Source organism: Mytilus trossulus, chromosome 13 (assembly GCF_036588685.1).
Source record: "Mytilus trossulus isolate FHL-02 chromosome 13, PNRI_Mtr1.1.1.hap1, whole genome shotgun sequence".
NCBI classification, from domain to species: domain Eukaryota; kingdom Metazoa; phylum Mollusca; class Bivalvia; order Mytilida; family Mytilidae; genus Mytilus; species Mytilus trossulus.
In genome coordinates this window covers 51,160,837-51,305,015 of record NC_086385.1, presented here as the reverse complement: position 1 = coordinate 51,305,015, position 144,179 = coordinate 51,160,837, and the positions used below count along the sequence as shown (strand labels likewise).

General features: G+C 32.4%; 2 protein-coding genes and 1 long non-coding RNA gene across 5 annotated transcripts in view; 2 read left to right on the top strand and 1 right to left on the bottom strand.

Moving 5' to 3' along the window:
• The window catches only part of LOC134694592 (cardioacceleratory peptide receptor-like), a 20,904-nt gene extending 521 nt beyond the window's left edge, over nucleotides 1-20,383 (top strand). Inside the window, exons 1-7 of one of the 3 annotated variants that reach the window (XM_063555621.1) lie at nucleotides 1,494-1,718; nucleotides 9,065-9,168; nucleotides 10,231-10,360; nucleotides 13,724-14,049; nucleotides 16,576-16,711; nucleotides 17,331-17,417; nucleotides 19,598-20,383. In XM_063555621.1, coding sequence (XP_063411691.1) covers nucleotides 9,085-9,168; nucleotides 10,231-10,360; nucleotides 13,724-14,049; nucleotides 16,576-16,711; nucleotides 17,331-17,417; nucleotides 19,598-19,842 — 1,008 coding nt within the window. In that variant the 5' untranslated portion in view covers nucleotides 1,494-1,718; nucleotides 9,065-9,084 and the 3' untranslated portion in view covers nucleotides 19,843-20,383. Of the gene's footprint in view, nucleotides 1-1,493; nucleotides 1,719-1,755; nucleotides 1,966-9,064; nucleotides 9,169-10,230; nucleotides 10,361-13,723; nucleotides 14,050-16,575; nucleotides 16,712-17,330; nucleotides 17,418-19,597 lie in introns of those variants that run through there. The other 2 variants (XM_063555619.1, XM_063555618.1) reach the window with 2 other exon arrangements.
• Nucleotides 20,384-70,317: 49,934 nt separating this feature from the next.
• Nucleotides 70,318-82,247, bottom strand: LOC134694454 (brevican core protein-like). The gene is made up of 9 exons (XM_063555466.1): nucleotides 82,154-82,247; nucleotides 79,941-79,971; nucleotides 78,974-79,041; nucleotides 77,350-77,478; nucleotides 75,861-76,031; nucleotides 74,721-74,809; nucleotides 74,302-74,413; nucleotides 72,507-72,735; nucleotides 70,318-70,416 (listed from the first exon to the last, which is right to left on the bottom strand). Exons 1-9 carry the CDS (start codon nucleotides 82,245-82,247, stop codon nucleotides 70,407-70,409), a joined length of 933 nt encoding a protein of 310 aa, XP_063411536.1. The 3' UTR covers nucleotides 70,318-70,406.
• Nucleotides 82,248-86,405: 4,158 nt separating this feature from the next.
• On the top strand, nucleotides 86,406-128,515 carry LOC134693943 (uncharacterized). Its single transcript, XR_010102527.1, has 2 exons — nucleotides 86,406-86,494; nucleotides 128,409-128,515. It is a non-coding gene; the product is annotated as an uncharacterized LOC134693943 (long non-coding RNA).
• Nucleotides 128,516-144,179: the final 15,664 nt, after the last annotated feature.

Sequence of the window (144,179 nt, the reverse complement as noted above, 5' to 3'; positions counted from 1 at the left end):
TAATTATAGTTTTAGTGTAATTTTATGCGACTGTCATACAAGTGAGATGTTAAGCTAACAGCAAAATCAGGTTTACTCAACCATTTTCTACATAAGAACAAGCTTTTACAAAGTCAAAAATGTAAAGGTTGTTGTCCATTCAAATGATGCGTATGAGCTTTTGATTTTGCCATGTGATTACGGACATGTCTATGTTAAGTCAAACCCTAGAACGATTATACTGTAATATATTAACCAAAAAAAAGGTTATAACATGGACCAATTCTGTAAAACTACAGTCACTGTTTGTCCAAATTAGAATATCCATTCACTTAAAGTAATTTCATGAACCCAAAAGGAAACCCGAACATTAGGCTAAAGGCATCAGCCACAACGTGCACAATGCGAATATACACTCAGTAATAGCTTGAGGGGACGAAATATTTGTCGAGCATGCACAAGTGGGTTCATGATTCAGATAGGACATTCAATACATAAATATTTCAATGTCTAAAATGATTCATTATAACGATGATGATTGATCGCATGATGAGTGCGAGAACATGTTTCAGCGATATGATTATTATACATAATCATGATTTGTACGCGAACCACACGTTGATTTTAAATGTAAGTGTGCTTGTTAGAGTATAGCTCGCGGGAAAACATGTCACTCTACCTGGATTCATAGTTCCGAACATAAATCTGTGAGGGTTATTCAGATATTATATCATCAAAGGGTTTAATAAAAAAAAATGTCATTGGAGAGGAATTGTATATTACATACATTTATTCCATACCGTTATATTGTACAACTGATGAGTAAAATTCTAGAGAAAATGTTAAACATTATGATTTTTTTTCAGTATATAATTGATAATTGAGTTCTCTTAGTGAAATCCAAATTTTAAATGAGAACATGGTACATTATTGTTCGTATATTAACACGTACGAAGTCATTTCTTTATTCCTGGTCTCACCTGCATATACAGTATTTATGAACGAAACCCTGAATATAGATAAGGGGGAAAGTTTGCCATTTCGAGTACAGTAGCCTTTCGAACACAAAAACATACTCACATTACTTTGCAAACACACTAGGCCCCTGTATGCAGTTTTCATGTCTTAGAAAGACATCTACAAAAGTAAAGAAATTTAATTCGTTCAAATTTAAAAAAAAAAAACAATGCCAAAAGCAAAACTTCTGAATAATGAAAACAAAACAATATTGAAACAGTTACAAATCATTTTAGATGAAAACGTTGACGTATTTTTACGCTAAATGATTTTGATACTACTGTATGCATGAAAACATGTCCAAAACACCACATCCATGTACTTTTTTTAGTTAATGAATATATTAAAGGTAGAGTAATATATATATATATTGATTTATAAAAAAGGACAATGCCCTGAATAACATGAATTTTCAATTAATATATGAACATCTACAACTGTATCTTAAAAACATTACCTGATTGTTGTTCTTATTAAATATTAACCTGATATAATGTTTCCACACAACAGCAGCTCAATATAAATGTTTTGTAACAGCATGCACTATGTATTCCAGAGGGAGTTAACAACTCTGTTGTCTAAGAAAGTTATATGTTCGGTCAAACATTTCTTCTGAACTTAGCTTCGATGAATTACCCAATCATTGCGCCGACTTATTAAAGAAGAACGTAGTAATCTTTTTTTTTATAATCATAAAAAACATTAACCAAGGAGACGTAAGCGTAAGTAAAATTCATGATTTCATAAAGTGGCTTGTAACAAGAAAGGTGTCGCAAGATTCATGTTTGATGAGATGTTTTTATTATTCTATCTACAAATCCATGAAGACATTACCACTTATATTATTTAGTGATGTGGATGCAGATGATTATGCTCAATCTCATTATATGTCTTGTTTGATGTTTTTGATTTGCATGTTTAATTGTTAAACACATATTTGAGGATATATAACTGTATGCAAATCAGAGAGTAAGTACTTTTTATATATATATTTTATATGATTAATTGTCTTAGGAGACTCGGGAATTAATAGCAATGATCCAAATTACAACTTCAATACTAATTTCTGCAATAGTTTTGTTGTTGATGTAAATATAAAATTGTAAATTTTACCCACGCATGCACGGCACATAGTCATCAATATTATGATGGAGTGCGGAAACTAAAAGAAGAAGAAGAAGAAGAAGTAAGATATGCTGAAAATATCACTGTAATTTTACCGTTTTAATTAATTCATTACATTTTGTTTTGGCTTATGCTTCCTTCTTCAACGCGTTAAGTTAATAGCAAAATTGAAGATGTGCTGTAATACACTATGAAATGATTTTGGCATGTTTAAGCATGTATGTCAATATTTATCGAAATTTAAAAGCGTTAAATGTAAAAAGACGTATACAATAAAAAGTCTACGTCCATACTATAAACGCATAAAACCACCCCTGGAAAAAATTAAAACCAAATAAACTATTTGGAAACAAAGTTTACATTTACAATAATATAAAAAAGAGATTTTGTTAACGAAAACCAAAATGGATTAATTTAAAATGAAAATTATCTATAATGCACAATTTCTTTTAAATATATTACTAAGTTTCTTAAGTTTTCAAAATCTTTCAGCATCAACTTGCATAGTTTTTCTTTTTTCACATTTTCGTTTTAAAGATTATCTTATAATATTTATATATACCATATGTTAACTCTTTGATAAAGCTATTTAGATTTAGATAACTATTGTATTGTGAATCGTTCTCCGAAGAACGAAAATGCAATGGAAATAAACATATCCTCCTTTTTATAGAGCTATGAGTAACTCGTGTGATAAGTATTTATATGTTTAGTATGTTAGGAGATAGAATTATCATATCAAACATGACGATATCTGTAATAATTGTCAATAAAACATTTATCCACACATGCAGTGGTACTAAGTAATAACTATAACAGAAATTAAACGGCCCTCAACAATAAATGCAACCCCTTATTGTTAGCTTCAAAACGTCCCAAATTGAAAAAAGGGGAACCCATTAAAACGAGACAATATATTTTTATCAGATGAATTATGGAAATGTAGACAGTCACTGAAAAGAGCATCATACCAGAAATGTCTTGTCATTAACTTGAGGGGGTTAGCGCTAAGGAACCAGGTTTAATCCACCTTTTTTCAAATTGATTTTCCTCTAAATTCAGTATTTTTGTAATTTTACGTTTTGTATACACGTTATTGATTGTGTTCCTATTGCAATTATCATGATTATGACATTACGCAAATCATGATTAGTCCTTTGGTATATAAGACCATTTGTCAGAAAGAATGTGACAGTTCGTGTCCATTAGTTTTTTTATGCGTTTTGTTGTTTGATTTTTCCATGTAATTATTGACTTTCCAAATTGATTTTCCTCTAAATGCAGTATTTTTGTGATTTCACTTTTTGTATACACGTTATTGGTTGCAGTTATGACATTACGCAAATCATGATTAGTCTTTTGGTATATAAGACCATTTGTCAGAAAGAAATTAAGTCAAAAGTCATTAATTGATTGAGAGAAAACAAATCCGGGTTACTATTTATTCACATTTTCTGTATTATAACAGTAAAACCTGTGCATAACAATACTTTAATACAAGTATATTGATCCTCTAGCTCATCGTAAATAAAATGTATCACTTTAGAAACGAAAACATATCTTAAGCCTCAGTCACACCATACCGGATAGCACGAACGGACGCCTAACGGTGAAAAAAGTTGTTCGTTGACAAAATTGTTATCCGTTAGGAGTCCGTTGATGTACTGACCGAATAAGACGGACGTGTAACGGATGCCTAACGGACACACACCGGAAATGCGACGTACGCGAAACCGAAACTTACCGGACATAACGGATGTCGAACGTACATCCAACTGATGAGTACGGCATAAAACGGTCACCTAACGGAAGCAAACCGGATAAAATGGGTGAACAATATATACGACTTTAAAGGCGACAATATTAATACATGTACACCGCATAACTATTCAAAAAATTCAGCTGTAACTGGTTTTGGTTTATTCTCCAAAATACCGCAAAAGGTCAGTGTCAGATTTAAATAAGAGCTGCTCGATTGTAAAGAATCACCCTTACTCTAAGATCGATTATGAATAATAAGAATTCCTGAACCTTAAGAAATTTGACATACCAATAATTGGCATTTCTGACGCGAAATTTTCAATTGGCAAATATCCGTTTCAGATCCGTTCATCATCCGCTTTATCCGTTAAACATCCGGTAGCAGCCCGTTTCTCATTCGTTCAACGTTCGTTTTATCCGTTAAACGTCCGTTGGTGAATTTATCTTCCAGACCTCCAACTGATGTATAACAGACACGTAACGTATACAAAACTAAAACGAAAAGAACGAGTACCGTTCAAAACGGACGTCTAACGGATAAAAAAAGGTATCCGTTAGGCGTTTTTTCGAGCTATCCGGTAAGATGTGACCGCGCTTATAGATTATACATACACAATGATTATTTTTTATAGAAAATGCAGATATCTCATTTTTTCAGAATTAAAGAACATAACGAATACAGAATAGCCGAATAAAATAAATGTGAACTCAAATATGAGGAACGCGATGGGGACCTTTACTCTGTATTTCCTGATCATATTAATTTATGTTTTTTTTATATATTCAATACACCATATTTTGCAATTTTAATTTTGTTGGTCTGTGTTCCGTAGATATAAACATGCAAGCAAAAATCACTAAAAGGTATTATATTTGTCAATTTTTTTCTATGATGTAACTCCCTACAAACCAGCAAGCTTGCAATTGAACGATCGTAACTTCTAAATTAATTGTAGTGCTAAAATCAAATTTAATTTTGCATCATCTCTACAGTCAGAAATTAAACACGTCAATATGAAGATGTGTTATCATAGGCAATTATACAGATATCTATTACAGAAATATATGTTAGCAAATAAAGGTAGCATATTGGTTTGCAATGATCAGAAAATAATTTATCAAAGGCATGAAGTCCAGGAAAGAGTTAAAGTTGTTTAAAACATTTGTTCTTGCTGGTACGTTAGTAAAAAAAGGAATAGTCATCTGATTAAGACACTTTCGTTTTACAACTCTTTTTTTAATAGTAATTATCTACAAGTCTCTAGTGGATAATTATCTCATACACAATCACAAAACAACATCTTCGAATTGTTAACTCTCTGACTGACAGATAAGATAAAAACATTTTTTTTTTTATAAATAATACCACCGATCGTATTGTAATTGCTATTTAGTTAACAATATAATGAACATTGTTGCGATGAATATCCCTCAGATACTACAAATCCTATACAAAAGATTGTTACGGACATTCATTGTGGATTAATGTTTTGTACGAATTGTATTTCTTTGACAAAGGTAAAACCACAAAAATACTGAACTTAGAGGAAAATTAATTCGGAAAGTCCATAACCACACGGCAAAATCAAATAACAAAACGCATAAAAAAAGAATGGACAAAAACTGTCATATTCCTCACTTGGTACAGGCATATTCAAATGTAGAAAATGATGGATGAAACCTGGTTCTAAAGCGCTTACCCTCTCACTTAAATGACCGTTATATTTTATAAGATGCTTTTTATAAACAGACACAATAAATAAAATAGTCAAAATATGGGTGCATCAGTCATCATCGTATAACAATTTTAACAGGAACACAGTTTAGGTATTTTGACTTTTGACTTAACATTCAGCTATTATGTACTTAGTTACGTTTTTCGTCTTAAAGACCAAAAAAAAGTAAGTTTTGCACAAATTTAATCTCGTTTGTGATCTAAAAGTACTAACAATTAAGGTATCCCATTCGACAGATTTGAAAACATGTGTTATCCACAAAAACGATACTCAATGCAAAGAATAAAAAACAAAATACTAGATTATTTCTTCACTGTGGTTTATTTTCTTTAAGAATTGCATACTTCTTTTTATTAGTGGTGATTAATTTTATAACTCTCTCCGCGAAATTGCCTGTTTGTGCTAATGGAGCGTAAAGAAACCAACGATAATTTCAAGGGTAGTAAAACCATTCAACATACGCGTACTTTATCTATTAGTTTGACTGTTCTGGTATTTTCACCCCTCTTTCAGTTTAAAGCGCTAAGCGAACACAGACAGTAACCTAATAACACCAAGGATCCCAAAACGAAATATAAATCAACACACAGCTTTCATACTGGCTGTATACACGTGTCCATATAGTAAGTCAAGACAAAAATTGTCCAATAGTTATAATATATATAGTATATTTATCTCAGCAACGATTACTTTCTATTGGATTCCGAAAGTTTTATTGTATAAGCCGCTTAAGCAATTTAAAATTTGAATAGCATATATTTATAACACTATGATAAGAATTGCAAGATGAGTGAAGTTACATAAGTCGTATAACTTCCCATGACTAATATCTTAATACATATGTTGCAAACAAATGCTTATTTTATCTTTGTTTATTATTTACAGATATTTACTTTTATTCTAATTTATCCGAAACTTTAAACATTACGTTTGATTTTTTTCTGATTGTCTTTGATACAGTTATTCCTTATTATAACCACCTGTTATAGATTATAACAGTTTACTTTGATGAGTTCAAACCATATGATATTATGTTTTTTTTAGATAGAAATATAACCATTCATTTATAAATTATGTGATGTTCCGTATAGGAATATATGTAGAGGTTCTAGACCACAGAGCAAACACTAGCAAATACGCTTTGACTATCCCACTGTTCAACTCGATGGATTTTTGATTGATCCAATCAAATATTTCCCAATAATAATTATCTACAAGTCTCTGATGGAGACTTCTCTCTTTATGTCATCACAAAACAACGTATGTCAATGGTCTACTCTTTAGCTGTCTAATTGATACCAATACTAAGCTAACAAACAATCATTGGACGATGAATAAGCCTAAGAAAAAAGAGCTTTGAATTAAAAAAGAGTGTCCGTAGAATATTGAAATCTCTGAAACCCATATCTATACAACCGCAAAGGTTAGGGTGTTCTCGAATTTTGTGATAACGTGCTATTAAATAAAAATGAACAATACAATGAAAACAAATTAAACAAAAATACTTGAAAAATAATAAAAAAAAAAAATACAATAAAATGACGATAAGAACAAAAGAAGGCAAAGACAGACGACATTCAATCTAACCAGACAAACGAATGAACAAAAAAAGATAAGCCTCATCATCAACTAGATATCAACTCATAATGGTGGACGTTTTAATTTAAATACCACTAAAGACATTTTACAGTAAAGAAGCATATGTTTCCTAGCCTTTGATGAGTACGGCAACTACGACGGCTCGTATAACTTTTAATAAATGTTACAAATATACAAAAAATTTCAAACGTGTTTATACTCTTTTTTGCGATAACATCAGATATTAAACTTCATTTTAAGATTTTAAATTATCCAAAGAGTAAAATATCTGGATTTATTCATGATTGACTGCTGATATGGATATCTGTTATAAAAACCACCTGCAATGAATTACTCAACAGATAACTTTAATTTGTTGAAAACAAAAATAATATCACGTTTTTAATTTAATTTAAACATATTTATTTATAGTGGATTGGGAAACAAGTTTTGCAAGTTATATTAATCTCTTTCCACTTTGCGGGTGCGAGTGCTGCCTTGTAGCGGCATTAGCCTACTCTTTTTCGATATCTTCAAGGGTGTCTTTAACGTGCAAGAGATATGACTCTCTCTTAACACGGGTAAGCCATTGATCGTCCCCTTCCGACGGACTATCATCGTTTCCTTAAGACCATACTCGCAAATGGTGTCAAGGGAGAGCCGAAAATTGAGTTCCTGAAATGTTCATCCCAAACGGGAATCGAACCAGGAACCCTTGTGTTAGTAGTCCGATGCACTAATCACTACACCACGGCTCTCATAACGTTTTTGCCAATGCAATTATGACATATTTCTGAAAACAAAATTCCGGGATGCAGAATCTATCTCAATGTATGAAGAGGTCTGGAATACGGAATAATGTCATACAGATACATGCACACATATAAGATTATCGTAAAATGTTTAAAATAATTGTAAAGAAATTGTAGGAAAAGAGTGTTGTTAGACAAAATAATTTACATTTTCAAACGAACAGACAAAAACAAAAAGGTTAGGGTCAATTCCATCGGCTTTTATTTCGTTTCAAACGTCAATATAACAATTGTTTAAAGAAATTGATAGTACTAATATTTATCCATAGGTACCAGGATTATAATTTAGTACGCCAGACGCGCATTTAGTCTACATACGACTCATCAGTGACGCTCAAATCAAAAATGTTATAACCCAAACAAATACAAAGTTGAAGAGCATTGGGGATCCAAAATTCCGAATAAATTGTTACAAATACGGCTAAGGCAATCTATGCCTGGGATAAGAAAATCCTTAGTTTTTCGAAAAATTCAAAGTTTTGTAAAAATGAAATTCATAAAGATGACCACATAATTGATATCAATGTCAACACCGAAGTGCTTACTACTGGACTGGTGATACCTTCGGGGACGAAACGTCCACCAGCAGAGGCATCGACCCAGTGGTGTAAATTATTATCAGAGGTACCAGGATTAAACTCAACATTTATCATGAGAAGTTGTACCTTTAAAGATTGAATGTAATGTATCTTTTGAAAGTCACATCTGCAATGATAAAATTTGTTTTAGTAAACATGTTTCTCGGTATTAACAATGTTAACGTCTTATATACTAGTTTCTCTTCTCGTGTGTTGATGCCGTTATGAATATCATCTGAAAGATCTTGATTCGTGTCTAAGCCGATATGCAACAAGTTACATAATAAGGGATCATTAATGTATAACAGAGTTACATAACTGTTAATTCTACATCTGAAGAATTGACAATGATAGCAAGAACGACCACATGATTGTTAATTTATGATTTATCAGAGGTTTGAAAATCTGTTTTTCTTATTAGATTTGTTTATACATTACACGTTACATAATTGACTTTGCAAACTTGTTTCTTTTGCAGGCCACTTAATCTTAGATACAATGGCGTTTCGAAGTAATATGACAATTCAAATAAACGGGAGTATGTTGAATAAGACGGCGACCAACGACACAATACAATCTCAGGTATATTTTTTTTTGCGCGCGCGCGACATGCTTTTATTAATTTAACGTTATCTTAAATATTTAATAAATAGTATAAAAGTATTTTTTCCATTACAACAGCAATCTGGTTTTCGTTGTTTTTTATGTTGGTACTTTTGCTAACTATATATTGATTGTGAGCATTGTACCGTACGATAGTTTAATCCTTGGTGACGACCGTACTTTTACCAATCGCTGCTTACATGCACCAAGACGTGTTGCCTATTAGTGATTATGACATCATTAGCTATCATATCCATTTTATACTTTTGATATTGAAGGTTAACAGTTATCTTGTGTTAAGTATGAATTACAGTCATACAATCGCCATGTGAGCTGCTATATTTAATTGACAATTATTGATATGAACTATTTGATATTACATGTAATACAGATATTGCGATCCTGAATTATATTACGGAAATAATGATTTCGAAATTACGGAAAAAGAATAACTTATAATGTGTTTTTGTATTGTAGTCTATAGATTCTGAAGTAATGCCTAATTTGACAAATCTCACACAAAATCATATATTTCTAATTTCCTGCAATTGACCAACTATTGTACAAATAAAAGGTATACAAATAAACTTTTGATCTTTTTGAGGCAATGATTTAGATTTAATTAACTAAATTTTCAGGTGTTGGGAGTAATTTCAGGATTAACACAGTATACTTATGAACATTGTCGGAAATATAAAATGTGTTTGAACTCGCAAAGAAACAGGCGAAAAAGAAGACATGTATCTTGTTAAATAGTGTTGGCTTTACATACTTTGACTACAAAGTACAACGCGCCGTTGCTGATTTCATATCGTGGTTATAGTTGTTTTATTTGTTATAAAACATCATGTCCGTATTTGTTAAAGTTTATTTATACGAGCTATTCATGATAAATTTAGATAAAAGTTGTTAAATGTGATTTATGACATAATGCACGAACAAAGTAGTTTAGAAAATTATGGTTTTCGTCATTAAATAATAGTACAAGTTGTCTCTTAATAATTTAAAATGCATGTATGATAACAGTTTAATTTATTACAGGGTCTCAAATGGATATCACTGATTATTCTTCTTGGAATACTATTCTTTAACCTTTTAGTGGTAATGCTTTTAGTTTCAAGAAATCATAAATCAAGAATGCGATTTTTCGTAATTAATCTAGCTTTTGCAGGTAAGGATAGTATAAAACTATAATAGAGCAATTCAGAAAATATTTGTCTTTTTTTTCGCATTGAAACACATTTTTTCTCCGGTGATAAGATCGTAATATTACTTGCTCAAAGCAACTGCTTATGGAACGTTATATCATAAAGAAATATTCAGTCTTGTAGTCAGCACTGTAGTGTAAATATGAAATTTAATATATATGTTACAGGCATTTTCTACATTTAGGCATTTTGTAAAATTCCTGAAAGCTTTAGACATTTCCTAAAATGCCTCCAAGATTCAGTCATTATACATTATTATACATAATGACTATTTTTTTCTCGGCATTTTACAAAATGCCTGGAAAAATTGAAAGGCATTTTGTAATCTTATAGAATGAAATGAAAAAAAATGTTGCATTTGTATTTCTAATAAATACTGAATAAAAAAAGAAGAGTTTTTTTTCAAAGATTAACGTTACTGAATTATGTCATTTGTTATGAGCATATTAAAGACATAAAAACCTTCCCAGTTGGTTTTTGGAGAATAAATTAATTATACCGAACAATAAATAATTTTCTTGTGTTATGTCTACTTTTGTCGTATGCATCTTAATGATAATCTTCTACAAAATGCCTGTAACAAAAAGGCAATTTGTTGAATTTTGTTTCAAAATTTTAATCATTTTACAAAATGACTAGGTATTTTCAGTCATTTTGAATAATGCCTGTTCATTTTAGACATTTTTTAAATTGCCTGTAAATTCAGTCATTTTACAAAATGCCTGTAAATTCAGTCATTTTACAAAATGTCTAAATGCCTGTAACATATATATTTATAGTTATTTCAGAAGATTCACTGTCAATACTATGTACAATATATCTAAATTTGTCATAATGTTCAAATTTAAGAATAATTATTCTAATTCGGATTTGGAACTTTTTTTTGGAAAACTCTTGTTTAAATGTTCTTCTACAAATTGAACTTCGTAACAATATTTGTTGTTCCAATCTAGATTTTATAATATCTTTATCAGAAATATCTTAATGCCTATTTCGGTTGACTGGTTTTTAACTCATCATAAGAAAGTAGCTACAAAAAACCGATACAATGTTTATATATTAAAGATAATACTAAATATATTCGGATAAACAGTACTTCGTACTAGTGAGAGGTTTGGCGCTATAAAACCATGTTCAATCCACCAGTTTCTACCTTTATAATGTATACCAAGTCAGGAATATGACAGTTGTTGTCCATACGTTTTATGTCTTTTTTTCATTTGATTTTGCTATGTGATAAGGAATTTTCCGATTGAATTTTCCTCGGATTTCAGTATTTTGTGATTTTACTTTTTTCATATATGTATTTAATCCTTTGATATGTTGTTTTATTTAGTGATTTGCTGTGGTAATCGTTCTAAAATGACACGGTTGACATAGCTTAAACTAATAGAAATTTGAATTAATAACACACTTTGTATTTAGTTCTCTACCACCAAATATGTTAAAGATACTGTCTAAGAAAGCTCCCTAACAATTGATGAACAGAAATGGACAGAGAAATCAATAAACAGTGAACATTTCATCACTAACACATTTTAAATCCATTTGCACAGACCATGGTCTCTCTTGAATTTGCAGTGGTGTCAGAGTGTGTACGATCCGTCTGAAAGGCACCACTCCATATCCAAACAGCACTGGTAAACTGGCAAATCAATGCAATTTCAAGAAAAACACTGCTGAAAAGAATCATGTGTCCGTGTCAATTGATGTTTAGGATTAAACAATGGAGAAATTAGGCTTTTTATTTCCCCAGTTTTACAGTTTCCTTAACTCGATTTTTTTTCACGCTAATGCATAAAACGCTCAGATGTGCCACCCATCGACCAAATAAATTAAAAAAAAAACTTTTACTAGAAGTTACTTGATGTGTTTATTTATTTTGACTCGTTTGTTAATCTTACAATGCCTCTATATGTTGCCGATCACAGTATCTGTCAATTTTCTCGCCTTTGTTACCGGTTTTTTTCTTCTTTTTTTGGTGCTTTTTTCTAGATCGGTTTAGGAGAAATATTTATCCTCACAATTGAAATATCTGTTATCGGTAAGGGACGACATCAAAAGTTCAATGAAGGATAAAAAACTTAATTTGCATAGTTTTTTCGCTGACCCCCCTGTCCCCCTTCTTAACTTAATTTGGGAAAAATTGATTTACCTATATGGATATATGTAAAATCGATTTTAGATTAACAAAACTTGCAGCAATGTTGACACCCCCACCCTCACCCCCAAATTATTTGATTTACGTTAAATGATTCGTCCACATATGATTCAGTTGTCAACATTCCTGTCTTTCCTATTGTTCCTATTGTTAATTCATGAAAAAGCGACCATATAAAAATGAAGATGTAGTATGATTGCCAATGAGACAGCTATCCACTAAAAACCCAAATGACACAGACCTTAACAACTATAAGTCACCGTATGGCCTTCAATAATGAGCAAAGCCCATACCGCATAGTCAGCCATAAAAGGCCCCGATTAGACAATGTAAAACAATTCGAACTAGAAAAATAACGGCCATGTCAGGTGAAGTCCCATAGAGAGAAGACAGCTTTCTAAAAAATCTTTGAAAAAGTAGAATAACAATCCCACAAGAAACATATTCCAAGACTATACCTCGTTTATGAAGAGAAACAGTTCATTTTTAATCGTTTAAAAAGCCCTTCAAGCCTCGTGCGTCAAATTATAAAATATAAATTTCTCGAGAGGAGAAATATGTATTTTATGCAGTTTAGTAATCTATATTTACACATCGTCTCTTTTCTCAACATTTGTCCATTTAAAAGGACAAAACTAAAAACAAAATAACAAGAAAACCATAACACGCGACGTAATAAATTGGAAACCATGAATCTCATAAAACCATGTGAAATATAGGGGTTACGAAAGGTTAAACGTTATTACTAATATAATAGTCCGGCTACAAGCATATTTCAAAGGAATTGTGCACATCCTGCTACAAGCATAAAATTTGACATATGTAGAAGTTAAGACGAGCTTGGGATTTGTTCTTATGCTACATTTATGCTGATTTTTTTCAATGCCTCCCTATCTGAAATAAAAGAGTAATAGTGGAGAAAGGTCTATGCCAAATTTCATGCTTGTAGCAGGATGTACACAATTTTTCACAAAGCCGTCGTACTATATAATTAAAACATTTTAGCATTAATACATTAGATAATCTCTACGAACACTCATATATCAATATCAAACGCAAACAAACACCACTGGATGTGAGAATACCAAATGTAAGAAGAAAATTGCATACTTATACATACATAACCAAATATAAATTTAAATACTAATTTATATATTTTTTTCAGATTTTTGTGTAGGGGTATTTTTTGTATTACCTGAAACCCTTTTTAATTGGTTTGATGTTCCATGGAATCCCTACGTGTGTTATATATACTATGTGTATTTCTCCATGGTTCCTTTTTATGTGTCAACCTATGCAATTGTTGTGTTATCAATTGACCGTGCATATGTTATTGTAAGACCATTGGCCGCAGCTTCGAAAGGCAAACTTTACCGTTATGGTATGGCATTATCTGCATGGATTATTGGATGTACCCTTGCAATTCCATACGGAGTGTTCGGTACATTCAACGAAGAGGATATCTACTGTACCCATATTACGCCAAGTTTAGTAAGTTTGTTTATACAAATTGATACACAAACGTGACTCAAACAAAATAACTACATTTCACAAATCAAGAAATTTAGAAATTCAAGTATCAATTAAACAAAATACGTGATAAAAATTAAGAAATTGTATTTACACATTAGAAATTTACATTTCACAAATCAAGAAATTTAGAAATGCATGTAACGGATGGAAAATAATACATGTAACAGATTAAGAAATAGCATTTTACAAATTATTAAATTACATGTTAAGCTGGGGTCACACATTCACGATTTTTACTACCGTTCTTGACAGGACCATTCCCGATTAAAATTTATTAAAAGTCTGATCAAGATCCTGTGAATCGTGGATGGAAATTCAAACTTAAAATAAAATTTGTAAAAAAAATAATTTGATCACGACAACAATCAGATAGTGTTCAGGCAGCACCGATATTCAACCGTTTCTAAGCGAATAAGTCCCGATAATCCCGTTCTGAATCCGCTTCTAATCCGATTTGTATTTTTCGCCAGGTAAAATTCGACCGAGTCTGTCACGACTGCGTCCCGACTCTACCGAATGTAATCCGACTGAGATCAGACAGTGACCAGACAGTGAACCGACGCTGACGGAAGTTATTTGTTCGAAAACTGTCGGCATGTTCGGGATGATCAGGTACTGTCGGAACGTAATCCTATCACGGTCCGCTCTATCGCATTGCAAACGGCTTTGTCTGGTCTCAGTCGTATTGTATTCTGTAGTTGTCGGGACTCTGACGTGGGTATCATTGACGAATTTCGTATTAATAACGGGACTTTTCCGGAACGGTTTCGGCAAAAAACGGTTCGCAATCGACAAGATCTGGATGCAATCTGGACTCAATCGGCAGAAAAACAGCTATGAAAAATTACTCCGGATCATTCCCGTTCTACAGGACACCGTCCAGAATACACAAGACATTGTTAGGAATTCGATCCGATACAGCAGAATCTGTCACGACATAGCCACGATTGTAATCCGATTAGACAAAATCGGCTGAGTTGCCCCGAATGTTACGGGACGCACCTAACTGTCGGGATGCTTTGCCGAACTATTCGGACCCTTCCCGATCCGTAGGAATCTGTTACGAACTAAAACGAATGCGTTCAGACAATGATAGGACATTCCAGATAATTGAGGATACCAATCCGACTTTTTCACTTTTCGTATCGTATTGCTGTCTGATCTCAAACGGGAGCAATAATCGGCAATGTGTGAACCCCGCATTACCAATTAAGAACTTGTATTTCACAAATTAAGAATTGTATGAGTATGGCGGATATTTCCTTCTATACGTAACAACCAATTTAGATTACAATATATTCTAGTTAAGCGCAATAATGATAATTTCAAAGTCATGTATCATATGTACACAGCGTATACATTAGATAGTTAACGAAATGTAAAATGATTGAAAATTCTAACAACTTTCAAACAGACCTCACATAAGGTGATGTGAAAACCGTAAATCCTTCTAGATTCATGAATACATCCCACAAACTATTGCAGCAAGTTAACATACATTGACTAAATGAACTTTATCTATGACACAATAATAATGCCTTGTGCTACATATACACTATCAATTAAAAAGGGGAATGTAAAACAATGTCAAACTTACAATTAAAACGTGGAACAAAATGATAAAATGTTGATTTAGATATACTAATTTTGTTAATATGAAATGGAAATATTTATTCGAAAATAAAATAAAAAATTCTTATCTATAGAATGGGAACAACAGTTTAAAAGATGGTACATTAACAAAATAATTTTACTTTAAATAACAAAAATGCATAACATTTTGATACAACAGCTCAGAGTAACAGTAAAATTTGATAGCATACTCAGTAAACCAAAGCAAGTTAAAAACAAAACAAAACACAATTAATAGATCAATAAATGCATATATAAAGAATTGTTCTGAACATAACATGCACTACTATTGAATGGTGATAGTGTTGTATTTAATTCAGTGTATGTTCAATTGTATCAAAATGTCTGTTGATTAAGTTCAATTGATAGTGTGTCTTTCTTTGTTATGGTGTTACACTATTGGTTCAGGTAAGGATAAAGGTTGGCACCTATTAACAAGTTCGAACCTGCTGCATTTGTTTGCACCTGTTCTAAGTCATGAATCTGATGTTCTTCAGTTATCGTTTGTTGAAGAGTTCATTAGTGTTTCTCGATTTTCGTTGTTGATATAGATTACCCCGTTAGTTTTCCCATTTGAATGGTTTAACACTAGTTATATTTGGGTCCTTTATAGTATTATTTTTGCCAAGGCTCTGTGTTGAATACTGTACTTTGATATATCATGTCATATTTTTACAATTTTTCTTTTACTAGGATGGATAGTTGTCATATTGGCACTCATACCATATCTTCTAACACCTATTTTGTTATAATTTGATATTGGAATACGGAGATTTCAATATTTCTTGTAGATACTGTGCTTATTTTTTGTTCTGTACAGTAGGCATTGGCATATTGTCCTATTTGTTATAGGTATTGCTATACGCAGATCTTACCACTATTATCATACTACCAATCGGAATCATAACAGTATGCTACATTGTTATCATTATTACAATACGTGGTCGGGAAAGAAATGGATTCTTGCGTGGTAAAAACAATGATGCAGGTACATACTGTCAATCTTGTTAGATATCAAAAACACAAAGCTGATAATTTAATACGCCAGACGCGTGTTTCATTTACTAAAGACTCATCAGTGACGCTCGAATCAAAATCGTCAGAAAGTAACAAGTATAAAGAGTATCAAGGACCAAAATTCCAAAAATTCGAGCCAGATACGGCTAAGTTATATGTGCATGGGATAAGAAAATGCTTGGATGAATTCATACTTTTGTAAACAGGAAATATATTGAAAATAAATTGATCTTATTTATAATGTCCATTTCTTAACTCACCCGAGCATTCATGATCAAGCGAACCTAATGAAAGTCATTTTCCAATCAACAATAGTTAAAACCTGGAACCGATGAGCAGATATACCTTATAAAAAATGCACACCAAAATACAGATGCTCTCAGACTGCATAACAGCTTTATACTACGCACCTAATTAAATGATCTGAAACAAATAATAAAAAAAATATATCTTATATTTGTTTCTTTTTCTGAATTAAAGAATACAATCCCACAATTTACTAAACAAGCAAAGATGTTAATTTAAAAAAAAATGTAGATAGAAAAATTTAATGAAAGCTAGCTTTTAGAACATATGATTAATCATTATAGATAATGGTTGTGATACAAATGTAAGAAATAACAGCATTTCAAAGGCAAAGATCAGGACCATCAAACTTCTATGCGTTGTTGTATGTGGTAAGTAGTCACTTGTTTTCATCCTGTTTTGCATTATGTAAACACGACAGTTGCAACTAATAAATCTAAAAATAAATTATTTTTGTTTGCAGTATAATATATATTTTAACATTCATTACGATACTGGTGTCGCCTGGAGGTCGTCATCGTCAGATGATATTTATTTTGTTTTGAAATGAATAATTGCTTACGGAAATTCCCACTTTGAGGGGGAGTTATCTGAAGTACAATTACCATAATTACACTTCTAAACATGCATGCTTTATGTATGTTATTGTTTATTTCAGGAAATAACAACACACAATGTACAATGTTGTGTTGTATGATCATCCGTGAAGCATGCTGTTTTTGTTTTTTTACAATTCGGATATCCTTGAAATTGTGTTATTGACAAAATAAACTTTATAATGATTGGTCCCGTGTATCATTTCTCTGTCACCTTCTAAAATAAAAAAAAATAAACAAAACAGAACATTACAAATGTCTGCTCATTTTCATTTAAGGGCATGTCTTGTATATAGGTAGGACACACTAAAGAGTGATAGGGACGCTACAGTACGTAAGTCACGCTAAAGTACGATGGTACACGCTGAAGTGTGATGTCTTCGTACGCTAAAGTCTGATGGTTTACTAAAGTATAGACCAAAAGAAACGTAGTTGGATTATGACGTTTATTAACATTCGTTTATAAAAACTAAAAAATGGTATTCCCATACATATCCTGTATCTTGCTTTAATTGGAAGCGAACGAATACATTAAAATTATTGTTTGTGTTGTAGCTTTGCAGTCTCCGTTAACATATTGTCGCTTTTACTAAAATGTAACGTCGGTGAAAAGGGTAATTTTTTTCAAGCGTAAGTTACAAATTGTGGACTCAAACATTAGTTTGTTCCATGTAAGAAATTATAACATGTTAATTTACTCGCTACGAAAATGGGTAGAGCATGTAGAACCCCGCCGTTTCTCATACTTAAATTAGAATTTAAAATATAACATTATGTACCTTTATTACTTGGCCAAACCTCCTAATTTAGATACAATGAAGCCTACCGGTAGTTTATAAAGCCTATTACATCATATGTTATACCTTAGCTTCAAAGCTTTTGAAAAAAGTCTTGTTTTAACATCACTGTACTTTAAGCCCTTCAATATTACCGTAATGTTTCATCGCACTTAACCTGGCTATACCATCGTACTTTAGCAAACACACAACCATCGCACTTTAGCGTGAGCCACAATCGTACTTTAGCTGCAAATGTTTGCACCTGTCCTAAGTCAGGAATCTGATGTACAGTAGTTGTCGTTTGTTTATGTAAAATATACGTGTTTCTCGTTTCTCGTTTTGTTTATATAGATTAGACCGTTGGTTTTCCCGTTTGAATGGTTTTACACTAGTAATTTTGGGGCCCTTTATAGCTTGTTGTTCGGTGTGAGCCAAGGCTCCGTGTTGAAGGCAGTACTTTAACCTATAATGGTTTAATTTTTAAATTGTTATTTGGATGGAGAGTTGTCTCATTGGCACTCACACCACATCTTCCTATATCTATTTAGCGTAGACCATGGCACTTTAGGGTGAGACACAATCGTACTTTAGCGCAGACCATGGCACTTTAGCATGACCATCGCACTGTAGAGTACCAGTGCACTTTATAGTACAACATATATACTTAATTACAGTCAGTATTTCACTAAATATGTATAAAATATCAACAATATAACCATTTGTTTTCTATTTACCTGAACAAATTTGTATCGAAATAACAACAAATACCTTGAAATATGAGACAATTTCAAACTTAGAGCATGCGAAAAAGTCCGTTTAATAACTTCGTCATCAATATTACACACAATTGTATTCTCTACGATTTTCTGCTACAAAGTGAGAAGCAAAATGTCAACTTCACAAAGAAAAAACAAGCATTGCTCAGTCAAATAATCAGATGCGATAGATCAAACTGATCTATGGTCGGGGTGTTGTCTCTTTGACACATTCCTTATTTCTATTCGCAATTTTATGAGTTAACAAACTGGTGCAAAACATATATCCCCCTGTGAGCTACATTGTATTTATATCTATTTCAAAAGTACTTAAACTGCAATAATTATATATTCATGAACAAAATTCCCTTAATATGTGTTTACTTATAATTGTAATATCATTTCACAAATATTTTTACAGCATACATTATTTGCTGGGCTCCAATTACAATCGCAGCAGTCTTAATGCACCATAAAATAGCAGAATATGGGCTTTGGTTTCAGATACTTTATTTACTTGCTCCAGTAAACAGCCTGGCTAATCCATTAGTGTTTCTTATTTTCAACCAGAAAATGTTTCGTTCTAAAACGAATAAGACAAAGAAAAAAGTATTTAGTGGAACAACTTTTAAAACCAAAACAGAAACATTATCATTGGGTAGCTAAATTTATACAGATGATTTGATGGTGCATTTCATTATCTATGTGAAGACCATGATAAAAAAAATGGCTTATAGTTGAGTTAGGTAGAAACACTCTTAGCTTAATAGTTTGTACGCAGACGTGCGATTCGACGACAAAAGACTCCTCAGTTTAGCTAAAGAAAAAAAAAGTATAGAAGTTCAGCCCCAAGAACGACGAAAGATTAATAAAAAAACAGCTACGATACATTAACAGAATACTGTGGTGAAGTAATTAACTACCAACACAAAGATGCCAAGTCCGATCCTTGTTGCGGGTAGAAGTTTTAGGTATTTGAAATTCGGCTTTCCATTGACACCATTTGCGAATATGGTCTTTAGAAGTAACGGTAGTTCGTAGGAAGTGGACGATGAATGACTGGCTCATGTTAAGAGAGAGCAATATCTCTTACACGGACAAGGCAACCTTATAGATTACAATAAAGAGCATCTAAATGCTGTCTCCCAGAATCATATGCATTCGAAAAGGTTACAGTGTTTAATAGGAGTTGTATTTTCTTTTTTCTCAATACACTATAAATAAATATGTAAAAACTTAAAGAATACATGTGTTTGCTTTTTTCCATAGAAATAATACAAACTAGACAATATATGTTGTTTTTAAATACTTTCACTTGTGAATATTTAAAGTGGGACGAAAGATACCAAAGGGCAGTCTATCTCATAAATCGAAAATAAACTGACAACGCCATGGCTAAAACTGAAAAGGACAAACAGACAAGCAATACTACACATGAAAAAGTATAATAAATAAACAACACGAACCCCACCAAAAACAAGTGGTGATCTCAGGTAATCCGGAAGGGTAGGCAGATCCTGCTCCACATGTAACACCCTTCGTTCTGCTTATGAGATAACAAATCCGATAAACAGTATAATTCGGTGGATAGATAAAGGCAAGAGTAGTATACCAATGTTCAAAACTAAAAATCGATAGAAAAAAGAAATCTGGGTCACAAACCAAAACCGAGGGACACGCATTAAATATAAGAGAATGATGACATAACATTTAAATGTAATACACACATAAACGAACTAAGTATTAGACAAAATCCGATGATGATAACAAATATAACATCAAAACTAAATACATGAATCTGGGATAGAAAAGTACCGTGACACGTCTTATAATAATGTGAATTCACAGTCTAATATAAAAGGAAACACACGACAAACATATGCATGATAATGTCGATCAAGATTCAATTACTTCTATACTTCTATACGAAAACCCCTATCATGTGTTTTCACAGTCGAAAGTCTCGCCGTTATACAACTTTCCCAAAAAACCCAACGAACCCCAACAAATAAAAACATTACCAGTTTACCTACGCAATATATGAAAAATTATACATTTTTAACATCTAACTTATATGAAAAAGGTCAGGGTAACCTAACCCTAGTGACACCCCTATCAATTAAGTATTGAAGTAGTTACCCTGCACATGCATCAGATACAATTATTTGCCTTTGTATAATTTAGGTACCTACCACCAACTTCTTAGTTTAGAAAGTAATGAAAATTGCTTTATTGTCCCATGTTTGGTAAATTATTTGTATGCAGCAATTGGATGAAAAGACATCAGTTTTGACTAAAGTGAGGTCATTTACAGCAACCGTGTTAATTCCATTCATTTTAATCTAGACATCAACAAATGCTATTCAAATATGATCAAGCATTTATGACTGAGCAGGAAAAAGCCTTGCAGGAGAAATATAAGATAACTGGTATTGTTTGTCCAATTGTTACACATGATGTTCAGATTTGGGGCCTTTGACCAAACAAACGAACTACATGCTCCTTATACATGATGAAAGACGAAACAGACGATGGCCTTGGAATACAAATGACCAGCCGTATATGTATTGTTGATTTTTTTAAATAAGAAATGCGGTTATGTAGACCTGTAATATGAAAATCTTCCAAATTAAGATAAATTAAAATCAGTTCAATGAAGTTCACAGGAGTAATGGCACTGTAGTTGAGGAATCCTTATCGTCAATTGGCGATTTGATGTTCACAAATGCCGTTTTACTGTCCACGCGTAGGGGAGACAGTAAAACAGAAATTTGCGACCGTCAAATCAAAATTGATTGCGGCTACTCTTCAATCACAGTTATGTTATTCCGATTATAATGCATTACACAAAGAAATAATACGTTAGAGGTTGGAATAAATGGATATTGTGTCAATGGGACACTGATGATGCCCCCTCTTACATAAACATGAAACATTATAAAGCATTACGTATATCTCTTATAACATTTGGTAAAAGCGAACTAAAGTTGGAGAACAGAAACGAAACATTCAAAAAAAGACCACATAAAAATACTCCGAGCGTCGTCACTACTTTATTTTGATCTCTTATATAAGGAGAAAGACTAAAAACTAACAAAAATCCCGATTTTATAATGAGTCCGTGTGTAGAGACACATATTACCATCCTTGTTTTAGAATAAACTGATTCAAAGTTGACTGATATGCATAAGAGTTTGTTTGATTAGAGGTAGTAAAATATCCAGTGGCAAATACTGCAGCGTGTTCAGGACGACACAACACAATAGTTGTGTCTTAGTGCATCCATATAAAATTACTATTATAACACTCTGTCAGTTGTAAAAGCGATTGATAAAAATGAAATACATTTCGAATGATGTAAACGTGTGGGTTGTGTGCGTATTTGCGGAAAACACCATGTTCAACATTCTGTCATTCGTAAAAATTATGCAATAAAAATATCTGAGAATATATATCATCTTCGCCAGCCAAGGCTTACGATCCGCCCCCGCTCAAGAGAGCGGGTGTGGATCGTAACCCTTGGCTAGCGAAGATGAATATATATATGCACCATCTATAAGTTAAACACATGGCGCATTATATAAATTGACTGAAAGTGTCACAAAAATGTCCCTTTTTTCATTCATTCCTACGCGTTTATGTTTTGTATATATACTGTATAAAAACCGGAAACGACGTGCATCAGACTTACAAATCCAATAAAAAAACAGCTTAACAGTCAGTGAAAAAGTTTCCCGGGTTCTTGAAGCAGAATAAACAACACTTCTATGGTGTGAAGGACAAGATGGGAACAAGCCATAAAAACAGCAAGAAATTATATCGATTTCTATTGAAAGCAGCTTCCCATACATTAGTTGTTTTTTTTTAAAGTTTTATGGCGGGAGACAAAAGAAAGGGGACGGGAGAATGGAGAAAAGTATACCCTGTCCGACCATTCATTAATCTAGAAATGTAAAAGGGACGACATCAAAATTCAAATCTATTCTGTGGTTTAACTTTGTGGCAAAACGTATTGTGCATAAGTTTTACATCAGTTGGTTAAGGAACATTAAGTTAGGGAATGGAAACCAATTTTGTAAAAACTGACGTACAGATACGTACATTCGGATCAACGTACAAACAGACAAGGATATAACTCAATGCCCCTTTGCTACGTCGGAGGCATACACGTGTACATTAATGAAATAAAATAAAATTCCGCGAAACTTCATGAATTGATTTTGCACAAAGACGTTATGGCTAAACGTGACGTCATATAAATGAAAAGTAACAAACTGAAGGTCATAACGTTATTTGCAAGATTCAAATTTTGATGAAATTACATCGAAACGACGAGGTAGGTGTTGTTTTATTTTTGATAATATTGTAGTTATCGAACATTGGTTTATCAAAGCAATTCAAAATGGCGGGTTCCTCCATTTTTCAATAATTTCAATTCGAGTCAACTCCCTGTGTACGCAAACCTTACCTTACATTAAATCTTTTTCCCGTTGATCAAATATCGAAATAACAAAATTGTAAATGTTAAACCACACATGTCTCTTTTTATGACTTTTTTGGGGGATCCAGTGATACTTAGAGGACAACCAGAACATACATGTTTTTGATTTCAGATACATTAATTGTGTCCGAAACCTATAGGTATATATATTTTATTTCGTTTAAAAAGGGCCAAAGGATACCAAAGGGACAGTCAAACTCATCAATCTAGAACAAACTGACAACGCCATGGCTAAACATGAAAAAGACAAACAGACAAACAATAGTGCACATGACACATCATAGAAACAAAAGAATAAACAACACGAACCCTACCTAGGGGTGATCCTAGGTGCTCTGGAAAGGTAAGTAGATCCTGCACCACATGTGGTCCGAGACCACCATTGTCGTCCCTTGATTTTCGTTGTTCACAAATATAGTCCCTAGTGTTGACAGTGGGTTACTTGCCATTAATTTTTATACCCCTTCCAAATTTATTTCTCCATGTTCAATGCCTCAAATTGCAAGTAGGGGGATGAAATTACACTGTAAAAACATTTGGGTTCAGAATTTTAAAGGAAAGTAGTGATTTGGTCCAGCTGAAAAAGGTTGAAAATGCACTTTGGAAGCTGTCAAAAGATTTCAAGACGCCCTAAACATAAGATTGTCCATAGTTTAAGTTAGAGGCGATGAAGTTTTCTATAAATTTGATATAATTTGTCCCAAAAGTAGTACAACACACTGTAAAAGTTTCATTGAGAAAGCGCAGGTGGGATTTTTTTAATTTTCATTTATGTTCTAAAAGAAATGCACTACGAATTAATTGTGTTCTCGGACCATGTGGCACCACAAATCCGGTAAATAGTTAAGGTAGGTAATGCATTTGTTGCATCCTTGTTTTGTATGAGATCTTTATTATCACTGTTTGGTTTTCAGTTGAGTGTTTGGTGTGGTTTTATCGCCTGCGTGTGTTGACTATGGTAGATCAATGTTTATTGAATGTTTTATTCTTATCTCTTCCTAAGCATTTGTTACTTTAAAACTTTCATTTTTTAATCTTGAATGTTAAATATACAATGTCAAATGAAAATAAAATACCAACCTGACAGTGTGTGAATAAATTAAAACAAAAAGTCCGTAACAAAAAGGAAAAATAAAACGCTCAATACAATCAAGTAAAGGAAGAGAAACAACTGTCATACTCAGGACTTGGTGCAGGCATTTTTTTAAAGAAAAAAAAACATCAATATTTGAAACATCCAAGTAAATATTTAGACCTCTACAGTCAAAGTTTTTTGTGAATAGGTTCATGCAAAGTGTTTGATTATGTTTTTGGATGAATAACCATACCATGTATATCAATACGGAAATGGTAGTACACATTGAGTGGAAAAGTTCAAAGGAAATGAAAAGTAAGCTACAACAAATGTAAGCTTTTGCTTCAATCAATGAATGTATCAACCAATACACATTAAGGTATCGTCATTACATCAGTTGTTTACGTCTTCAAAAGTAAAATAACAAAAACATGAACTTTAAATCAAGTAAAACATTTATTGCTGAACTTTACATCACGTGTGATAAGAAGACCTCATCATTTAGATCGATACTATCATATATTTCTGACCCAGAAGCCTTTACCTGTTATATGTTTTATATCATAAAAAGACAAAATAATTAAATGAGCGATACATTTTATTATTTTTGCAACTGTGGTGATAAGGAGACGATCTTAAAACAGAAGGTTCTTTATTACATAATCATTTGCGGAATGCATACGATATAATCATTGAGCTGTGATATCGTTTCGTTGCCAGATCGATTGAATGAATAAGTTACACCCATGAAGACGATATTCCCAGCAATCATGAGTAAATGCTCAATTCTAGCTATATAGCCTTAAGAACAGATAAGTATTTTTTTTTTTTTTTTTTTTAATTTAGCAACCTTTCATGATAAAAACTTTATATGTAAAGGATATTTAAAAGATTATAATGACATCATCAGTAGTATAAATATGTCGTCGCTATGAACGGCCATTCCCATTTCCGCATCATCTTGTGAGTCTGAACTTAAAGCAGTACATGTTTTTTCATAAAAACAAGAAAGATTAAAATTACTAAGATGTTGATATACTGAATACGACATTAATAATGTCTTAATTCACCAAAATGTATTGCCAAAAAAATGATAACTGAATTTCTTTTTAATTTTAGAACGTGTCTTTTACACTTCAAACTCATACAGTATATTTTACATTCTCATTTTGGACATACAGTGTGAAGTTGTAAATGTCCTATGTCGTGTTATAAGATTTAAATAGAAATGCTATGACTGTTTTTGTGTAGTATCATGATTAAATAACCTTGTATTTTTCTTTTACAAATCTCAGTTTCCTTATATTTTTAAAATTTATATATAATTCAATTAACTGCAAAAAATCAAATCTGAAGATAGGTTACTCTGTTTGAGAATACGTTAAACCTAATACTTTAAAAACAACAACTCTGCAGAAAAAAAAATTGTGTCAGCAACCTTAAAAATCTCAATATTTCAGAATAAACCTGACCAAACTATTTTATTTAACAATCGACAACGTTTGCCAATATCTGTTTTTATGTTTGGTAAAATATTAACACTTTCCGTTTTGAATGAAAAAAGAAATGATAAATAAGACTCATTACAGTTCCATCTTAAAAGACAGTGACACTATTGAATTTCCTTTAATAGTTGTTATCATGTTGCATCTACACAAATCTTTGTATGGTACTGTAAATTCAGACATCATTGCGAGGTTTTAATTATTGCCAATAATGCTACAGAGTTGTAAACCCAATAATTTAAACTCGCATTTTGTAATATTTTAACTGAATTAAGCATGACTTTTCTAAAAATCGTAAAAATTAAAATCGCAATAATAAATGCACGCAATAATTTTCAGGAAGTCAGGAATATGACAGTTGTTATCCATTCGTTTGATGTGTTTGGACTTTTGATTTTGCCTTTTGATTTTTTATTTTCCTTTTTGAATTTTCCTCGGAATTCAGTATTTTTGTGTTTTTACTTTTTTCTGACTTTACAGTATAAAATAGAAGGTGCAAATTTCAAATAATCGATGTTATACCATCATCAACTAGCATCAGCGGAACTACCACCTTGTAAGACAAATATAGATTAATTGGTTGCTGTTAAACCGCATAACGAAAAACTACTGACATCAGATAAGTTTCAGATACTTGTGATATATTACAGCAAGTCATAATGTTATTCTAATGATACATATCTTATTTGCATTTCTAACCCTCTTCGTATATCATTGAACATCGCAAAGTGATATATTTTAGAATTCCTATAAATGTCTGATTGTATGAGTATTAAGCAATCCGCTGATTGGATTTATTACCAGCAATTGCACGCGTGGCTGACATCTCGTATATTTTCATACTGTGCATTTATTACAATCGTTTACGCAATGAGTTAATCAATGTTAAGTATACATGTTATGTCTACTGTTTAAAAGTTTTTTATCCTGCAATTAGTTATCTATTATACAAATAGCAGGTATACAAATGCATGTTTTCTTTATTTGTACTTGTGAACCTCCTTTTACTCCACTTCTATTCAAGCCGGATTATTAATATTTCTTTTTCCTAACCAGTTCATTTTGTGGTCCTCTTCGCGATCTGCGTTTCAACTATGTCGATTTCATTAAGGAATTAGAGAAAATAATTTAGATTATTTTTATGACTGCTGTTTCAAGTGTTGTGGTAAATTTCAGGATAAACACAATACAGTACATTGTCAGAAGGTTGTGTATACTTTATATATACTGGTAAGTGATGTTCCGAAAAAAAAATTATGACAATCACGTGAAATAGATATTCACATTGTTCTGGTAAAATAAAGACATACAGTTGAAAAACAACAAATGACTTCACACTGAACGATATAATAATGATATAATAATATAACTGTAATGGTTAAATATATAAATATAATTGAAATGTATTGTATATTCAGCCTGTTTAAAACACACCGTGTCGTGTGCTGTACAAGACAAGAACGATGAAAAAATTATAAAAAAATAACATATACACATGTCATTCGTTGTTTTATATAACCCTAAAAAAAACAATTAAAAAAATTGTTTAAAAATAAAAAAAAAGGTCAGTTTACAACAGTTACAAACGATGCGCAAAAGTTTCATAAATGTGTGTGCATAACTTTCAAAAATAATTTAAACTCTAGCGCTCGTCCATATAGAATCAGTCAATCAGTGTTTGAAGTCATGCCCACTATATTACATATTAACATATTACAAAGGTAAATCTGGGATTGAGTGTGAGGGAACTGCCTGAAACGTTTAGGAATAAGGGGTAAAAAAGTAGCCTTGCTTAGAAAAGGAAGCTTAAACAGTTAAAAACCATTTGTTCAGAGAACAATTAAAGGTATTTCCACCAAAATAGATCAATTGTGATAAAAGAACTATAAAATTGCAGCTTGAAATATCATATCCAGCATCAAATGATTGTACACTTATTGTACACTGATTCTAAATTAACATATATGATTTTTATACATTCTTTTCCTAAATAAGGGAGATAGATTGTCACTTCCAGTTTTATTTGACACATTACCTGATACTGATTCCAAAAATATATTTTTCAATATACTTAGCTTTTACATTGAATGATTGGAACAATTAACTACAACCGGTCTACTTCTGGTTGGCTTTTCCATTGTCAACTTTTTTCTTAGTTTTTCCGAAGTCCGTCAAAAATGGCCTGTAGACTGATATGACCTGGTGTCATCCTACTGCTCATCTGCTCACATTATTATATTGTTCTGTTTCACCATATTATTGCTTGTAGAATGAATATGCCAATAATTAAGTGTTTGGGACTAATAATGGCTGGTTCATGGTTTGAAAAAGAAGGCACAGAGGGTATACTATTTTTTTCTTTCAAGACATCGTTACATTTGTCCATTATGTTTCATTTAAACTTCACAGTTTTGAATCCTCTTTTAGTTCACCAACCCTGGTAATGCCCCTCAAATGTGATAGTACTATTACTAAGTCATAAATTTTATAAATGATTTTTTTGTTTTTTATTCAAATGTTCAGTTCGTTCATTCCAACCTTTCAACATAAAGAAATGAGGTTCTTTTTATATGACTTGTTTATTTAATAGATGAGAATTTAACAGAGTTTGTGTAATTAGAATTAACTCTAATTATTAGGTCTTTCCACTTTTCTGTGCAAAGACCTATTGTATATGTTCTGATTATTAGTTGGGGTTTTTTTCCGCCAAATTTTGTTCTTGGATAACATATTTGTTTTGCAATATGTCGCTTCGATATTTCCCATCTGCTATAGTAAAGTCCATGCGCTTTTAAATTTCACCCTGCTAAGCCATGCAATTTTCTTTGTAAGATTTTTTTTCCCGAACACTATTTACCTTGGGACTACATCTCCTCCCTTTAGAAAAAAAAAGAAAGCTACACAGTTTTTCTATAAAATTGCTCGTCAAACTTTGTTTCGAATGATTTGTCCTATTTTTCCAAAGCAATATGAACACTCCGTACGAGAGTTATTTCCCCTTATGTATGTATTGTGATATAAGCGATATGAATTTCTATTTTGAAAATCATAAGTGATAGAAACCTTTTCAATTATTTTCAAAAACCGAAAAAAAGAAATCGACAACATATTGTTTCTAAATTGGAAGTTGCGACATGTTGTAACCAATACTGTTGGTTGAAAGGGTTCGCTAACATTAAATTGGAGTTTTCACCCCTCTTATATAAGGCATATAGTGATATTTCTCACTAACCATATATAATTAAATGAAGCCCTTGGTTTATGACCTTAAAATTAAATTCAAAGTCATATGCAAAATTGACTTTTAAGACTTTGATCTTTGCTTTTACCTCTTATGTATACATTATAACGACATGGGACTTTTTGCATTACGTTGCAAGACACTTGGGGAAAATGGTCAGTTTTGAAACCGTCAGCAAAAACAAATCTTTACAGTCTACCCAATTTTATTATTTGTATTAACAACATAGAAATTAATATTAGTAATACAATGTATATCATTGTTAGTCCGGATTTCTGTATACATATGATACAAATTGGTTCTTATTCCTTAATGTTTCTAAATCAATTTTCTTTTGCATTTTCTCATTGCTATTGCAACGTATTACAAAAACTTCATCACTGATACAAATGTTTTATAATCTAGGCAATGATTAACTGACTTTGTGTTCGTAAAAACCAACACATTCCTAGTCACACTTTTGGTCTAGGTGGCCGGCAAATGTGTTGATTGTTGTCTAGTTTTGGTACGCTCTTTGAACTCGTAACTTAAGAAACATTTTCCTTATAAACAATATGTAAGAACGTGATTGATTTTTTTTGTCTTTAACAGGTTTTTGATAATATAGCAAATCAATTAAAAGTTTTAGACTGAATCTCATATTTGCCAATTCAAGGGATGTATAGTACGAAGCTCAATGCTTATTGACACGACCTCATACAAAGTAACATTTTATTTTGGTTTCGTTTTGTGTTGATTCTCTTTGGCAAATTACGGTTTTGTTTGTTAGTTTAGTATTCTTTCGTTCAAAATTTTCGCCCTTTTCTGTTCTGTTCTGTAAAATCTTAACTATTTTATTTATAATGTTTGAATTTGAAGAGTTGGTGAAATTTTGAAAATTTTAACTTGTATGTTGATATCCTGCAACCCCCCCCCCCCCTAACCGCAGACAACATTTTCATAGTAGTGGAAGATATTAGCAAGCAAAATTGAGGGAATTGTGCAAATAATGATACAAGCATGAAAATTCCAACAAAGCATCATTATTATATACTTTTTAAGAAATCTTTGCTGGTCATTGAAAAAAAATAAATTTCAAGATGGCCACGGCCATTTTCTAAAATGGCTGTTTTCTTCAGTTTGAAAATACTGATTTTTCTGAAAAAAACTTTTCTTTGAACTTCTTTTAGTAAAAACCAATTATCAGGTTTGGCGGCTACCTTCCTTACATCACATATTTATTAAAAATGAATATTTGACATATCCAGTATTTGCGCATGCGCGAAAGTATTACAAAATTCTTCCAAAAACATTTGAACTGTTAACCATCTAATAAGTGTTTTTTGATTTCTAATGATATTATGAATTGGTTTAATAACATTTTAAAGGTTATGATTAACATGTGTTAACACTTTTGCGCATGTGCAAACTATTTATAGACATCAAGACCGATTATTAGATTTGGATTTGTATGCACTACCAGGTAATTCTCATGTTGTCAATGGATAAGGCGAAAATGTGGTGAATACCGGAGAAACATCAATTGTTGCTGCAGATCAGCCACTTTTGAAAATGCCTAAGCAAATTTACCGGGAATGCCTGATTTGTTCACAGAAGATAAGTTTATCGTCATGTTTGGTTGATTATAAAACTCTGGGTGATATACTGCGTGATAGGGGATGTACATGTTGTCTTACTGCCGCCAATATTGCAACACCAAGAACGGCAAATTTGCTTGAACTGTTAATTTAGGATTATGAAAGCTAAACTCAGAATATATAATTATGCCATGACTCTGTGACGTTCAATGATTTAAAAGACTGGTGTAAGGAAATATAATCATCTCGATCACAGTATCATTCCTGGCGTTCAATTATAAAAAAAAAAGTCTTCTAATTTTGATATTATACTCATGTCATGAGTGAGATTACGTACTTTACAAACAGTCCGTATATAGCAGGATAGCGTATTGTTTTAGGTCTTGATCGTGTAAATCATGCTCGATCGTTACCGACCCCTCTCCAAGATATGACTTCCCTTCCTGAACATCACCCACAGGTGGCATTGGAGTATAAAAATGATAATTTCACTGTACATAAGACCAGCAAATTTCACAATTGATAAGACACAAAAACAGAATAATGCATTTGTGAAGAGCGATGTTTGTGCTCTAGGATTAACCGAAGATCCCATTTAGACAAATGAATGGTAGCTGGACCAGGAGTCAGTATACTAGAAGATGAATTTGAAAGATCTTTTGGTTTGGGTCATTCTGTAACAGATGAAGATCATAATGAAGACTCTCCGAAAACACAAAAAATATGTCTTTAAACAGCTTTTAATCAAAGGCGTTGTAAAGTGATGAACGAGTTTAGAAAATTTATTTCTAGAAGAGTCGTCAGATTTGTAAAAAAAATGATTCTCTCTTTTAAGAAATTGTTGAACAGGTAAATATGTAAATAAACTCCAAGATATAGGTCCAAACGAAGATCTTTTGAACCAAATGCAAAACGAAGGAGAACCTGTTTTTTATAACCAAATATAAAATAACAACTTTCTATTTTGGACGCAAAATTAAACTGTAAACTTCTTAGTTAAAGACAAACAACAAAGCTAGAGAACCTTAAAAGGGATAGGGAAACTTCTTAGACTTCTTGTCATAGTAGAAAGTTTTACTTGGAATTTTTCTGTATCCATAAAAAGACAAACTGCTCCTCCGTCTTTATCTCATGATGTGTCTTGAAATAGTGGTATTAAATCGCTGCAAATGGGTTTAATTGAAACATTCTGCGATTTGCCGGTCCAAATTCGGACGCAATTATTGTTGGTGAGGCAGCAATGGTTTATTCCAGGTCACAAAGTTGGGCAGATATATTTAATGAAAATGCAAATAATGTCATACTGTCTTACATATAATCTTGCATCGATGAGTATTCAAGAGTAGACATTGTATTTGATGTTTACTAAATGAATATGTTATAGGCAGTGACAAGACAAAGGCAAGGTTTGTGTGGCAGATGGAAAGGTGTTGGTTTTGGTAGAACATCAAGGGTTTTGAGTAGTTTTTTTCTGTGAAGATGACAACGAAACGAAATTGTTAAAGTTCTTGCTGACAAAATTGCTTGTTCAGAGACTAAAAAAATGTGTATGTTACTCATGGTGAAAACATTCTTTGCGATTTCAATCAGAAAACTGCCTATCTACCCCTTGTTATCATGAAGAAGCAGATACACGAATGTTTGTCCATGTTCGTCATGATTATGAGAAGTGTTATTAATTGTAATTGTAGGTAGTACTGACACAGATGTAATAGTATCAAGAATTGCAGCAATCGCAAAACTAGGTAGATAACATTGTGAATAGGTTATGGAAAGTAACGACTTGGGATGGCTTCCTGTACGTAAAATATCAAATGCGTGTGTTCCTTGTGTAGCTGCTCTTCCTTTCCCCCATGCATTCATTGGACTTGACACTTTGTCGAATTGTCGTGGGGAAGGAAAGAGGTCAGCTTGGCTAACAATGGATGGAAAGATGTAAAGGACGTTGTTTTGGGTTTAGGTATTGAGCGAAGCACGATGTGAATTGTTTGCCAGGACGCAGCGGCATTGTGATACATTCTGCCTACGAGATGTTCTGTTCCAGAGCACATCACAAGAGAAGTAAATCAAGAGGGAATTGTTTGGCTCAGCCTGATTCAGGTATTCGACATTTACATGTACCAAGTCATGAACACTTGACTGCCGTTGTATCCTCGTTTCATGAACTTTCGAAATGCGGAGGCACACGTCCATCTGTGTTGGTGACTGTAAATGCTACTGTTCTGGTCTTCCTTTCACGGGTTGTTGTATAGGCAACTGTCAGATAATTATAAGATAAGCAAACCAAACTAGGCATTTAAACTTTTCACAGACTGTTATCATTTGTTAAGTTGATAAAATTATGAAAATATTTCTACGTATTAATTTGCCTCAATTTTGGAACCGGAAATCACTATTTTTCTTCATTTATTTGTTGTTTTGTCGTACTTAAGAACTGTTTTTAACGTTTATCATAACTTATTTTGGATTATACATATAACATATCTTCCAAAGATTTACATCCCTTTTGAAATTGCTTGAAAGTATACAAATTGAAATTTTTGACTTTTTTGCCGGCATTTTGAGACCGGAAGTCACCTAAAGTTTCATTTATGTATAGTCGTAATTTTGAAAATGTCATTTGCTTTTTATCTAATCTAACATTGGATTTCACATATCAAACACCTTTCAAAGGATTAACGAATTATTGCCAATTTGTAATGACGCCATTTCCAAAATGTGTGGTGGCCATCTTGAATTTTTTTTTCTTTGTCTGGCCAGCAGCGGATTTTTTATGAGTATCATTTAGTCAACCTGTATTCCAAATTTCATGCTTGTATCACGATTTGCACAATTATGTCCATAATATCTCACACTATAGTGGGAGGTTGTCGCTCGGTTGTCTTCTTAATAAATTATATTGTTTCCTTTCATACATTTTTTTTTTTAATTTAAAACTTTAGTTTTTTTTTTCTATTCGTTGTTTATTTGAAGTTATGTGCATTCCGAACAAACCATGAGGACATACTAGATGCAATCTTTTATTCTATCTTAGAAATTTAAAACTTGTTTTAAAATAGAAAGTTATTTAAATTATTTGTTATAAGTAACACAATATATTTAGTGTTCGATTATACCAAGGCAATAACGTCATCATAGAATCAGATAACCTGTATAGATAAAATTTATGTAATAGTGACATTCTCTTTATTGAAGATGAAAATTGCAAAGTTCTGATCATGTTGAAGGGCAAGTGTGTGCAAAGTTTTGATTTAAAAACAGATTTAGATTGTTCTTTGTACGTGTTGTCAAAAGTAACCATGCCATGATTTATTTCAAACAGTGAATAATTTGTCTTGGTGTGTTTGACTGCTTACAAACATTCTTCACAGCTAACAACATTTGTTGTCAGCACTTGTTTATCATTAATTAACAGGTCGGTCAATTACTTACAATTATAATGCTTCCAATTACATCTTAGTGCAATAAATACACTTTTCGGATCCGTTTAACAAATAACAATCATACAGTTTTTTTTTGTGGAGGATAAGTTATCACTCTTTATTATTCAATATTGTATTTTATTCCTTTTTTTTTAAGATAAACAGCAAATGAAATGTAGATCGGCGCAAATGCAAAACGCCAGACGAAAGATTTCGACGGGGGATGTTATACTTCTCAAAAGCGGACAACTAATTATAAAAAGAGAAAACCTTTGCTTATATTTGATAAACGTATAGTATATTGTTTAACTCTTAATCATCACGTGACAATTAAATGAAATTATTAAGTTTTATTTATATACTTAAGTAGGAATAAAAAAAGACGAAATGAATGATCATTTTTAATTGCAAAATAGATAATAATTCATTGAAGAGGTTATACTTTTTTGTAAACAACTCAGACATCATTTAAAAGTAGAACAACAAAAACTCTGAACTCCGAAGAAAATTCCAAACAGAAAGTCCATATCAAATGGCAAAATCAAATAATAAAACACATTCAACGAATGGAAAACAACTGTCAAATCCCTGACTCGGTACAGGCATTTTAAATGTAGAAAATGGTGGACTCAACCTGGCTTTAAAGCATACGTTGTAGTACCAATCCATTGTTCCGATACTTCGAGTTAATTGTTTATGAAACCTTAAAATGCAAGGTTTAACAAGATGCTGTTGTATAATATGTTTTTCTAATTATTTGATATATGATGCTGATAGCAATAGACACTGTATCACAGGAGGCTTGTAATTCATCAAACGTTCCCACTCTTGTCAAACCCAATGTGATGCACACAGTATAAGCGTATCATAATTAGCTTTACACATTGTCTAAGTACACGATACTATATAACAATCAAACAGAATCAAAACGAATAAAACATAATCGGTAAACGATTTATAAGAAAAAGGAAGATTCTTTCTTGTCAATTATTCTGCTTTTCCGTTTGTTTATCTGAAGTATAGTTAAAACTTATTAAAATGAATGTTGTAACAAATGTTCTCTGCGTCAGAAGACGGACACCGTATATGAATGTTCTTTATAGCAAGACTTAAACGAACATAAATTATGCATACAATAACACTCAACACATGTATCATAAAACATGTTCTTGGATTAATTTGCACTTCTCATAAGTGCAAATTAGAACCACACTTTTTTTTGTCGTAGAATCACCAAATTTGGCAATAATGTACCTCTGGGGATAAATAACACAATACAAAAAAAAATTTGGTGTGGCTCGCCCGGTTCGGCAACTGGAGTGAAAATAGTGACAAAATCCTGAAGGATATTTTTTTCTCCCATAGGATTTTTAAAAATCCTACAGGATTTTGAGAAATCCTATAGGATAAAGTCATAATCCCATAGGATATTTTTTATATCCTACAGGATATTTAAATCCCTTAGGACAATAAAAATATCCTATAGGATATAGTTTCTCCCTTAGGATTAAAAAAATCCCTTAGGAAAAATAAAAGCATTTCCTATAGGATATTTTTTATCCTGCAGGATATTAGTCTAATAAAATAATCCCATGGGATTAAACATATCCGATAGGATTAATAAATATCCTAAGGGATTTCATTACAGAAAAAATATCCTGTGGGATAAAAAAGAATCCTAAGGGTAATAAATAAATCCTAAGGGTAATAAATAAATCCTAAGGGAGATTAAAAATCCTAAGGGAGATTTAAAATCCTATGGGAGATCAAAGCAACTCATAAGAGAGAAAAAAAATCCTATGGGAGAAAGAAATATCCTATAGGAGAAACAAATATCCTATGGGAGAATGAAATATCTTATTAGAGAAAAATCTATTTGTGAACAAAACCAAAGAACAGAGAATAGTTTTATATGTTTTTGTAGTAGGTAAGGATATTATTTTATTGGAGCAGACCAAATATTCCCAGTTATTATTGTTTACGAATTGTTAATTTTTCTACCAATGACACAAATTACCGATAAGTGTACTGCAAACATGGAGCTTGCATTGAGTTACTGCTACTGGTCCGTTTGTTATTTTCTGTTTAGTATTGCCATTTGCGTAGTTTCTTCTGTTACCTATTTCTACATCTGACTCTGGCTTCTTTTAAATCGAGTTTTCTCTTGTTTAATGCATTTTGGTTGTTTATTCCTCATTTGCTAAAGGAATAGGGGCCGGTTGAGATATCAAAAGTCATGAGTATACATCCATCGCCTGTCTCAAAGCAGAAACCTTTATCCTTTGGTAATCTCATGTGGTTTTTTTTCAATTTAAGTTCAAAAGTGCATTTTAGTGTTTAATGTAGCAACCATTTCACTGAACTATTATACATTATTGTTTAGTGACCAAAAGAGGCCCGCCTCTATATGCGGAATTTTCTTTCTGCATAGAGGACTCATCATTTTGAACTCATCAGGGTTCCTGTACTCAACCGACTTGTTAGGTACTGAGACATGACTGTGACACCATCTGAACAAACTGTGAATAAAATCAGAAGCAATTTTAAAACAACACATGGTGTTGGGGCTAAGAATACCACCAGCTTTGCATTGAAAGTAATGACAAGACAGAAACATGCGTCCAACGGGTATATCCAATACACTACAATTACTTAAACAACTTTGAAAATCGTACATAAGTGTTTTTTTATTTTTTTATTTAGTATAGCTTGCTTTCCGTGAAGATATTTTTATTGTGGAGATGCCTGGATAGATTTGCCAGTAACCATACTTCTTCGAGTGTGTCCTCAATATGCATGTAGTATTTGCAACTGAACATTTACATTAACTTTCACCAATAAATACTTCAACAAAATTTGATAATAACTGAAATTTTATGGAACTAAACACTAGATGTTACTAAAGACAGTATTGTTCACCTAGCTCTATGTGCATCTCTGACAACAGACACATCAACACGTTAGGCTAGAATATCATTCGTAACTAAAACTTTAAAAAAAAACACCATTATTGCTGATAATTTCAGAGATTAAAAGGAAAAATCATTTTGCTTTTGTTTTATTTCTCTTTCTATAAATATTTTCGTGTGCATGGCTTTGATGGGCGCCAACTCTTAAATTAGAATATGGTGAGCTTGTTAAAATGTTTATACATGTATTAAAAAGTTTTATCAAGAAAATGTAATAGAAATATCGACAATAAGAAACTGAGATATTCTATGCTGAAAATAGATATAAATATAATTAGTGGTATGAGTGCTAATATTACAGTTGATTTGGCAATGGAAAAAAAATGTTCCTATCCTTCAAAATTTTTTAAACTTTACATACTCTGTGTTCTCTTTGATTTTTTTTCCCTCCATTTCCAAGTTGTGATCCCTTATGCGGAATTTTGTTGAAATTTGAAGACTATTAAAAAATGAATAGGTCAAAAGATAGCCTTCAACATTTGAGGATTTTTATAGCCAAGGCTCCGTTTAGTTTAAACATATTTTATTTAAAATTTGAATAGGTCAAAGAACAGCCTTCAACACGGATCCTTGGAAATTAGAAAATTTGCAATTAGAGGCCGCAATAATAGTAACAGGTCTACTAATATTTACAAAACCTGAAACTTTATATTCTGAGGTTGCCTGGGAATCTCTTTTTGAAAGAATAAGGATATTGCGTGTCGATATCTCTCTTGTCAATCGTACTGTTGTTTTATCCGACTAACTAACTTTATACGGATTTTTTTTGCATTTTTTTAAATTACCATGGTCTGTTGTTTTTAAACTGTTAATATTGGAATTAAGTAAAGAGTCAAAGTTGAAATCATGAATAGGTGTTCCGTGAAAATTGTTTTCGAAAATCTAATTTGTTCATAATTCTTTAAAGTAATAAACTTTTTTCAAATAAATTCTGATCTTCCCTCATCTGATCACCAGCATGCCTAAAGGTATTACTTCCAAAGGTATTGTAAGGGGTGTGAGGTGACACGTCCAGGTATTCCAGCGATTTCCTGTCGGACTTGCAAGTTCATGCATCGTTTCACTTCTGCAGGTAATATTCAGTGTACACGGCCGATAACTTATAACTTTCCATTTTGAACTATCAGATGTATAATATATAGCTCTGTCTTACTTGTCATAACTAAACTCATACGCTTGTTTATAAATAACATTGCTGGTGTAAAGAATATAATTCATAAAAATATAAATAATACCCAAAAAATAAGATTTGATGAAATTACAATCTATTTAAATATTTTTTCCAAGGTTGACTTTGGTAAAATGTAATATATTCCCGATGTCAATAGTGAAGGACAGATTGGAACATACCAGAAATATTGATTTAAAAAAAACCGCACTTGTCGACGATTCGTTTATACGACTGGGTAGAAAGTTACGGAACTATAGCGCAATTTAAAATATATACATGTATGCATTAAACATAAGAAAAAAACATATATTTTGAATAAATTGGGGTAACAGTTTTGTAAATAGACTAGTCCACGTATGCCAACAGTATGTAATCATCGAATGTCGATAGACTATTGTATACCAAAAGAAGAAGACGAAGAAAAAGTCTCTCCACTTCAAATATAATCATTACGTATAATATGAACATGAAATAAAACAGCAATTTTATAAATTAAAATACAAGTGCCATCCTATAAAGAATTATGAGAGACTATAGAAATTAAACTAAATTATTACTATATAATTATCATGTCTCTAAAAAATTTCCGTTCTGTAAAACCATGTAACTGACTTAACCTAAATTATTTCTGTTCTGTAAGAACATAACTATTTATCCAGCATATAAAAAAAAAATTCTATTTATTTTTGATTTAAACTTTTTGGCTAAATCTGAAAAATAAAGTTGACTAAACGGTATGCGTTTTCTCTTGTTTTGCGCGACCTTTATTTGCTTATATCTTCGCCGTTCCACTATGAACTCTGAACAGTGGTGGATGTTTGTCTCATTGGCAATCATACACTAACTATCTATTTATATGAAATATAAATTTTATAATAATTACCTCTTGCAGAATTTCAAGCGGTCTGTCAAACTTGTTGAAAATGGGTTGCATTGAACCCCAGGGACGCCACATTTTTACTCTTATATGTGAAATAAGTCTGAATTATAATTTGTGTCTATTCGTGCAAATATTGAAACAGTAAATGGGGAAGAATAAAAAGAAAGAAATAGACAACAATATACTCCGCTTTGAGTAAAAGCCAATTTCTATTGTTTTTACTAAAATTCCCGCAAATCTTTTATTTCCAAAAGCGCAAACAAACACTTTTTCCAAATATTTGTTTTCTGATTAAGCATCAAAGAAAAGATCAACAGCCCTTTTATCATTACTAATTAAAAACAAAGAAAATAATTTACTTGTTAAAAGATAATCCCTCAGAATTGATTGGATCAATTAACAAGGTGATCAGACATTACAAAAGTAGAGCGCGTGTCACGTTAAAAATGTTAATAACTTTTAAATCGCTTTATATCATCGAACCAACTTTTAACATACTTTTTTTAATATAATGATTTATCTTAATTAATGATCTTGGTGCATACTTTACCTTTGCTTCATATCCTTAGTGCAGTATTTATAAATTCGTCAAGCTTCATTGGATTTAACTAACAATGTGACAACTGGACACATTACACAAAATCGGCGCGTGCCATATAAAACGTTAATTACTCTTTTATTTCTGAATATATTTACACCAAAATTTAAATATATGCTCTTTATTCAAATCTGTATCGTGATGCATGACCTTGGTGCTTATTTGAATATCCCATCATGGGCTTAGTGCACTTCCTCGAGCTTAGTGCACCAAGGCGGCCTAGGTGGTGTTTAGACGTACCGATCTTTTCCTTTTCATATTTCTGAACGGTTTTTTTTTTAAAGTTAAGAGTTATCATCTTTATGCAAAATTGAATGATTTCGTATACTAGTAGTATAACGTTTTCCGTGTCTCTTAGATTTTTTTAAGAATACATTCTCGCATGCTTAAACATGATAAAGAAAGCACGTCAACTGTTTGACTCGTGAAAATATTTTTCAACTTTTTAAAGCTTCATCTGTGTGATCGAAATTGTCGAAAGATTCTTATGAACATTTTGATAAAAGTGATGCAAGTACAAGGGACCAGACGATATTATATAATTGGCACTAAGGAATGAATTATAGGAGTAAACTATTTCAAAACAAATAATTCAATATTTTATATTAATTACATCTTTAAAATACAAAATATAATGTTTTATCGACACGTGCCACGTTCAATATTGATTGCAATCTGTGTAATCGATTGAAATTCATGATCATTCAACCATGGACCGTTTATCACACACGTGTGAACAAACATTTTGACTATGAATATGTTTTTTTGGCGACCGTTTTTTCGTCATGTGTTTGGTATTTCAATTGGTTTATAAAATAAATTATGGATATCAATAGGTCAATCGAAAAAAACACCTAAAATACTCCACTTATCATAAAAAGCTTCACAAATTCCAAGAAATGGTTTGACACGAAATAAATATATGTATCTGCTTGGTGTCTTCCCGATTGTTCCACTTTTTGAAATTACAGGTAAAAAGGTAATGAAACTTTGTGGGACAATCGGGAATATGTTTGTGGGACAATTGGGAAGTTTAAATGTTGGACAATTGGGAACTGTTTTTATAATGATTAATTTGTTTTTATAGCGTGTTGCAGCTAATCAAAGGTTACTAATCAATGTAACTTATAAAATATGAACAAAATAAGAACAAATAATAATATTTATATATTTTATTTTGCTCATAGTAGGTACAATTGAAGTATCATATAATATTAAATGAAGTCTTTTTTTTAGTCAGTACTGCGAGTACTCTCAGATCTGTACTTAGTGTCTTTATTGTGGTGATGTCCCAAGCCAGGAGCCTGTCAGTCAGTGGTTGTCGTTTGTTGCCGTGTAACATATTTGTTTTTCGTTCATTATTTTGTACATGAATGTTTTCTCGTTTTACATTAGTCGTCGTTTTGGGGCCTTTTGAAGCTATTTGGTATGGGATTTGCTCATTGCTGAAGGCCGTATGGTGTTAAAGTTAGATCTATTCAGATTGGTCCACTCTATCTTTATTGAAAGTATGAAAAAAAGTAAAGTTTAATTGTGAAACTGTGATTTTTTTTCATGATAATAGCCCAAAAATGGATAACATTTGATGAAAACTGAGAAAATTTTCAGAATTGGGTTCTTTCAAATGGCTGTAGCAAAAATAAGTGCACCACCATCTCATTTTCGTCACCAATTATTTTTCTAGAGTCATATATAAACCCCAAAATCAGGTTCAGAAAAAAAGTTTAATTCAAGACCTTAAAAGATCTTTTTCATCACTATGATCAGAAATATTATATTTTTTTAATCAAAAGTGTATCAATCTAATGATTTAAAAAACATTTTTTTTTATACTTTTATAAAATTAATGTTCAATGTGCAATAATTAATTCTTGTTTATTTAACAAAACAAACAACAGTTACCTTGTTTATCTAAGAACATTTTACTACATAAAATAATGTGGGACAATCAGAACTTTTCATGTGGGACAATCAGAACTCTAAAATTTTAAAAAGTGGGACAATCGGGAATAAACCATCTGCTTTTGAACTATTCTATAATATATACATTTAGACATTTAGACATTAGACATTATTTTATTTTTCCAATCATGGGCCCTTGTCAGGCAAGATACAAAAACATCATAATACAATGATTATATAAACATTAGTGAAATACACAATAAGTAATACACAAATAATAAATTGATAATATGAGCAATGTAGGATATAATTATAGTAAGAGACATTGAGTGCAATGAGGCCGATTTAATATTAAAAGGATATGATATTAAGTTTATTTTAAAATACGTAAAAACTAAAAAATAGCAAAAATAGAACCGGGAATATAGTATCTCAATCTGCAGTAGTTCTCCTCATGACCAGTGCACAGTAGTGAGGGACTTCATCACAACAATGCAAAGGTCATCAAGGGGGATCCTTCAGAACTAGCTACAGATACATGAGATTACTCCAATAGTGATTCTCCTCATGACTAATGCACAATAGCAAGGGTTAACATTGCTACTGGACAATATTCATCAAGGGACGGTGCTCTAGAACTCACTATGGAGAAAATATAAAGTTCAAATTACAAGTAGTAGAGGGAAATAAATCCCATTAAAACTTTTCATATTTCTTAATGAACATGCATAATTCTGATAATAAATTCTCATCTTCATTATTCATTAACCATATCAGTTTTTGTTTAGGGTCAAGATATTGAAAATTCTTGCAGCAATTATTTATCATTGTTATCATGTCTTTCCTTTGATCTGATAAACTATCACAGTTAAAAAGAAAATGTGTTTCATCTTCGACCTCATTACTACAACATCTCTTACATATTCTATTGTGTCGGGGAGTATTACTATATCTACCTCTCTCTATAAGTAAATGGTGAGCAGATATGCGAAATCTTGTTAGACTCCGTCTATCTTCAAATTTTTTAACAATATCAAGATATTTTTCACAACCAAAATTTGCTTTAAACGTAACATATGTGCAAAGTTTTCATATAAACACATATAAAATATATCATCTACATCCGATTTCACCTGGATAGATGCACGCTTGATAAAGCTAGTTGGTCTAGAGAAATATTGCGTTTATTTTCATCATTTTGTAAACATTTTAAACATTCTTATATTTACATATTAAATAGTGTGTTAAAATTACATTGTTAGGCATAAAAACACATATAAACATATATACTGAGACTACTATAACACAAAATAGTCTCAGATATATAACGTTAATTAAAACTGCGAAAAAAACTGAATCCATTTGTCGGTAAAAAACGGACAAACGAAATTGTAAAAAATATATATTATCTTTAAAATGTATTAGTATATTTATTCTAGTTTATAAATCAAAGGTTGATCACCAGCAGTATGTGTGCCTTACTAGTTTAATGTCGTGGACTGTGATGTATGCTGTCACCTTCGAGACTTATTTGCAAACGGTTCGTTAAAATAGAGGGTCAGGATGGGGTCGATGAATAGAGAATAATGAGTTAAAGGTGGCGAATAAAGGGAAAAAATAATGACTTCAGAGACATTGAGAAAAAAATAAGGAATAGAGAATGACGAAGTGCTTATATACAGAGAACACAGAAAAAGACTGAAAAATTATAGAATTAAGGAACCCGTACAGGTCCTCATAAAATTGACACATCTTATTTTCACACCTAGCAGTTTCATGGTGTCTGCGTATATACACATAGTGGCCAGCGTACATCTTCAATGTTCAATGAGGTGTGAAATTTTAATCTGGTAATTGAGATTAAATATAAAAGATGAATATAATGATTATTTCATAAAGTGTCGCATATTGCTCTTATAGTTAAAACAAAAATCAATAACCAGCCTTCATAGAATTACGAGATACTAACTTGACAATACAATTAATTAAAATATATATAATTATGAATTAGTTACAACAAGGATATGTAAAGTTAGACACACATCTTTATCAATGAAATCCACACGATTTGTATAGTGAATCTTTGATGAAATTAAAATAATATCCACATTTGATATAAGTAAAAAAATGAACCAATAAAATCTTTATTAGAATGCTTATATTCTGACGATAGATATTACAATTAAAATTGTCAAGTGAAATGATCTTTTTATAAGAAATAAAGGTATATATAAGCTTGTCATATTATTTGAAGCACATCACAGTAACCCTTATGTAAGATACAAATATGCACAAAGAAAGACAAAAATAATACTGAGGAGGTCCTTTGCGGTGTTTTTAGAGACCCCATCTTTTCTATGTGTTCATTCTGTAATAGCAGAGACATATATACACATATGTGTATATATGTCTCTGGTAATAGTCAATATGTTCACGTGATTTAAAAAAAAGTTCATATCGGAAGTCTATATATAAAGGACAGAGTATTAAAACATGTATTTCGTTTTCCACACAGTTCGTACTACACAATTTACAAAGTATATCATTAAATGGTATCTGCGATATGGAATATCGTTCCGTCTTAACGGCAAGCGAAAATTATGATTTCGAAGATAAAAAATATGAAGATGTTAAATAAAAATATTTAAAACCTTTTTCACAAACTTTTTCCCAACGTGTACGCTTGGAGGATATTTTTGTGACTTTCATCCTACTAATAAAAACATGTGCGACTTTTCCCTCAGCATACATGTGAATCATGGGATCCGTAGAAATATCGCAAAAGGACCTCCTTAGTGCACTAAGAACAAAAATGTGCACTAAGGACCTGGTGGAATGGTACAACTATCGGAAAGGATATGGCATGTAGAAAAAGACTTTGTAAAAATTCGTAATTTCAAATTTTATAATTACGTCTTTTTTAATTTGAAAGTTATCTAATATTTTCTCGACACATGCCTCAATCAGTTGATTGTCACCTTTAGTGTGTAATCGGTAGAAATCCATGTTCGCTCAACCCTGACCCGTTTATAATCCGCTTGTATATACCGATTTTAACCTGTATCAGTGTATGTAAAGTGCGAATCCAGCTAGTTCATTTTTAATAGGTCAAAATTTAATATACCATTCAACAAAAACGAACTTTATAAGGTGCTTAAGACCAAAAAGACAACTGCGCCCGGTGATGACCGTATAACATATGAAATGTTCAAGCATATGCCTAAAAGTATGAGCGATATTATGTTACAATTAATAAATAAAGTGTGGGTAACTGGTCTACTTCCCCACAGCTGGAAACATGCACATGTAATCCCTATACTAAAACCTAATAAAAATAAATCTGACCCTAAATCCTACAGACCGATTTCTCTTACATCAAATTTTTGTAAACTAATGGAAAGCATGGTTAATGTTAGACTTAAACATCTTCTAACGGAGAAAAATATAATAAATGAAACACAAAGTGGGTTCCGTGAAGGTCGCTCCACATTAGACCACTTACTGCGACTTGAGACAGACATTAAAAAAGCGAAAGTTCGTAAACAATTTCTACTAGCCATATTTCTCGATATTGAAAAGGCATTTGACTTAGTATGGCGTTTTGGTCTATTAAAAAAGTGCAAAGATTACGGTATAAATGGGAGATTATTTAACTTCATAAAAGACTTTCTGCAAGATAGAAAAATTCAAGTTAAAGTAAATCAAGAATCCTCAGACGAATATGATCTTAACAATGGTATCCCGCAAGGTAGTGTCATCAGTCCCACATTATTTAACATCATGATTAATGATCTAGTAGGTCTGGCAAAAAAACCCGCAGTAATGTCACAATTTGCTGACGACAGTGCTATGTGGTACCGAGGTGGAAATATTAAACATTTAACAAAAAAAATGAAAGAAACCCTTAATAACATAAGTGCATGGTCTAAAAAATTGGGTTTTAAGATATCCAAAACCAAAACGATAGGAGTAATATTTGGAGATCGTCATGTTTTTTCAGTTAACCTAATGCTAGATAACGAACCAATCAAATTCCAGAATCATGTCAAGTTTCTTGGTCTCATATTTGATAGAAAGCTAACATGGAATAAACACGTAAACTATTTACAAGAAAGATCTAAAGCAATATTAAACGTTCTAAGGTATGTTCAAGCAAATAATTATGGCATGGGTACTGATTCTCTTCTCATGCTATACAAATCTCTTCTTAGATCGGTACTTGACTATGGATGTCAAGCGTTTAATTCAGCATCTATAACTGTAAAATCTAAATTAAATATAATACAAGCTAAAGCTCTTCGCATAGTGTTAGGGGCCCATAAATCGACCCCGTTAGAAACAATACTAGCCGAGTCTGGCGAAATGCCATTACAATTAAGAAGGGACCACCTTTCTCTTAAATATTATGCTCGTACTAAACAAAATCCATCAAATCCAGCCAATCAATTAGTAGATGACTGTATTGAATATCAAATTTATAATCATAAATGGAATGACTATAACATACCTTACGGATTCAGAGTCCAAAATCTACTTAAAGATAACGAACTAGACAAAATAAAGTTGGTTACTAAAAATATTCAAGATCCACCTCCATGGATAATAGGTCAAGCAAAAACATCCAGTAACATAAAAAACAGTCTCAGTTAAAAAGAAAATCCGCATATCATTAAGACTAAAGCGTTAGAGTACATCGACAATGCATATAAAAATCATTTAAAAATGTACACCGATGGCTCAAAAGACCCAGCTTCGGGTAAATCTGGATATGCTTTTCTAATCCCATCAAAGTTGATTGCAAGCTATAAACGAACGTCAGACAATGTTATTTCTATTGAATTTATTAGAGTGTTTTAAAACCAAACTTTCCTCCGTAAGTTATCAAAGCTTTCTCTTACTTTATCTATTGTTTGAGCAAGCCGGCTCAATTAAGGCTTTACAGCTAATTTCCTAATGCATGTACAGCAAAACTTTGGTTGGCTTGCTTGCTTTGTTTGTTTAATTGTTTATACAAACTTTGTAAATAAGATTTACATTTTTAAACAATATGAATAGGCATAGTATAACCTGTATTTTTAATATTTGAATTACATTGGGTGTTATCATAATGATTATCCAATAAAAGAAAAGCAAGCAAGTCAACTAAAGTGTTGCTCTACATGCTTAAAGAAATGAGCTGTAATAGATTAAAAAAAAAAATATTATACAGTGAAAATGCACCGCATATACAATACTAATGATTCGCTCTACAGTGAAAATGAAAGAATAGTATCATTATTCGACAGTAAACATGACTAGCATTACGAAATCGTCATAGTGGAATTAAGTTAAATATGAAGAAACTGAATGACAAAACATATTCTACGTTATACAACTTTATCAATTGTATTAAAATGAATATTTTTGACTGCAACAACATCTCACCTGTTAGTTATAAAGCACCTGCACGATGTGTTCGTGAAATGTCATAAATATTCACCTATTTTGGTATATATTTCACAACTGGATGGCTTTAGGCGCGATAAAACCCCGCTCGCTTATCTTACTTTGCTTCATTTTCTTCAAAAATTAAAAAAAGTTCGTCTGTTTATTTATCATTCTACATTAGACATTTATGGCATATACAGTAAAAATGATATTTTAGGATCCGCACTTTACATACACTGTGTATATGGTATTTCAAATTGTTCTCTTTTTTTTTGTTTCTGCTGTGTTTTTTCTGTCTGGTATTATTTTAACTTCTAAGGTAATAGAATCTGTTAAACTCTTTTCAGCTTGGGAAATTTTTATCCTTTTAATTTTAAAAAATACAAATAATTGTAAACACTTCACGGAAAGGTGAGGATTGCTTTTTGGTTGCTTAACGTCCAGTGGCCAATACTTCATTCATTTTCGGATGTCAGGAACCATGCCTCACCGAAAGGTTTTTAAAAGGATAGAACACAGGCAAATGCAAAAAGATTCTATTGACTATCCTCGCTGCCTAGGTCTCTATATAATGATTTATGTTTCATGGGATACTAAACTCCTGTTGAAAAAATACAAATATATTCAGTTTAAGTTAGGTTTTAGTCTGATCTAAGTTCTGATGTGATTTACTGAAAATGTTTCACTCTATTGATAAGAGGCAGTACCAAACATGTTTATCTTTAACATGTGGTCAGGTTAAATACATATAGGGTTAAACACTTTCCTCGACATGTTTAGGAGAGGAACGTATTTATGGTTCGACCTTGTTTACAAATGCATTACAAGTATAAATATGTGTAGCTTGGTGTTTAGGCCCTAAACACATTTTTAGACTGTAAATATGACCTATTTATTTCTTACATCTACTTCAATTTTAATGTTTGTGGATAGGTGTTTCATTGACAGCTATACCACATCTCCTTTTGCTTATTTTTGTTGTATACATTATTTTTTTTCATTTTCCTTGTCTTTTAAAAAATACTAGAACACACCCGTGATATCGCGGGTCCGTAACTGAATTAAATTATATAACTATGCGCAAGCCTTATTTTAGTATTAGTATTGTCATCTGATAAAATCATGCCGATTATAAGATACACAGCTTTCTCTGCTTTCAAATTTTTCTGTTTGAACCCGTCGAATTCGAACATATCAATTATTGGTAATATTAATTATTTGGAAAACAAAAGGTCCAGGAATGGAGTATCTTTTAATCAACAGCATTGTCCTATATTAGTTAGAAATAAAGTTCTTTGATTCGCTGTTTTACGTCATGCCCGTTAACAAATTGAAAACTGTACCTCTACGCCTTATTCTAGTCCAGATTTTTAGTATACGTATTGTTATCTTAGAAAGTCTTACTGATTAGAATACTACAATAGGTAACAATTTGACAATTTAGTAGTGTCAATCCTGTGAGTATGACCCGTGTATATAGCATATTAATTAATCCTGAATACACCGTTTGGTGGTGTGCCTGTCAGATGCGGATCGTACAGATAAGGTAATAGGTAACAGGTGAATATACTATTGGTATCGGTATCGGACTCGACTCGGAACTTCTTAATTATTGGCAATATTAATTACGTGGAAAACAAAAGGGCATTGAGTGATGTAATTTTTAATCTACACCTTTGTACTTTATTAGTTATATATAAAGTTAAATTCTTTGATTCGTCGTTTTTACGTGATGACGGCTGACAAATTGGACCTCGTAATTTTAGTATTATAGATTTATTCCCTTATAAATTTTTTTGATGCCAAAAATAAGAATACGAAGAGTTATTTGTTAAATGCTATAACTAAGCGAAGTAAAACAACCATTAATAATTGTGTATAAGAGCATTATATATATTTATAAAATATTTAAAATACAAGCAGACATACCATTTGTGACACCAATTTCATTTACTTCCAAATCTTAAAGTCTTATATTTCCACAGTTGTCCAGTTCTTTAGCGTCTCTTAATAATGTCATAACGGGCTTTATAGTCATATGATGAAGTTAACTAAATTATTTAGTTCTCCCACATTGTGAATTGTATATCTTACACCACTGCTTATTACATTATACAATAAAATGGTATTCATCTTCAATTGTTGAATAAAGATGAATTGTTAAAAAAAAAAAGCATTGACATCAGTTATAAGGTTATCGTTCATAGAAGACAGTTATGATTTGTATTCTCTTTTAAAAACGTAATATAGTATTTACCACTTGGAGTATTTCTATATTACATTTCTAATCGGATTATGAAAAACCCCACGGACGCCACATACCCTGATGTGTCTCTCAAGGTATAATGATAGTATCTAAACTCTTGTGTTTTAAATAAGGAAAAGAAATCGCAAAAGCTTTTTTTCTCAATTTGTATCTCCAAATTGGCTTCTTTAAATAAACAAAGAAGCTTACATAGCAATTTCCTTAGAAACAAAATAAATCAAAGGCGAAGTAAACACAAATTTCATTTTTTTATTATTCTTTAATAAACTTGAAATTATGCCACGCTAAACCGTTAGGTTTATTCAACAACAACCATTAATTAATCAATTAGTAACGATCAAAAGACAAATGTTTATTGGATAAGGTTGATTGAACATGGTGATTTGGGATTTTGCAATAAGCCGTTGGTCACGTGCCGAGTGGCACGCGTTTATTAAAAAGTCATTTAACTTCAAAATTACAATATCTATTGATACCAAACTTCATAGATATGAGGTATTAACTCATATCCTCTTATATTCATGTTCTGTGTAATCTTAAAACATCGTTTTAGTGCAAAAAATATTCTTCTTAGTACACTAAGAAATCCTTTGCGATATTTCTACACACCGGTAAATCATGTGGCTTATTCCTCCCATCCCGTTTATTAAAGTAAAAATGTATTACATGGTTGAGCAATATCGGGTAGTTATAATTTATGAATGCTATAGAATTCGTACAGATTAAAGATAAAGAATGAGAAGATGCATCTTAAGTACTGTAGTTTGACTTAGTCATGAATTGTGGTTCCATTTTGCAGGCTTTACCTGAATCGTTTATTCCTTCTATAGTTCATGAGTGGAATAAACTTGATACAAAACATTTCAGTGGCAACGTACTCTATAGCTAAATTTGAGAAAGAATTGAAAATAAAAAACAACATTTTTTAGTAGGAAATTAAATATTAATTTATCTTAACGCAATTGCGATGTTCCGCTTTATTCTAAAACTATGAATTTTTTCCAGCTTATATTACAAATGACCTTTCTTGCCAATGTGTGTCAGATATTGTGTATCGGTACGTCTAAAAAAAAACACTGGACTTCCTGTGCGAATGGGGACATTAAAAGTATACCCAAGACAAGTTATAGATATGCATTCTATAGAAAAATTAATTTTTGATCTTATACTTTTTGTTTTGAAAAAAAATCAATTCAATATTTGAGAAGCTATTTACAAAAACGTTAAATAAACTTTTCTTTTTATTTCAACTTTATAATAAATCTCGTCCTCAATTTCACCTAATTTTACATAAAGTATATATAATAAATAAAATGTTCTCTCTATTATATTAAATATTTTGCCATCTACCAATTTCAATAGACATTTTTTTTTATTGTGTTCCAAGTTCTAAATCTACAAAAGAATAACTATTTTTGTAACATTGAATACCGAAGAAAGCTTCGCAAGTTAGACTGTTTTTTGGCATAATTGTTTTTATTCCACATTTTGTTTAAAAAATATATTTAGCCATTAAAACTCATTCTTGTCCCGTATGACATTTCCTGAACGAGTGAAAATCTGAATTAATTATTTTATTAAGCTTATCTTTATTGCGATAGCCTATTTTTGAAAAAAGGGTATAATTTTAAATTTTATGAAGTAAGATTCATACCACCAGAGACATTTAATATACTAGTATATATCATTTTATTCTGGTATCACCTAAGTTGGACAAAGGTATACAGAAAAACACATTAGTTCACATTACATTACATATAAGTACATTTGTTGAGGAAGCATTACATAATATTATGAGGTTTTTTTTTACAACGGTATGATCAGTGTAGTCGACAGGTTAACATCAGAGAGAATCCAGTTTGTCATATATAATTCTGATAAATTTGCACAATTTTTGGAGTTTAGATTTCTGTTTTTGGTTCATAATAGCATTAAATTTTATAACATTACAGTTCGTTAGGTATTTATTGTCAATTAGTAGTGTTCTATTTGTCAGGAGACTGCTGCATTCCATTACATAGTGGTATTCATCACCTATAGCAGCTCTGCATAACGGACACTTTCTCTGTTCACGGGGAATGTTTTGCCATCTGCCATTTTCAATCGGCAGTTTATGGTTCATGGTCCTAAACCGCGACATTGTTATCACATCTTTATCGTCAAGTACATTAAGGTAGTGTTCGAAATTGTGTAATGTCTTGTATAGGCGATAATTCAGGGCTTTCGGCGAATCGTTTACCTTTCCTGTCCATAACTGTGTAAACTGATCTTCTAGTCTTTGTTTAATTGTCGATTTAATGTTAGGTGGTGTATTTTGGAATGACCATAAGTAAGAAAATCCACAATTGTCTAGAATACTTTTCATCTTGTCTAATGATCGCGATCGAAATGTTGTTTCTTGTGATAACTTCAAAAGGTATCTAAACATGACAGCAGCGAGCTTACTTTCTTTACCGGTAATTAATTTTGTCCAATAAGATATAATTCTAATGTTTATCTATTTCTAGGGGATACCGACCCAATTCTCCGTAAATGAATTCGTTTTGAGTAGATGGCTTAAGATGTAAAAGTAGCTTAAAAAATTTAGTTTGAACTCTTTCTAGTATATCTATGTTTTCGTAACCCCATATTTCGCATCCATATAGCAGAATAGGTTTTACCAGTATGTCAAATAAATCTACGTGGCATTTAATTGATAAATTGTGAATTCTTCCCTTCCTTAAAACTTCGTACATTGCACTTATTGCTTTGTCCTTTAAATTTTGTTTGCATTGTTTAAAGCTGCCTGTTTTGCTGAAAATAATTCCTAGGTAGTTAAAGTGTTTTACAGTTTCAATATGATGATTGTTGAATCGGAAAAGTGGAGGGTTTGTCGTTCTTCCTTTTGAAAAAAATAAGATTTTAGTTTTAGCAACATTTACTCGCATCTTCCAGGTTTCGCAATACTTTTGAAATTTGTTAAGTGCATGTTGTAGTTGTTCAGGTGATTCTGCCAGGATTACAGTGTCATCCGCGTAGAGAATTATGAATAATTTCATTAAAGTTCCAAGTTTTTCTTCTATATCTTTACTTATTGTCTTCATGCCTAAAACATTTTCTGAGATGAGATAGTCTTCTAGGTCATTCAAGTATAAAGCAAATAAAAACGGTGACAGATTTTCTCCTTGTCTGACACCGATTTCACAAGCGAACGGCTCACAAATTTGACCATTATAGCTCAAGCTGGATTTAATATTCTGGTACATGCTGAAAATAGTATTAAACATTTTCCCCTTTATATTGCTGTTCAACATTTTAAACCATAGGAAATTACGATTAACCGTATCGAAGGCCTTTTCAAAGTCTACAAATGCGCAAAATAGTTTCTTTTTTTGAGTGTTGTAAAACTTCAATTAGAGAGTTCAGAAGAAACGCGCAATCAATTGTTGAGTATTTTTCTCGGAAACCATTTTGATTTTCTTTAAGAAGAGATGTTTGTTCTGAGAATTTTTTAAGGCGTTCATTTAATACCGCTGTAAAGACTTTTCCGAAGCAGCTCACAATAGTTATTGGTCTGTAATTTTTGGGGTTGCGTTTGTCACCTTTGTTCTTGTAGACAGGTTTTATCATTCCTTGGACCCATTGTTTTGGGATTTTTCCGGAGTCGAAAACTAGGTTGAAAATTTTCACATATATGTCTATAAGAACATGAGCTGATGTTTTTAAATATTCATTAATCAGTTTGTCTTCGGCGCATGCTTTGTTATTTTTCAGATTTTTCAGCGCTTTAAGAATTTCATGTTTTGTAATTCTGCTATTTAACTCATCGTTTATTTCTTCATGGGAAATATTATTTTCAATTTGTTGATTTTCTGTATCATCTCTCAGATCACTGTTTAATTCTTTGAAATATGAGACTAATTTGTCGAAATCGATCTTGGGCTGAGCTGTACTTTTGTTTCCATTTAGAAGTTGCCAAAATTCCTTACCATCCTTTTGCTTTAGATCATCCATTTTCTTTCTAAAATCGCTTCTGTATTTCTTATGTGCTTTGTTCATTGTATTTTTATATCTCTTCTCGGCATCTAACACAAGTGCTCTGTGGAATGGTGACTTATTTTTATTTCGTTTCATCTTACGGAATTCTGACCTAGCGGTTTTGCAGTCATGGTCAAACCATGGTTTATTTTTTCTATGTTCTGACTTCTTTCCTGCACTGATTTTAAACCCAAAAGTGTTTCTTGCTGAATTTATTAGCACTTTGCCTATTTTACCTATTATCGTATCCACTGTTTCTTGCGTCACTACTGTCGTGCCATCAATTTCAGAATTAATATTTTCTATTTCTGTAAGGTTCAAGCATTCTAAGAATTTGTGTGATTTTTCATTAGTCCAATTATTTATTTTTTGTTCATTTGTTCTAGTATCATCGCTATATTTGGTGCTAACTTCTTGATCTGTTTGTTTCAGTGATATCTCGATTGGGGAATGAACATCTGAATAGAGACTTGAAAAATCAAGTACTTTAAAATCAGTAAAATTTTGAATAAGTTCTGCGCTGCATAGGCAATAATCAACAACGCTTGAATTTCGGCATGTGAACTTTCCATCTATGTCACCTAGAGTTCTACCATTCATGATGAAGAAGTTATTTCCCTTGCAAAATTCTAGTAGTTGATTTCCAAACCTGTTCTTGATTTTATCTCTACTGTTCCTTTTGCGAGAGAAGTCATACTGGTCTAAATTGCAAACAGCATTTATTTGTATATTTTCGATATCTACGACATGAGATTTACTGTCGGGAACAAATATAAAATCATCCTCTGGCCCGGTTCTTGCGTTAAAATCACCAACAAGTAAACATTTTGAAAACCTATGTGATAGTTCGAATAATTCCATCTCAATTTCGTTTATTGCATCAATGGATGAATATGAAGTATATTCAGGGGGGATGTAAATAATTCCCAAAAGAATATCATCTGATCTATTTATTACTTTCGATATTTTACACCACAAAACAAATTTACTTTCAGTTTTGATATATTCAATATTATCTTTGAGATGGTTTTTGAACGCTACAGCTAAACCCCCCGACCTTCTTTTGCCAATTTTATTTCTGTTTTTATAAATCAATTCATATCCCTGTAATTGTATATCATCGATATCGTCTAGTTTTGTTTCTACAATGCCAGCAATGTCCGTTTTATACAGCAGTTTCGTAAATTCAGGATATTTGAGTTTTGATTTAATTCCACAACAATTAATACAAGTAAGATTTAGATAATTTAACTGATCATTCTGATTTTTTGAGGACTCTCTCGACCCGTCCTACAGTTGCGTGGTTATGGTTGCCTCATTAATGGCGTCATTGTTTCCAGATTCCTGTCGGGACCTTTTAAAAGGGCGTTCATTTACAGTTTTGTTTCTATGCGAATTTTGTTGGGCTTGACGTAGTAGAACATCCCTATATTCATTGCCGTTTGGTTTTGTGTCGGTTGATACATGCGGTTTCCCATTGATATATAATTTATCTCTTACCAGTTTTACTTTTTTACCCTCATTCTTGGCCATCTTCATTACAGGGTAGAGTTCTTTCCGTTTTCTTTCAATTTCGATCGGGAATTGTTCGCTTATCCCAAATGTTTTCCCTTTCAGTTTGAATGTATTTTTAAGTACATCTTCAAGCTCATCTCTGTGGATAAATTTGGCTACAATAGGACGGGCTCCGTTCAGTCCGGGTTTTCCAAATCGATGAACGCTACCGAGATTTACGTTATAGGGTATGTCCAGTTCGTTTAATAAAAAGTTCTGAATTTTCAATTTGCACGATTCTTCCCGCTGAAACGCTAACACGGAGAATACTAAGTTATCGCTCATGCTTCTGCATTTTAAGTCTAACACTTCTGCTTTTAATTCCTGAATGACTATGTTTGAGACTTTTCCGTTTTCCTCCCCTAATGTCTCCATTCTGTCTTTTATTTGAGATATCTCTTCAGCATTTGCTGAATATTTGTCTACTACAGTATGAACGATCTGACCCATTTTTTCAACACTTTCTTCAACTTTCCTATTTCGGTCTTGGATCTCGACAATTGTTTCCTCATTTGTCTGTACTCTTGTAGACAAATTTGACAGGCCTTCCTTTATACCATCGATTTTCTGTACTTCTATCTTTATTTTCTCGATCCTATCCGTTAGGACTCGTAGCGACTTCAGGATCTCCATAAGGATTACTCTAGCATCTTTGTCATATAAGAGGTTTCCCGATAATTCATCGTCGATTTGTTGGGTATTTGTAGCCACTTTGACGTTGCTTTGGTTATCCGATTGTTATCAATTGTTCCGACGTATAGTGACGTTATGACTATAGATACAAATTCCTTCTTGTTTTGCATAAGTTTTGAAGAAAACGGTTTTAAGAGAAAAGGACCAAATATCACATAAAGATCGGAGTTAATATCAAGCGAAATCTTCTTACTGTTTTTATATCGTATATTTAAGTTGTTCGGCTGGTTATAGTCAATCTTGTAGCGATTTTGTTCAAGAGCAAATTTTGCGTGCTGCCTCCTCAACAACGTACCGGAAGTCTTTTTTAAACAAAAACTTTAGTAAACAAAAGAAACGACACAAGGCAATACATTAATCATATAAAATTAGATACAAAAGCTTTGCTCATTGTGGAAAGCCGTAAGGTGACCTATAGTTGTTAATTTCTATGTCATTCGTTTCTTTGGCAATCATGCCACATCTTTTTTTTTATATAAATTTGCGTTCATCAGCTTCATGTGAACTTTGGTGGAAAGCAAATAGTTTGAAGTTGTCTCATTCACAATCGAACTACATCTACTTCTTTTTATTCTGTCCAAAACCGGGAATTATAGCTGCAATAGGCATTGTTTAAAAACAACAGCATAAAGCATCGTAGTGGCCATTTTAGCCTGTGAACTAATTTTCACTTTGGTAGGAATGAGGGGGAGGGGGGCTTTACTTTTTCAGCAAGGTTAAGTTGAGCGGATTAAGTCAAGAGTGGACAATATTTCTGTACCCAAGTTTAACCTTTGGGTTCGAAAAAAGGGAATAATAGTAAATAGTGATGAGACAACAACCCAACAACACAGAAAATCAAGAAATTAAAAGACATTAAAAGTTAACAGTCATTTGTTTTTTTTTCTATTATAGAGAGATCCCTATACACCTTATCAAGCCAAAAAAAAAAGTTCCATGTTTAAATAAAGTAAGGAGCTAATTTCATATTACCTGCCATTAAAAATATCACAAAAGGCACATATATATATTTTGTGTGGATGAAAAGTAACCATACCATGTTTATAATATCCATTCGTGGAAATCAAACTAAGTACATGAAATAAAAATCAGTACAAGGAAAATACCTCTCTGTTTATTAACTATAGAGTTGATAATGAACGTTGAATGTCAAGACTTGTCTAGAGACAAATTCCAGTTCAAATGTTATATGAATATGAGCCGTGTTCTAAACTGATAGTGTCGAGAAAGATTTTGAACGTGCTAGTTCACAAGGTAACACTCCGCATTAAGACATCATTTAGCAACTCGAGCATATACCAGTCGAGGTTTTTTTTTAACAGATATATCATGTAATGGAGGGGAGGTGTAATTAAATTATTAATGCCACTTGCTTAGCGGAGGAACAGCAATTTTAAATTTTGACGTATTTGGTTTGACCCGGCCGGGATTTGAACCCACGATTTACCGCACTAAGTGCAAAAAACTAAAATGCAATAAATAACCCAATCTCAAAGAGTTCTCCCTTTTATTTAAGCCAACAAAATGCATTTAACCAATTGATATTATTGAAAACTGTACTTAAAAAACGATGGTCGATTTAAGCGTAGATTTCATGCACGAACGCTTTCTGCACATTTGGTACTCTTGCAGCAATCAAGTGAAGGATCCATGTGTGACTAGCTGTTGCAAGGCTAAACTCACGAAGTTCTTTTTTTTTATCCAATATATCCTTATTTTGCATTACCATTCCAAGTTCCATGTCCATTCTCCCAGTCGACCTTTAATATTTACTATGAAAAGCCTACCTATTGTATTTATAATTAATGTGTTCTCAGTATGAACATACATGAAATATTTGCCCCAGGACGTAAAACTAACAACAATTATTAAACAGACTCATTAATAATTAATATCATGAAAACCATATACGAAGGCAAGATTTGCACAATCCTATACAGTAATATTTCCATGTATCCGTTTCGATACTTATGGAAACTTTAACGACCCCTTTCAGGGTTGCGTTCAAAATCCTAGCAGCTACGTAGTGCGACGTAGATTTATGACTATTGAACGAGTAGCTAGCTTAGCTGCTATTGATCTCTATGTAGCAGCTAGGCTAGCCACCCGTTCAATAGTCATAAATCTACATAGCCCTATATAGCCGATAAGATATAGAACGCAACCCAAGGTCGTATTCAATATCGTAGCGGCTACGTAGCTGGTATCAATATCTATGTAGAAGCTAGGCTAAATACAAAGGTTGAGTTCAATATCGTAGCCGCTACGTAGTGATCAATATATATGTAGCAACTGGGCTGAGTTCAATATCAAAGCATGCGGGTACGAAGCGGCTACAAAGCTGCTATCTATATCTATGTATATTGGTATTTCACAAACGTTAACAATCGTTAACGTTTGTAAAATACCAACAAAACTGACGAATCCATCTTAGATCACAAAACGTATCAAAATTTAATCCTATTGGAGAAAAAATAATCCTATAGGACAAAGTTAATCCTAAGGGAAAACAAAATATCCGACAGGACAAAATTTATCCTAAGGGAGAAAAAAATATCCTATGGGAGAAAAAACATCCCACAGGACAAAATAAATCCCTTAGGAGAACAAATTATCCTAAGGGACATTTGTTTTTGACAAAAAGTCGTTCATGATAATCCTATAGGATAAAAAAAATCCTATCGGATTTAACACTTTTTTTTAAAATCCTACAGGATTTTAAATCCCATAGGATATTAATTTTATCCCATAGGAGATAAATTTTCCTATAGGATAAATAAATCCGATAGGATTTATATATCCCGTAGGATATAAAAAATATCCTATGGGATTATGACTTTATCCTATAGGATTTCTGAAAATCCTGTAGGATTTTTAAAAATCCTATAGGAGAAAAAAATATCCTACAGGATTTTGTCACGGTTTTCACTCCAGTTGCCGAACCGGGCGAGCCACACCAAATTTTTTTTTGTATTGTGTTATTTATCCCCAGAGGTACATTATTGCCAAATTTTATGATTCTACGACAAAAAAAAGTGTGGTTCCAATTTGCACTTATGAGAAGTGCAAATTAATCCAAGAACATGTTATAAATAAGCTCTCCTTGTTAGAGTAGCATACTTTTTTTAACCAATGTATAATATAAATCAAACAGTTCGTTTCACAGTTCATTTTTCGAGCACACTTTGGCTTATTCTCAGTCGTTACAAAATGGGTATAATTACAATCATACTGGCACGATCAAGGTTTTACCAAAACACATACATGTGCTTCCGTCCTTTTTTTAAATATATATATAAATATATATATATCCATCGGATCGCCATCAATGATGGTGATACATGGCTGTGTACATAATGTATATACAACTCGTCTAAACATCAACCCAACAATGTTAGATCTGTAAATTTGCTTTCGCAAATTTTTGGTTCTTCCCTCGCCGGGATTCGAACCCATGCTACTGTGATATCGTGACACCAAATCGCCTGCACTGCAGCCGTCCCGCTAGATTAAAACTGACGTGGAAAGGTAACATATGGCCACCGAAAGCTCTTTTTTTTGAGAGCCCAGGTGGTCGTGTGGTCTAGCGGGACGGCTGCAGTGCAGGCGATTTGGTGTCACGATATCACAGTAGCATGGGTTCGAATCCCGGCGAGGGAAGAACCAAAAATTTGCGAAAGCAAATTTACAGATCTAACATTGTTGGGTTGATGTTTAGACGAGTTGTATATACATTATGTACACAGCCATGTATCACCATCATTGATGGCGATCCGATGGATACATCTGTTGTAGGGTTGTCACTGACTCAGACGTACTTATGAATATAATTATTTTCTGTGACTGTATCTTACATTAATTTGTAGGATCCTTTACTATAGATAATTTAGCTGATCTGTAACAATAACATCTTCATGCCTTATATATCATGTACTGTAGTACGCCGCTAGATTAAAACTGACGTGGAAAGGTAACATATGGCCACCGAAAGCTCTTTTTTTTGAGAGCCCAGGTGGTCGTGTGGTCTAGCGGGACGGCTGCAGTGCAGGCGATTTGGTGTCACGATATCACAGTAGCATGGGTTCGAATCCCGGCGAGGGAAGAACCAAAAATTTGCGAAAGCAAATTTACAGATCTAACATTGTTGGGTTGATGTTTAGACGAGTTGTATATACATTATGTACACAGCCATGTATCACCATCATTGATGGCGATCCGATGGATACATCTGTTGTAGGGTTGTCACTGACTCAGACGTACTTATGAATATAATTATTTTCTGTGACTGTATCTTACATTAATTTGTAGGATCCTTTACTATAGATAATTTAGCTGATCTGTAACAATAACATCTTCATGCCTTATATATCATGTACTGTAGTACGCCGCTAGATTAAAACTGACGTGGAAAGGTAACATATGGCCACCGAAAGCTCTTTTTTTTTGAGAGCCCAGGTGGTCGTGTGGTCTAGCGGGACGGCTGCAGTGCAGGCGATTTGGTGTCACGATATCACAGTAGCATGGGTTCGAATCCCGGCGAGGGAAGAACCAAAAATTTGCGAAAGCAAATTTACAGATCTAACATTGTTGGGTTGATGTTTAGACGAGTTGTATAAATATATATATATATATATATTATAGTTTATCTCGCCAAATAATTGAATAAATCAATTCGCTACCCCACGGGAAATTACCCTTCGCCAGAAAGAAAATAATAGTGGATATCCAACACCTGAAGGGCCGTAACTGTAAATTTCGAGAGTTGTTATAATCTTCAATCGATAAAAATTGAGACTATTGAATTCTCTATAAATCCAAAATTTATTTAAATATATTCTTCAAATCATTATGCTGGACTATAAGTATACTACCATGTTAACAAGTTTCCGTTATCATGTTAGTAAATAAGTTAACATTATTATAACTAAGACCTTTATTCATCTTGCGCTGTCCATAAACTCCCCTTAAGATACATGTTTCAATTTCAGTTATCTCTCAAAATTTATAAAATAAAATATATTCCACATCGAGAGATAAATTCGCTTTCATGAAAATCATGGACTACATACTCGGGTAATTAGTCTGTAGTTGTTGATGTCGAAGCTAATGTTATTAAACTATTTTTCTTCTTCACATTCAAGTTTAATATGTTTAACGTTTACTAGAATTTATTATAGAAAGTAAAATAACAAAAATAAGTCTAGTAAATATATATGATAGCCGTTAAAAAACAACTTTGGTTTAAGAACTTTAGTAAAATAACCTGTCAGAACAGATCGTTATAATCTTAACATCTTTCAATGTTAAATGGATTTCTGCATGTACTCTTATATTATATAATATGGACTTTTACACCTATAAGCGCAGTAGATAATGATAATATATTGTTGTTTAAAGTTAAGTGTTAAATGTAACATGCTCTTCAGAACTTCATAAAGTGTTTGAAATGAAGTGGTTAATATCTTAAAAGTACTAATGCTTTCAAAACAAGAATTAAATAATGAGATGTGAATTGGAACCATGCTTTAAACTCGACCAACGCAATTAACCGCGTGCTAGTTCAAAAGATGACAGTCCGCAAGGATACATCCTACTTTGTTTGGACACATTATACCGTCTCCGTGCAGACATGTACTGTGACCTCTATCTTTTTGTTCCCTTGAGGTGGGGTTGGGGGCAATAAGAATGAAGTCTCGTTTTAACTAATCAAAATAGAAAACCGCTGCCAATTAACACACTCATGTATAGCCAGACGACACTAACTGGTCGCCGCCAACAAGCATTAAAAAGGTACATGTATACATTACCGTATGAAATAAAGCAGGTTAAATTATGTCCTACATTTCTGGTAACCAGAAATGCCAGATAGAAGTACAGAGTGTATATAGCACAGTGTTATTACTACCAAATGTAGCGAGCTTGTCGGAGAAGCCACACATGCCATATTTTGCATTTTTTGGTTTCATCAGAACATGGATCGATATCACAAACTCGTGCATTCGAGTCGAACATACTAATGTAACCACGCAATTAAAGTGGCGGATATAATCCAATGAGTTTTTCTGTTCTCAACACCTTATGGCAGAGAATAGAAAAATTCAAATCATTCCTAAGTAGTTGTTTCCTAGAACCCCTCTTTCAATAGATATTTATTTTCTCTTATAATTGCATTAAACACCTGGGCCTGTTATTTTATGACTAATACATGTCTTATGATGGTCTTACGACATGTCATAGTCGTAATATATGTTTTCGAAAGTGTCCCAAGTTACGATTTGTCATAACTTTTGTCTTAATCCTCGCGACGTAACTTATGATGGTCTTATGATTGTCAACTGAAATTTGTATTACTTTTCAAGTATGAATTCATGGTAATTACAATAAAAATATTTGTTATTTTTCTTAATAAGCGAAAAAGTAAAACTTTTTTTTCTCAACTACGTGAATTACAATTTGAATTTCCTGCAACATACATTATGGAATTCTTTTCTAACTTATGGCTTTGTATAATAATATACATATTATTTTGTTCCTAGCAGATTTGATAGTACAAGGTATGTGCACAAGCATTTCATTAAGCGGGTACTCAATGTATCGAATCTAAAAAGTGTTCACTGTTAAATAACAATGCATGTATGATACTACACGAAAGCGGAGTTCAAGATTCCGTATATATTACATACCAAATTTAAACCAAGTATCAACTCATATTTCAAGTACAAAATTGCATGTTAATTATTATTCGTAAATATTGAAAAAGGTAATAATAAATATGTTAATACTTTTCATTTTCATTTCCATATTTATCATTTTCAAAGTTTTTATTGTCTAAAAGAAAGTGTACATTTTATCGTCATATACTAAAAATTACCGTTTACGTCATGTGGCAAGAACTTTAAACGCTATTCGTCATGAAGGTACCTCATTGCAACCCTCCTGAAACCTATATGTCATTTAATCGATTAAATGGGAAGTCCGTTACTTAAAAGTTCAACGGATGACGGATATAATATCCGGACGCCTTTATTATCGTTTTTCACCCAAAGTATCCAAAACAGAAAAATAAAAAACCGAAGATGACAAATACTACTGTGCATGTTATCTATACGACACACAGCCACGATGATTAATTTATTGTGGAAGGATAAGAAGTGAGACACAAAATAAGGTGTATAATAGTATAGATTTAGTGCATATTCTTCTCCATACCTTGTCTATATCTCTTGTTTTTCGTATGCAAAACTTTCGTCAACAATAAAACGATTATTTTTCAAAAAAGTCTACTGGTATACAAATTATTTTTATTAGTTTTTCATCTACCCATACACACAGGAAAGTTTTGCCATATTTACTTATCTTTTGTCGCCTCTCAATCATTGCCCTGACTTTCTTTTATAGAATGATTTAAAATTTCACTGATGACTCCAATATGCATGGTTCATTCTTTAAAAGCCTGTTATCATTTGGTTGTTGCAGGTTCATCTCTTCTATATTTGATTTTCGTAAATTGAGAATGGCCGTTAAGAACCGTTTTTTTTTGTTTTTATTGTAAACGTGTGCCAATTTATTAGAAAATACAATACTTCTGTTATATAAATATGGTGTTTTTTTACCATACAATACACAAGCATCCGAAACTAGCATTATTTCTTAATTCAAAATTACTGAGATCTTCATATTTTATCTCTCTATCTTAAACAATATTCAAGATAACAACCACACACTGCAAAATGTCGCGAAATTATCAAATTCATGGTCAGCAACCACACAAGTGGTTGTTCATTTTGTCTGAAAAATTGAGGACGGATACATCTTGACTTGATGCACATTTTTACCCAGTCAACATTGCTCTAAATGTTATGGTTTAAAATTTATAAGTCAAAATCTTCAATTTACCCCTGTGTTCTAATTTAAGCCATAGCGGCCATATTGGTTGGTTGGCCGGGTCACCGGACACATATTTTAAGGTTAGTACCCCAATGATGAGTGTGGCCAAGTTTTGTTTAATTTGGCGAAGCAGTTTCAGAGGAGAAGATTTTTGTAAAAAAATAACAGACGACGGACTTAAATATATTATTGAACATACTAAAACGCTAGTGAACAAATTCGAGACACATACTGCATTATGTTCAATAGGACATAATCCGATATGTATATGCGCTTTGCCTTGACTGGTTTTTTATGACTGTATTGGTTATATTTTTTTTTAACAACATAATAATATTTATTCATCTAATCTTGCTTGTTACAAGTTTCACCAAGAGTCCAAGCTTCTCTTGATTTACCCTGTTACACTCCACTGATTATCCAGGGAAATAAACAGCTGATCCAAATTATTAAGTTATAAAAAATAATATATATTTGTATAGTTGTCTTATGCAGAGATTTATCAATGCTAAAAATTCTTTCTAATTGACAATAACATTGGACATCTTGATTGATATGCATCTATTCTTTTATTAAATTCATTTTCAAAAATGCTAAAGACATCAACAGGTTTTGTTCTCTGCTCGGATACATAGTATGACTTGTATATAGAAAAACTTAATACTGTAAGTATATAATTTAAAAATAATAATTACTATCTGTGATTTTATATCCAAATACCAGATGTTGCAATTTAATATCAAAATCTATATTACTTCTTCTGAAGATTTCATAGATTTTTTGCCAAAATTTATTCAAATATCTACACTTAAAAAAATAGTGAGCATAATCTTCTTCTTGCTTACAAAAATTACACTTATCTGTCTTAGTTACTTTCCACTGCAATAACAGTTTTTTAGTTGGAACAATACAATGTAATAGTTTCCATCTAAATATTTTTAATTTATTTTCAGTCATATATTCAAAAATAAATTTGTACAATGAATTCATATTAAGAGTTTCTTGTATTGGTAGGATTCTAAGCCATCTGTTTATCCCTATTGACGACTCTAGTTTTGTATTTATCAAAGAGTTGTATAACATTTTATTTGTTAATAATGTAGTCTCAATAAAATTGTTTTTCCATACGATTTTATTTCTCTGAATATATATTGTAGTTTTGACAGAACCTTTTTGGACAATTTGAATCCATTCTGCTGGTAAAGATTTTTTTAATTTTTGAAATTCGGCGATCCAGTTTATTTTGAACTTTAATTTGTTTAGAATTTAGATTTCCGATAATTTTACATTTTATCATCTAAGATATCATTTATGTAGATTAGATTACTCCTAATCCAGTTCTCAAATATAATTGGTTTATTATCAAATTTTATAGATTTATTTCCCCATATTACTTGCTTTCTGATATCAAAAAATGTGTCTGGTGGTTTTGTTTGCCCCCCGCCAGTCAAATTCCAAGACTTTATTACTTCTTTATAAAACGCAGGAATATCTTTAAGATATCTTAAAGATTTAATATCACTAAAATTCATATTAAATATTGACAAAATATTGTTTGAGACATTTAAGTATTTAAATGGTATAAGCTTCCATGTCTCAAGTTTACCATTTACCAATCTATTTACCAATGATGCTTTTAAAGCAACAGAATAACTTTTGAAGTATACCATTTTAAGACCCCCCTTCTCATATGGACCAATCATCATGTTTCTTTTAATCTTGTCTGGTTTCCCATCCCAAATATATTTAAAGCTACTGTTTTCTTTTTCCTTTATATAATTTTCTTGGGTTAGACATACGCTTCCCAAGAAAGTAAGCAAAGGCAATATTAAAGTCTTTATAATTAGGATTTTTCCTAAAATTGAAAGATTTCGTTTTTTCCATATCATAAATAATTTATTCATCTTTTGTATTTTACCATTCCAGTTTAATTTTTTGCATTCTTCTTTGTTATGTCCGAAAAACTCAGCTAAATCTTTAATATGTTTATTTCCCCACTTAATCCCGACAATTTTATCTTTGCAAGATTTCAATTTTCCAATCCATAACCCCTGTGTTTTACTTCTACTTAGTAGTAAACCTCAAAAGGAACCAAACATTTTTATTTCGTTCATTGCAGCTACCACATCGTTTTTATCCTTGCAAAATAGTGTTGTGTCGTCTGCTAATTGTGAAATCTTGATACTATGACTTATTATTCAAATATCTACACTTGAAAAAATCTTTTATATTAATTCATTTTATATTTTTATTATTTCTTAATCTCTGGGCCATAATTTCAACAGCCAAAACAAATCAAAAGAACCGATAAAGGACAGCCTTGTCTTATTCCACTTGAATTTTTTAAAGTTTCTGATACCCACCCATTGTTCATAACACATGTTTGTATATCTGTGTACATTGCTTTAACCCAGTTAATAAATGAATCGTTAAAACCAAAATGTTTCAATGTTACAAACATAAAATCCGATTCCAATGAATCGAACGCTTTTGCAAAATCTACAAAAACTAATGTCCCCTCAAAATTGTATGTGTCTGCGTAGTCTATTACATCTTGCATTTGTCTCAAATTAAACCCAATAAATCTATTTTTAACATAACCGGTTTTGTCTTCATTTATAATTTTTGGAAGTACCTTTTTTAATCTTTGAGCTAGAACATATGACAGAAGTTTAAAATCTACATTTAGAAGTGAAATTGGACGGTAGTTTTCCAAAAGTAAAGGATCTCTCTTTTTAAATATCAAAGTTAATATACTGGTACGTTGTGAGTATGATAAACTTTGTTTATCGTATCCAGTATTTAGAACATCCACAACTAAAAATTTAAGTTTATCCCAACATTTTCTATAAAATTCAACCGTTAGACCATCAAGCCCTGGTGATTTATTTAGTTTCATTTTATAAACTTTGCGTGCATTCCTCTACTGTAACTTTTCCATCGCATATCAGTTTATCCCTTTCATCTACTTGATTTTCTAGTTTTGTGTCATTGATATATTTTTCAGTTAAATTTTTATTTGCAGATTTTACATTATACAAATTTTCAAAGAAATTTTGTATTTGATGGAGTAAATTTTCTTGATTAGTAATTAATTTCCCATCCTCTCCTTTTAATTTGCTTATTGATTTGTTCACTTGACTCTTCTTTTCTAGACCGAGGAAGTAGGAATTGTTCTTTTCCCCAAACTCAACCAGGAGTAGATTACCTTAGCCGTATTTGGCACAACTTTTTGGAATTTTGGATCCTCAATGCTCTTCAACTTTGTATTTATTTGGCTTTTTAACTATTTACACCACTGGGTCGATGCCACTGCTGGTGGACGTTTCGTCCCCGAGGGTATCACCAGCCCAGTAGTCAGCACTTCGGTGTTGACATGAATATCAATTATATGGTCATTTTTATAAATTTTCTGTTTACAAAACTTTGAATTTTTCGAAAAACTAAGGATTTTCTTACCCAAGGAGTAGATTACCTTAGCCGTATTTGGCACAACTTTTTGGAATTTTGGATCCGCAATGCTCTTCAACTTTGTATTTATTTGGCTTTTTAACTATTTCGATCTGAGCGTCACTGATGAGTCTTATGTAGACGAAACGCGCGTCTGGCGTATAAAATTATAATCCTGGTACTTTTGATAACTATCAACCCATTTTCTCTAGATCTCATTTGTGCCCCTCTTGCCTTTTCGTCATAAATGTTACTTAATTCTTTTTCTATATCTTTAATTTCTTTTTCAAACTTTTGATTTTCATCATTATTTCTCTCATCTATAAGTTCCATCTTTTGTTCCGGATCTTGTTCTAAACTACGCCTTCGCTCTCTTGTTAACTTCGCTCTATTTCTACAGTACTTTCCTTATCTCGATTTTAAATCCATCCCATAAAAGCCTATAATCTATTGAGTCTTTTTTAAATGTATATTTATCAATTAAACATTTTATACATTCTTGATAATCTTTATTTTGTAATACTGAGTTATTTATTGTCCAATATCCATTTCCCCTTTCTGATAACCCTGGCTTAAATTTTAAAAATACACTTTGGTGATCAGTAGACTGTTTAACAGCCGGTTTAATGTTACACCATTCTATAAGAGGTAAACATTCTGACCCAATAAAAATCATGTCTAGTCTACTTGCTTGTGATTTATCCTTTCTTCTCCATGTAAATTGCTGTTTATTTGTGTTTAAATTTCTCCAAACATCCGTTAATTTGTTAGTTTTTTATTAATTGCTTTAATCCGTTAACAGGTTGAATAAATTTACCAGGACATAAAGACTTTCTATCGATTGGTTTAAGTGCATTATTAAAATCTCCCCTAGTATATGTATACCAAGACTGTGTTTTTTATCGCTTACTTTTAAAAAAAAAAGAATTTCTTGAAGTTTTACAGTTCGGTGCATATGTTCCGGACCATATGAGTATTTGGACCATACGCGTATGGTCATGACCATATGCGTATACTCATATGGTCCGACCATACGCGTATGGTCCGACCGTACGCGTATGGTCGGACCATATGAGTATTATACTTGTTTGGTTATTAACGGGCCGGACCATATGAGTATTTGGACCATATAGGTAATTTTTCAAATATACAATAGAAATAATACGTATTAATTTTACATTTTAAAAGCTACATAAACATTAAATATTGATGCCACAGTCAGTTGATCTTAGTTTTCGTCGCTAATTGTATTCGTGTATGCTTTTGTATACTTAGAATGACATTCACACGGTACCATACATGTAGCTTTTCTGTGATTGCTTGTTTTGGCTGCGTGCAGTGATATCGACTCGGACAAATCCGATGTGTCTACGGTGTTTTTAAGAAACTCTATATCTCCAATATCGTAAAATGAATATCACAGATCAAATTAAATAAAGGCAGTAGCTATTTCATGGCTCTTAAATGCTATTTTACCGGTCTTATAATTAAGATTAAAATAGAAGTATAGAAATAAAGAATAGAAAATATCATGATCTTTAAAAAATATCGTGATCCTTGCCAACGATGTTTCCTTCTCATGCTACTTTAAACAATAAAATTTCTTTTACAATATGTTCATTTGATTTTGACATCTTCTTATAATTGTACTTACAAATAGTAAGTAATATTAACTGTGTGAAACTGTTTTTTTTATAAGTTTTTTATAATTTATAATAAAATGACATTTTAGTGACGTAACAATCAGAAGGGTCACACCTAATGAAGAGTTTAAAGTATACGTGTTGATTACCCCGACCATACGCGTACGGTCCGACCATACGCGTACGGTCCGACCATACGCGTATGGTCGGACCATATGAGTATATACCCATATGGTCATGACCATACGCGTATGGCCCAGATACTCATATGGTCCGGAACACATATATGCTGTAAAAATGTGAAAATAGAATTATTTAATTGCACATTAATTAGTACAAATCTCCCTTCACTATCACTAAATTTATTAATAAATTCAAAGCTCAGTGAATTTTTAATTAAAATAGCTACACCTCTACTAGCTGTTGTACCGTTACTACAAAAGGTTTCATATCCTGTTTTATTTTTAATTTCTCTTTCAATATTTTCGTCAAAATGTGTTTCTTGTAAAAATGTAATTTGACTTTTCTGTGCTTTTATCCATTCTATAACTCTATTCCTTTTCCCTCTAGAACCGATGCCGTTAACATTGAGACTACATAAATGTATTGGTTATATTGCTACTTCTATTTACACACATTTATACACCTCTAGTAGTTTTAATTTATGATTTTAGCTTTTCTGATAGAGGGTAATCAGGGGAAGCACCACGAAACGCGATGTTATGTAGCAAGCGTGTTATTTTGATTAATGACCAATAGGGCGATATATTTGCTGCTGGACTGTTAGTTTCCAATGTTATAATCAGTCACCAGTTCATAAGTAAGAATTATGTATTTGCAGGGAAAATTTTAAATAGAATAATTGCCAATTAGACAAAACTCTGCAAGAGAGTTAAAGACATAGAATGTTACAACCATAAGTCCGGAATACCAAAAAAGAAACAATTCAAAGAAAAAAGAACGGCCTATTTGATTTTTAAAACATGGAAAGAAAACCAAATAGTATATAACGCAACACACCGCAACCGGTCATTGAAAACGCTCCTGACTTGGTTCTTGCAGACATAGAAGATAGTGGATCAATGATATTACAGCGAAATAATAATTTACATTTTTATAATTGTCAGGTGATTAAATAGAATTTAGTAAGAAAAAAAGAGTCTCTATGTGACTTTTCTTTAGAGTCACTATTGTCTTATTTTTTCCATATGTGTTAACGTATGTATTCATCCCTGACTTTTACACTTTGAGGTTATATCATTATCGATTGAAGTTAATATATGAATGTCATCTGGAACTATGAAACTAAGAACTGTTTGTATTTAGTCTCTCAATATTTTATTAAAAATGCAAATAACATATCGTCCTCAGATTATTTATAGCTGTCTTCAAAATTGGCAAATAGCATGTTGTCCTAAGATAATATAAATGGCTCTCTCAAACTGACAGGTTTTATGTCGATCTACAAAAGAGAGAATAATACATATCAGATATGATAGACTTATTTGTTTTCAGGTAGCAAATCTTTTTTTAAAATATGCAACTGTTTATGATAATTGTCATGCTGTATCGTTGCTACCTGCTTCTATCTAAGGAAATATGGCTTATGACAATTAAACACAATTACATGAACAACTTGATATAGGAAACATATATAACATCCAGAAACCATTTTTTTAAATTGTCATTATTGTTTGAGTCGTATACAGAGACTGTTTCCAACCCGACATCAGAACAGACTATACAAATCAGTTGAAAAAGGCTTAATTGTTATGTTCATTATGGATGCTAAAATTTGTAAAACCACTTTTGCCTTTTATTTACCCGATCCTAGACATTTCTGGGTATGTTTAAAGCTGCCTGTGTGGTATTGGATTTGCTCATTGTTGGAGACCATACGGTGACCTATAGTTGTAAATATCTGGTTCATTTGGTCTCTTGTGGAGAGTTGTCTCATTGGCAATAAAACCAAATATTCTTTGTATAGTGTGGTAAACATACAAACTTAGGTGCAAATAGAGTGGTTTTATATCTGTCAACAGGGTAACCAAAAAAAAAATCCCCACAATGCTCACTTCAGCTGAAAATGCAAATTAGGAATTTCCTCATCAAATGACAAAATCAAAAACTCAAACACAACAAACAAATGTATAACAACTGTAATTTCCTGACTCTGTAGATGCATTTCCTTAAGTAGAAAAAAAGTGAATTAAACCTCATTATAGCTAGCTAAACCTCTCACTCACATGACATTCACAAGAAATATTGACAACGATGCGCAAACCAAACAAACAGACAACATAGGTATAAATGTTGAAAATAAGGTAAAGCAGTCAACATTGTATCACAATACCAGCCATTATAAAAAAAAGGAACACAAAAGTTATACAGACCAAGCACACTATGCGCAAATACAAACTTTTAATCTTGTTATCTTTGATGGATTTATTTACCCTTAATGATTCAACCAAAACGTTAAAATCTGTTACCATTCGATACTTTACAAAAAAAGTAAAATAACAAACATATGAACTCCAAATGCCAAACGGAAAGTCCTTTATTTAAGAATTGAATGCTTCTTTTTGTAAATTTATTGGATGGTAAAAGCGTTGACCGAAGTACATTTTGTATGAAGCGCGGAAGCGCTTCATACTAAAAATGTGCGCACGGTCAACGCTTTTACCACCCTGTAAAATTACAAACAGAAGCATTCAATACTTATAATTACATTTTTTAGCTATGATCACGAAAACACGAATTTTATAAATTTTGTATTTTATTCACCTGTGCACTTTATTGTGGGACCACGTGCTATCATGAATGAAAAGTTCTATTGAGTGATGCAATTGCTTACGGAATAGCACGTGATGTGCAGTTAGCCAATCAAAATAAAGTATTACAATGAAACAATGTAATCATACGTTTTTTGATTGAGTTAAGTCTGCCAATTGATATTTTATCGTATGTTTTTCTATGTTGTGATGATATGCTACTGTTTAAGAAAAAGGGAGAAGGTTTGGATCCATTAAAACGTTTAATCCCGCTGCAAATGTTTGCACCTGTCCTAAGTCAGGAATCTGATGTACAGTAGTTGTCGTTTGTTTATGTAATATATACGTGTTTCTCGTTTCTCGTTTTGTTTATATAGATTAGACCGTTTGTTTTCCCGTTTGAATGGTTTTTCACTAGTAATTTTGGGGCCCTTTATAGCTTGTTGTTCGGTATGAGCCAAGGCTCCGTGTTGAAGACCGTACTTTAACCTATAATGGTTTACTTTTTGAAATTGTTATTTGGATGGAGAGTTGTCTCATTGGCACTCACACCGCATCTTCCTATATCTATCTAATGTAATTATTAAATGACAACATCAAATGATAAAACACGATACACGAACGGACAACAACCGTCATATTCCTGATTAGGTAAAACAATTGACATTTTCTTATTTCCTTTTTTCCCTTTATTGTCTAAAGGAAGTAGTTGTATAATATATGTTTTATGTTTATATTTTCATTTTTCAGCCAATGTAAATCGGGGTTCGTTTCTACTTACCGAATTTCACAAACGGAATAATATCTTTGAGCACAATGTTCGTCCCCCCAGTTTAAAGCATAGCGGCGATGTATCAAAGCACAGTGTGCACCTGGTGTACCGGCAAACTGTGTATTATCTGGTTGCTGTGGTGGTCCTTGGTACCAGTTACTGTAGTTAAGTGGTTGACCAGACAACCATTTATATGACATTTCATCGGTATTGTCTGTAAGGCCAATCCAAAAATATGCTTAAAAAAATAATATGAACATCATAAGTAAGATTGTTCTCTTGAAATGCCAAATAAAAAAAAGAAAAAAAATTAGATTTTCAAAAACTGCATGAACTTCTTTTAAAAACAAAAAAAAAGAAATGTCATCAAGAATGTAGTATGTGTTATGTAATAAATACCTATCACCAGCCCAGTAGTAAGCACTTCGGCATGGGTGTTGACATGAATATCAATTATATGGTAATTTTTGTACACATTTCCTGTAACAACACTTTAAATTGTTCGAAAAACTAAAGATTTTCTTATTCGAGCAATAAATTACTTCAGCAGTATTTGGCCAAAATTTTTGGAATTTTTGGTCCCCAAAGGTATTCAACTTTGGTCTTGTTTGGCTTTATAACTAGTATGATCTGAGCGTCACTGATGAGTCTTAAAATTCTGGTACCTCTAATTATAAAAACAATTTACGAATATCACATATAACTACCACTGAACTATAAGGTTCTTACTTGGGACAGACACGTATAGATTATTACAGAGTAAAACACGTGTGAAGACGCGAATTATTTTTTAAACGTTGTAGAACCTTGGGGAGTATTTGGGTTGTTTTTTTCTCTGCTGTGACAACTTAATTATTGCTGAACAGTTTATTTTCCATTTTATGTTAAACTATAACATGATAAATATCGTTATTTTGTTATGAATAAACTGATCATAGATACCAGGATTTGATTTTTTTGTATTTGCCCAAGACGCGCGTTTCGCAAATGCTTAAAAAGCAATTTAAAGTACACCAGATGAAAACAGTGAATTTGTAAGTATGGCCATATCAATAATATAGTGTAATTGTATGTATATTGTCCCGAGTAGAATCTTATATTGCACGAGCTTGCGAGTGCAATTGATGTTCTACGAGGGACAATATTCCACAATATTCATGCAATAACCCTTTTATTGTATAGCAATATAATATTTAAAAGTAAAAATTGGTTTAAAATAAGATTTGAACGTTGATGACGTCATGAATTTTGAAGATTTATTGTTCTAGTTCAATATTAGAATTTATTGCACGCTAACTTTTGGTTACGTTCTGTGGGAAATATTATATTGCTATACAATAATAATCCATATCAGCACGGATCCCATGTATCGGTAATCCAAACTCCACCAGTAGTAACATCAACCCAGCGGTTGTAAATAAATTTATTAACTTAAACTGTTTCCATTACATCAAATTGAATTTAAAGATTTGTTTCAAACGATAATTTGTATAGTTGATATCGATATTTTAAATATACCTTAAAAGACAGAGTCTTATACTATCACTAAGTTATGGGTGTGTTAAACATGTTAAAAATGCTATACTTGTCATACTGAATCATTAGAAACTGAACATGCTATATAATTCAAATATATTATTAGGCAAATATTCGCTATAAAAGCAAGTTAAGTACAAATTGAAAAATTCAAATATCTTACATACAATCGACGTGTTTTTACTACCCTTTAACCTACCGTAAAAATTGACTCTTTTCAATTCAATTTATAAAAATAAGTATGTAAACATATGAACATTTTCCCTACCTTTTTTTATGAGCTGTTTGTTCAGCATCAATGTAATAACATCTAATAAAAAAGTGTTTTCGTCAACAGTTTCAACAGAAGTCAAATGACCACCTAGGACATTGCAGTTAGCCTACAAGAATTAAAATCAGTTAAAAATTCATCTAACAAACCATGTTCATCATTGTTTGAAAAGGACGAGCATATGTCCAAAAAGACTCGTTACTGAATCAAACATTATGTACGAAAATGAAAAGATACGGGATCAAACATTCAGTAAGGTCTTGCATGTACAGCTTATGTATTTTGTTCATTACTTTTATGCCAGAAAGACAGTACTGTACATATACCTCTGGTAAAAAGTAAAAACACATTTATAATGAAGAAAAAAATCATGTTTTTGTTGCAGAATATCAATTCGTATATATAATATTCCATACCTCAGAATTAGACCAGGTTGCTGTGTTACATTTGAATATGTACTTTGAACCACGAAAGAAGGCAACCGTCTCGGGGCATAATATGTTTGCTAAAATAATTAAAACAGTATTAAACTTTTTTCTGTTAACTGTCATCCATTACAGTGTTTATAAAGTTGTTTGAGTTTAAAGTTTATTTTCTTCTCTCATATTTGTAATTTCCGAAGATTATAAACTGATAGATTTTAATTGATACAGTCAGACACATTATTTTGGTTATTACAGTTTAGATTAATCGTATTATACACCATAGAAGATGTAAAGCAAACACATGTCAACATGGACCCAAGTAATAAACAAATCTAAAATAACCATTGGTTTTAGTTATCATATTTTAACTTATGCAACTCGATAGCTGTATATAGTGTTAGAGGAGCGAATACTCATTTTTGTTACAAAGTTATTCTACACACTTTTACAACTGTTGATCAACGACAATTGCAATATTATTGCTCTGCAAGTTTTTATAGTGGAAAATAGTTCATTACTGTGTTAAGTGTTTTATTGGATCTCTGTTACCTTTATTCACCATTCTCGAGATATTAGAAGTTTTTTTTTGTCAATTTCCTGACGGTGCCATACTCCCAAACGTGACATTAAGTTTTGATTATTATACTCAAAGATATTTATATAATTAAATATACATATTAGTTCTGTTGTTACTTTGTTTTCCGTTCCTAGATGATGTTTTCCCTCCGTTGACGTTTGTAAGCCGGATCTGTTTTTATTGAAACTATGTATCGACTTTTGAACAGTGGTATAGTAGTGCTGCTTTTATCAGTATTGATCATTGCCAATGTTGAAACATACAATCTCATCCTATTTTTTTGCTGTATTAATAGTACTGACTGATTGGTAAGGTTCGATGTCATCTTCGACAACGTGTCTCTCTTCTTAATTTAGTGATCACGTTATTCCTCTTAGAGTATCTCTCAACTAATCTGACAATATGCTCTCATGTGTTAATAATAATTATTAGATTTAATAACATTTGCTTAATGTGAGGTTAAGATATTTAAACATTGTTATATTAGTTTCTGTTTGTTACATACATGTATATAAGAAAAATCAATCAAAGGCAACACAAGTTATAGGTCTTACTACATTGTGGAATATTCCCATTCCAACCTGAAGCTGTGCAGATAATAGATTGTCTTCCAACCGGTGAGAATCCTGCGTCACAGGAAAAATTTGCCGTGGAGCCAGTATTTCTTTCTGTTACAATGACTGAACCATTTTTTAGACTGTCGGTTGGAATATCTTCACACTGAACTGCGACAATATTTGCAGTTTACAAGTTATTACCAACAAACAAAAGAATAAACAATACAACTAAACTGTTGAGTTCCTTTTTTAACAAAGTTTAAGTGACACATCTTAGGGAAAAAAGCTGTGCTACGTTTGTTGATCGAAAATTAGTACTGTCATATTGTAACATGCATCGCTAAATGATCTATTATACTGGAAAAGGGAATCCAATACTTTCTGAAAAACTAAGATAAGGACAAGTTCTATATTTGATTTAAATATAAATTGCATTTGTTAATTTCCCGAAAGTTTTTTTATAGTAACATTTGTTTTCGATCAATTGGCCAAAAGATGTGCCAAGCATAGACAAATTTTCTTTTGTCATTTTGACAGTGATGATAGGATTCATTTAACGTTGGATAAATTTAATATCTTCACATTGAACTAAATAGTTATGAAAGGTACCAGAATTAAAATTTAGTACGCCAGACGCGTGTTTCGTATACATAAGACTCATCAATGACACTTATATCAAAATAGCTATAATGTATAAACAAATATCTCAAGATTATACAATCAAATTCGCAATGTGCCTAAGATTACATTAGATAGAGATTGAATATGTTTACACTGAACTAAAAATATATCTCAAGATTATGAAATAAAACTTAGCATGGAGCTTCGGAATGTGTCAAAGAGATAACAACCTGACCAAAAAACAGAAACCAGTCGCAGACTATCAATGTGTTTTTAATACAGTCAGACAATCAACTCCCCAGTCGGTTTTAGTTCAATGATGATGAACGTCATACTCCGAATTATACAAATAACTGTAGTTAGAAACATACAAGACTAACAAAGGCCAGAATCTCCTAACTTGGGACAGGCGCAAACACGCAATGATGTAAAACAGGTTTTGTGAAACATCAACAGTATACTCATTCCTCTAACCAATGTAGACCGTTAAAATTGTAGTATCATACACAAGTACAATATATTGGAAAATGGTAATCCATATAATATGATTAATTCAAGTCTTAGACAGGGTATTTTTAATCTGCGCTGGGAATGTCTCAACGTACATGTATACCCTCGCTGCGATCTGAATAATATATATAGTTTCTTACTTTTTAACACACCAACAGGAATTTAAGGTAATTAAACACACCATATTTTAAGCTTTATAGAATAAGTAAAATCAATACACTCGACGAAACATTGAAGTAAAATATTATTCTGCTAACTGTAGATAAGGGCTCTATATAAATAATATAGCTAATGTTTACGTGAGTAACTACACATACATGTTAGTTTACGACGACTTGCATGATAGTATACTTACACACGCAACACAGTCTCCCACGACAACAGCTTCCCTTTCCTTCCCATCCTGAACCAAAATTGCTTTCACAAGTGGAATCTTTATTTCGGGTGCATCTTCCCTTTGATGCCATACATTGCCTAGTACGCTCTTAAAAATAAAAGCAGAGTATTTTTAGGAATCATGGACAGAGCGACAGCACACACTTGTTAAAACTTACAACTGACATTTATTGGATTTGTTTTAAACTCAAACAAAAGTTTATTTGTTTGTTCTCTTTCTATCATTAAAACGCTCAATTTTTAGAAGTTGTACCTTTTCCAATGAAAATAAGTCAAATATGATGTTCGTAATCATGTCTAATCATCTTATCTCGAGGCCTTTGAAACAAACAACGTGACATCATATTTAATAAATAAAAGAAAAAATGGTCGTTTTAAATCATGCACATATTTCAGAATGTTTTCCCTTATATTTTCAATACTGACACTTAACATTTCACTATAGGCGTATGATGTCTAATTATTGTATCTAATTGACACATACTTTACCTGTGAACATGGGTAATTTTAAATAACATTGGAGATGAACTTTTCTTTCACATCTGATCTTGTTGCCCAAGATACAAGAATGATCCATTTATTGGTATGATGTAAATGGGGATTTAAAAGAAAAGCAAATTGCCGAAAATAAACAGAGAAGAGAAAATTAACCCCCAAAAAAGAAAAGAGAATAATTCGGTGCTTAAATGCAGGAAAAAAAAGAAAAAAGAATAGGAAAAACAAGCTTTGAATCAAAGAACACAGAATAAAACCCCATGAAAACTGTTCTTCATTTCATACCCGAAACACATATTATTTCTTAAGCATGTACGTTTACAGCTTGGAGCCGATCAGTCACCAAGACTCTTTTATTTATAATAAACGTTGTAACGTATGGTTGTTATGTCATTTTACTTATCTATCATATCTTCTTCCTTATCATCTTTATTCTTTCCGTTTAAAAAAGCTGTCAATATTTAACTAATCAAAATAGTCGCCAGTATTGTAATTACTTTTCATCTGATACTAGTAGAACAGAAGCCACAGTTTTTCTGATGAATTACTGCGTTTTGTTAAGATATGATATCTTGTTACAATATTATGTTAAAGATAGGTGTGTCCACAGTAAGATTAAAGCCACTATTCCATAGTCGTATCGTTTTCATTGTTGAAGTTTGAATTTTATTTATAATTTGAAAGCTAACGTTGTCCAACGGAAGCTAATTTGATTGTTAAAAATGTATACGTATACCCTAATAATGTATGCATTTGGTGAATATAGTTATCAAAATTACCAGGATTATAATTTTATACGCCAGACGCGCGTTTCGTCTACATAAGACTCATCAGTGACGCTCAGATCAAAATAGTTAAAAAGCTAAATAAATACAAAGTTGAAGAGCATTGAGGATCCAAAATTCCAAAAAGTTGTGCCAAATACTACTCTTTTCATGCAAAATATATCATATTGGTAAAAATCATCAATGTTTGTAAACACAAACTAACTAGTCTACAATTATATATGAAATGTGGTGTAAGATCTATGTTGAACCCGTTATAGTGTATAGCTTTTTTTGTTTTACGAAATATGCCAAACTTCTTACTTCCTGCATCTGTCAGGTGACATACGGTGACAAATACAGCTACCAAACACCATATTGTTGACATAACTCTGAAAAAATATCAAATAATACATGTATCTATAAGTTCGAAACTAAACTTATCCATAAACAATGATAAAATATGAAACCTATACTAAACGACTATTTCAATAACTTCCGTTACGTTGCTGTACTATCTGCTTTTAAAACAGTGATAATCGTCGATATATATATTCTTGTAGAAGTTAAACATGTAACATAGAGTTTGTTTATAATTAGAAACGTTGTTTATACGTAATAACACACATACTATACGTTTAACAACGCACATTGTGAGTTTCTTCATGTACATAAACGACTGATGGCAGCGTACAACTATGTATCGTTCAAACTAATCAGACGAACAACACTTTGTTACAAAACAAAGTAAAGTATAAGTCAAGATACGGTCTTCAACACATATCATTGGCTCTTATAAATGGCCCCACAAGATGGTGTTAACCAAACGGGAAAACCAGACGTCAAACCTAGAACTGATTTGGACAGTTCTACCCTAGAACAGTTTTAGACAATTTTAGCATATATTCATCATGTTCGTACTAAGATGTCATTTGCAAAACTATCAAAATAATGAAACAATGAAATAGCAGTAAATTGACCTGATTGCAAGTTGTATCACTATAAAACAACATCGTGGAATAACTCACACGTCCCTTTAGCTAGCTTAAACACAAATTAATAAATTGGATAATAACAAGACGATAAAATGGGTGCGATACATTAATTATATGTTCTTCGGTTAAAAACTGAAGGCAACAGTAAAATTTCTTCGTTCATAAATTATACAAAAATACTTAATACATATCAAATGACATTTTTCACTATTTCCCTTTACAAAAAAACTAAAACAAAATGTTCATGTACATGAAGATTACTCAGAATACTGAAAGTTGGACCAAATTGTACAAACCTGTGTCTTTCCTCGTCACGAAAATCTGTAACTGAAAGCAAATCACAGTTATTTATACGAAATTGATCTTAAATTGCAACACGCAACAGTTGTCTAATTGCACACCTTCTTTTTTGAATAATTGCGCACCTTCTTTTTTGAATAATTACACACCTTCTATTTTGAATAATTACATACATTACGCATTTAATCATTTATATTTTATAGACATATGTTTTCGTCAATACAATCTGTTTCATTTTTATTTCTATTTATTTATTCTTTTTGGTGATCAACACTTTTTGCAAAATTTTATTTCTTTGGGCCGTTCTTTTGTTCCGTTGCATTATATTATTCATTTATTGTTCGTGTCGGTTAGTATAACACAGATATTGTCTACAAAAGAAAATCTGTATCCGGTTAGAATAAAAGGACATTACTTTTTAGCTCACCTGTCCCGAAGGGCCGATTGATCTTTTCCACCACCTTGCGTTCGTCGTACGTCGTCGTTAACGTTTACAAAAATATTCTCCTCTGAAACTACTAGGCCAAATTAATCAAACTTTGCAACGATCATCATTAAGTTTTAAAAATGTGTCCACTGACCCACATCCAACCAACCAATATGACCGCCATGTCTTAAAATAGAACATAGGGGTAAAATCAAGTCTTTGGCTTATAACGCAAAAACCAAAGCCTTTAGAGCAAATCTGGTAGAACGTAAAATTGATATATAAAAAATATATATCTGCCCTGAAATTTTCAGATGAATCAGACAACCTGTTGTTGGGTTGCTGCCCCTGAATTGGTACTTTTAAGGACATTTTGATGATTTCGGTTATTATCTTGAATATTATTATAGATAGAGATAAACTGTAAACAGCAATAATGTTCAGCAAAGTAAGATTTACAAATACTTTACATGACCTAAATGGTCAGTTGACCACTTTAGTAGTTATTGTCTTTTAGAGTAAATTTTTAATTATTTTGCGTAAATCTTAGTAATCTTTTACAACAATCTTCTTCTCTGAAACTACTGTGCTATATTAATCCAAACTTGGCCACAATCAACGTTGAGTATCTAGTTTAAAAACTGTGTTCGGTGACCGAGCCAACCAACCAAGATGACCGCTATGGCTAAAACTAGAACATAGGGGTAAAATGCAGTTTTTGGCTTATAACTCCAAAAACCAAAGCATTTAGAGCAAATCTGACACGGATTCAAAATTGTTCATCCGGTCAAAATTTGTCTGCTCTAAAATTTTCAGACAGACAAACCGTGAACGACAAATTCCTAAACGAAAAAACGTTCAGTTCATCCTTAAAAACATGAAAAAGATTGGTATAGAAATTAGATCAACAGCATTGTATAGATTAAAAGTGTTTTTGGTTGGGTTCGGGTTCTTTATTTTTTAGTTTTCTATGTTGTGTCATGTGTACTATTGTTTGTCTGTTTGCCTTTTTCATTTTTAGCCATATAGCGTTGTCATTTATTTTAGATTTAGAAGTTTGACTGTCCCTTTTGTATATTTCGTCTCTTTTTTATCTCTTGGGTCGCAAAATTTTGCAATTTAAGACATTAAACTGTGAATTTTGTTTCAGTTAAACACATATCAGTGAAATGGCAGGAATTGAGGACAAGAACATTGAAATGGCAGAAACTGAATCACTTGTGGATATGGAGAAACGCACAGTTGCAGACGCTTTAACAGAGGACGTCTATGGAATGACTATGAAACAATTGTACCAAGAATACTTAGCAGATATAATTTCGAATGCTCAAAGAACAGCTTGAGATTTTCAACATATAAAACAGAGCGAAGCGCGAATATATAAATTATGTGTTTGTCTCATTGCATTTCAAGCTGAACAGAAAGATGCAATGAATACTAATTACAAACAGATGAAAGCAATATCTCAGCAACTTAAGCAGTCTTAAGACAGGATATATCACAAGGCCGGTAATAATTGCTTGGCAGAATTGACTGTCTGCCAATAAGATATGTTATGTTGTGGTGAGACGAATGATCAACTGAAGAAAGGAGACACAGTTGATTTAAAAGTGCATTTGAACAGCAGGGTAACTTCCAACAACTGACATCTGTTGAACATGAATCAGTGGACAATCGAAATATAGAAGTTAATATTTCTGCATTGGACACATCATCTAAGCCAAAAGTTGACCTTAGCCAGTACAACGCAAGTTTACCAAAAGTACACAACAAAATCCAAACCGTGGGTCTTTCCCCAATTGTGGTTCGCTTGAGTAATCAATCGCGCCAACTCTGTTGAAGGTGTCTTCACCTTAAGTCGAAAGTCATATGTCATGTCGCATGAGACAGTTCAAATTATTCAACAACAATCTCCATTTAAGAACATTCTATAAACCTCTAGTACTAATCAATGATACCAGCGAAAGGCTTATGTGTCTTCTTACGCACACTAACATCTAATGTGAGTCAATAATATTTGGTTCAGATTAGCACACCATTACAGAAACATTTGGCTGAAAGTGGATTCTATCAAGTTTATCCAATGCTGAATGCAGTGCCTACTTACGATATCAACCCGTCGAGTCAATGCCAAATCCCACATTTATTACTCCAGTTATGACAACCTCGTCCGCTTCTTGAACTCTAACATGCTTCCCATAACGACAAACTGACTCGATTGACCGATCAAGGAAAGGGCAGACGAAACTTCTTCAGACTCCTCACTGTAGAGAGAATATACCCGACAGCAAGAAAATCTTTGTGCAAAGGACCGGAGCCGAAACCCACAGCTGCCAAAAACAAAGAAATTAAAGAGGATTCATCACTTGTAAGGCGTTCAATCATTTACCAAAAAAGACGATCAAACCACATTGGAACCAAAGCATTCCGTCGATGATAAAAAGACAGAGATTCGTCAATGCATGCAATAGAGAGGAACCCAGACACATTCAATAAGGCATTAAAACAATTGAAAACCTAAAAAGCAAGCCAGTAGGCGATATATGTATAAATAAGTGCCAGTTATGACCATAGAAACGTCTACTCTGGTGATGGTGCAGTATCACCGACCGATAAAGAAAATATGAGAAGTCCTTTGGATTATGAGTTGCATAACATAACACAAATTGTCACACAACTAGCTGATGTTATGCAGTCAAATAATCAGCAGAACTTTGGCTAAGCCGATCAATCTCGGTTCTTAAACAAAAAATCCTGAAATATCACCAGTTCAATGGAAGATCACCTGATCAATATACACGTATGATATCTCTTGAGCAATACAATCTCGGTAGATCGGCAGATAGACGAACACCCAAGCTTAATGTCTATCGATCAGCAACACCCCCACTAAGCTAGAGATCATATAGTCCCTATAGACAACGGTTAGCATCTCCACGGACAAACTCTAGAAATCCCAAATATTTCAGACAACGGCCAACCCAACACTTGAGAAAAGGGTCGGACCAGTAGGACAACTCAGATTCCAAAGTCTATTGGCCATGAAACATCACCTCATCACAAACTCGAACAGAGGCCCACTCCCTCGTCCAATATAGTCATCAGACGAACCATTTGAAAGAGCTTAGTAGTACGAGTTACTATACATGACCAGAATGTGAGCATGATTGTGGACACTGCTGCAATGATAACATTATTAAATGAAAAATTGATTCCAGCAGAAAATGGAGATTTGGAGGACGTAACGCTACGTGGTTTGGGTTAACAGGTTGTTATTGGGAAGATTATAAGACTCTCGACATTAATAAAGTAAACATACAATGTTATACAGATGTTATACGTAGGCTAGTTATTTTGGACACACTGAATGCAGTGATAAACCTTAGTACTTCCACAATTACCATCAACAATAAAGTGATAAATGCGCCATTTTTTGATTACTGGGAACGTGATTTAAACTCAGCTAGTTTGCATAAAACGAACCATCACAGTTCCGCCAAATTCAACGAATGTTACCATTAAAACTACTAAAAGTGCGGACCCGGAGTGCATTTAAGGACCATGCTCGCTGTATAGTGGAACGGCAGATGAAAACGCGATAAGTGACGTAAGACGTGACATTGAAGAGACACGAGGCAAGGTGCCCTCGGCACTGCCTCAAGGTTCAGATGAGTTACCTACTATTCAACCACATTTAACCGACCTATATTAATGTCAATCGACTGGTTTCAACGTTTAAAGAACAATTACAATAACATGTAACATATTGATTAACATTTTGAATTTCACTATTTGTTGTTGTATATGCAGCTCTATTTGCAAGTTATGTGTTTAAAAAATACTCAAATTATTTGTTTAATACTTTAAAATTAATTGTTAACAAATTCAATAACATGAAATTCATTTTTAAAGAATCATTACTTTGATTTCCGAAATTATATAGAATACCATTAGGACAATATTGATCTTATACCGTTTTTCCGCCATCTTAAAAATGGCAGTCATATTAGATTTTTAAGAGTGGGTTCATAGCTGAAATCAAAGGGTATATAACCAAGAACTATTATGCGAAGTTTCATGCTTTCCTCATCAAGTGAGCAATTCTGATATATATCTGCACCAATCGACCGGACTATTTTAAATAAGCCGTATTGAAAACAAAACAATTGGTATAAACTTGTGTTCTGTCCGTTATTTATTTGACACGGACAACAAGGACTAAACAATAACTCGTGTGTTAAAAAAAAGAGAATCAGTCTTTGACTCAGTGCAATATTTTGTTATAGTTACTATATATATTATTAAAAGTATAGAAGACACATTCGAAAAAAATATAATTCTAAAACAAAAATTGTGTAGCGAAAATGAGCAGACTTTTTTTTATTATATACACCTGATGAATTACTATTTTGCTTAATTTGTAGTCTGATTGGAATCTATCAATAACCAATGATTAAGTTGATTACAGAATATCAGGTGATTTTTTTTTGTATTTCTCTTGTGTTATTTTAATAGTGGTTATCTAATTACATTTTGACCAAAATATTCCCACCGCGTCTTTTGATTTCTATTTAAATTGTGTGCAATAATATGCACCATAATTTGTTTATTATTTAACGATTATCAAAGACACTTTCATATAGCGCATACTCTTGAAATCATTTGTTAACATTTTTTCAGCTGAACCAAATTACTACATAAAAATTCATTACTCTTTTTTGGAGTGTGACTCATACCCCTTGTTGTTATTTGAAGCATGCAACATGAATGAATAAAATTAAGAGGTGAAATATAAAAGATAATTGGCAAGTAACACAATGTCCACACTTTTGACTATAATCAAAGAAGAATATTGGTATGTTCCCATACCAATTACGTTATATCCAAGATATTTTTCACTGTTAACCTAAAATTGTCTGTACTAACAATTAAAAAGATAAATTTGTTTTATTCTATGGCATTGTTTTTGTTGCATGTGATAGTAGTAATGCTTGTGTAATTTTATGTTATACATTATATTATTCAATTCGTATTACACAAACATAGCAGCGTACAGCATACGTATGATAAAAATGTTCATTCACCAAAGATTTTTAGTATTAACGTTTAATCTGTATTTTCGTACACTTTTGATTTCACTGATAGTTTAACGTTAGCGGATTGTATGTCCTGCTTATTGTATCAAATGATTTTTAAGCATACAAAAATAATTATTATTGATCATAAAGTTTTAGACTAAAAAAAAATGTTAACATTACAGAAGCATTCAATGTTGATGAGGCAGTACACATTGACACTGAAATATTATTTTTTTCTCTCAATAATTGTTATTCTTTGATTAAAGCATCCTATTTTTTATTACTTTTGATATTTTTCTATATTCTTTAATAAATGCTTTTTGATCCATTTTCTTTGTATCTGATGGACCATAATTCTCATTTTTGTAAATCTCATTCTTTAGTTGTATTAATATAGACAAACATTATGTTTACTATACATTTAGTTTTTAGTGGCGACAGAAAAAAATATTAAAAGAATTGTAGTGTTGCATACACAATAGAATTAAATAGAAATGTAAAAAAAAATATGGTACACGAAATGTAGAATATGATTTTTTTTCATGGTTTTCTACGGTTTAAAATGGAATTTAGAATTAAATTATCACAAACGACTGTAATATTTTTCTGTCTATTCGAAATAACATAATAAATGTGGTGTACACTGTAAATAACCCGCGACGCGGGTTATTCAGTGTGCGCCACTTTTTTCTGTTATATCTTCATAGACAGAAAAAAATATTACAGTCATTCTTAACTAAATTCTGTGCCAAATTACTTTCGTATCATATCCTAATCTGATCTTCTCGTGCAATCGTACCGATTTCTCAGGTGCAACGTTAAATATTGCTTTATTTGACGCGGACGTCCGCTTACGTTCTTGAGCATACTATGTCCGGATTCAAGACTATCCCAAGTTTACCTACCTACGTTTTATCTGACGATACAATGTTAAGATCTTCTGTATACACACATTGGTTTCTTACATCGATCCTTCTCAAAAGTTCACATTGGAACACAGATATGATTCACATTTATAGAAACACTGTCACGAGTCATTCAACAGGTAAGGACATTGTCTTATTTATTAAAGTACAAAAGATGTTAATATATATTATATTCGACAAGGGTGGTACATCGCAAGGGGGGATAGTGCAGAGGACTGTGTGAGGGTCTGGATATATCTATAATATTTATAGAAAAAAAAGAGAATGAAAACTGTTACAAGTCAGTTTAAATGTACGTTAGACATGTTAGAATAAAGAAGAACATTTGATTTAATTCATATACATTATAAGTACAAGACACGTTAGGATACATTATATTCGACAAGGGTAGTAAACTCTGGATGCGGCGTTAGTGCAAAGGACTATATGAAAGTCAGAACGTAGCTTACAGAATGGAGTATGATAAACAATACTAAATAAAAAGGACCAATGAATGAATAAATCGGTTATACAAATATAAAGAGTAGAGATATGGGTTGATAAGGAAGAAGAATAGAGAATAATGGGTTAATAATAAAGAAGAATAGAGATTATACATGTATATTAATGGATGTTAAGCTATGAAAAATAAAAAAAAAAGTCTGAAATAAGGACAAATAAGGTAGAGTTTACATATCAGTTGAAAATATCCATTCTTGTAATGATTCCCTAAAGGGATAAACATAAACCCGTTGTAGTGTTTTTACACTAGTAATTTTGAGGCTCTTTATAGCTTGTTGTTCGGTATGAGCAAAGGCTCTTTGTTGAACGCCGTACATTGACCTATAATGGTTTACTTTTTTTTTAAATTGTTATTTGTATGGAGAGTTGTCTCATTTTCCTATATCTATATAATGTTAGTTTGTTATTCCTAAAACCACAGGGTGATTACCTCTTTTGCTAATGATGTCCACTAGGAATATCTCTTAAAAGAGGGACGCAATATAACAAAGGGACAGTCAAACGCATAAATCTTAAACAAACAGACAACGCCATGGCTAAAAATGAAAAAGACAAACAGAAAAACAATAGTACACATGACACGACATAGAAAACTAAAGAATAAACAACACGAACCCCACCAAAAACTAGGGATGATCTCAGGTGCTCCGGAAGGGTAAGCAGATCCTGATCCACATGTGGCATCCGTCGTGTTGCTTATGTGATTACAAATCCGGTTAATAGTCTAACTCGTTATGTCACATTCATGAAAGGAAAGGGGATTGTAAGGAACATATCCGATATCATTTGTGAAACGGTTATTCCATAACGGTCAACCATCTCGTAATGGTGTCCGTAAAATTTACGAAGGGATGATTTCAACTTCACCATTTGGAACTCTTGGTTAAATAACTTCCTGGTGAGCAGCAACCCTTTATCAAGAAAATCATGATAGGAAATGCAAGCACGGGAATATCGTATCAATTGGGAGATATATATCCCGTATGCAGGTGCTGCTGGAATGTTGCTAAATTAGAAATGGAAAGTTCACAATTAGAAAACTGAAATCATCTCTTTTGTCGTAAAGTTTTGTTTTCAACCGACCCCCATTGTCAATTTCTAGATGTAAGTCAAGATATGAAGCCGACTTAACGGTATCTGTAGTATCCTTTTTCTCTAGTTCGATGGGATAGATGCGTTCCACATAGTCACCAAATTTTGAATTGCTTAGTGAAAGAACATCATCTATATAGCGGAAAGTAGAGTTAAAGTGCTAACTTCTTATATTTCTTCCTAAGAAGTTCCAGTATGAAGTCAGCCTCATAATAATAAAGAAACAAGTCGACAAGTAGAGGGGCACAGTTTCTTCCCATTGGAATGCCGACAGTCTGTTGAAAAACACGTCCTCCGAATGTAACAAATATGTTGCCAATCAAGAAATCAAGCATCTTGATAATATCAGTTTCAGAGAATTGAGAGTTGTTTACAAAGTAGGATTTATCCCTCCCTAAGACAAGATACGTGTATCTACGTTGACCATTCTTTGTTATGAAGCAAAGTAATACCAACTCTTTCAATTTGTCTTTTAGTTTGGAATGTGGAATACTTGTGTAAAGAGTAGAAAAGTCAAATGTTTTCATACTGTTACAAGATGAAAGAGAGTTAGATTGTATGTACTCTAAAAGATCTTTGGTATTTTTAAGTATCCACATCTGATTCACGCCACCTCTAGAATATGCAGTTTTACAATAACTTTGATGCCCGTCTTTGATAAAATAGATGTTAATAATTTAGAAAGAGGTTTCGTGGAGCACTTGGAAGACCCAGCAATATACCGTTGTTTGTAAGGACACTTATGTAGTTTAGGTATCCAATACAGTAATGGAAGATCCAGTTCTTGATCTTTGGTTGCAATTCCAAAGGAACATAGAACAGAACTATGATTATCCAGGAATTCCTCTTTGGTAAGTGTCGTGAGGGTATAAGTTGAGTTTCCAAGTGAATTGTCAATACCTAATTCGTTTATCAAGCAGTTTATGAAATGACTTTTACACACGAAAACGATGTTTTTGGGGCTTTATCTGCGGGGAAAACAACATATTTGTCATGGAGATCGGATAGGTCTTTTGCAACATTTGGGTCTTCAAAGATTGACGTAGCATGGGCATTGATGGACCCATTCAGTTTCTTAATTCTGATTTGCATCAACGACCTCACTGCCTTATTCCATTCGGAAAGAGTGTCTACGACTTCCTTCTCGCGCGTATCCCATTGCCTGGCATATTCCTCGACTGAATCCATCAATATTTTAAAGTTGTATTTCCAATTGATGGATTTAGGCTCACGATATTTCGGACCTTTCGATAAATCATTTCGTAGAGAAGTGTTATCAACTATGTTAAGGTCACCAAATTTGTGTATGTTTCTGTCGTTGAACTTCAGACTATTATTCGGCTACGTTTGAATGTTGCCTTTGGCTATATACGAGGCAGATTTTAAATTACCATAAATCTGTTTAAATATCAGACTGTCTAGATGACAAGCAGACATTATTCGTCCATAAAACAAATACCCAATGAACGTTATACACTCCATTTCCTTTGTTGGAAAATGTGCAAATGCATTGGTCAGTTTACACAATATCAAAATCTTATTAATTTATAACTCAGAAATTAAATTTCATTGTTGTTATTATTTGTGTATATCTATCTTATTATTCAATACAAACCTTAAATAGCCCAAGTGTCTTCGTCTTTGTATTGGCTAAAGATAATACTCATTCGAAATGATAAATTAAGCTCCAACAATTGGTTTTATAATGAGATTTATAATTACTTTTTACCTTTTTTTATTTCAAATTTCAAAAAGTGTTCCGAAGACATAGACATTAGTCATGTTTCTCTGTTCTGTGCTACACCTGTCGATATTCCTTCGAATACAATAAGAAGATCATGTTATTTAAGTCAAAACGATCAAGTACAAGTCAAAGGACTCTCTTATTTCGTTGAAATTGATAGATTTTTATTCAATTAAGTCGTCCATATCTAAACAAAAGTTTTAAGAATAACTTAAGCTACATACATCATGTCAATAAAGTACATAGTGTAAACTGATTGTTTGTGTCAAACTTTGCATTCAGCACTTTTGGCGTCTTCCTTGTGGTATTAATGGAAAAATCGATGAGACCCAACAACCTTCGGTGGAAAAACATGCAGTCAGTTACGATTGAAGACATTCAAATAATCAACATCGACGTACTAGTGAAGAAGACCTTACAGTTCTTCGATCACAGACTCGCCACAAGTTTGATAGTCATTGTTGGTTCATGCTACATGACTTTGTACATTTTTTGTGTGCTATGGCAATTCAACTTTTGAACATGTTGGAGAGCAGCCGTGAATCCCTCAACTGTCTTGTAACTTGCAATGTTTTCCTATAAATAGTTCTATTGCACTTTTGTTTAATGCTTTCTTGCATTTATTTTAACATGTTTGTGTTTGGTTTTTGCCTTGACTCAAGGTGTTTGATCCTAAATTATTGCAAACGTGAACTGACTGACCTGGATTAAAGATAATCAATCTTTTTATACATGTTTCTACTTTAGTGGAGATTTCTCTGATGTCTTAGTTCTAACGGCTGTTTTGCCAGACAAGCTGATACCTCCTTAGATTTACTAAATGAATCCATAAACAGAATAAACGCAAACTCAAAGTCAACCATAATTATTGGTGTAGACTTTAATTTAGGAAACATCAATTGGGAAACAACAAGCGTCATCCATGGAAATGCAAACCTTAACAACATCAACAACTCTTAGATATAGTAATTGACCATTCATTAGCACAAGTTGTAAACATACCAACTCGAAATGACAAAATTTTAGATCTTGTGTTAACAAATTTATCAGCCATCATTGAAAACACTGAAACAATGCCACCATTAGGGGAGGCAGACCATGATATTGTATACACATAATGTTTAATTTCATTAAAAAGATGACAAACCAAGCCACGTAAAGTATACAAATATAAAAATGCAAACTGGCAAAAAATAAAAGAGGATATAGATGAAATATACCAAAAGATCATACATAAAAAAGATAGTGAAGATACAAACACATGTTGGTTAATATTTGATAACTAATAACAAAACACTATCACTGAGAACATACCACAGAAAATGATGAGAAACAGCAAAAAATTACCATGGATAACAAACAGTATAAGACGACAAATGAAAAAGTATAAGAAAAAATATCAAAATTACAAATTGAAAGGCAAGGGGAAACTAGACCAACTCAAAAAATTAAAACCTGATATACAAATACAACAAAGAACATCTTATTGCAATTGTTTGATGACAACCCTACTACCATATCAAAGAGCTTCCCAAAAAATCTGTTCAGTTATATAAAAACACAAAAAGCTGCAAGCTCTAACATAACACCACTCCGAAAAGAGGGCTCACTTACATCTGACTCAAAAGCAAAAGCTACCATTTTAAATGAACAGTTCAAAAAAGCATTCACACCTGTAACAGATGACCCAATACCAGATAAGGGCGTCAGTAAACATCCACATATACCTAATATTAAAATACAACAACAGGGCATAGCAAAACTTTTAAATAATATCAATATCAACAACGCAGCTGGTCCTATCTCATCCATGGAAAATTTTAAAAGAGTGTAAATCATCCATCACTCCCATTTTAACAATCATATTCCATTCATCACTGAACTCTGGAGAGATGTATGTCAAGCATTCAAAAAAGGCGACAAACACAATCCTATTAACCAATATCATTGACTTGCATCTGCTGCCAACCATTAGAACATGTTGTAGCTAGTAGTATAATGAAAGATCTTGATAAAAATAAAATACTGTATGATTTACAACATGGTTCTCGATCCTCCCGCTCCTGCAAAACTCAGCTAATTTCATTTATTCAAGATCTTGCAAATTCAAATAATAAAAACATTCGAATAGACACTGAACTAGTATATATTTGTTTAGGGGCCAGCTGAAGGACGCCTCCGGGTGCGGGAATTTCTCGCTACATTGAAGACCTGTTGGTGACCTTCTGCTGTTGTTTTTTTCTATGGTCGGGTTGTTGTCTCTTTGACATATTTCCAATATCTATTCTCAATGTTATCATAATAATGTATTTTGTAAAAGCATTTGATAAACTTTCACATCACCACCTCATGTATAAAAATGGTTTCTACGGTATAAATTGCAATGCATATCATTGGATTCATGATTTCTTAACAAACAGAACACACACTGTAGTCCTTGAAGATGAAACATCAAATAAAATTCCTGTAAAATCTTGGGTACCCCAAGGCACAGAACTTGGTCCAACTTTATTTTTAATCTTTATTAACGATTTGGCAGAATATATTGAACATAGTACATTCACATTGTTTACATAGATGATAGTATTATTCAGAGGGAAAATTAAAAAAAAACAGATGACGCCTATACATTAAAGTCTGACTTAGAAGCGGCTGACAGGTAGGAGCAGGACTGGCTCATGCATTTTCATTCTGATAAGTGTAACTAAAAAACGCAAACCTTTAGTTTCACTTATAAATTACACAATCACTCTCTAGAAAAAGTTGACTCAAAAATTTTTTTAGGCCTAACTCTTCAAACAAATTTAAGTTGGGACACACATATAGATAACATGACATCAAGAGCAAATCAGTCCCTTGGATTTATTCGTAGAAACCAAAAAAAAGCCTCATCAAATGTTAAAGCACATGCATATGTACGACCAAAATTAGAGTACTACTCAACAATCTGGGGTCCACATCAAAACCGCAAATTACACAAATCGAAAAAGTTCAGAGAAGAGCAGCACGTTTCTCATGCAATCGCTTCCATAACACCAGCTCATTTACTGAAATGATGACAGACCTAAATTGGTACCCACTCGAAATTAGGCGTTAACGATACAGACGTGTTTTCTTTTACACAAATATTCATGAAATTGTTGCACACATAACCTTTTGATCCCACTAGACAATAGAACCAGCATTAGCAATCCACACTCATTTAGGCAAATACAAACACCTGAAGACAGTTATAAATATTCATTTTATCCGCGAACAATTATAAATTTGCCACAACAAATAGTATCATGCAGTTCAGTAGAAGGATTTAAAAGTATGATCACAGAATCTGCTCTCATCCCATATTCTACCCATACCTATTCTATTATCAAATGTATATAGTTTTATCAAAATTTATGTTTCGAATGTACATACGTTATTTTGATTTTGTTTTTTTTTATTATTTCATGCTACAATATAAATCAAAAATTTTATAGTCGACGCCCGGCGAAAAATCTTCAATAATTGATGGATCGCTAGAAGCTGAAAGAAGAAGAAGCTAGGGTCGTGGGACATGATGTATATGGCAATATGGTCCAATTCAAGTTTTATAATGTTTGGATTTGTGAATGCTAATTACCTGCTCAAAGTTTTACACTGAAGCTTAGCATCCCTATGACTTTGCGTGATGTGTTTACATTCCTACTATCAACTAATTTGCATATGCAAGTGCAACATCTTTGACAACCAGTTGCATCAAAACTGCACACGTGATTTCCTAGTAACGAAAAGACGAAGAGACGTCGATCGGCGAACTTTGTTTTTCAAAACGCCTTCGTCGGTCTTGGCAGTCGATCGAGTCGTCCATATTTGTTAACCATAATTTATATTTTCGGATTGACAAAATTCGACTCTATAGCTTATGAAAATATGCTTTTAAAGAGCCTTTCTGATATTTTAAGCATCTTTTTGAATATAATATTTATACTTTCGCTTACTAGGCGGGAAATACCGAGGTGTAGAAAAAAATTGACACCTCGGTATATCATTATTATGAGTCGGACACCTAAATGTGTAAATACTATCTTATCATACTGTTGCTAGTTGTATCTTACAAGAATGTACTTAATCTTATGTTAATATAATGTACCTAGTATTATGTTTTTTATGTAAGACCTTAGTCTTATGCTATAATATTGTACGTTTTATTGAGTAACTGTGCAGTTTTTTTATTGATCTGACAGAGTACTAAAGCTATAGAGTCTAGATATGTCTTGTGTTATGTTATGAGATTGTACTTAGTGCGATGCTATAAGAATATCTCTTACAAAATGTTTAACGAAATAAGTAAAAGCACACCGTCTCATACATGAGATTAAGAAATGATACACCATATGTGTCTGTATGGCTTAATGTAAAGCTTTCACAAACATCTGCCTGAGATCCCAAGCTTATATCAAATGCATCTTACACAGTCTTACAACCATATCAGAATGTGGTTCCAGTCTAATCTACAGTTTATTGAGTAGTTGTACAGCTTCTTATTCGTCTGATTAAGGTTAAAATGCTATGTTATCATATGATTTTTAGTGGTACCTAGCACGAATGTACTTAATCTTTTGATATAATAATGTCCATTTTATTATGTTTTTAGTAAGAACTTAGTGCTATGCTATAAGAAAATACGTTTGAATGAGTACGTGAGCAGGTTTTCATTCATCTGATTGAGTACTTAAGTTAAAAAATTCAGAATATGTCTTGTCCTGTGTTATGTTATAAATATTAACTTAGTGCTATGCTATAAGAATGTATCTTGCGACATCTTTAACGAAATAAGTAAGACTACACCTTTCTCGGACATAAGATTGAGAAAGGACACAATATATGTGTCTGTATGGCTTAGGGTGAAGCTTTCTCAAACATCTGCCTGAGATCTCAAGCTTGTCTCTAATGCATCTGAATGAGTGAGGGCACAGCTTTGCAAACATATCAGAATATGGTTCCAGTCTAATCTACAGTTTATTTAGTAATTGTACAGCTTCTTATTCTTCTAAGTTTAAAATGCTATCATATGATTTTTAGTGGTACCTAACAAGAATGTACTTAATCTTTTAATATATTAATGTACATTGTATTATGTTTTTTTAAGAACTTAGTGCTATGCTATAAGAATGTACGTTTGAATGAGTACGTGTGCAGTTTTTCATTCATCTGATTGAGTACTAAAGTTAAAAAGTTCATAATGTGTCTTGTCCTGTGTGATGTTATAAGAATGTACTTAGTGTTATGCTATACGAATGTATCTTGCAAATTATTTAACGAAATAAGTTACAACACAAATTCTCATACATAAGATTGAGAAAGGATATACCAAATGTGTCTGTTTGACCATTTCTGAGTAGCAACATTGCACCAGCACCTGCATACGATGTGTATATCTCCCAATTGATACGCCATTCCCGTATTTACATTTCCTATCATGATGTTCTTGATACAGGGTTGTTATTTACAATGAAGCTATTAAATCAAGAGTTCGAAATGGTGAAGTTCAAATCATATCTTAGTTAATTTTACGAACGCAATCACGAGTTGGTTGACCGTTATGGAATAACCGTTTCACAAATGATATCGGATAGGTTTCTTACGTCGTAACTACAATCCCCTTCCCTTTCATAAATGTGGCCTACCGAATTATTCTATTTACCGGATTTGTTAAATCATAAGCAACACGACGGGTGCCACATGTGGAGCAGGATCTGCTTACCCTTCTAGATCGGAAGCACCTGATATCACCCCTAGTTTTTCGTGGGGTTCGTGTTAATAATTCTCTACTTTTCAATGTTGTGCCATGTGTACTATTGTTTGTCCGTTTGTCCTTTTTATTTTTATGCATGTCGTTGTCCGTTTATTTTTGATTTATAAGTTAGCCTCTCCTTCTGGTACCGTTCGTCCCTCTTTTAGGGTGCATTTTTCTCAAACATCTGCTTGAGATCCACAGCTCGTCTCAAATGCATTTCAATGAGTAATGTCACAACTTTGCATATCAGAATATCGTTACAGTCTTATCTACTGTATTGAGTAATTGTACAGCTTCCTATTCATCTGAACCAGGTCTAAATATATTGTGATAGCGTTTTATCTAGTGATACCCTCCAAGAATGTACTTAATCGTATGTTAATATAATGTACCTAGTGTTATTTTTTAAGTGAGAACTTAGTGCTATGCTATAATAATGTACGTTTCATTGAGTAATTGTACAGGTTTTTTTTATTCATCTTTCTGAGTACTAAAACTATAAAGTTCAGAATGTGTCTTATGTTATGTTATAAATATAAACTTAGTGCTATGCTATAAGAATGTATCTTGCGAAATCTTTAACGAAATAAGTAAGAATACACCTTCTCAGACATAAGATTGAGAAAGGATACAACATATGTGTCTGTATGGCTTAGGGTGAAGCTTTCTCAAACATCTGCCTGAGATCCCAAGCTTGTCTCAAATGCATCTGAATGAGTAAGGGCACTGCTTTGCAAACATATCAGAATATGGTTCCAGTCTAATCTACAGTTTATTGAGTAATTGTAAAGCTTCTCATTCGTCTGATTAAGGTTAAAATGCTATGTTATCATATGATTTCTAGTGGTACCTAACAAGAATGTACTTAATCGTTTAATATAATAATTTACATTGTATTATGATTTTACTAAAAACTTAGTGCTATGCTATAAGAATGTACGTTTGAATGAGTACGTGTGCAGTTTTTCATTCATCTGATTGAGTACTTAAGTTAAAAAATTCAGAATATGTCTTGTCCTGTGTTATGTCATAAATATTAACTTAGTGCTATGCTATAAGAATGTATCTTGCGACATCTTTAACGAAATAAGTAAGACTACACCTTTCTCGGACATAAGATTGAGAAAGGAAACAATATATGTGTCTGTATGGCTTAGGGTGAAGCTTTCTCAAACATCTGCCTGAGATCTCAAGCTTGTCTCTAATGCATCTGAATGAGTGAGGGCACAGCTTTGCAAACATATCAGAATATGGTTCCAGTCTAATCTACAGTTTATTTAGTAATTGTACAGCTTCTTATTCTTCTAAGTTTAAAATGCTATCATATGATTTTTAGTGGTACCTAACAAGAATGTACTTAATCTTTTAATATATTAATGTACATTGTATTATGTTTTTTAAGAACTTAGTGCTATGCTATAAGAATGTACGTTTGAATGAGTACGTGTGCAGTTTTTCATTCATCTGATTGAGTACTAAAGTTAAAAAGTTCATAATGTGTCTTGTCCTGTGTGATGTTATAAGAATGTACTTAGTGTTATGCTATACGAATGTATCTTGCAAATTATTTAACGAAATAAGTTACAACACAAATTCTCATACATAAGATTGAGAAAGGATATACCAAATGTGTCTGTTTGACCATTTCTGAGTAGCAACATTGCACCAGCACCTGCATACGATGTGTATATCTCCCAATTGATACGCCATTCCCGTATTTACATTTCCTATCATGATGTTCTTGATACAGGGTTGTTATTTACAATGAAGCTATTAAATCAAGAGTTCGAAATGGTGAAGTTCAAATCATATCTTAGTTAATTTTACGAACGCAATCACGAGTTGGTTGACCGTTATGGAATAACCGTTTCACAAATGATATCGGATAGGTTTCTTACGTCGTAACTACAATCCCCTTCCCTTTCATAAATGTGGCCTACCGAATTATTCTATTTACCGGATTTGTTAAATCATAAGCAACACGACGGGTGCCACATGTGGAGCAGGATCTGCTTACCCTTCTAGATCGGAAGCACCTGATATCACCCCTAGTTTTTCGTGGGGTTCGTGTTAATAATTCTCTACTTTTCAATGTTGTGCCATGTGTACTATTGTTTGTCCGTTTGTCCTTTTTATTTTTATGCATGTCGTTGTCCGTTTATTTTTGATTTATAAGTTAGCCTCTCCTTCTGGACCGTTCGTCCCTCTTTTAGGGTGCATTTTTCTCAAACATCTGCTTGAGATCCACAGCTCGTCTCAAATGCATTTCAATGAGTAATGTCACAACTTTGCATATCAGAATATCGTTACAGTCTTATCTACTGTATTGAGTAATTGTACAGCTTCCTTTTCATCTGAACCAGGTCTAAATATATTGTGATAGCGTTTTATCTAGTGATACCCTCCAAGAATGTACTTAATCGTATGTTAATATAATGTACCTAGTGTTATTTTTTAAGTGAGAACTTAGTGCTATGCTATAATAATGTACGTTTCATTGAGTAATTGTACAGGTTTTTTTTATTCATCTTTCTGAGTACTAAAACTATAAAGTTCAGAATGTGTCTTATGTTATGTTATAAATATAAACTTAGTGCTATGCTATAAGAATGTATCTTGCGAAATCTTTAACGAAATAAGTAAGAATACACCTTCTCAGACATAAGATTGAGAAAGGATACAACATATGTGTCTGTATGGCTTAGGGTGAAGCTTTCTCGAACATCTGCCTGAGATCCCAAGCTTGTCTCAAATGCATCTGAATGAGTAAGGGCACTGCTTTGCAAACATATCAGAATATGGTTCCAGTCTAATCTACAGTTTATTGAGTAATTGTAAAGCTTCTCATTCGTCTGATTAAGGTTAAAATGCTATGTTATCATATGATTTCTAGTGGTACCTAACAAGAATGTACTTAATCGTTTAATATAATAATTTACATTGTATTATGATTTTACTAAAAACTTAGTGCTATGCTATAAGAATGTACGTTTGAATGAGTACGTGTGCAGTTTTTCTTTCATCTGATTGAGTACTATAGTTTAAAAGTTCATAATGTGTCTTGTCCTGTGTGATGTTATAAGAATGTACTTAGTGTTATGCTATACGAATGTATCTTGCAAATTATTTAACAAAATAAGTATCAACACAAATTCCCAAACATAAGATTGAGAAAGGATACACCAAATGTGTCTTTTTGACCATTTCTGAGTAGCAACATTGCACCAGCACCTGCATACGATGTGTATATCTCCCAATTGATACGCCATTCCCGTATTTGCATTTCCTATTATGATGTTCTTGATACAGGGTTGTTATTTACAATGAAGCTATTAAATCAAGAGTTCGCAATGGTGAAGTTCAAATCATATAATAGTTAATTTTACGAACGCAATCACGAGTTGGTTGACCGTTATGGAATAACCGTTTCACAAATGATATTGGATAGGTTTCTTACATCGTAACTACAATCCCCTTCCCTTTCATAAATATGGCATACCGAATTATACTATTTACCGGATTTGTTAAATCATAAGCAATACGACGGGTGCCACATGTGGAGCAGGATCTGCTTCGCTTCTGGAACAACTGAGATCAACCCTATTATTTGGTGGGGTTAGTGTTGTTTATTCTTTAGATTTCAATGTCGTGCCATATGTACTATAGTTTGTCCGTTTGTCCTTTTTATTTTTAGTCATGTCGTTGTCCCTTTATTTTCAATTTATGAATTTGTGACTTTCCCTCTAGTATCGTTCGTCCCTCTTTTATGGTGCAGTTTTCTCAAACATCTGCTTGAGATCCACAGCTTGTCTCAAATGCATTTCAATGAGTAATGTCACAACTTTGCATATCAGAATATCGTTACAGTCTTATCTACTGTATTGAGTAATTGCACAGCTTCCTATTCATCTGAACAATGTCTAAATATATTGTGATAGCGTTTTATCTAGTGATACCCTCCAAGAATGTACTTAATCGTATGTTAATATAATGAATCTAGTGTTATGTTTTTAAGTGAGAACTAAGTGCTATGCTATAATAATGTACGTTTCATTTAGTAATTGTACAGGGTTTTTTATTCATTAGTCTGAGTACTAAAACTATAAAGTGCAGAATGTGTCTTATGTTATGTTATAAATATGAACTTAGTGCTATGCTATAAGAATGTATCTTGCTAAATCTTTAACGAAATAAGTAAGAATACACCTTCTCAGACATAAGATTGAGAAAGATTACAACATATGTGTCTGTTTTGCTTAGGGTGAAGCTTTCTCAAACATCTGGCTGAGATCCCAAGCTTGTCTCAAATGCATCTGAATGAGTAAGGGCACTGCTTTGCAAACATATCAGAATATGGTTCCAGTCTAATATACAGTTTATTGAGTAATTGCAAAGCTTCTCATTCGTCTGATTAAGGTAAAAATGCTATGTTATCATATGATTTCTGGTGGTACCTAATAAGAATGTACTTAATCGTTTGATATAATAATGTACATTGTATTATGTTTTTACTAAGAATTTAGTGCTATGCTATAAGAATGTACATTTGAATGAGTACGTGTGCAGTTTTTCTTTCATCTGATTGAGTACTATAGTTAAAAAGTTCATAATGTGTCTTGTCCTGTGTTATGTTATAAGAATGTGTTTAGTGCTATGATATACGAATGTATCTTGCAAATTATTTAACGAAATAAGTAACAACACAAATTCCCATACATAAGATTGAGAAAGGATACACCAAATGTGTCTGTTTGACCATTTCTGAGTAGCAACATTGCACCAGCACCTGTATACGATGTGTATATCTCCCAATTGACACGCCATTCCCGTATTTGCATTTCCTATCATGATGTTCTTGATACAGGGTTGTTATTTACAATGAAGCTATTAAATCAAGAGTTCGAAATGGTGAAGTTCAAATCATATCTTATTCAATTTTACGAACGCAATCACGAGTTGGTTGACCGTTATGGAATAACCGTTTCACAAATGATATCGGATAGGTTTCTTACGTCGAAACTACAATCCCCTTCCCTTTCATAAATGTGGCATACCGAATTTTACTATTTACTGGATTTTTTCAATCATAAGCAATACGACGGGTGCCACATGAGGAGCAGTATCTGCTTACACTTCTGGAACAACTGAGATCACCCCTAGTATTTGGTGGGGTTTGTGTTGTTTATTCTTTAGATTTCAATGACGTGCCATGTGTACTATAGTTTGTCCGTTTGTCCTTTTTATTTTTAGTCATGTCGTTGTCCCTTTATTTTCAATTTATGAATTTGTGACTTTCCTTCTAGTATCGTTCGTCCCTCTTTTAGGGTGCAGTTTTCTCAAACATCTGCTTGAGATCCACAGCTTGTCTCAAATGCATTTCAATGAGTAATGTCACAACTTTGCATATCAGAATATCGTTACAGTCGTATCTACTGTATTGAGTAATTGTACATCGTCCTATTCATCTGAACAATGTCTAAATATATTGTGATAGCGTTTTATCTAGTGATACCCTCCAAGAATGTACTTAATCGTATGTTAATATAATGAATCTAGTGTTATGTTTTTAAGTGAGAACTTAGTGCTATGCTATAATAATGTACGTTTCATTTAGTAATTGTACAGGGTTTTTTATTCATTAGTCTGAGTACTAAAACTATAAAGTTCAGAATGTGTCTTATGTTATGTTATAAATATGAACTTAGTGCTATGCTATAAGAATGTATCTTGCTAAATCTTTAACGAAATAAGTAAGAATACACCTTCTCAGACATAAGATTGAGAAAGAATACAACATATGTGTCTGTATGGCTTAGGGTGAAGCTTTCTCAAACATCTGGCTGAGATCCCAAGCTTGTCTCAAATGCATCTGAATGAGTAAGGGCACTGCTTTTCAAACATATCAGAATATGGTTCCAGTCTAATATACAGTTTATTGAGTAATTGCAAAGCTTCTCATTCGTCTGATTAAGGTAAAAATGCTATGTTATCATATGATTTCTGGTGGTACCTAACAAGAATGTACTTAATCGTTTGATATAATAATGTACATTGTATTATGTTTTTACTAAGAATTTAGTGCTATGCTATAAGAATGTACATTTGAATGAGTACGTGTGCAGTTTTTCTTTCATCTGATTGAGTACTATAGTTAAAAAGTTCATAATGTGTCTTGTCCTGTGTTATGTTATAAGAATGTGTTTAGTGCTATGATATACGAATGTATCTTGCAAATTATTTAACGAAATAAGTAACAACACAAATTCCCATACATAAGATTGAGAAAGGATACCACCAAATGTGTCTGTTTGACCATTTCTGAGTAGCAACATTGCACCAGCACCTGCATACGATGTGTATATCTCCCAATTGATACGCCATTCCCGTATTTACATTTCCTATCATGATGTTCTTGATACAGGCTTGTTATTTACAATGAAGCTATTTAATCAAGAGTTCGAAATGGTGAAGTTCAAATCATACCCCAGGAGTAGATTACCTTAGCCGTATTTGGCACAACTTTTTGGAATTTTGGATTCTCAATGCTCCTCAACTTTGTATTTATTTGGCTTTTTAACTATTTTGATCTGAGCGTCACTGATGAGTCTTATGTAGACGAAACGCGCGTCTGACGTATAAAATTATAATCCTGGTACTTTTGATAACTATTTACACCACTGGGTCGATGCCACTGCTGGTGGACGTTTCGTCCCCGAGGGTATCACCAGCCCAGTAGTCAGCACTTCGGTGTTGACATGAATATCAATTATATGGTCATTTAAATAACTTTTCTGTTTACAAAACTTTGAATTTTTCGAAATACTAAGGATTTTCTTACCCCAGGAGTAGATTACCTTAGCCGTATTTGGCACAACTTTTTGGAATTTTGGATTCTCAATGCTCCTCAACTTTGTATTTATTTGGCTTTTTAACTATTTTGATCTGAGCGTCACTGATGAGTCTTATGTAGACGAAACGCGCGTCTGGCGTATAAAATTATAATCCTGGTACTTTTGATAACTATTTACACCACTGGGTCGATGCCACTGCTGGTGGACGTTTCGTCCCCGAGGGTATCACCAGCCCAGTAGTCAGCACTTCGGTGTTGACATGAATATCAATTATATGGTCATTTAAATAACTTTTCTGTTTACAAAACTTTGAATTTTTCGAAATACTAAGGATTTTCTTACCCCAGGAGTAGATTACCTTAGCCGTATTTGGCACAACTTTTTGGAATTTTGGATTCTCAATGCTCCTCAACTTTGTATTTATTTGGCTTTTTAACTATTTTGATCTGAGCGTCACTGATGAGTCTTATGTAGACGAAACGCGCGTCTGGCGTATAAAATTATAATCCTGGTACTTTTGATAACTATTTACACCACTGGGTCGATGCCACTACTGGTGGACGTTTCGTCCCCGAGGGTATCACCAGCCCAGTAGTCAGCACTTCGGTGTTGACATGAATATCAATTATATGGTCATTTAAATAACTTTTCTGTTTACAAAACTTTGAATTTTTCGAAATACTAAGGATTTTCTTACCCCAGGAGTAGATTACCTTAGCCGTATTTGGCACAACTTTTTGGAATTTTGGATTCTCAATGCTCCTCAACTTTGTATTTATTTGGCTTTTTAACTATTTTGATCTGAGCGTCACTGATGAGTCTTATGTAGACGAAACAAGCGTCTGGCGTATAAAATTATAATCCTGGTACTTTTGATAACTATTATTCAATTTTACGAACGCAATCACGAGTTGGTTGACCGTTACCGTTTCACAAATGATATCGGATAGGTTTCTTACGTCGTAACTACCATCCCCTTCCCTTTCATAAATTTGGCATACCGTATTTTACTATTTACCGGATTTGTTAAATCATAAGCAATACGACGGGTGCCACATGTGGAGCAGGATCTGCTTACACTTCTGGAACAACTGAGATCACCTCTAGTAATTGGTGGGGTTCGTGTTGTTTATTCTTTAGATTTCAATGACGTGCCATGTTTAATATAGTTTGTCCGTTTGTCCTTTTTATTTTTAGTCATGTCGTTGTCCCTTTATTTTCAATTTATGAATTTGTGACTTTCCCTCTAGTATCCTTCGTCCCTCTTTTAGGGTGCAGTTTTCTCAAACATCTGCTTGAGATCCACAGCTTGTCTCAAATGCATTTCAATGAGTAATGTCACAACTTTGCATATCAGAATATCGTTACAGTCTTATCTACTGTATTGAGTAATTGTACAGCTTCCTATTCATCTGAACAAGGTCTTAATATATTGTGATAGCGTTTTATCTAGTGATACCCTCCAAGAATGTACTTAATCGTATATTAATATAATGTACCTAGTGTTATGTTTTCAAGTGAGAACTTAGTGCTATGCTATAATAATGTATGTTTCATTGAGTAATTGTACAGGGTTTTTTACTCATCTGTCTGAGTACTAAAACTATAAAGTTCAAAATGTGTCTTATGTTATGTTATAAATATGAACTTAGTGCTATGCTATAAGAATGTATCTTGCGAAATCTTTAACGAAATAAGTAAGAATACACCTTCTCAGACATAAGATTGAGAAAGGATACAACATATGTGTCTGTATGGCTTAGGGTGAAGCTTTCTCAAACATCTGGCTGAGATCCCAAGCTTGTCTCAAATGCATCTGAATGAGTAATGTCACAACTTTGCATATCAGAATATCGTTACAGTCTTATCTACTGTATTGAGTAATTGTACAGCTTCCTATTCATCTGAACCAGGTCTAAATATATTGCGATAGCGTTTTATCTAGTGATACCCACCAAGAATGAACTTAATCGTATGTTAATATTATGTACCTAGTGTTATGTTTTAAGTGAGAACTTAGTGCTATGCTATAATAATGTACGTTTCATTGAGTAATTGTACAGGTTTTTTTATTCATCTGTCTGAGTACTAAAACTATAAAGTTCAGAATGTGTCTTATGTTATGTTATAAATATGAACTTAGTGCTATGCTATAAGAATGTATCTTGCGAAATCTTTAACGAAATAAGTAAGAATACACCTTCTCAGACATAAGATTGAGAAAGGATACAACATATGTGTCTGTGTGGCTTAGGGTGAAGCTTTCTCAAACATCTGCCTGAGATCCCAAGCTTATCTCAAATGCATCTGAATGAGTAAGGGCACTGCTTTGCAAACATATCAGAATATGGTTCCAGTATAATCTACAGTTTATTGAGTAATTGTAAAGCTTCTCATTCGTCGGATTAAGGTTAAAATGCTATGTTATCATATGATTTCTACCTAACAAGAATGTACTTAATCGTTTAATATAATAATGTACATTGTATTATGATTTTACTAAAAACTTAGTGCTATGCTATAAGAATGTACGTTTGAATGAGTACGTGTGCAGTTTTCTTTCATCTGATTGAGTACTATAGTTTAAAAGTTCATAATGTGTCTTGTCCTGTGTGATGTTATAAGAATGTACTTAGTGTTATGCTATACGAATGTATCTTGCAAATTATTTAACAAAATAAGTAACAACACAAACTCCCATACATAAGATTGAGAAAGGATACACCAAATGTGTCTGTTTGACCATTTCTGAGTAGCAACATTGCACCAGCACCTGTATACGATGTGTATATCTCCCAATTGACACGCCATTCCCGTATTTGCATTTCCTATCATGATGTTCTTGATACAGGGTTGTTATTTACAATGAAGCTATTAAATCAAGAGTTCGAAATGGTGAAGTTCAAATCATATCTTATTCAATTTTACGAACGCAATCACGAGTTGGTTGACCGTTATGGAATAACCGTTTCACAAATGATATCGGATAGGTTTCTTACGTCGTAACTACAATCCCCTTCCCTTTCATAAATGTGGCATACCGAATTTTACTATTTACTGGATTTGTTCAATCATAAGCAATACGACGGGTGCCACATGTGGAGCAGGATCTGCTTACACTTCTGGAACAACTGAGATCACCCCTAGTATTTGGTGGGGTTTGTGTTGTTTATTCTTTAGATTTCAATGACGTGCCATGTGTACTATAGTTTGTCCGTTTGTCCTTTTTATTTTTAGTCATGTCGTTGTCCGTTTATTTTCAATTGATGAATTTGTAACTTTCCCTTTGGTATCGTTCGTCCCTCTTGCAGGGTGCAGTTTTCTCAAACATCTGCTTGAGATCCACAGCTTGTCTCAAAAGCATTTCAATGAGTAATGTCACAACTTTGCATATCAGAATATCGTTACAGTCTTATCTACTGTATTGAGTAATTGTACAGCTTCCTATTCATCTGAACAAGGTCTAAATATATTGTGATAGCGTTTTATCTAGTGATACCCTCCAAGAATGTACTTAATCTTATGCTAATATTATGTACCTAGTGTTATGTTTTTAAGTGAGAACTTAGTGCTATGCTATAATAATGTATGTTTCATTGAGTAATTGTTCAGGGTTTTTTAATTATTTGTCTGAGTACTAAAACTATAAAGTTCAGAATGTGTCTTATCTAATGTTATACATATGAACTTAGTGCTACGCTATAAGAATGTATCTTGCGAAATCTTTAACGAAATAAATAAGAAAACACCTTCTCCAACATAAGATTGTGAAAGGATACAACATATGTGTCTGTATGGCTTAGGGTGAAGCTTTCTCAACATCTGCCTGAGATCTCAAGCTTGTCTCAAATGCATCTGAATGAGTAAGGGCACAGCTTTGCAAAAATATCAGAATATGGTTACAGTTTAATCTACAGTTTATTGAGTATTTTTTAAAGCTTCTCATTCGTCTGATTAAGGTTAAAATGCTATGTTATCATATGATTTTTAGTGGTTCCTAACAAGAATGTACTTAATCTTTTGATATACTTATGTACATTGTATTTTGTTTTTACTAAAAATTTAGTGCTATGCTATAAGAATGTACATTTGAATGAGTACGTGTGCAGTTTTTCTTTCATCTGATTAGAACTATAGTTAAAAAGTTCATAATGTGTCTTGTCCTGTTTTATGTTAAAAGAATGTACTTAGTGCTATGCTATACGAATGTATCTTGTAAAATATTTAACGAAATAAGTAACAACACACCTTCTTGTACATAAGATTGAGAAAGGATACACCAAATGTGTCTGTTTGACCATTTCTGAGTAGGAACATTGCACCAGCACCTGCATACGATGTGTATGTCTCCCAATTGATACGACAATCCCGTGCTTTCATTTCCTATCATGATGTTCTTGATACAGGGTTGTTATTTACAATAAAGTTATTAAATCAAGAGTTCGAAATAGTGAGGTTCAAATCATATCTTAGTAACATTTACGAACGCCATCACGAATTGGTTGACCGTTATGGAATAACCGGTTCACAAATGATATCGGATATGTTCCTTATGTCGTAAATATAATCCCGTTCCTTTTTAAAAATGTGACATACCGAATTATACTATTTACCGGATTTGTTATCTTATAAGCAACACAACGGGTGCAACATGTGGAGCAGAATCTGCTTACCCTTCTGGAGCACCTGAGATCACCCGTAGATTTGATACCTGTGCCCTTTTTGCATGGACTTTCTTTTTGGCAAAATGATTAACCGTACTATATTTCGTGAACTTTTCCATTTCCCGTGTATTTATTTTTATGCGGCGATTCTTTACTTATAAAGCTATTGTCGCTGGTATTTACTGATTATGTCAAAGTCGTGTGATACGCTATTGTGGAGTTGACCAGTTGTAAAAGAAAACGTCACTCAGGCATTTTTAAATTCAAATTACGGTAACACATTGCTTAGGCTACGGATGACAACCATGATACCTACAGGAACAAATAAACTCATCATAGATACGTATACCAGGACTAAATTTAGTATATACACCAGACTCATAAACTCATCAGTGACGCCCGAATCCTAAAAAGTTAAAAAGGCCAAAAAAACAGTACGAAGTTGAAGAGCATTGAGGACCAAAATTCCTAAAAGTATACAGCTAAAGTAATTTTTGCCTGAGGTAGAAAAACGACGCAGAATTGAGCAAAACGTAGTGACTTTTATTTCACAATTCAACCAAACAGAAAGTAATACTCTTACACACGCTCATGGAAAAATTTCACAGTAGTAATTTTTACCTGCGAAAACGCCAAAGCCTAGTTTATAAGGACATGATAGCTGAATAAAAAGATCCAGTCAATATAAGCTCTAGATAGATTTTATGTCTAAGGTACGAACCATTCAATTTGAGGAAGTAGTCTAGGGTATTTGAGAGAAAACAATCTGACTCTGTGTTTTGCTTAAAACAAGAATTCTGGTCGTATCTGGATTGAAAACAATCATCTTGTCCACTTTTGAGCTAATAGGAACGGAAATGTCCAACAGAATTAATTCGCATTAAATGAAAAAAGATGAATAAAAGATCGGCGCATTTATTTTAGACCGGGGTTTGCATGCCTGACCGGAACGTCTGTTTCGCAGAACTGATATATTGAATACTTTTTCCAAAACCAGACTGCAACCTGCCTGTTGACTGAGGCCTTCATGTCTCAATGTGTAGACAGTCATTCATAAATTCGTTGTCATTTCAGACTCTTTCGTAGACATTGGTTGATTATGGTAACCTTCTTTTCTCCTTATTTTGTTAGCGAAACATATTAACCAAACGTTTGGATAAAAATTGATTGTTTGACTTTTTTAGCTTGTGTCGGTTATTGTAAATTTCATCGAATAGCCCGACGTATTTCTTGTTTGTGAGGTAATGTTAACTTTATACACAACAAACAAGACTGTTTCGTGTCTACTTTTTACTAACAAGTCCCACGTCAAATATAAAAGTACACAGCTTTGAATCCATTCTTTCACTTAATGATAGACAATTAATAGGGGAGAATACAGAATAAAAACAGTCCAACCCTTACACTTTTACTATAGAATATACATGCCCCACGCAAGGTTTCGTTTAAAAAGTGCGTTTCACACTTATTTTATGGTTTTAAGCCCACAAACGGTCCAGCAAATGTTTCGCCCCGCTACGCACGGCAATCTTGAAGAAGTTCGCCTCACCTTTTCAAATTTCGGGATCTGCGCCTGCGGCATCTAATAAGAATGTACTTATTCTTATGTTAATACAATGTTCCTAGTGGTATCTCATAAGAAAGTAAAAAGTGCTATGTTATCATAATGTACATAGTGTTATGTTTAAGAAAGTACTTAGTGCTATGCTCAAAGAATGTACATGCTACAATAAGGATACAGTTTTTCAAGCTTTCTCAAATGCATCTGACTAGTAAGTAAGGGCACAGTTAAACAAGTTAATTCGTCACTTTATATATCATATGACGCTTTACATGAACGAATTGCTGTTGTGAATTCAACTTGCTCGCCTCATTATTCCCCTCCACAACTTAAATAAAAAAGTAATTGGCCTATAATTAGATAATATCTTATTTTCAAATAAAAAGCTGTTACAACAATTTTAAAGTCTTTCAGCTAATTGGAAACTGATACTATTGTTGGGAATTATCACTTATTATTTTGATAAGAATGTCTATTTTTTCGAGACTAATTTTTAGCATTTTATATCTTATGACATCATGAGCTTATTCCGTATCAGAATAACAAAAAAATTGATATAAACTGTTTATTTTTTAATAAGACTGTATTACCTATCGATCGGAACGGCGTATGACAGTCTAAGAGAAAAATATTTACTCTCTCTGGATATATTCAGTCGATTTAGACTTGGGCAAAATTATCGTTTCAGACTGAAATCATTTAAATAGTGCTAAATGACCGTTTCAAACTGAAATCTTTTACTAGTGCTTCATGACCGTTTCAAACTGAAATTTTTTAACTAGTGCTTAATTACCGTTTCAGACTAAAATCGTGTTACTAGTGCTTAATGCTCGTTTCAGACTGAAATCGTGTAACTAGTGATAAATGACCATTGCAGACTGATATCGTGTTACTAATGCTAAATGAGCGTTTCTGATTGAAATCTTGTAACTAGTAACTAGTGCTTAATAACCATTTCAGACTGAAATCTTTTTACTAGTGCTTTATGACAGTTTTAAAATAGAATCTTTTTACTAGCGCTTAATGATCGTTTCAAAGTGTAAATTTGAGAATGGAAATGGGGAATGTGTCAAAGAGACAACTGTAATCTTGTTACTAGTGCTAAATGACCACTTCAGACTGAAATCTTGTTACTAGTGCTAAATGACTGTTTCAGACTGATATCTTGTTACCAATGCCTAGTGCCAAATCATTTCAAATCTGGAATTAAAATACCTTTCTCCTCTTAAAAAAAATCAGACTATTTTTCAACATATTACATTTCTTGTCGTCTCCTTGCAACCATCTTTCCATGCTTTCATTGCGAATAATACTTATAAGTTGTAATCTAACTGTTGGGCCATTCACGCTAAGCCTACAATAGTGTAGGCGTGCTATAGTAGAGGCGTGTTATTATATGCATGCTATAGTGAAGGCGTGCTTATAAATATATGTGTGCTTTAGTGTAGGCGTGCTATTATATGCGTGCTATAATGGAGGCGTATTATAGTGTAGGCGTGCTATTTTCGGCGTAGCATGAGTGGCCGAGTAGTAACGATTAATTAAATTCGGAACATTTATTGATTTTGATCATTTTTTTCATTTTTTTCGGGTAGGTTATATATGAGACTCGGACCCGTGATAGTACCGTATAGTGGAAGATGTGCACGGGGTGTACATTATTACTCATTTTCGCGGATGGAAAAAATCGCCAAAATAAATTCTGCCCATTTGAAAGTGTACAAGAAAAGTTATTGATAAAAGTTTTGAAGCCTCCAAAATAATAACATTTCGTATACCCTTTTCATTGAAAATTGCGAAATTTTTCATCCGCGAAAATAATCCGCCATACGGTACATCGAACCAAGATGTACATGATGAGGTGCGATGGTTTGAAGCTTAACTGGTCAACATAAACTTTACAAGTTGTAAGAACAAATTTTCGGATTTAAATTCTATTGGGTGTTTCACCGAACAGCAAGCTATAAAGAGCCACTAAAAGGACTAGTGTCAGAGAGAAAACAAACGGTATAATCTACATAAACACAGATCACTTATCAACCACATCTTCACCAGACAACCACTGAATAACAGGTTTCTGACCTAGGACAGATGTTGTTAAATTATCCGGATTTAAACGTTTTAATAGGTACCAAACTTCACCCTAGCCTGAAACATAATGTAACATAACGAAATAGAGTGACGCATTTAAAAATACAACTGAAATGGCTTAACTTAATCGAAAGACATATTAACACAAACAAGTGAACATACAATGAACGAATAAAATTACATACCATTCAGCAAGCAAGCAACCCAATTTCTTTATTCTCCGTCTTGTGTTCTTTTGTAATTATGAGTCATTCTGTTTATATCAGCTCCCCTTTAAGTAGTACTGTATTTCCATGTGCTACAAATAACAAAACATATGTCCATTCTCAATTTTATTCTTTACAAACGCTATTTTCTCTATCAGTTAATGTTTTTACATGATTATTAAACTAATTTTAGTAATGACAGAATTTTAAATCATGCTGAAATCCTTCAGACATTTTTCTGGAATAGAATATGTTTATGTGATTAATGATTATCAATCATCTCTGGAACCTAACCAATACTGAAAGCAAGACATAATATCATCTTAATAATTCACAACAAGAGGCTGTCAGAGCGACAGCAAACCAGATTTATTCATATTTACTCTTGTCTTGGCATTTTTCAATATCAGAAGAACCATATATAACTGATGAACAGCGAAAGCGAATATCTTCAATATCCAACTTGGCCTCAATTTTGTCATCAGTAACAATATATTAAAATTTCAAAAGCTTTGATTGAATGGTTAATGAGTAAATGAACAAAATGACTGGTTACACATTCTGTTAATCTTTCAAGAACCATAACTCCTGAACAGAAACAGTGAAAATCGCCTTTATTCAACTTAACCTCCACTTTGTCATTAGTAACAACATATTAGATTTTTTAAATCTTTGGTTGAACAGTTCATGAGTCAATATGCACGGACAGGACTAGAAACGCCATTTTTCAATCTTTTAAGAACCATAACTCCAGAATCGTACAAGTCAAAATCGTCATTATTAAAATTGACCTGTGTTTTTTCGTCAGCAACAACAAATTTCAAAAGCCTTGGTTTAACGGTGCACGAGTAAATGCATGGACAGGACTGGAAACGCCATATTTCAACCTTTTAAGAACCATAACTCCAGAACCGTAACAATTAAAATCTTCATTATTGAACTTGACCTCCCTTCTGTTGTCATTAACAACATATTACAATTTTAAAAGCGTTGGTTGAATGATTCATGAGTAAATGCACGGACAGGACTGGCAATGCCATTTTTCAATCTTTCAAGAACCATAACTCAACAACCGTAAAAGCCAAATCGTCATATTGAACCTGACCTGTGTTTTGTTGTCCGTAACATCATATTTAAATTTCAAAAGCTTTGGTAAAACGGTTCACGAGTTAATGCACGGATAGCACTGGAAACGCCATTTTTTAATCTTTCAAGAACAATAACTCTGTCAGAATCGTCATTATTGACCTTGACCTCCTTTTTGTTGTCAGTAACAGCATAATAAATTTTAAAATCTCTGGTTGAACGGTTCATGAGTAAATGTACGGACAACATTTGGCTGTATCCAACCCGACCACCCGACCGACCGCCCGTCAGCCATACATCCCCAAAACAATGACCAACATTTCTGTCACAAAAATCCGGTTAAAAATGCATCCCCCTTAAACTTTTTAGGTTAATTTCCCCTCTTTTACTTTTACTTTTTACGAAGTAGCGAATCCACATTTCAAAAATATCAGTCATTCCATCATGTAAACTTTACATTATCATTATCCACGAAAAGATCATAAAAATGAGGCCGCAGTCAGATTAACCTTGCTAGACGTACACATGACAAATGCCGATTTAGGATTTTAAAAAAGAGGTTGAGTCTTGCGAATACCTTACCAATCTTTCCGTACACCAAATATACTAGTTCGTTTGCTCATCATAAGTACGATATATGAAACATTGACCGATGAACCATTAAATTTTACAAACAAAAAATTGAGGTCAAAGTGATATGAGCCCTACCAAACAACATAATTTTAAATTCCTTAATATTATTTCATACACCAAATATATTTTAATTACTGATTAAAGCTTAATTAACTTACGTAAACTGTTATCACAGAGATATGTCTCCCTTTTTTGTAATTTAGATATGCAAATCTTGAAATTTCAATAGCAACACTTGAACATGTAAGTTTTGCAAATGATTAAAGTCATTGAACCATAACTTAAGGTACATGGCTGAACAATCTCCATGGAAATGATATATGCCAATGATAATACAACTGCATACCAAATACCATTGACATGTCACTAATGTTTCCCCATAAGCCGACCTAATCACAAACTAATACATAAAAACTAAGCAAAAGTTTCAAAGTCAATCAACCATGACTGAGGGGGCGGGCCAAATTATCTCCATGGAAATAAGATATGTCAATGTTTATAGACCTGCATACCAATTATCATTAACTTACCACAAGTGGTTCCTTATAAAGTGACCTAATCACAAAATATTACATGAAAACTAAGCAAAAGTTTCAAAGTCAATAGACTATAACTGAGGGGCGGGGCGGGGCGGAGCCAAATAATCTCCATGTTAATGAGATGTGCCAATACTAATACAACTTCCTTCCAGATATATTTGACTTACCACTAATTGCTCACTATAACACCTTATCACAAACTAATACATTGTTTAAGCCGCCGCCGTCGTCACCGGAAACAGCATACCTATGTCTCGCTTTTTGAACCCAACAAGTGAGACAAAAATCATGAAAACTTTTCACTGGCAAAGGAATTCAGAGCTGGAGGTCAAGGTCAAAAAATCTGTCAGACAGATATGTACAATGTATTACTTACAATCATTCTACACACTAAATATAGTGGCCTTTTTGCTTATAGTAACTTAAAAATAGACTAGAACACAAAAACTAATAGTTATTCAATATACATGTACCATGAAATGGGGTCAAGGTTACAGAACACTGTCAGTCTGACATGCTGACCTTACAATTATTCCATACATAAAAAAGTTCACTTATTACTAGCATCTGAGCTATGAATGACTACGAAAACATGATATGAGGACGAGGTTATGTTAACCTTCAGTTGTCTGACACTGACAGACACGTTGCCCTTGTAAGGAACCCTTTTCAGGTGGGTAGGTAGGTAATATCAAACAATATTAATTATATTTTCGGCCTCATTCAGATATTTCAAACATTTTTCATTAACACCATATCAAACCTTGCGATTCAAAATATGATAAAAGAAGACATATTTCCGTAAGTAAATATAATGTTGTGATCTAAAGTTACAATTAGAGTTATCATCAGACTCAAACTGGACCTACATATTTAAAACATGAATGGTCGTATTTTTATATGAGCTTTGGGACTCAAATTTCTAAAATTTTTATTTTTTGGATATATATTGTTTGTTTTAGTTTTTAGAAGATTAGATATTTTTACTTCTTTCTTTCTGTTTGTTTGAGGCAATGAATTACATATTACACCGGAAGTAGTTTATATACTTTAAATGTTTTTCCTGATAGGAGGATGGGTTGAAGCTACATGTAGTACATAATTAAATAAGTTCAAATAAGTTCAAATATTGAGGATGTTCTTTTGTCATGTTTCGGGATTTTTGTCATGTTTCGGGATTTTTGTCAGATTTTCGGAATCCTCTTGTTTTATCCGTTTGAATGCCTTAAAAGTTTTGCCCATTGACTACCATTTTTATTTTTGTAAATCTTTTGCATGCATATGTTTAAGCCATTTGTAAAAGTCTTATAACATTTTATTTATTTTTTATTAGTTTTTGAGAACTTTAACTTGTTAATGGTAAAATTATGAAAAATCAAGAGAGAACATTTTCACGCAAAAATTGGAATGGCTAAATAAATATATCATGAAAACAAGCACATTGCACTCTGTATATTTTTTTTGGATTTTTCTATCCTTAATGACCTTAATTAATCCTCTATAAATATATACTAGTTTTATGAAATGCTATTTATTTTGAAACTGAGTAGCGAACTTTCTTTGAAAGAAATATTTAACTAAATACACTGTTGAGATATGTTTCCCCTCTTGCTCTTTGTTATTTTAAAAGTTAAATGCGAATGTTGAAATGAAAATAGCAATTCTTGTAAAATATGGAACATTCGAAGTTAGCGACACATGACGGGGGTGGGGATACGGGGCATATACAAAATTTATCAATGATAATACAACTACAAATGTACCAGTAAACTTACCTAGACACAATTTAACATGTAAACTATGCAAACAATTCAAAGTTTGTAGACCATGTATGTTGCGTTGGGGCCAAATAGTTTCCATTTGAATGATAACGCAACTGTATTCAAAAATACCAGTTTCAAATTTCTAAAGTGCTGTTTTCCTTTCTTTATGGTAAACAGCTGACAAAAAAATACTGACAGACAAAGACTTAAGTTCTACGGGTATTCCTTATCGATGCTCAACATAAAATGTTTAAATGAATTACAAACTTTAATCCGAATGGAAACAATATACATGCACAGGGGTTTGAAATAAAGCACCTCACATGCAGTTTATTTGACGTTGGTTAGGGAAAAAAGGACAATAGATTTGTTTGTTAAAAAATAAATAACATTTCTCGTTAAAGCATAATTTGACAGATTTCTTGCTTGACTTTCTATGGTAAAGACTGTATGTATACTCAGGACGATCAAATCAATAGAGACAAAAACCTCCGTGGGAGAAAAAAAGGTCCTCGCCTACAAATCATAAATTAAATTGTACTAAAAAAACGCCTCCAACAGTGATTGGGACATTTGCTCTTCGCCACCAACGATCCCTGATTTGGTAAAATTCTGACTGTCGGGTTGTTGTCTCTTTGATACATTTCCCATATTTCCATTCTCAACTTTATCCGTATTACATTATATATTTTTCCGTCTGGTGCCACTTTATAAAAATATCAAGATACTGGTTATTTTGAACTGCGATTAATCTATAAGGATAAAATTACTCATGTATTTCAGCAATATTTATATTGAGCTTTTAGCCTTTACTATAAAAAAGCCAATGGAAGCTTATCGGTTTTATTCATTATATATTGTCTAACACGAACCTAACAAAGTTCATCAGTCACTATACTTGTAAAATTTAAATCTAAATATAGAAGGATAAATAAAACAAAGGTCACCATAGGAAACTTTGAATTTAGTATTAAAAATGTTTGTTTCCGGGAATTCTGGTAATCTTAAATTTTGTGTCTTTAAAACATTCGAAATTACATAATTAAATATTTTAAGCCCCGTGTGCATGTCCTATTAAATCCTCACAAGAGTGCATAATATCCAGGGGCGGATCCAGCCATTTTTAAAAGGGGGTCCCAACCCAGAGTAAAGGGGGGTTCCAACTACATGTATATGCTCCCATTCAAATGCATTGATCGGCCAAAAATAAGGGGGGAGTCCGGAGAGGGGGATTCCAACCTCCGGACCCCCCCCCCCTTTTGTATCCGCCAATGATATACAATAGCTTTGTCGAAATTCAATATCAGATAGTCATTTGTGTCATATCCAAGATTCAAGAGTAAATGAAAAAAGATTCAAAAGTCGTGTTTTCCAATAAATAACATAAAATGAAAACAATCAGGGAAAGAATGAAGGAATAAATATTTACCTTGTATGTGATGTTGCTCGAACATTTTCCGATTTATCAAAGTCATACTCATCTTAAAACATGGCTGGCTAATAAGGCTATTTAAAAGACTGGGGATCGCAAAACATTAAACCAATGAAAACCCACAAAACAAGACACACCCTAAAGTTTACACTAAAACTACTCACAACATTCATTTGACCACAACCTTTTTGATCAATTAACTTTTTGATCAATCCGAGAAAAGGTAGCCTACGGACAAAATATATAATAAAGATTGAACTTCGTTTTAATTCTAAATAAGAAGGACTTAAAATATTTCTTAATAGATACATTATATTTGTTTAACAACATACATGTATAAACCATTTGAAGTTTCAAATACGAACTTACCGGTGAAATAACAGTTAACTGGCGATCACCTTATGTATATTGAACTCAATACGGCATCTGGAAATTAATGTATCACTTAAAATAAAATGTTCCATTCTGTTCTATTCTATGACGCGAACTACTTCGGCAGTCCATAAATGTCAAGTTGCAATTGGAAATGTTCGGACTTACTTCCGACACAATAAATCATAGTCCCGGCCGTACGAGAATTTGGACCGTACAAGTATTTGGACCGTACGCGTACGGTCTGACTAAATATAGAAGTTGGTCAAGTTTATTTGATACAAATGTAAGCAATATATCAAAATAACTCATTTATCAAATAGATTAAAGAAATTCAATAGTTATAAAAAAAACTTAATATTTTAACTATTTAAAGTGATCACGCTTATTTGATCTGTCAATCTCCTTTATTTAGCATAATTCATTAAATATAGCCCAGTATGCGCATTGAAATTAAAGTTATCGGAAGTATTTGTTTTCTAACTAAACACAATGTGAGAGGACAATTGTTTAAAAAAAATTACGGATCTTTACCAAAATAAAAATGCATATTCAAAGGAACATCCATGAACAAAACATGTTAATGTAAACACAAATGACGTTGCTTGTGAAAGCAAGTGTCACCTTGAGCGAGAATACCAAAATAGAATTCAAGGATATGCAATTAAATAAATATATAATTTCATTTGTTCGCTTATTCACTTTACCAATCTAATTGTAATGATAACAATTTGTATAACTAACACTAAAGATTTTGATAAATGTTTGTTTAAATTTAACCCATATGATCCCCAAACATGTATATTTAGCTGGACCGTACGCGTATACATGTACTTATACGGTTCGATTGTACGCGTATTGTCGGACCGTACGAGTATACGTATACGGTCCGGACCGTACGCATACGTTCCAAATACTCATACGGTCTGGAACATATATTATACTTCTCACGTGTCCTACTCTGATCGTTCCCTAGTATGGGGGTCCAATAACAATGTACCCTTGTATCAAAATCATAATGACCATACGTATAATGTTGTTTTAGTTTAGAATGTGCATGTTGTATATTGAAGGTGAGAAAAGCGTGTAAGGTTTCTACCAATTAGAACGTCTGAGACTGGTTGTTTTACCATCCCTAAAAAAGTATGTTAATTCCAGGCCGAACACTTGGCTGGCTAGTTTGACGAAGCCATAAAGAGATTACGACAATGCTTTCGTAATTTGCAGAGAGCGTTATATTCATCATACACGGAGATGGATTTCATGGTTTATTAATCATACTATCTGGTAGTTGTCCAGTTGCAAATATGTCATGATTTGGTACATGAATTTCTTATGATCGTTTAAACTTCGGTTGTATTCCCAGTTATAACTGGAATAGAAAATATTGTCCTTTGTATATGTTGTGAATAAATTTGTTAAAAAAGCAAGGGCACTTGGTCCCGGTATATATCTTAATTGTATCGTTTGGCTAAAAGCACCAAATTTTGAACGCAAACTGCTTATGTTTAAGGGTTTCCGACTGATAAATTAATATATATATGTTCATAGTTCGTTCGTATGTTGTACTGTTACAACACTGTCCAAGGTTAGGAGGAGGGTTGGGATCCCGATAACATGTTGTGTATGTGCCTTTCCCAAGTCAGAAGCCTGTAATTCTGTAGTTGTGGTTTACAGATGTGTCTTACATATTTCTTTTCCGTTTATTTTTAGTAAATTAATTAGGTCGTTAGTTTTCTCGTTTGAATTGTTTAACATTTGTCATATCGGGGCCTTTTAAAGCTGATTATGCGGTATGGGCTTTGTTCATTGTTGAAGGCCTCACGGTGACCTATACTTGTAAGTGTCTTTGTCAGTTGGTCTCTTGTGGAGAGTCTCATTGGCAATTATACCACATCTTCTTCTTTACATATATATTTGGAGCTCTTTTTTCACAAAGAAACATTATTTGAAACTGGGGAAACAAGATTCAAGGACTTAAAAATTTAATTGTGTGAATACTATACAACACAAAAAAAAGACATTAATTGTGTGAATTCTATGCAGCACAAAAAACACTGTAATATCGATCTAGTCTATGGTGCAATATAGTACTGCTGTGTTCAAGGCACAACGACCGCACAGTTTCGTCCACTGGTTAGTCATTTTTTTTTTAAATCATAACATGTAAATGTATCTTAGTTCCTATCTTGAAACTATATATATATATATATATGCATTTGAAAATGGCGACACGCATTTTGGTACGAAAGCAGTATAGCAACTCACATTGTCGAAACTTGTCAACATATTTCGAACGAATTAAACCAAACACTTAACGCTATCATGCATTTGAATGTAATGCATAGTGAAACGGGTATTTTCTTCTGTGTATGCTTTGGAACTTACATTATTTCGGATCTATGTATCCGGGATCGTAATCTTTGTTGCCCGTTAACATAGGAAACAAACTATAATAGTAAATTTTCGCCGTAAGCTCACTGTAATAACTGTCTGCATTTATAAGGAATATAAACAAGAAAAGAAATGGAGAACGTGTCAAAGCGACAACAACCCGACCATAGAGCAGACAACAGCCGAAGATCACCAATGAGTCTTCAATGTAGCGAGAAACTCCCGCACCCGGAGACGTCCTTCAGCTGGCACCTTAAAAAAATTGTATACTGTATAAAAAATATGTATAGCGAAGTCTGCTTAATGTTCACAATTCTATCATATAAAAGTACATGTATATACAATACATTTAAAGGTTAACAGTTTAGAATTCCAAAACAAAACAATACTTTATTTCAACTCTATAAAGCAACATGTTACTTCATTCTCATCTATACGACAACTAGCTGTTATTTCATTCTCGTCTATACGACAACTAGCAGTAACTTCATTCTCGTCTATAAGACATCAGCTGTTACTTCATTCTCGTCTATAAGACAGCTACATGTAGCTGTTACTTCATTCTCGTCTATACGACAACTAGCTGTTACTTCATTCTCGTCTATAAGACAAACAACAGTTACTTCATTCTCGTCTATACGACAACTAGCTATTACTACATTCTCGTCTATAAGACAAACAACAGTTACTTCATTCTCGTCTATACGACAACTAGCTATTACTACATTCTCGTCTATAAGACAAACAGCAGTTACTTCATTCTCATCTATATCACAACTGACAAATACATAAAGTGTTTACAAGATCGTGCTGTAAACATCTGTTTTTAATTTCAAGTAAAACATTGCTTTACGGTCTTAAACTTCTAAATGTTATTGCATCTATACTGTACAACCCATGTACCATATAAACTGTCACATTTACCAAGATAAAAGATCATTAAACTAATTAAGAACTGACCATCAAATCGTTGACGTAATTGACCACGTCATAATAATATAACAAACCTAAAATAAGAAATTTAAAAGAAAAGGTTTTAATTGCTAGATAACAATTATAAACACATTATTCTAATAACCCTATTCCACACGTCTTATGTATAGTTTATTTTTGCAGTCACTGTGGTACAATCCTCCTTGTGAAACACTTAAAAGATTGTACCGCAATAAAAGGTAAGACACTTCATTGTTGTATAACACTTGTTAAAGCATGTTGAAGTTGTTGAGTTTTACTTTTAATTCTAAACTTAGGGGATATCTTCCTCGTAACTTTTAATGCATGAGGGTATATATTGAGGATAAGAATAAACCAATTTATACATTGGTATTTGGTATTGCTAAAATCGTACAAGACCAAACATTATTCAAAAATTGTTATATCTTTAATAAAATTATCTATCATTTACTTAGCACTGATATGATAGCTTTAGCATATGTGTAATAAGCGGAAGTACACAAAACCATTATTTCCCATCAGGGCTGATAACCCATATCAGATGCATCTCGTGCCCAAAACCCAGAGTAGTGCCTCTCGTGCAAGTTACCTCCGGTATTTCCGGTATCGGTTGTTTACTTTTCCATTTTGACCTCAGACATTTTTTTATGACGACGTCAAAATTTACGGGAACTTTTGTTGGGATAGTTAAGTACTTGCTAACAAATGCCATTGACAATTATGAATCATTTTATACTACAACAAACATGGAGCAATAATGATCATAAAACTCTTCCAACTTTTCAATGTTTCAAAATGCCTCTATAGGAAATAGTAACATAAATAAATATTGAGGTAGTAAAGTTATTGTTGGGCAATTATAGTGTATTTGTTGTAATTCATAATTTAACTTGTATATACAGTTTTTGACTGTTTTAATTATTGTATTTGTTAATTGCCATACATAAAACAATTGTCGGAAGTATATAATAAAGCGATTAATAGATGGCCTTTTCCCTATCGGCGCGGGTGTAATCCCTCTACCCATATCAACACCCCAACTACGTTTCGGGCTGATATAGGGGTATCGGGATGATACCCGGGCCGATATGGAAAAGGCAATGTATTAATCTCTATATAATATGAGGAAGGCGCTACCTTAAATGCCAGCTTTATACTAAGACCATGTTCTTTATATTGATTTGTTGTTGGTTACTTAATGTTCAGAGTCAAATATTTCATGCATGTTAAGGACAAATATTTTTTTTTTTTCTTTTTTTCAAAAAAAAATATTCAATTCCAAAATCGATATAAAAATAATCGATTGAAGCAGAGGACAAAAAAAAATAATTTGAATCCAGATCTTCACCAAAAATGATTTTTATCTTTCATATACTAGTATGCAAAATAAATTTAACCTTTATATATCTAAAAAGCATTTAAAACTTCCCAAACCACATACAGGTACATGTAAGTTAAATGTTCACATAGGTTTTTTTTAGGTGAAAATGCGACCGTATTTGCAAATTTGTTATAATGAATCTTAATACCAGTGTTAAATTTTGACTAAATAATTTTAATTGATAGCGCTAAAGGGCTTTGTGAAAAAAATCTGACTCTAACAAAAAAAACATTCATATTCCTGATCATCTTCAGTTTGTGGGTTCTACATCAATTTCATGTACTAATAAAGACAATGTTATATATGAAACCAAGCGTCAAATAAATAAAATAGGAAACAAAATAAGAAATAATTCAAATAATAATAGTTTAAAGCAAAAGTTTTTTGAGTTAAAAAAAAACTTGAAGAAAATGGTTAAACACAAAAAGTATGAATATAAACAAAAACTTTATAATTGTTTAAGTGAATATATCAATCAAAATCCAAAGGAATATTGGAAAATTTTAAAATCTCTTAAGAATAAAACAGAAAAAGATGAAATACCAGAGGTATTAAAAGATGAAGAAGTTTTAATAAAACATTTTCAAGATCAAGGTAAACCTTCATCTATAAATAATGCTTTTATGATAGACATTGAATCACAGTTAAAGCTATTAGAAAATAATATAGACTTCAAAGCTGAAACAGATGCTCCAATATCTTGTTCAGAAGTAAATAAGGTAATCAGAGGACTAAAATTTCAAAAGTCTGCTGGACCAGATAGAATTATAAATGAAATAATTAAAACCTCAAATCAAGTAATAATTAAGTCAATTGTTAAAATATTTAATTTAATTCTAAAAACGGGTATATACCCAAAATCATGGAAGGACTCATATATAATCGCACTTCATAAGAAGGGAGACAAATCTGATCCCAATAATTACAGAGGTATATCTTTAATCAGTAATCTTCCTAAAATATTCAATGCTGTACTCAATAATAGATTAATCACAGTTGTGGATAAACAGCTGAATAACTGTCAATTTGGCTTCAGAGAAAACCACAGAACTGCTGACAGTATTTTCATATTAAAATCTTTAATTAATAAATATATACACAAAAATAACAAAAAAATATATGCATGCTTCATTGACTTAAGAAAGGCATTTGACTCTGTATGGAGGACAGCCCTTCTGTATAAATTATGCAAAATGGGAGTAGGAAAGTCTTTTTACAGAGTAATAAAACAACAATATTTAAATACAAAATCCTCTTTAAAACATAAAGATCACATTTCTGACTATTTTGACATTTCTAGAGGTGTGAAACAAGGGGATTCATTAAGTCCTACTTTGTTCAATATTTTTATAAATGATATCACTAAAGGTTTGGAAGATGACAACTCAAGTCCACTCAGACTGGAGTTTATAAATAGTAAACTAGGCTCCCTCCTGTTTGCTGATGATCTGATTTTACTATCAGAATCTAAGGAGGGTCTCCAAAATAGTCTAAATAAAGTTTCCATGTTTTGTGAAAACTGGCAGCTTTCTCTAAACATAAATAAAACAAAAAGTATGGTCGTTTCAACAACAAAGCAAAAGCCTGAAACATCTATACTTGTATATAAAAACAAAAAAATAGAGAATGTTTCAGAATATCCTTACTTGGGTATGCTGATTAAATCAAATGGTAATCTTAGTCATAGTACAGCTGAATTAACAAAAAAGGCAAAAAAGGTTTTGTTCTCTATTAAAACATATACTAATTCGCTTGGCAGCCTTCCTATCAGAGTGTCAAATAACTTATTTGACACCTTAGTGAGACCTATATTGACTTATAATTCTGAAATAACATATTTGGACTCATATATAACATATTTCAAAGCTAAAAAAAGAGCTTTGGTTTCTTGAAAAATTGTGGACCCATTTAATTTTATTGACAAGACTCCAATAGAAAACTTGCATCTTGGGTATTGCAAGTTTACCCTTGGCACTAACAAGAGTGCCTCAAATTTTGGTACAAGGAACGAATTGGGAAGACTGCCTATTGAATGTCATATAAAAACCCAAACTATTATGTATTTAGCAAGGCTTTTCACCTCAAATTTGAATCCCTTATTACATGAATCTTTTCAATTAACTAAAACTTTGGATTCTAGTGGCACCTATTCATGGTTCACTTTTGCAAAAGATATTCTTTCTGAATCTAACATTGATATAGATAGACTAAAAACCTGTGATAATTTAAAACAATTAAAAAATATTTAAAGCTATATTAAACCCCAAATAAACTCATACTACAACAACCTGTTGATAAATAAGTTAACATCTATTGATGATAAAAGTAAATTAAATTTTTATAAAGCACTTGAGCCAAATCTATTGATCAAACCTTACCTCTCTAACCCAAACTTTGAATTTAGAAAATTAATTACAAAACTTAGAATCAGTGACCATTCATTATTAATTGAAAAAGGGAGGCATTTTAAAATTCCTCGCGAAGAGAGACTTTGCAAAAAATGTAAAGTACTAGATGATGAGAAACATTTCCTAATAAATTGTTCTCATAATTCAAATATTAGATTAACATATTTTGATTGCATTAATAGAGAAAGTAATTTATTTGCTAATCTCACTGACAATGACAAAGTTATATATATACTTAACCCATCAACACCAACACAAGTGAATAAACTAGGATCCTTTATAAAAAAGTCAATGGAACTGAGGACAGGGGACCCTTTAATATTTACCTGAATTTGTGTATATATATTGAGTTACTTAGTTATTGTATTTATTTGTTTTTGTTGTTGTTATATGTCACAAACTGTAAAGTTTATATGGCAATAAAACTTTGAATTGAATTGAATAAAGAGTCAGTTTTATGTCATTTCTTGCATATTTTTTTTTGTTAGCTTACTTTTGAAGTTTTATATGACAACAAATTAAAAGTGAGAATGGAAATAGGATATACAAGCATGTAAAAAATTTGCTTCCCAGTAATGCTTAATCATGTCATAGTTGTTTTCAAGAAGACACATTTGGTTTCCAGACAATAACTTGAGTATAAGTGAATGGATTTCTATGAAATTTAACAAGGAGATTCAATACATAAAGGAAAGATTAGAATTGATTTTGGGGTTATGGTACAACATTATTGGAAGTGGGTTTTTTTTCAAAAGTTTTAGTTTTTCTTCCAAAAATTATCTTATTTACATTGATTATACTCATCTAGATGCAACAAATACTGATTTGGCAGGAGATGCACTCAAAATAGGGTGTTTTAAATATTTTATCTGTAATTTGTGCATTTTTCCTATGATATGTACTTGATTATGTCGATGTGAGTATCATGACAAAGAAAATATATTTGGTAAGTATATATATTCACAATTGACATGCGCCAGTGCGCTGCAAAAGGATCTTCTTTTCCGTTAATTCCAAAAATTGCACATGATTTTTTTTTCTCACAGAAACACATGAGTTATTTTGTAAATAAAACACTTGTCAGTGTTTGAAACTTTCAGTAATAAAGATTTAGTTTAGCCTGTTTGAATGTGTCACTGATTGTGTGAATATTTTAACAAAAAATGTACATAACACTTGATAAAATTGCATTATCTGCAGAATTATTGATAACTTTCCTCACAATATATTCAAAAGGACATATAACTAACATATTGGCTATGCTTTTCTGATCTGAGTTTTTATTCATACATACATGTATACTGGCATGGCTTGTGCTGTTTCAAGTTGTCCTCTTTTTCGGTTTCTTAAGAAGTATTTGTTTAACCTGTTCAGTCACTATAAAGTGTTACAATTCTTATTTTGACGCAAAATATAAATAGTGACCAAAAAAGTACTGCTTTCACATGATAGAAGCTAGAAAAAAAAAAGTACACATTTTCAATATTTTTGTAGGACTTACTATAATATGGTATTAAGGAGATATGTAGTTAGAGACTTCTGCTGAATAGAATATGTGGGCTCACCTGATACCTGTTTTCAATTATTCCATATTGAAGTTAATCAAAATATGTTTGATTTCAACGGACATAAAAAAAAATTGGTGTTTTTTATATGCTAAATATACATCTTTGGTCGTATCAGGCTGTGCGAGGCGAAGCATTTCATTGCCTTTAGGTTTGTACTTTGTTTTTGTTTTGGTATGAAAATAAATTTGTAGTTCTGTTGTGAAGGTGCTAACATGAGAATACCCCATTGCACCTAAATTATCATTTTTTTTTTACCAACTTTTTTTATTGAACCAGACAAAAGTTTTGTCTTAGCTTATTGTGTAGACTATCCTTGTTTACAATATAGTAACACCAATTTGATTTTGAGTCCATGTAGAGTCATTGAAAAATGGGTTTGAAATTACATCCAAACAATCCCAGATACTGTAATGAGGTCAGTACCAAAATTCCATACATCATTACATGTATGGTTAATTTCAAATCCTTAAAACTGGGATATAAACAGATTTTGTTATATTTCTTCAGATATTTTGAACAATTTGGCATTATTATATGCTTTAACTATTTTTTGAAGAAAAGGATGCTGGTAACAAATTTCATTTGCTCATTTTAAAAAGATGATAATAAGGTAACTTCACATGATGAAAGAAAACTTGTAAGATTTTTGCAGGTTTTTTTGGCTGAAAAGGTGCAATTTGGTTACTGTGTACAATTTTAGTACTTTGAGGTTATATAACCATAATATAAGTGTGTATTGCTCAATAGGTTGAAAAGTGAACCTGATAGTGATATAGTGATAAAGTACTTTGTAGAGTGAAAATGTTTTGATCTGACAGGTTTAAACTGATGCATTAAATATGCAGGTGACTGCTGCAGCTTGAATTTTAGGATGTAGCCCACACACTTCCAAGTAACATGCCCTGTATATACCTATCAAAGTCATGGTATTCTTATGGGTTATCATAATTACTCCATCTTCCCATTATATCCAAATTTGGACAATATTGGAGAATACAATATATACAGTAGTCAGTTCTAAATGAACTACTCAGACTCAAGTCTCCTTTTTTATTGAACTTAGAGATAGAAAACAAAACAGTTTCCATCTCCTGGGACTGTATAAGGTCAGGTGTGACATAATCAATGAAATGAATTGTTGAGAGTTTGCCAAAGGAAGTACAGAATTTGAAGATTGTGAACTATTTGAATATTTTTTTTATGTTTTAAACTTTTGTTAATTTTGGTATTAGTCTGTGGGCTACCATAGGATCCAGAGGGGGGCGGTCCCCCCTTGTCTTGGGAAAAAAAATTTGATTATATAGGGAATCACTGAAGCATGACTAGAGCGCCCCGTCAGCGGGCCCTCCATATGCAAAATGATGTATTCGTCATTGACTATACATGAATAACCGTTATAACATTCAACAGTATATTTATCAGTGTTCCTTGATTTGGAGAATAATGTGGCAGGCCAGGTGAACATTAGTAGTGATGGTCAACCAGTGGCAGTGAGTGCACCGGAGTTTTAAAAAAAATCCGAAATGTATTGCCTGCAAAGGTTTTTGCTGTGTTCCCATGGATGGACGGAAATTTTACGCTAAATATGTTATCGTTAACGATGATATTGTGACTTTTAAATGAAGTACCTGTGCTTATTTACTAGGTAATTTGTTTTGACCTCACTGATGATGGAATGTTGAAGCAGACGAAACATGGCGTCAGATATTGTTGTCCTAACTTCGGTAATTTCCGTGGTACAATAACATTTAAATAAGCTACACAAGTTACCAAAATTTATGAATTCTTGTTTTATCAAACAAATAAAAATTTATGTCGTATTTAACATCGAAATAATTCCGATCTGTCCCGTTTTTTCAATATCGCGTTTAAACTTTAAATTCGGCAGCCATTAAAAAAAAAATCGTACGAGATTTTACGAGAGTGACGAAACTTTTCAGATGGGTCATGTAGGGAGAGTTATCGTTCTTTTTTTTTCTCCAAAACGATGCTTCTACCATTAGTGCCAGCTAAAGCTGGCATATAATGACATCAAAGTGGATAACAAAGGGAAATGATAAAATCTAGTAACAATATGATAAATTAAAACGACAGTCTATAAAACACTACACAGAAAACACCACAGGAAGAAAACAACCAGACAAACCCGTAAACGATGAACTTTGATATATTCCAAAATGAGTATATGCGTTATCTGTCATAGGTCAAGCAAGGATACCAGCATTATCCAAGACGGCGAAGAGCAAGTCGAATGGATTCGAAATCATTCACACAATCTAGTACCTTTATAAGAGCAGATTTGTATATTTTTATTTTCATTTATCTGTTCACAAGCTACCCAATAGTATTATTCACATTGATAAACACTCTGCAAATAGATTGGAATTGGATATTTCGATAATTTCTGTAATGAAAATTATGGTATACTTTTGAAAAGAATGGTCTCAAAAATATTCTTGTGATCACGAGATTCTCCGAGTCGATAGCTTCTCTGTTTTTTCCTTTAAAATTAGAACGTTATCTTCCATTTCTGTTTTAATTGTTGATGCGCAGAAAGTATGGGTAATGATTGATAGTAAAGTAAGGTCGTAAACGACAATGGAAAAATCGTTGGTTTGACCTTTATTCATCTTATATGCATCCTCTTGGCCAAACAAAAAGATACCAAAGTAGTTTAAATTCTGTTTTTCTCAAAACAATTCATGTTCATTTCTATCTTATACTAAACCAGTTTGCTCTCGCTTGCCAAAAGATATCAAAAGGACATTAAAAATTGTACCTTGATTGCAATGAATAAAGTCAAGACGAAAAAAACAGATAATATGAACACAAACCTCTCCTAAACATGGGGATGTTTTTCTCACCTACTATCGACGTTGTAGTTGATATGAATAATACATATTTGGTAATGAGTCTCATTCATTAAGGTCATTTTAAAGGAAAAGCTAATCTCAAATACGATATAATATTATAACATATCAGCATATCAACAAGTCTATTTTACTTTTTCATTCCAGGATAATCAAGCAAAACATGTACAATGAGATAGGAACAATCCAATTTCTAAGCGGATGACATCCAATGATGAAGGAAATGATTTAAATCAAAGAAGGCATCAAAATAATACTCCGTATTTTAATTCAATATTTGACAATCTTGCTTATTCGCCTTCGAATACTTAAACTCCTAAAATTATGAATGTGAGTTCAAACAATTAGGAAGTTGCTAAAATTAGTGTAAACGTTAAGAGCATATGTTATTTTCAGAGATTTATTATGGAAACAAGAAGGTTATGCGATGCACATAACTCTTAGTTTAACATCTAATGGGGCTTACGGTGATATGTAGTTGTTGTTTTATGTCTTATGAAGATTTATCTCATTGGCAATCATACCACATCTTCATTGTTATATACATGCTGACGTCTTTTCAGTTTTACGATTTCCGTTTTAGAGAAGCAAAAATACACGTTCTACATGTTGTAATTATTCATATATTTATTTTTTAACCAGTTAAGTAGTTGGTACACAATAAAAGTATTAAAAGCTTTCCATACCTATAGCTACAGACATGGTTGTGCTACTAATTCGTGTTAAGGCTGAACACAATAAACCGAATTATTTTAGAACAGCATGTATACTAATTATAGAAAGGTGTAAACTGTATAAACTTGTTTTGTTGACTGCAGTTTAAAATGAAGTCATAAGTAACCGAAGTTAACCATGATAACCGACAAAACAATTGTTTAAAGGCAAAATGTGAAATAAGAACTTCACTACCTTAAACACGTACTTAACTTTTTATGTCATCATAGATACCAGGATTACAATTTTGAAAGCCCGACACACTAGTTACGCGCAAATGAATAAAGAAAAATGCCAAAAATTTACAAATTTTAGAGGATTGGTGACTTGACAACTATATAAAGGTTCATTTATCCTTCATCGAATTTAAAACATATGTTTTTCTTAATCAATAGCACTGCTTCTGATTCGTGCACGAAATACATACTGTATTGAAATTGCGAAATAATTTTAAATGTGTTCATTTGGAATAAAAATGAAAACTCTAAACAAATATGACAAATAGAAATCATGATGTGACATTTATAAAAAAAAATAAGTAAAATTAGAAAATACTGATATCTGAGCAACTGTCATATTCCTGACTTGGTACAGGCATTTTTAAATATAGAACAGGGTGGATTGAACCGTATGTCAAAGCGCATTAAAAGACAAATGCATCAGGTTTAGCTGGAGCTGATCCTATTCTTTTGTTCATTTATATTTGTTTGTTGCTCAACGTGTTACTTTAATTTAGCAGGTTTTTTTTTCTCTCGAGTAATTGCAATTTGAAAACAGATCACATCCGGGGAAAAGGAATACACGCTTTTCATAACAAAGATATAGTATTGATCCTTTCAAATAATTCACAAATTGTAAAAACATCAATTTTCAGTTTAACTGTATCCCTATTGTCTTCCTTTAACCTAAATACTGCTGTTATTCCTGACTGGTGATAACCTCTAATACTAACATTTCATCATTAGCCATTAAGTGGTCCTGTGGTAGTACTATTCACGGTACCAATGTTATGCTAACATTCCATTAGTAGAAGTAGCCATTACGTGCTAGTACCATTCACGTTACCAATGTGCAATAGTAACACAAGGTTGTTCTGTGTGACAAGTCATTGTAGAAGTTACAAATCCAGTCAAACATAAAAAGTTATACTCTATTTAGTATATCTTTTATTGTGGACAATGGTGAGACAATTATAAAAAGGAATGTCAGTCCTTGAATTAATACTTGTCTATGACCTTATTTCTAAGGTATTGTAGTGTTTTCTGTTTGTATCAATCTGATGAACTACGCCTTTTTGAACTGATCTTTATAGTTTGTTTTCATTTTGTGCTGCTACACAAAAAGTCACTCACAAACACATTGAGTATTTACCCAAAGATCTGTCATATATCATTTTCGTACATTTTTGGTGAGAATTAAGCCATAAGTTTTTTCACTTGAATTTTTTAATAATTCCTTTTTCTCATTCCTTTAAATCAACCATATGGTATGAGGTTTTATCATTGTTAATGGTCAAACGGTTGTCTATAATTTGCTCACATCAATTGGCAATCATACCACATCGGCTGATTCTTAAAATGACAACCTAATTAATAAAAATGAAATGAATTCTATTATTATAACATCAGCCTCTTGATAAAAAAAAAACTTAAACGAAGCAGGTAACCAGTAAATAACAGTGTAAAAATTGGGTTGTTTACTTCCCGTGTTGGTTACTTTCTTATACGCAATAAAATGTAGTGTGACATTTTCACTGTATCACTGGAAAGGATTAAACTTTATACATGCAAAGTATTTCTTTGGTTGAAATAAAGATAAATACTGTACAATTTTTTTAAAAGTGCCAATTTAACAAAGACTAATAGGGAAAAATCAATGGTGGTATTACACCTTAACGGTCACAGGGTGTATTGAAACCTTAACCCGTATTAAACTTAGATGTTGTATACAGAACTATGAATCCTTCTGACTTTGTCGACGGTATATAATCTAGATAATGCATATTGTAAGGTTTCTCTTGTAGTTAAACACACAGTTGGATGCTGGGTTGTCCAAAACGGAAGACACCCATACGGTCTGTTTTTCATTATATAAATCGTGATACTCCCGGATGTGTTATACGACTACAAAACCCAAATATGTATACCGATATTACAATCAAGACTATTTACTGCACAAAAAAGTTGCTTTAACACTCATTTCATAACATTTTATCAATGGCAAATAAATTGCTGTTCCAGGAAAACCTGATGTGTCAGACTTATATAACTGCGGGCATATTTACAGCGTTTGTACTGAAATAACAAACCATATGCAGTAAATAGTGAGATAACATGTTCAACCGGACATAATCCAATATAAACATATTTTATGTGGTTCGCAATATTGGGCAATTTTGTATGTCTTCATTGGTTTTATAGTTTTTGTCATAGAGATGAATTTATACCTCCCTAGTTTTTGAAAGATTTAATTGAAAGTTGCTAGTTGAGGTTAATGAAGATATTAGTATAAATTTGGTACTGGCATGGAAAATATATTATGAGAAGATGTGGAATAATTGCCAATGACACATCACTACACACATGACACATGACACAAGAAAATATATTGAATAGAAGTTTACTATAGGCTCGAAATAAGTTATGTTTAACAATTCAAACAAGAAAAGTAACGACCTGGCAGATTTTCAAAACAACGAAAGAAGTCCAAAAATGATATAAAGCAACAAACTCAACAACTGATTTGAAAAGGTTCATGACTTAGTTCTTGTTCATATAAAATCAGTTGTTTGAAACATATTTGCGGGCCCCATGGGACAATGGTGTAATAGCACAACATAGGAACAAATACTTATTTCTGTATAATTGTCCGGTGATGAAATAGATGCGAAATTAAAGATTATCTATGTCTCTTTTCTTAAGGGTAACTATTGTCATATTTCTCTATATTATCGAAGGTACCAGGATTATAATTTAGTACGCAAGACGCGCGTTTCGTCTTGTTAAGACTCATCAGTGACGCTCATATCAAAATATTTATAAAGCCAAACAAGTACAAAGTTGAAGAGCAATAAAGATCCAAAATTCCAAAAAGTTGTGCCAAATACGGCTATACGTGTTAACGTATTAATTCATCCCGGACTGTTAAATTTAAGGTTCAATCATTCTCAAGAGAAGTTGTTTTATAAATGACTTCTGAAACTATGTAACAAAGAACACTTCGTATTTAGTCTCCCAATATTTTATTAGAAATGCAAATAACATATCGTCCTCATATAGTTCATATCTGGCTCCCAAATCGGCAAATAGCATGTCGTCCTCAGATAATGCATATGGCTCTCTCAGATTGACAGAAATTATTTCAATCTACAAAAGGATTAATAATAAAAATCAGATATGATTTCATTATTTTTGTTAAGGTAGCAAACCCTTTTTTAAAAATGAAACTGTTTATGATAATTTTAATGCTGTATCGTTGCTACCTCTTCTATCTAAAGAACGACGTCTTAGGAAATTAGTCACAGCTACATGAACAACCTGATATATGAAACATATATAACAATGAGAAATCATTTTCAAAAATTGTTATTATTGTGTGAGTCGATACAGAAATATGGTTGTTAAGTAATTACTTGATTTTTATGGTGAAATACGTGTGATATTTATTCTTTAATATAATGATATAGTACACCATTTGTCTAAATATCAAATAAAAAATTAAGATATAGCAATTATTATACGATTATCCAAAAAAAGATAAAAATAATAGATTATAATAACAATAATAATAATAATATTTATACTATATCATGTATATACATAGAAATGAATAAATAAATTGATCAATAAAAGAACCATTGGTTTTGATTACTAATAATCTTCCAATCAGTATATTGAACACATATTATATGTATATATATCGATGATCACAAGTAGGAATCAGTTTTTTTGGTTTCTGCATTAAAACAGTCAGCTATAGGTCGATAGCAAAAGTAGTTTACAAATTTCAGCATCTATAATATACATAAACATTAAGCCTGTTCCAACTGATTTGTAAAGTCCGTTCTTATGTTGTACTGTTACACTAATATCCCAGGTTAGGGTTGGAATCCCGCTTAGGCATTTAAGTTTCTCGTTTGAATTGTTTTACATTTGACATTTCTGGGCATGTTATAGCTGACTGTGCGGTATAGGATTAGCTTATTGTTGAAGAACATATTGTGACCTATAGTTGTTAATATATGTTTCATTTGGTCTCTCGTTGAGAGTTGTCCCATTGGCAATCAAACCACATTTTCTTTATATATTTTAGGTAAAAATACTAAACTTACGTACAAAGAGAGTGCTAATATATCTATCAACAGGGTAAAAAAATAAAATCACCAACATGCTCAACTCTTAGGAAATTTCAAATCAGGAGGTTCGTCATCAAATGGCAAAAGCAAAAACTCCACCACAAAAAAAACGAATAAATAACAACTGTCTTCTTCCTGCTTCGGTATATGCATTTTCTTATGTAAAGAAAAGTGAATTAAAACTGGTTATATCTATCCAAACATCTCACTCACATGACAGTTGCACGGAATTCCATCATAACCAAACAGACACAACAGGTACAACTTTCAATAATAATGGTAAAGCAGTCAACAACGTCTAACAATTCCATTATAAAAACAAACTAACACAAATGTCATACAGACAAAACACACTAAGCACAAATACAAAATTTCAATCCTTGTATCTCTAATGAGTTTATTTACCCTATAGCTGAACGGGTCGTTGTCGACCTGGGTACTAAATCAACGTACCCTGGGTACTTTTACTTTCAATGATGGTACCCTGGGTACCGTGTTTTGGATGAATGGTACCAATAGAGTACGTTTCCGTCGATAATCGTACCCAGCTTCGTACCGATTTGAGTCTTGAAATTTATCGCGAGATTTCTTAGGAGTTCCGAAAAGTCGGATGTTGGTGGTTAGCCCGTGGGTTGATTTTTAATTATATTCTACACTTGTAAACAACAAATGGACGATGGATTTGATTCGGGGTTACAATGATTCAGAAACAGAATCAGATGAGAACGAACATGATCAATTTTTCCGAACCTTCCATGTTGCTGTTGGTGGCAATGAGTTGGAAAACAGTTTGACAAGTCATCAGTTGTTGAAGGAAATTGACTTGGTCAGGTACAAACGTGATATAAAGAAGAAGTACATCACACCTAAAGAGGATGACAATGTTGAACGTTTTTCATTTAAGATCAATCGAAACAACCATGAAATCGTTGCAACACGGAATAGATATTCCGACATATCACTCTTGAATATAATTGTGTCTGTCAAAAATCCATTTTCTCCCTTTTCAGCTTTCACATATTTTGTTTTAACTTCTCTTCCTTTCCGGATAATATTGGCCAAGTTGAAAGTTTCAATAGAATCCAAATACTCCTTAAGATTTTCTTGTTTAATTTTCCGCGCCATTTTGCATCATCAACAACATCAGCAACATCCAGAGATGTTCTGATAGCAATCACGTGGTTTTAAGACGAGAGTAGGGTACGTTTAATACTCCGCGGTACCATGACGCATTTTATTTCAAACGAGGGTACGTGTATGACAAAACACGGTACCCAGGGTACCATCATTGAAAGTAAAAGTACACAGGGTACGTTGATGGAGTACCCAGGTAGACAACGACCCGTTCAGCTACACTATATGATTCCACAAAAACGTTAAAATTTTTCACTATTCGATACTTAACACAAAAAAGTACAATAACAATAAACAGAACTCTGATAAAAATGCAAAACGGAAAGTTCCTAATCAGATGACAAAATCAACAGGATCAAATGATAAAACACATCAAACGAATGAACAGCAACTGTCATATTCCTGACTTGGTAAAACAATTGAAACTTTCTAATTTCGCTTTTCCCTTTTATCGTCTAAAGAAAATAGTTGTATTATATGATTTCCATATTTAAATTTTCCTTTTTTCAAAGTAAATGGGGGTTCAATTCTACTTACCGAACTTCACAAACGGAAAAGTTTGGTTCCCAACAAAGTTCGTCACCCCATTTTACAGAATACATTTGATTTATCATAGCACAGTGTGCGCCTTGCTGATTATTCATATTTTTATTATCTGGTTGCAGTGGTGGTCCTTGGTACCAGTCACTGTAGTTAAGTGGTTTACCTGACAACCATTTATATGTCATTTCATCGTTATTGTCTGTTAGGCCAATCCAGAAAAATGCTTAAAAAATGATATAAACATGATAAGTAAGATTGTTCTCTTGAAATGCAAAATAAAAAAGGACTGAAAATAAGAGTTTCAAGCTGCATGAATTTCTTTTAAAAAATCTGTTATATGGTCATTTTTATAAATTTTCTGTTACAAAACTTTGAATGTTTCGAAAAACTAATATAAGGATTTCTTATCCCATTTTATCTGTATTTGGCACATCTTTTTCCAATTTCGGATCCTCAATTCTTTTCAACTTTGTACTTCTTTGGCGTTATAACTATTTTGGTCTGAACGTCACTGACGATTCGAATGTAGACCAAATGAGCGTCTGACGTATCAAATTATAATCCTGGTACCTTTGATATTTATTTACACCACTGGGTCGATGTCACTGCTGTTGGACTTTTCGTTCCCGATGGTATCACCAGTCTAGTAGTCAGCACTTCGGTGTTGACATATATATCAATCATATGATCATTTTACTAAATTTCCTGTTACAAATATTATAATTTTTCGAAAAACTAAGGATTTTCTTATCCCAGGAATAGATTACCTTAGCAGTATTTGTCACATCTTTTTGGAATTTGGGTCCTTAAACCGTCAACTTTTTTCTTGTTTTTCTATATTACTATTTCTATCTGAGCGTCACTGATGAGTCTTACAAAACGCGCGTCTAACGTATCAAATTATAATCCTGGTACCTTTTATAACTATGTACACCACGCATACGGTAATATAGAATGATTGCAATTAGACAACTATCTACAACGGTTCAAATGAAGTTGATGTTAGCAATTATAGGCAACCGTATGGAACTTCAACAATGAGAAAACCCGATACCGTATAGTAGGTAATAAAGGGGCCCGACATGAAAAATATGAAAGAAATCAATTGCATGATCGATACAAAGTAATGGCCTAGTTTATAATAAAACAATTTACGAAAATCAAATATAACTACCACTGAACTATAAGGCCCTAACTTGTGACAGGCACGTATAGAATATTACGGAGTTTAACACGTTTAAAACCGCCAAAACTTCTTATAACATTGTATTGCCTTGGGGAGTAAATTGTTTTTTTCTATGCTAGTGTATGTCAGTTACAACTAAAATCATGTTGGACAGTTTATTTTCCCGTATATGTAAACCTATGATAGTTGTCGTTATTTTGTTATAAACTAACTAATCATAGATACCAGGATTGATGTATTTACTTGCACCAGACGCGCATTTCGTCTACAAAAGACTCATCGGTGACGCTTGAATAATAAAAATTATAAAAAGGCCAACTGAAGTACTGAGTAGTTAAAAATCAAAGTTTTGTAAACAGTTAGTTTGTAATTATTACCATATCAATAATAACCCATATCAACACGGAAGTGCTGACTATTGAGCTGGTGATACTCTCAGGTAATAAAGACTTCCCCAGTAGTAACATCGACCCAGTGATTGTAAATAAACTCAATAAATGTCTGCATTAAATCAAATTGAATTTAAAGATTTGTTTGAAACCAGAACTTTCTTAGGTGATATCTATTTTTTTAAATAAGTCAAATACTATCAATAAACTCTGGGTTTGATAAAAGCTCTACATGTCATAATGAATCATTAGAAGTTGAACATGCTATAGAATTCAAATGTGTTATTAGGTATATATTCGATATGGAAGCAAGTTAAGTACAAATAAAAAAAATATCTTACAAAAAATCGACATGTTAAAACTACCCTCTAACAGACCGTAAACATTGACACTTTTCGTCACATTTTTTAACAGTACATAAGAACATAAATGAAAAGTTAAATCAATGTTGTCTCTTGACTTCATGTTTATAGCATAAATATATCATTACCAAAATTGAGTGTTACGTCTATGTTATTTTATACCGTTTTAAAAAGATAATCACTCATTTCTTTACACATGTGATTTGAACAATTTAATTCAAAACGTCTTCAGAATAGCATACCAAATAAACTGTGTAGTGACATGCAAAGGGTTTATCCCACATATGATCTATTGTGAGCCATTAACTCCATTTCACATTGTTCGAATATACAAATGCGCGCACGATAGGCGCCCATATAACCATATAGAAAAATAGTCTTACCTATAGTTGTTAATGTTTGTGTCATTTTGGTTTTTATGGATAGTTGTCTCATTGGCAATCATACCACATCTTCTTTTTTATATTAGTTTTAAAAACGAACATGTATAGAACGTTATATTATGAAAATCGTTTTATTTCTCTGTTATCTGTGGAACCTTATTAATTGAATGGAAATAAATCGAGAAACTTGAAACAATTGCTAATTTTCCTACCTAATTGTATTTGCTCTGTGTTTGTCTGCATCAATGATATAACATCTAGTAGAAAAGCGTTTTCGTCACCAGTTTCAATAGAAGTTAAATGTCCACCAAGGACATTGCAGTTAGCCTACAAGAATGAAAATCAGTTAAAAGATTCATCAAACATACCATGTTCATCATTGTTTAAACAGGACTAGCATATGTCCAGAAAGACTCGTTAATGAATCGAAAATTAGTTACGAAACCGAAGTGCATTTCGAGATCAAAAATTCAGTTAGGTCTTGCCATTTACAGCTAATGTATGTTTTTCATTATTTTTATGCCAGACAGACAGTACTGTACTTATACTTCCGATAAAGAGTAAAAAAAACAGATACAATGTAGAAAAAAACAAGTTTTTGTTGCAAAAAAATCTAAATATTATATTCCATACCTCAGACGTAGACCAATATGCCATGTCACATTTGAATATATACTTTGAACCACGAAAGAAGGCTACCGTCTCAGGACATACTATTTTTGCTTAAATTATCAAAACAGTATTAATTGTTTCAAAAAACATGATCTGTAATCTGTTAAAAATTAATTTAAAATTAAAATTGCTGAAAAATATTCACTTTTCCACGACAGAAATGTCATTACAAATAGAAATGAAAATAGCCCCTCCCCCTATTCCATAAACTAAGTTGATACAATAAATTACTTACAAAGTGTCTTGAAATTTTTATCAAATGTTATCGGATGGTAACACTTCATTTATGTCTCACTTTGAAGTATTTCTATTATGTATAGATAATAATGTCTAATGTTTATATCTAGATTAATTAATGAGTTTGATTTCACATTCTTAATTAGCCGAAGGGCGTATTGAAACATGAACGCATTAGAACGGAATATTCCACTTTCGTGTGGTCGGTAAAATAGGATGATTAACTTTGTAAATCTTTATATTTTCATTTTATTTGTTATGGTATATAAGTCAGATAATGCATATTTAAATGTTTTTATTGCCGTAGACCACACCTCGGGTTGTCAGAATATCCAAAAGAAGGACCTTCCTACGGTTAGTTTTTCATTTGATCAATCATGACTCCGCTCGGTGTGTTCTACGACAAGAAAAACCTTAAAATAAAGCATATCAGAATGATCCTTTGTTCAGCGTCTTGTAGGTTTCGTGTTAGCGTTTCTTTTATTTTGACAGTGATACCAGGATTCATTAACGTTACTTAGATAGTATTTGCTGCTCTTGATAATGTGTCGGCTATTTTAGATACGATACCAACATTAAGTAAAAAACGTATTCTGGAATATTATAGTTGTTATATAATAGTTCGTTTCTATATATGTTGCATTGTGGTTTGTTTTTGTTCTGTAATTAATTTGTTTTGGGCTCATAGTTGCTGTGTTCCGTCCATTTTAGTTTGTAATCCGGATTTTTTTTTTTCAACCGATTTATCGACTTTTGAACAGCCAACGTGAAAATATACCATCTCATCCTGCTTATGTGCAAACAGTAGCGACTGATTGGTAAGTTGTTTTTTACCTTTATTCGATGGCATCATCGGCAACTTGTCTCTCTTCTTGTTTGAGTGATTATCCTATTCCACTCAAGCAGAGTATCTCTTCACTTAACTCAAAATATGATATGTTATGAAAATAAATATAAGATTAAATTACATTTGCCTAATGTGTTGTTAAGATAGTTAAACATTGTAACATTATTATTACATATATAACAAACAATCAAAGAACAAAAAGGTTAGTGTTCTTACCACATTGTGGAATATCCCCATTCCAGCCTGATGTTGTGCACGTAATAGATTTTCTTCCAATCAGGTGGTGTCCTGTGTGACAGGAAAAAGTTGCCGTTGAGCCAACATTTCTTTCCGGTACATTGACAGTTCCATTTGTAAGACTGCCGGTTGGAATATCTTCACACTGAACTACAAGAATATCTGCAGTTTTCAAGTTATTACTTTCAAAAAATAAAAGAACAACAAACAATACTTGTATATATGTTTTGGAATTAGTGTGACGTTCGTTTTAATTGAACTACTCCACGTTTTGTTCGACACCCTTTGGGTGTTGACATTTTTCTATTGTTTGCCGTCGTCTGTGACACATTCCTAATTTCTGTTTCCATTCTCAATTTGAATGATATATAAATACTGTTTATAGTTATAGGAAGATGTGGTGAGAGTGCCCATGAGACAACTCTCCATCCAAATAACAATTTAAAAAGTAAACCATTATAGGCCTTCAACACGGAGCCTTGGCTCACACCGAACAACAAGCTATAAAGGGCCCATAAATTACTAGTGTAAAACCATTCAAACGGGAAAACCAACGGTCTTATCTATATAAACAAAACGAGAAACGAGAAACACGTATATATTACATAAACAAACGACAACTACTGTACATCAGATTCCTGACTTAGGACAGGTGCAAACATTTGCAGCGGGATTAAACGTTTTAATGGATCCAAACCTTCTCCCTTTTTCTGAAACAATAGCATAACATCACAACATAGAAAAACATACGATAAAATATCAATTGGCAGACTTAACTCAATCAAAAAACGTATGATTTACCATATGTTAATAGAAAATTCTACGAGACACATAAGTATTTTATCTTGATTTGAATAAAAACAATTATTTGTCAATTTCCTGAAAGTTTTGACCGGAAGTAATCAAAAGTAAATATTAGATAACAGAAACAAAAATTGAAAACAACACGTTTAATAATTTCTTGCGTCCGAATCGCTTTTTTGGATTTACCTTCATGAAGAACGCTCAAAGCCAAGTATTTGAAATCCGAAATTGTATCAGTACCGAAACCGTTGAAGAGCTATTTTTTAAAAAATACATAAAATAAATAGTTAAATTCATCTAACAATAACATAATAATTGCATAATGTGTTGTTGGGATAGTTTAACCTTGTAATACTATTGTTTGTGTGGTACATTAATATCAAACTATCCAATGGGAATACAGGTAAGTATTTGGTCTTACAGCGACATTGTGGAATATTCCCATTCCATCCTAAGGATGTACATGTAATAGAATCGTTTCCAACAATTGAATGTCCTGCGTCACAGGTAAAATTTGCCGTTGAGCCAATAATTCTTTCCGCTACAGTGACAGCACCATTTGTTAGATTATTGGATGGAATATCCTCACACTGAACTACAAGAATATCTGAAGTTTACAAGTTATTAACAACAAACAAAAGAATAAATAATACAACTTTAAAACTGTTAATATAGTTCATTTAAAAAAGAAGATGTGGTATGATTGACAATGAAACAACTCTCCAAAAGAGACCATTATTATACAGAAATTAACAACTATAGATCACCGCGTACGGCCTTCAACAATACGCAAAGCGCATACCGCAAAGTCAGCTATAAAAGGCCCTTAAATGACAATGTAAAATAATTCAAACGAGAAAACTAACGGCCTTATTTACATAACAAAATGAACGAAAAACATTTATGTAACACATAAACAAACGACAACCACTGAATTATACGCTTCTGACTTGAGACAGGCACATACATACATAATATGGCGGGGCTGAATATGTTAGCTGGATCCCAAGCCTCCACCTAACCTGGGACAGTGGTATAACAGTACAACATAAGAACAAACTATACGAATCAGTTGAAAAATGCTTAATTCATCAGATGGAATAGTTCCTTTTTTAATAAAATTTAAAAGACAAATCCACGAGAGACAATCAGCGCTATGTTTGTTGTTTGAAGACTGTAATTGTGAGATTTTAACTTGTATCGCTCAATGATCTGTTATAGTGGAAAAAATAATGTATTACTATTCTGTAACACTAAGATAAGGACGAGTATTTTATTTAATTTTAATACAAATTGTATTTGTTAATTTCCCTATTTTTTTTTATCGTAACATCTGTTTTTTGATAAATTGACAAAAAGAATGCTCTTTGAGAGTTTTTTAGGGTTCTTGTTAGAAATTGCTTTCATTTTGACAGTGATCCCAGAACTCACGTAACGTTGAACAGATTGAATATCGTCACACTGAACTAGAAACAAAGATCTCAAGATTAACAAATAAAATTCGGAATTTGTCTAAGATAACATTATATATCGATTTAATATGTTTACACTGAACTAAAAATAAATCTCAAGATTATGAAATAAAATTGATAAGGAAACTGGGGAATGTGTTAAAAAGATAACAACCCGACCAAAGAGATGAAAACAGCTAGGGACTACCAATGTATCGTCAATACAGCCATATAATCGAATCCGCAGCCCGAGGCGTGCTTAAGCGTGACCCTACACAAAACTGTGTACTAATTCAGTGATAATTATAGTATTACTTAACTCCGAACTATATAAATAACATGAGTTAAAAAAAAACATACGAGACTAACAAAAGCCAGAATTTCCCTACTTTTGACAAGCGCAAACATGCAGTGGTGTTAAATATGTTTTGTGACATCTCAAACTTATACACATTCATTCATCAAGCCAATGTATAACAACAAACACACAGCAATACGCATTTTAAAATTCAGTTAAGAAGAAGTTCGAGTTCGATAGTTCAGAAAAATGAACAATAGAAATTAAGCAAAAAGATAATGATACATACATTAACAAAGGACTATTAACAGTTACTGGCATGTCGTCTCAAGACCTCAATTTAACTAATTGAAATATTTTGTCCTCATATGAATATCAAGCATAATCTCTACCGTTAGAAGTTTAGTATCATACAATTATACAATGTATTAGAAAATTGTAACCGTATTATATGTTTAATTCAATTCTAAGACAGCCTTGTACATAAATCAAACCAGAAATGTACTTGTACTCTCTCTTTGATCTATATAACACATAGAGTTTCTTACGGATTAAACATTTCAACAGTCAGAGGAATTTAAGTTATTAAACACAACATATATTATATATATTTATATACCTATATGGAGTTATTTTCTTTCAGAACAACAGGTCATTCTTTTTCAGAATCAACCCGGACGATACCATGTTTCAATGATATAATGCTCCAAGGCATAAAATAATGACGTGTTTGAGGTCATTATTTTCCTTGATAAACATGCAATCTATGATTAACTTCAAAACTTTATTCGTCTAATAGTTTTTTGTTGCCGATTTGGAAATTTATTTGTTAAAGTTCGATCGATGATAGGTGTAACAGAAACTGTCATTTAAGTCCCGCATTTTAATTTTAGAAACAAAAAACGTGAAGTACGTGAAGTTTTGTTAATGTATCGCTACAATAAAGAAACATATTCATATATGTCAGATGAATTTTAATGTAGACTTTCATAAAAATAAATCAAGATTTAACATACATATTCGTGTGCAAGAGTTTGAAAATCTTATTGAGTCAAACCGAATAGGTTGATTGATTTTTGATTGCTTGCTTAACGTCCAGTGGCAAATATTTCATGCATGTTCAGAACGATACATACTGAATAGGAAATCATACTGTGACCTACATGTATTTATATTCGTCTTCGTGTCAGTTTTTAACTTTTTTAAATTTATGTATACCTTTTACTCTATCAAACGATCAACTTATAAAATAATCTTATATTCTATTGAATAACATTAACGTAACTCACGAAAGGGTCGGGTACGGAGTGTATATAATTATATCCGTATTATCTTTTAATAAAATGTACTGCTAGTCAAAAGACAATCTTTCTGAATTTTTCGTTCGATTCAAGTAAAACTGTTAAAAAAATAACCACTTTTCCGCGATAGAAATAACATAACAAATAGAAGAAAAAAACATACCCCTCCCCCTTTTCCATAAGCTAAGTGGTACAATAAATTACTTACAATGTGTCTTGTATTTGTCATACACCGTTATCGGATGGGAACAATACATTTGTGTCTTACTTCATGCAGTTACAGTAATATTTTTATTGTGTATGGATAATAATTTTTAAAAGGTTTATATCTAAATTATTTAGTGAGTTTTATTTCACATAAATGTGCCGTAGGGCGTATTAAAGCCTGAACGCATTAGAAAGGAATATCCCACTTAAGTGTTGTCGGTAAAATAGGATACTAAATTCTACAAATCTTTATAAAATTAATATTTTTTGACGGCATATAAGTCAGATAATGCATATTTTAAGGTTTTTCTTGTCGTAGAACACACCTCGGGATGTCAGGATTGTTCAAAGAAAGACCTCCCTCCGGTCGGTCTTTCATTTGATCAATCCTGACACCCCTCGGTGTGTTCTACGACAAGAAAAACCTTAAAATATGCATTATCTATAACATAGTTACCTTACCTCGATACATTTCTAGGAATATGATTGGTTTAAAGCGTCTGCGTGGTGACCGTGTATATTCAATATTAGGTTAGTAGGGAGCGGTGCTTAATTTAATACACGGTTAGTAATGTATTTACGACTTTGGCACTGTTTGATAATTTAAAAGTATTGAAAGTTCGATTTAATATTGTTATATCAAGGTTGTTGATTATACACAATTATTGTTTGCATTATTTTTTTAGTGCAGACCGATTGAAGAAGGTTCTTAATATTAAACACCTGAACACTTTAATATAGAAATCAGAAGATTTGTTATGATAGCAAATGAGACAACTCTATTCTTAATTCAACAAAT

What these genes read in the sequence shown, in the direction of transcription:
- LOC134694454 (XM_063555466.1), bottom strand. Translation starts at nt 82,247, where the DNA reads ATGACATATGACTTTCGACTTAAGGTGAAGACACCTTCAACAGAGTTG. An exon ending in CAATTGGGGAAAGACCCACG is followed by an intron (nt 79,972 to 82,153) that starts GTTTGGATTTTG and finishes ATTTGCTTTCAG; the next exon opens with TTACAGATTTTCGTGACGAG. An exon ending in TCACCTGACAGATGCAGGAA is followed by an intron (nt 77,479 to 78,973) that starts GTAAGAAGTTTG and finishes TTTATTTTTAAG; the next exon opens with AGCGTACTAGGCAATGTATG.